At 43.3% G+C, this 144,179-nt stretch overlaps 1 protein-coding gene across 1 annotated transcript; it reads left to right on the top strand.

The window, feature by feature from the left end:
• The first annotated feature begins 8,846 nt into the window (after window positions 1-8,846).
• On the top strand, window positions 8,847-118,641 carry NTSR1 (neurotensin receptor 1). The gene is made up of 4 exons (XM_050918695.1): window positions 8,847-9,587; window positions 93,137-93,338; window positions 109,522-109,612; window positions 115,638-118,641. Exons 1-4 carry the CDS (start codon window positions 8,913-8,915, stop codon window positions 115,885-115,887), a joined length of 1,218 nt encoding a protein of 405 aa, XP_050774652.1. The 5' UTR covers window positions 8,847-8,912; the 3' UTR covers window positions 115,888-118,641.
• Window positions 118,642-144,179: the final 25,538 nt, after the last annotated feature.

Below are 144,179 nucleotides of genomic sequence, written 5' to 3' on the forward strand. Positions count from 1 at the left end.
ATTGGGGGCTGAAATCTAACCACTTATTTTGGTGCCTACATGGGAGCTGAGCACTCTTGAAAATCAGGCCACAGTTGTGGGTGCTGAGCCCTGGTGAAAATTCTGGTTATATGACAGAAAGTCAGGAATGAGGAACCCAGTGCCTTCTAAATATGAATGTTTTCAGTGGATGGACCATGATGTGTTTTGTGGAACAAGCCACTAAGTGGTGCTATTGACAGTCTTCAACAAAAATGCTGGCAGGGACCTCACAGGTAATCACCCAAGACTGAGAATCAGAAAAGAAAAGGAAACGACTTGGAAAAGAAGGAAACACTGGTATTTCCACTGAATGGCAACATGTAATAACACAACCATTAGCAGTCATACAAAACTACTAGCTTAATCTCTAGCAATGCACTCACTCTATGGGATTGTAATCAAGGGTGTAATTTGAATGCAATGAAACTCTCCCTGTCCTCTTGGAATTCTTCACTCCTCTTCCTTATGTTTGTATCTGTGGTAAAACTGATTATTCCAGTTTTGCCAGACATAAAAGTGTGTGTGTGTGTACAATCATTTATATTGTGCACTCAAGCTGCTTTGACTGCCACAAGGAATCTGATTGTGCCTGTTACTTGAACAATTTATGGGACCTGGAAGTCACTGTTTCCTATTTAAATAAAAGGCAGGTGAAACTGACGGTGTGTCCAACTTTCCAATTTGTGTGCCTACCCATAAGTTTCTAAATCCACATTTTGGTAGCCACATGGAGATCTTGGGCCAAATACTGCAGCCTCTAGTTGACCAATACTTCCATTCATTTTCAGAGATTTGCCTGATTGAGGATTGGAGAAGTACTAGCTGCAATTGTTTTTAGGCACCTAGTCCCCCTTGTAGGTGTTGCAGTGACTAGTTTAGGTGCACACATGCATTTTGCATTCTCAGCTGTGAAAGAAACCCAGGGTCTCTGTGTCAGCTTGTAGTGTGACCTTCAATGTGCATAATCACTATGTACTTAGGGTTAAATCCTGTCCTGTGTACTGTGAGGGCATGAAAGGTAGGGATGGCTGATCGGGGTTCAGGAGGAGGCTTTTAAAAATCCTTTAATCTGTGTGGGAAGAAGAAACCTGACAAACTCTTGAGGGAATGAAAGCTTTGACTGAGAGTTCACTGGTCTGGTCCTTTGTGTCTGTGCAGCAGCACCACACATTTCTGCTCTCTGTTAGCTCCCAGTGTGGCTCAGGGTTTAAACTGGCAGCACTTTAGACTTTTTTTTCCCAGTGAAAATTATTCAGCTGTTACCATCAGACCCACCTACCCATGTGCAAAAGTCCCAGCATGTCAAAAGTCATAGGTTTTTTAAGATGAAAATAATGGAATTCATACTCCTGGTCCCAGATCATGGTGGGGACCTCTCTTTTTGTTTTTGTTCCTGCCACCTTCCAACTGCAGGGATTGGTCACCTCCAGGCCAGAATTCCTGTGGAGCACGAGTGGAGCCAAAAAAGTCTCCTGCTGCTCTTCGAGTTCCTTCGCAGTCTCAGGTGGAAGATAAAGCTGCTCCAGAGAGATCCCTGAAGTCCACAGCCACTGAAAAGGAAGACACGTGCGTTCGTGTCTAACTCTGCTGCCAGTGTCATTGTGTACATTTCATTCCTCTCTGCTTTGACTGGTTGCCTATTATATGAAAATCTGCATCGGCATCAGTTTAGACTCAAGTTCATCTCTTCTGTCGTTTGACCAAACGCCTGGAAAAATTAAATCAGCCAACCAAATAATTAGTTTGACAGGATGGGCCAAATTCACCCTTGCTGCAATGCCCCTGGTTTCAATGGTGTTGCATCACAGATGAATCTGGCCCAGCAAGTGCACTATTTAGAAGCTTCCACCAGGCATCTTACTTATCCTTCATTGAACAGCAGTGTGAACCTGTGGCTGCCACATGCAAATGATCTAAGTGAATCATGAGCATAGAGCAGAGAAGCATTTCTCCAGAGTTAGTGTGTGTGTGTGTGTTTGGGGAGGTAAGCAGGTAGGGTGTTTTCCTTTGAAGCATTCAGCATTGGTCACCCTGAGAGATAGGATACTGGACTAAATGCACCTTTGTTCTGTTCTGAGATGGGAAATCCTTTTTGCTTCTTTATTCAGCAAAGTTTTGAAACTAAAAGGGTTCCAATGACACCATTTGTCTGGTATGAAAGTCAAGTCCCATAAATATTGCCTCTGTCAGTTGTTCTGCTTTAAAATACTCTCCTTGAATCATTTCAGTCTAATCTAGTAAATAATTTGATACATCACAACTGAAAATCTTTCTTCCCCATTCAGATTGAAATATCTTATTTTATTTTTCAATATCCTGGAGGGAGAGGCACTTTCAAGCACATACGTAATGAAACATCCACTAACACCGTTAGCATTGGTCATTTCGATGTGCCAGTGTCCCCCACGCCTTCCTCTTTCACTGGCCACTCCACACATCTAGTATTCCAGCAACATATCCTGAGTGAATTCACAATTCAAGCTTAGCTCACAAGCTCCTGCAATCAAGGAAGGGACATTTGAAGAAGGGAGAGACTGCAAATTTATTTAAAAGCTGTAAATCAGTTCAGCCTTATGAGTCAGAAATCTGCTAGGTATGTGTTTATGGCTTATAGGCTGCTACTTTAATGGAAAATGATACTGGCCTTGTTCTCTTTGGGCCAACTCCCTGCACAGCTTTGCCTCTGCAGGTTTTAGACTCCTTAGCAGGCATGCCTGGGGAAATCAGACTGCAGGAGGGTTAATCAGAATAAAAGTTCCTGATGGGTACTGATATATTTCTTTTATTGCGTCACATTAGATCAACATAAAAGGGCATTTGGGAGGATTCTTTTGGCAATCTGTGGACTCTTCTCTTAGGCTCAGTGGGACCTCCGCTTAAAGCCCAGGTAGATTGATTAGACAAGGTCTTTGGGGTGACATTTTCTTGAATGATTTAAGTAAATGCCTTTCTGTAACATTTGATGTTGGTCATCTCTTGGTTTCCTGATTCTTTTTCTTTTAAGCCCCAGACACACAGACACAAAATATATTAAAAGAGGCAAGCTTAGCAGAAAGGTTGCCTAGTTCAGAAACAAACAGTGGGGATTTAGGGTGGAGGTTTAGGTGTGCAAGGAGAGAACATTTCATTTCAAAGCCTCTCGGCTTCCTTTGCATGGAGACTGCATGGTTAAAAGGACGTGGGGAAGGGAGGGCAGGAAAGAGTCATTGCCCCTTCATTTCGGAATTCCTTTATGTGAAAGAAACCTGAGCAACGTCCTGCCCAGTGCTTTTCTGTGCCAACATCTTCATCCAGCTTCCTAGCAATGAAAGAACCCTGGTGCTTTTTAGCGTGTTTTCAATAGACCCTACACAAAGTGTTGCAGAGGAGGGGTTAACTTTCTCTCCTCTGGCCAGAGAAAGGACCACAGCTGCTTGCACTGAGTGCAGGGAATTGCTGGGTCTCAGGTCTGCACAGCTGCAGGGAATTATTTAATTCACTCAAGACTCTATAAAAGGGATGTGATGCCAGGCAGTGGAAGCTGGCAGTGAGGATCAGGATTTCTGGGATGAGCACTCCCATTCTCTATATAATGTGGGCTTCCTGGCCTTCATATACTCTCATTTTTAAATGAAGGGAGTCCACCTTAGACCTTTCTTTTCATTTGGCTGAAGCAGGCCAGGTCTTATATCTTGTCTTTGGCTCAGAGAAGCTTTGTGGGGGTTTCCTGTCTGGCAGTGCAATCTTTACAAGTAGGCCTGTTTAACTATGTACTCTATAAAGGTGTCTCAACTCCACCTTGATGTGCAGTATCCATTCCTGCCATAGTTTGTATAGACGAATTCCTCAGGAATCGAGTGTGCCCTTTTAAATTCTTTGTATAAACACTGGTTGCAAAACCAGTTATAAAGTTCTGTTATAAAATATCAGCAAAGAAGAACATAAATAGTAACTCCCCCCACCCCCCAGTCAGTCTGTCACTGGCCGATAGTTGAGCATCCATTCATCCTGGATCTCTCCTCTCTTGCTTTGGATGCCATAAGCTGAAGACTGGGTCTGTTCCTGAACTGCATTTGGAGCATTTAAAAAAACAGCAGGTATTATTTTTTGTATCTCAGCAGAGCCTAAATCATGGTCCCATTGCTGTACAAATACATTGTAATAAACAGTCCCTGCCCTGAAGTGCTTAGGTGGCAGGGGAATATAATACCTTACAATTAACAAGGTTAGTTCCAGATTCCTTTCATATCAAATATTCTTTCTGATCTGTGGCCACCTACAAAGAAATCAAAAGGAAACTGTGCACTTCCATGATTCAAGACACTGAGATTATTTCAAAGTTCCTTACCTATTAGACAATCTCAGGACCACTCCTCCCCCCCAAAAAAAATAATTAATGAGAGTTATTGTATTTCACCCTAGCACTTGGGATCGCCCCAGCCTTGTGAAAGAGATGCAAGGGTCTGGTTGTAAAGCAGGAGCTTCTGTTTATGCTAACAAAAATGCCTCAGACATTTATGGCTGGAGCAGACTTGTCAAGTATTTAATAGTATATGTTAAATCAATTAACTTAGAAAAATCCTACGGAGGCATTTGCTGACATTAAAAGAGAATGTCTGAGTGCGCCAGCTGTTAATTAAGGGACACCGATTCCTCTGATGTACCTGTAGGGACTGAAAGCTCTAGAAACTAAAATGAACTGTAATGGCCTGTAAGACTATTGACTTTAAATCAACAGCAATGGTGCAGCTGAACCACCTAGGTTGATATTTCAGTAAGCGTTGGTTTCTGTAACCATCTGTTTCATCACTGTCATTGCAAGGCTGGGGGGTATGCAGAGCTGAGCTAAAGCACAGGAAGTGGTGCACTGAGATCCCAGTGGCAGCTGTAAAGGTGCGAGGCTGTGATAGATGGCATTCTTTTGGTTGTAATCCAAAATATTTGTGATCGGCAGTGCACAGAAACTTAAAACACACTCCAAAGCCGAGAATTTTATACACACATGCAGATGCTCTCAGACGTTTCAAACCACATATAGCCCAATAGATGTGTGAGTTGCAGTGTGGGGACCGATTCACTCTTGCATGGTTAACATGAAATTACAGGACTGCAAAGGAACAAAAATCCTCCACTGTGAAACGATCACAAAACAATCTGGTTACTGCCTTTCTGAACGAATGTGGATTAATTGGAAGATTTTGTTCTTTTTGACATGGAATCCTTTCCACTGGCTTTAGTAGGCTTTCAATCAGGCCCTATATTACCACCCTGGTTGAAAGGTTCACTTGTTAGATCAGCTGAGCTGTCTGTCTGTTCTATGTCTTTAAGTGCCCCAGACGGATTAGAATGACTCTTCGATATGAAGGAAGGTTGGAACTGACTCACTAATTATAATTTGTTGCTTGGGTAAGGAATGGTGTCCCTAGCCTCTGTTTGTCAGAGGCTGGCAATGGATGGCAAGAGAGAGGTCACTTGATCGGGGGAGGGATAGCTCAGTGGTTTGAGCATTGGCCTGCTAAACCCAGGGTTGTAAATTCAATCCTTGAGGGGGCCATTTAGGGATCTGGGGCAAAATAATCTGTCAGGGACCATACTTGGTCCTGCTGTGAAGGCATGGGACAGGACTCAATGACTTTTCAAGGTCAGTTCCAGTTCTACGATTCTATGATTACCTGTTAGGTTCACTCCCTCTGGGGCACCTGGCATTGGCCACTGTTGGTAGACAGGATACTGGGCTGGATGGACCTTTGGTCTGACCCAGTATGGCCATTCTTGTGTTCTTGTTCTGCCTTCCTTAGTTCCTCTTAAACGTTCCAAATGCCGCTTAAGAAGTCACCCAGGAGACTTCTCCTTGGAAGCCAGAAGGAAATGATCAGGTGGGGGTGGTTTTGTGGATGATGGACACAGCAGCCTTTGACAGACTAACCCCAGGGAATAAAAGATATTTTTCTTTTCATGCAGATTTCATAAGAAAAGACTCCGAAATGTTAAAATTAAAGGGATATTGTCCCCCCTTTAGGCCAATATGCTTCACTAGAGTTGAATGCTACAAAACAGTTCCCACCAGTTTGCGTGAATGTTTATGCAAATTCAGCTGGCTCCCTCTTTTATTTTATTCTGTCAATTGACCTTAGTGGGAGGAAAGCTGGTGGAAACACTGAATTTATAGTGAATGGTAGAGAATATCTGTGGAATACTCCTTGGGAATTTATGGAGGGAATTTATCTATGCTGATCCAGTCAGGTAACTGAAATGCTACCACGTGGCCTATGGGACAAGCCGATAATAAATGCAAATCAAAATTTAATATGAGCAACGAGGAGCACCCTCCTGCTGCACTGCAGCGTTCTTTAATAATAACTTCTTGAAATAAGTCAAGAAAATTGTAAGCTGAGACAAACTTTGTTGAAAAAATGACTCGCTGCTCTTACAAAGTTCGGGTTTATCATGGATCATATGCAATTTGCAAGGCCTCTGTCTTTTCCAAAATTTCTGATTGGAGAGGGTAAGTCGTCCCATTACAGAGCTATCCAGCTAGACCATTGGTTCTCAAAATTTTTGTATTGGTGACTCCTTTCATAGAGCAAGCCTCTGAGTGCAACCCTCCCCACTTATAAATTAAAAATAGTGGTGGGGTAATTTAATTTAATTTAAATTTAACAGGGGCTCAGGACTGACATCCCCCCTCTCCCCCGTGCATGGCTGGGCTTGGAGCTGTCAGCCCCTGACCCTCACGTAACCACCTCAGGGGGTCATGACTCCCCAGTTTGAGAATCCCTGAGCTAGACTTTTCTATTGTTGAAAATTGCTGTACTAGCCCAAACTGTTGCTGACAAACATGTCTGCTGCACGAGGAAGATCATGAGAGGAGACTTTGCCTCTAGCACCGTAGTCAGTCTAGTTTCTCCACAAGCCTGTAGCTGAAATGGAGCTGCTGGAGAGAGGCAGGGACTGTAAATCCTGAAACTTGGAGGATACAGAATAGAGGGAAACATTGGGGGGGGGGGTGTCTGTCTGTCTGTGTAGGTTAGTTAGCACTGGTGCTGATACATCATAACCATACACAAGAGAGGGAACCATTTTCAGATCGTATTTTTGTCTCCCTTTCCTCATGGAGTAGTTTTGCCAAACACATGGGCAGCCTCAGACAGATTGGTTATTTATGCTCTTTCTGAGTGACCTATGCACATACCCCAGATAAGTGAACTGTGCTATAGTGTTTATTCCATTAAGACAAGAGCCACTGATTCTGTATCTATCTTCCCCCTTTTTTTCCTTTCACACTACATAGGGAACAGCAGATGTTTGAGCCCTGTGTGGCAGGGAACGTGGCCACAAGATCCTTTGCCTGGCCCTAGCTGTTCTGTTAATAATTTCTCCATTGTAACAATGATTTTGGTTGCTGAATGTCCATCACACTGTGTAATGTGGCCCTAGAGTCCAGGCTTCTCTGTTTCCAAAGGTGATCTACAGCATTGGCAGTTTCTATTCCTTCTCCTCCACAATTCCTTCTCCTGGCTAATTAGCCAGCTAGGCTTTGCAATAGGTCCCAAGCCACGAGGACTTGGGGAAAAGGCTGGCTGCAGGAACTGAACCCACATCTTTTATCCATGCTAGATTATTCACATGTGGGCACGTTTACTTGGAAAAATTTAAAAGCTGGATCGACGGGGTCCTGCTGATATTTAATTAATTAATTACATTGTAAACTGCAGGTCTAGGAGCAGGAGCACTTGATCTCTTTACCCAGTAGAATTAATAGGCTTCTGGGCAAAACGTGCTAGATCCAGCAAGATCCAGGTGTATTTATGTCGCTCTTGCACTCGGATGCGTTGGAGTTTGGATTTTTCTGGCCAAATAGGAACACCACCAGGTGCCCAGTTTTGGAATCTGGGAGCAAAATAATGATGATGATGATGATGATGAATTTTAAAAAAAGGTAAGATCCCGCAGGCCTCACCACAGAGTCATGTTTTTGTGGTGCTGTACCAGTTTGCAATAGGAGCTGGGTGTTTTGGCTGCACTAGGTCGCAAGATTTCCCCCTCTGTTTAGACAGTAGAATTTAGCTGGGGGCGGGGGGGAAAGGGTGGTTAAGATTACAAATAGGCTCCAGGTACCAACTACCTGGACCAGGATGCAAGGAGTCCAGATTTTTACAGTGAAGTAGCTGTGGCTACACTTTTCCTATTTAGATTGTACAAGGTGGGGCTTGGGGCCAAAGATTCCAGTTAGATCCAGATTTTTGTGGGCGCTGGTGCACCCGACTCGGGAATGTTTTGGTGCAGAAGGCGGGAGGCGTGTTCACCGTTTAGAAACAAGCATTTGGTAGCTCAGGGTCCAAACGTGGCTGGATCCAGGAGAAATCCACGTGCTGGGTCCGGGTTTTTGCGCACGTGTTCTCTGGGGTGGGGGGTACATCGGGGTCTGGGTTAACATCGGTCTAGCAAGAGTACCCAGCCTTGCTCTCCGCTGGTGCCATTTGAGCCGGGGGGGGGGTAAAAATGAGTAGGATCCACCAGGCTCCAGCTCGATCCGGCTTTTACCTTTTTCCAGTTCGTTCACATCACACACCACTCGCTCCCCAGCTCCGGCGGGCTGTGTGAGAGCGATCCTCGCCCCGCTTCACCCCCGTAGTGCGGGAGCAGCCTTGGGAACCATAGGCGGGCGCGGGGAGAGCTAAGCGCAGCCCCTTGTGCCGCCGCCGGCTGCTCCTCCCCTGGATTTTGTGAATCGAGCTGGGCGGGCTCTCGTCCCCCCTCCGGGCGCCGCCTTCTCCGGCGCATTTAAACGAGCCAAGTTTCCACTTCGCGTCTTAGTGGCAGCGTTGCACCCTCGCAGCCTGGCGGAGCGCTGGGTACCGCTCGGGGCAGCCTCCTTCGCCGAGCATCCCTCGGCCGCCCGGCTCCTGACCATGCACCTTAACGCAACTTCTTCGCGGCAGCACCTGGGCCCGTTTCACCTGCAGCCCGCGGGCGAGGCGCCTGGGAACGTCTCCAACAGCTCGGATCCGTACTCCGAAGGGCCGGACGAGGAAGACCTGGATGTGAACACCGACATCTACTCCAAAGTCATGGTCACGGTCATCTACCTGGCGCTCTTCCTGGTGGGCACCATTGGCAATTCCATCACCGCCTACACCCTGGTGCGCAAGAAGTCCCTGCAGAACCTGCAGAGCACCGTGCACTACCACCTGGCCAGCCTGGCTTTCTCTGACCTGCTCATCTTCCTCCTGTGCATGCCCATCGAGCTGTACAACTTCATCTGGGTGCACCACCCCTGGGCCTTCGGGAACGCCGTCTGCAAAGGCTACTACTTCCTGAGGGACGCCTGCACCTACGCCACTGCCCTCAACATTGCCAGCCTCAGCGTGGAGAGGTACATGGCCATCTGCCACCCCTTCAAAGCCAAGAGCATCATGTCCAGGAGCAGGACCAAGAAGTTCATCAGCTGCATCTGGGTGGCCTCTTTCCTGCTGGCCATCCCCATGATCTTCACCATGGGCGAGATCTATGGCAGGGACCAGCAGCCGGACTCTCTGATCTGTACTACCATTGTGGAAGCCTCTACGCTTAAGACTGTCATTCAGGTGAGTTTCCCTGTGTTCCTTTGTGTTCATGCTAGGAGCTGACTGCATGTAGGTACACTGGAGATCAGTGATCAGTAAAGTGTTTTGATTGATTGATTGATTGCCTTTTTTTTTTAACCTAGCAGCTGCTGGCTTTCCTAGAGAACAACAGCTGACAGCAGCTCTGTAGAGCATGGTCACTCACTGACCTGGCTGTGTTGCAAGCCCGTGCTATGGCTCAGTGGTTCTCAATCTCTCCAGACCACCGTACCCCTTTCAGGAGTCTGATTTGTCTTGCATACCCCCAAGTTTCACCTCACTTAAAAACTACTTGCTGACAAAATCAGACATAAAAATAGAAAAGTGTCAGAGCACACTAGTACTGAACAATTGCTGACTTTCTCATTTTTACCGTATAATTATAAAATAAATCAATTGAAATATAAGTACAATATTTATATTCCAGTGTGATACTTGAGCCTGTTTTTTTTCACTTGTGAACCTTGTCTGAAGCATGTAACTTAGCTTCACAGGGCCCCTTGTGGTGTGGGGCCCCAGGTAATTGCCATGCTTGACACCCTGTAATGCTGGCTCTGCACTTGTGATCCCCCTAAACCCATCCCATGACTGTCTGGGGGTTGCAACCCTCAGGCTGAGGAACACTGATCTAAATGAATTGAGTGCCCCCTGGAAGATTTCTGCATACTCCCAGGGGCAAAACTTTGTAGATGTGCTTTGTGCAAGCCTCAGCATTAGTCACCCTTTGCGCTTGTATGACTGAGGGTAAGTCCCGTGAAATGGTCTCTGAAGAGCAGAAGGTGGTGGTGTTCCAGGTGAACATGTGCTTACTTTTATTGCAGGCTGCTGCCTGGCCAAAGAGGGGGGCGGGGTGGGAGGAGGAGAATTGACATACTGATCTCTTTACAGCTTTAACAATGTAATTTATTTAGAAGTCAGGTTACTTCTGGGAACAAACGCATCCATCCATCCTGTGCAATTTTTGTGCATAAAAGAAGCAAAGGTCTTTTCTGATCTGTCTTGGGGCTTGATTCTGATCTTGCACTGGTGTAAATGAGAAGTAACTCCACTGAAGCCAATGGAATTATAGCCAGGCAAATCCAGGTGTTCGTGAGATCAGAATAAAGTCCAACATCTGCTTCAGCCAAACTAGCATCTCTCCACTGCACTTCAGCAAGTAGCAGAAACGGTTTCTAAAGTAGACACTGGTGACCTGGCTCTCTGTAAATTCAGAGGAAAACAAAGCCAGTTCCCCATTTGAATAATGTCTCCAGTGCTCAGTGCTGTTGGGGCCAAACCCTCAGCTGGTGTAAAGTGGCAAAACTACATTGAATGAGGACTTGGGCTTGTGTGTCCTGTATGTTACTGTTTTCATTTTACAGCAGCCGTTAACGACTGGAATAAATACAATCTCACCCTTTGACTCTGACTTTTCTGAGTTCTGTATATTTCTCTTGTACCTGCTCTTAACCTGTCATGGTATCAAGGAAACATAGATTTCCTTTCTTCTAATCTTCAAATTACATTTCTCTGCTGATATCATCGCATTTCCTCCCTATCGCAACGGAACATAATTTCACAAAGTTACGGCTCATGTCACAATACAAACATTAAAAATGAACTAACTTGCAAGGCAAAGAGCTGCTATTTAAGCACAAATCGTTACTTGAAATAAATCAGAGTAACTCCTTCAACTTCAGAGGAGCTGTGCCACTTTACACAAACTGAAGATCTAACACTATATAGTGCGCGGAACAGAATGCAGGATAACCAGTTTAGTCAGTGTTCTGTTTTCTTATGCACATTTTACCTTTACTTTTTGATGGAGTTTCTAACTTTTCAAGGATATTTATGTACTGGAGCAACAGGCTTGAAAATGTAAGGAAACTGGACACGAACTGGAAGAAAAGAGAAATCAGCCTATGTAGTTTTTTCTGTTGATGCCAGTCTCAGATCTGAGAACTTTTCAGGGTCTTGTCTTCTAGACATGAGTTTTCAAAGGGGTGGGAGTTCATCTCTAGCCAATTAGAGTTTAAAAGAGTATATAACAGTATGTACACTAAATCTTTTCTTTTCAAATACTCCTCAGATTAGTTCGTAGAGAGGGAATTATATTCAGTTAAACGGAAGCAAATCAGCACCCTTTTTTCCCATGAAGAGAGCTGAAATATGTGTGCTGAGCAAAAGACAGAGTATAGTACCTAACTTTCAACTTCAGGTCAAGCAGCCCTTTTTGAAATTTTATTTATTTATTTATGGGTCAAGCATCTTGTGGAATTCTGATGTCAGTTACTGCCCAGTGTATTTATCCAAACTTTTCTCATCTCTGAGGAGATGCAAGCTATCCTTAATGGGAGACCAGTGCTATTGAAGTCCAGATATCTTGTATTTCAAATCATCTTCTGTTCAGGATTAAAAATGACATCCAATGGCTGGCTGTGGGGCTGAGAGGGTGGGTTTATCTCCTAACATGCATCTTCAGAGATTACAGATGACATACATTTCTAAGCAACTTTAATCATCATTGTTTAATATATATCGCAGTGCTTTGGAATATCAGTGTTGTATTATTTTAAACATGAAAGTGCAAGGGCATTAATTTATTACACAACAGGAAAAGCATCACTTTGTGTGCTCTAACTGACCAGTGTAGAAAAACGTATATTTTGTTTCGGGGTTTTCTAATTTCACTTGTGCACTAATTGAAAAAATGAAGAGGACATAATGATAACTTGTAATGTAAAACAGCAGCGGGCTTGGTATTCATTTATGTAGCACGGCAGCTTTCCCTATCTGGAGACCTAGATTTAAATGCTGATTTGCTCATGTGAGATGCTGTTTTAATGGCAGTTTAGTTCCTTTAAACATACGATAAAGCAGCATGCAGTTCTTCGCTATATGAAGTACAGGGGGGGGAAAAATAGGACTGAACAAGTAGAGATATTGCAAGTCAGGCTTGAAGTACATTAATCAAGTTGAGTGGCACAGTGTGTGACAATGCATTCTCTCACAACATACAGGTCTGTGGCCTTGGGCAAGCCAATAAACTGCGAATCAGTTTTCCACATGTAAAATGGAAATAATAATATTGCATTTATCAGAGCTGGGTAAATACTGTTAAATAAAGCACTTTTCCTGTTTGCAGGTTGTCTGCAAGCAGGTTATGATTTTCTTGAACTCGTTCATGATTCAATTAATTCTAAAATATTAGTTGTAAATAGTTTTTTGTTTTGTATCTGGCTTGCAAGCAGTTAATTGAAACTATTCCATAGTCAGAAATCAGTTTAAACTATGGGGAATATCTTCAATTGGACACACAGGTGCACGGTATTGCTTCTGTTGCTTGACTGGATGAACATACCACTTAGAATCAATGTCTAGTGTGAATATTGGTATGTATTTGAAATCTGCTTTCTGCAAATGTTTGTCAATATTTGCTTAACATTTGCAGGTTTTGGCAAACATTCCCACAATTAAATTAAAATATTCATGAACATAATGAAATGGCTGGATACAGGACTCTAGATGGGGAGGACTCTTGAGTTGCTGCAGAGAATTCTTTCCCAGGTATCTGCCTGGTGGGTCTTGCCCACATGCTCGGAGTCTTACTGATCGCCATATTTGGGGCTGGGAAGGAATTTTCCCCGATGTCAGATTGGCAGAGACCCTGGGGCTTTTTTTTGCCTTCCTTTGCAGCATGGAGCATGGGTCATTTGCAGGTTTAAACTAGTGTAAATAGTGAACTCTCTGTAACTTGAAGTCTTTAAACCATGATTCGAGGACGTCAGTAACTCAGCCAGAGGTTAGGTGTCTATTACAGGAGTGGATGGGGGATGTTCTGTGGTTTGCAAGGTGCAGGAGATCACACTAGATGATCACGGTGGTCCCTTCAGACCTTAAAGTCTGTGAGTCTATAAATTGAACCAATATTCATGACAGGTCTTTAGCATATGCCCTGTGCTTTAACACTTCTTAATTAAGAAGGCTTTACTGAACGTTAATTAGTGAATCTTTTGACAGTAATTAAAAATACTCTTTATTTTCTAGGGAATAATAAATGCAGTAAAAGTAATACATTAGATAATTCAACCTCCCTGCCCACAATTATACCAGATAGTTCAACAGTAATGCAGGACTTTAAACTCATCATGCCTTGACGGGGTTAGCTCTGGAGAGCCTTTGATCTTTAATCGTACAGAATAGTGATGTTTCCCAGGTTTGTATGTCACCATCTTTGCAGCTGCTTATGCTTATACTCTATCGTGTATCTTCATTGACCAGCCTTCTGTCTGTTTGCAATCCAGTGCATCTGACTTGCCTTTTGGCCTCAGTCTTGAATTTGGCAGCAGGCATTAAGTACATTGGAACTATATTATTTAAGTCTGTTTAATACTTTAACTGAAAGCCATCCTCTAACTGAAACTGCAGCCAAGTGTTCACATAAACTAAAGCACCTCTCAAAACCATTTCCACACAGGCAAATTAATGTTTGGATGCCACGTCAGCTGGAGTAGGTTTTTAAAGCTACTCACCATGGTGGTAACAGGAAGAAGAGTTTTTGAGTGGGATGTTTGGTCTGCTCATATTGCATGTTAATACCCAGAATGCTGTTGGCTATTTCATGGCACTGCTATTGTCCATGGGTCTGACTTTCAAACAAGAGAGGCATGTAACTGCATAAGGAAAAAGTAAGTGAAACTGTGTGCCAAATGCAGGCCTGGCCAGTGTGACTGCGTGCAAACTTGTAGTCACACTCGATGAGCAATTGCGCGATTTATATATTAATCATTAACTCCAAGTGCAAAACAGACAGTTGCACAAATATTTTCACACATATACTTGTGCATCTAACTCAGTAATCAGGCCTTGTATTTACCTGTGCTGCAATAGTTTCAAAACTACTTTGCCTTCAGTCTTACAAAAGAAGGCTCCATTTCTCCTCACAATAGGACAGCTCTCCCATGATACTGTGCAAGCCTATTGAGCTGGCTATGAAAGCCATTATTTCAGCCAGCAGTGGCCCTCCCTGCACCCCCACCCCACACTCCCCCAGGCCTCCACCACATAGGTACATGCTGCCCAGGATCATCTCTGGTCTTGGAAGGAGGGGACAGCCTGGATCCATCGCCCCAGTTATTGTCAGGGAAATACCTCCCACTTTCAATTCTTCACATTTAGCTGGCAGCGGTATTATGCTGTTTGCACAGCAGTAGAAATATGAAGAAACCACACATGTACCTCTGAATTCCAAGTAACCGCTTTTACTCACTGCACACAACGTACCAAGCCTGGCTCTGTATAATATATCCTGCTGCTCGGGCTGATTTCTAGCTGCTTCTAAAACATAGAACATGGAGGACATTGCTGTAGGGCTCAGAAACAATGTCAAGGGATACTACAAGCGGGAGACCCCCAAAAACTACATTGAAAAGTCTTTGGCCAAAGGAGGACATGAGGCTGCAACACCTATCCCAATGGTAAAGCCAGCAATTGTTCCAGTGCAGGAACAGTGTATCAGAGAAATCAGTGGGGTTGGTAGCGCAAATACAGCATTGCAGGTCCTGAGTGAAGGGAACCTCTTCTCAGCCTCGGTACTGACTTCAGCCTGCTTCTTCCTTTAGGGATGACCGTAATTCACTGTGGCTAGATATACAAGTACCTGACGCATATGGTTGTGCCATTTATTTGCACAGACAGCTGGCGCAAGTCCCCTTGTTAAAATACACGGCGATAGACTCTGAGCTGCAGTAAAATGGTGTCGTTCCGTCGACTTCAAGGATCTGGCCTATGCTTGGCAGTGTGGAAAGGGCTCAGCACGTGTGAAAATGTGTCAGGGAAGGTGACTGTGTTCTAAGTGCACAACTCTGTGCAACGGGGGGCAAAAAGCTGAATTTCTAAATGCTCGTCTGCTCTGAGACAGACGTGGTGAGAATCTACCTCTCAGAACGCACATGTTTCTTACCACCTGTTTCTAATACAAGGAGCTGTTCTGCAACTCCTCAAAGGTTTTGGCGGGCAGTTATAGTAATGCAGCTCCTAGTCCCACGATCCTTGTATGGAAGTCGTTTGCCTATTTCTTCAAATCCCTTGTTTATTATGTGTCACAGTGTCTGCAGACTGTTAAAGTACTTGGTACAGTACATAATCCTTCGTATGAAAGAATAGGCTTCATAACTAACCATTCTGTTTTATTTCTGCCTGCTCTCAATGTCATGCCCATTCCAGAGTGCCTTCAGGGGAACTTAACGAGTGGAACTGGAAAAAGTGAGTCAGGATTCAGGATAGAAATCATAGGGTCTAACTCCCTGCAAAGGTGCAGGATTTGTCGTGTCCAGCTGCTCTTTGAGAACCTCCAGTGAATGATCTTCCACAACCTCCAGAGGAGTCTGCTCCATTGTCTTACTGTTCTTACAGCTAGGAAGTTTTTCCTGAGATTTAATCTAAATCTGCTGTGCTGTAGTTTGGATGCACTGCCTCTTGTCCTGCCTTCTGTGGCAAAAAAGAACAACTTTTCTCCATCTTTTTTATGGCAGCCTTTCAAGGATCTGAAGACCACTATCATATCCCCCCTTAATCTCCTCTTTTCCAAACTAAACATACCCAGTTCCTACAGCCTTTGCTCATATGGCTGGCATTAGCTTTGATCATCTTTATTGCTCACCGCTGGATCCTTTTTAGTTTCTCTGCACCTAGATTGGTGAAGAACTAGAGAATCAGAAATACAAGACTGGGCCAGCAGAGCCTCAGCATGTAAGCTTGGTCTCTCAGTATGTTCATCAAAGTTATGATGTCTGTAGCTCTGCCCACCTGCTGCATCTCTTAGTGCTAATGGAAACTCACTACTTCCCGGAGCCTACTGCCTAGCCCAAATGCTACCACGCCTCCATCCTTCAAGTCTCACTTTTATAAATGTATTTTTTCTGTGAAGTCTATAAAAAACCTCAGTCCTCCCATATTACGAGCACTGCAGTTGACCTCAGTGCAGCCCTTATGTTATATTCTTCCCCAGGAAAGGGTACTGGCCATGATCTTGAGCTGACACAGGAATGTTCAGCATAGATCAGGAGCATGTGTATGCAAAATTGGTGATTTTGGCAATTGACGCCCACTGCCCTCAGCCCAGAGGGGCCATTCCAGCAGCCAGAAATCACTGGGGTGCAAGGGAGTCCCAGTCATTCCTCCTTTTCCCTTGTCATGTCCCCCAGCAGAAGGTGTCTTGAAGACCAGCTGTGGTGACAAAGTTTCATCACAACCGGTAAATTCCCATGAAAAGTTTCAGTTTTCACAAATTGCCATTTTCCATCAAAAAACCTTGTTAAATTCCCAACCAACTCCGCTCTACACCACCTGAATAGTTCTTCTAAAAGACAAATCCTCCGGGGGCTGGGTGAGGCAGGTTAGCTCTAGTGGAACTGCAGTAAACTCCCCTCCCAGAGGGCAGGTTCCTGGCCTTTTTCTTCTGTTTGTCAGCAAAGGGGCAGGTATATCTATGGCACGGTGTAAATAACAAACGATCGGTGACAGAAGCTCTCTGCAGACCACTAAAACAAAATGGTCAGTTTCTACGTTTGTTTGTACCTATGTCAAACCGGAGTGACTCTATAACTTCAGTACAGACATTCTGGATTTACACCAGTGTAATTTAGGTGAATGCGTCTACTGTTTTGTCCTTGTATTAGCATAACTTTTAGGTTTAAAACTTTTGTGCTATTAAAGGTAAATTACTCACCACTCTTACATGCAGCAGTGGGAAACTAAACCTGTTTTAGAAAAGTTTTCTATCACCAAGGCTTGGTCTATATGCATGTAGCTATCTCGGTTAGGGGTCTGTTTGATTTTTTTTTCACATTGAAATAGTTTTACCAGAACAAATCCTAGAGTGGCTGCAGTTATATTGGTATAAAGCTACCTTTATACTGGTATAGTTTCCCATATGGGAAGAGCTATATAAAGCATCATTATCCTGATATAATTATGTGCAAACTACAGGGGTTGCACACTTGAACTAGTCTGCCACAGGTAGAGTGGCACAACTTTTTTGTAGATAGGCAAGCTAGGGGGCTTGATTCTCTACTGTTTTGCATCTTATGTGGCCATGTAGACTCCAGCACAGCGATTAAGCACCTGTTTAACTTTAAGCACATGCTTAAGTCTTATGTAAATGCTCAATTGCTGTGCTGAGTAGGGATGGAGCCCTGAACTGAGGTGTTCCACCTGTATGCTGCGAGTGCAGAATGGGGGTAAAATGCGATCACTAATGCAAACAAAGAGAATTCTGAGATGTTTTGCACTTTTTCTTGCAGGTGAAAGCCATTCTGCAAGGTGCAGGACAGTGAAGAATCAGGCTCAGTGATTTGAATTCTTCCTTTTAATAATGAAACATTTTGTTAAGCAGAGAATTAAACATACAAGATATCAGCTCCTCAAAGCAACCACATCAACAAAGGCAGCTGATCTTGATTGCCAAGTGCGGCATTAGCCAAGAATGACTAATCCTAGCCCCTTTGCACTGCAGCCGTCCTTATCGCTGGATCTAAATTAAATAAGCTTATGCTTTCATTGCGTTGTGTAACCACTTGGTTTGCCATGTTGTGGCAGTTCTTACACAATATTTTTTGTACTGATTTGAATTCATTTGATTTCTCTTTTCTCTGATGTCGGCTGCTGGGAGTAAAAGAACAAGGAAATGTGGCAGATCAATTTAGTTCTCAGGTTTTCCTCTTATTGACCGTTTGCAAAAAAGTGGGAAAGATTAAGTTAATCTACTGGCTCCTCTACACAGAGGAAAGAAAACCCTGTAGTTGGCTTTAATCTTCTTCTGGATAATTTAAAACAGCTATTTAATTGTCTTTCCCCCATCCCTCCCTAAAAGGATTTTACTGTGGTCTCTATACAGCATCTGCTTGAGCCAAACAGATGGCACTTTCACTTACTGACATTTAGAAATATTTCTCTGTTTCCTCTGCCCTGGGCATGTTCTGATGCCTATCAAAGGGGTAAGGTTCCTGACACGCACCAGGTTTGATCTGCGCAGATATGATATGGTGCTAGATTCGCTTCCATCCGGCAGTTGCGATGATGAGGAACACCGGTGCCATGTCTGGCAGGGAAAAGCTTTTGGGGATCTTTGATGTTTAATTGCCCTGAACGTAATTTTTACATTTGCATCTCAATACTGCCATCTTTCCACTTCTTCCTGTTACACATCGTTCTAGCATTGCTTTGAACATCATTGAAATCTTTCATGTTTTGTTTCTTTTCTGAGTCAAGAAGAAGAGGTTGCCCAATTCTCCATGTTCAGCTTGAGACACTTCTAACTTTCATCCATTTCTCCACACAGCAGGGTCTATCCCAGCAGAGAACATAGACTTCTTGGGATCTGCAGTGGATGGGAAAGGGGTCTTTTGAACCTGAAGTGTTCATGGCAGCTTTCATGTAATTTTACTATCTTATAGAAGCCATGGAGTCAGTCACTGCAGGGGTACGTTGGATGATATTGGTGATGGGCTACAGTTTCTGCATCTGGAAGGATTTTGCTCAGCCACCTTCCTGAGTGTCTTGAATGCCCAATGTTTCATGAGCAAGTGTCACACCTAATCCCCTTCCTGCCTGCTAAAGGAATGCTGCTGCCTGGCAGCTTACCGCTATCCCTCCAGTATGATGACTTCACAATAACGTGCTGCCGTCTATGTGTCCTTTGACGCTGCTCCCTTGCCAAGGGCATAATCCACCTCCCATTGAACTCCATGGGTGACTTTCCATTGATTTCAGCAGGAAGCGGACCAGATGATGGCTCCCCATGCCTCTGTTTTCGTTGATATTTCTCACATCTTCCTAGTTGTCTGGTAGTGCTCACAATGTGCTGGGCCCCATTCAAAGACAAAAGAAGACACAGTCCCTGCCCCAAGGAGCTTTCACTACTTGCTCTGGCCAAACTCTCATTGAGTTTTTCTTGTACTTAGGCACCTGGAAAGATGTTCAGCTGGGGGCAAAATTTAAACACTATATTCTAGGACATTAAACATCAAAGATTCCATATGCTTTCAGAGTCTTTGATATCTTTATTGTGTGGAATGTAATTTTTACATTTGCATCCCCGTACCCTTTCAGAGCCATCAGGCAACTTGCTCAAGTCAATGTTTACGGTGTGGGATTAGGCTCAGTCTGCATTAGTAGCCTAAAAAGTTATCCATTTCTAGACTTTAAATAACAGTATGACAATATGGGTAGTGGAAGAGAGACATTTTTCCAAAGGGCCCCCTCCATTTGTGTGGCCACATCTGCATGTACTTCTTCTTATGGCCTGTTTGCATGCACAACTGCAGGCTTATTGAACGGGAAGTGCCCATTTTACAGCTGCATTTTCAGAGGATACGTTGACCGTTGAATCTGGATTGTTAGGTTTTCATGGATTCAAACATGATGATTTTTTTAAAAAGTCAAATAAAATCAGAGTTTTAAATAGAAATCTAACCCATCTGTAATTTTTATGAGAGCCTCTGGGCTTGACTCTCCTCTGCTCTGCTCTTTGTATAATCATTTATGCCCGTCCAAAGTGGGTGCAAAACTTTGTCTGATCTGGTACGATTTTTCTGTCCACTTTGCACAGGTGTAAATGGCAACAGAAAGTGCAAGGCAGTGGAGAATCCATCCCCATTTGGGCAGCTGCACACGCATAATTTACACATACAAATAGCCAGTTGGGCATGTAATTGATCATTTACATGTGCAATTATGCGTGCAATTTTACATAAGCATGTGAAAAATCCAGCCCATGTGTGATCATCATTTATCTTAGAACTTCAGACTGAAAAGGAACCCTTCTCAGTCCATTTTTTCTGTGTGTGGCTCTCTTCTCTTCAGGTTCCCATATCACCCTCACTACTTTAAAACTAAAGGAGAGAAACAGGCACATAAAAAAGTGGATTTATTGGAACTCTTCACACATGCTCTGCCGAACCTCATAAAATTGGCCAGAGGCAAAAGAAGTTCCCCCGTAGCCCCTTTATTTCAACACACCATTTCCAACTGATTGGGTTAATATTTTTGAAGGCATGTGTAGAAACTAAATTCAGAGTCACCTTGCAGGGAGGAAAGAGTTAACAGCTCACTTCCCTACGCTGTCTTAAGCCACTTCTGTGGCATTGTGTTCAGTACATAAGAGTCTTGCAAATAAAGTCCATAGATTTTCATTCATTCAATAGAGCACAAGTCAACACGAGTTTATTTTTTCACAGCTGACGGCCACTTAGTGAGGTAAGTGGATTACATGCCACTTTCTCTTCACTCACAGAATACTCCATGTCTACTTCAAGAAGCTAATCTGTTATGTTCTGTGCTGGCTGGTTCCTAGCTGCAGCTCTCCTTTGCCATGTTTGCAATCTACTTTTCTTGGAGTCTGAAATAGATTTTGTCTAAGGACACTTTTCCATTGCCTTCATTGTTTGACAGAGCAAGACGTAAGGTTCTGGCTTGCAGTTTGCTGAAAGCTCTCTGCAGTTCAACAAATCCAACAGCAATCCAAACTATTTACTCACATAGCTTTAAGAGTAGCATGAAAATCACAGTGATGGTGAAGGCCGTTCATATTTGATCATTAGTGTAATAGTCTCCATATATAGCAGATGCATTTGGTAAGTTTTGTGTTGCCAGAATTTTAACAAGGTGGTATCCTCACAACATTTTCCATCTCTGTGCTGGGTGGTGTGACATCTGCTGTCTAAAATACTCTGCTCCCTTCCAACCAAAATATTCTTGAGTTAGATACTTATCCTTTTAACACTTCATTCTTAACTAGTTTCTGCCCACACCACTGTGTATGGAGCCATCCTAAAGGGCTTGGGAAAATTAGAGATGATTCTTTGGGATATATAGTGATGAGACAGGTATAAAAGGTAAGGATTACTCTATTTTGTAGCACTCTGAAAGGGAGACATTTGGTGGTTGAGTGCACTAAGGTTGAATTGCACATACAATATTCCTCTGCAAGTTGCATAAATACGCTAGGCCTGCTTCTTTTCTCCTGCTGATATTACACCATGTAATTCCATTAATTTCAGTTCTGCATACAGTGAGCAAAGCTGGTTGGGGAGGAAAAGATTCTCCTGAGGGGGATTTTTTTTTTTTTAAGATTGTGTGATAAACTCAGGACAGACAGCTGCAAGGGAGGGGTAGGAATCAGTACCAGAAGGTTAAAAGGCCCTCCTCCTTATCAACTGAGAGGCAACCACAGGTCAATCAGGTTCAGCTGTGAAAGGTTACCAAGGTAGTAAATTAGAATCAGCTGAGGGGGGAGCTACCTGAGGTTAATTGGGACCAGCTGATTCCAACTTGGGGTTGCCTGAGACCTTTTTAAAGCCTTCCCTGTGGAAGGAAGGGGAGGAGAGTAGAGAGAGAAGAAGCCCTGCTGCCAGGAGTGCAGGAGCAGAAAAACAGCGAGACCCTCCAGGAGGAGGGGCAGTACTTTCTCCCACAAGGGGGTAAGAATTCGCTAACCAGGACTAGTGGAGATACGGGGAGCAAACTTCCCTTGTGTCCCAAGGGGGACCGCATTACCTGAGCCTGTCTCACCAGGGCTAAAAGCAGCAGAGACTGGGGAGACTGAGAAGGTGCATTGCCACACGTGGTGTCAGAAGTGGGATTAGAGTGAGACTTCGTGGCACGTCATCTCGGGGCAGGGTAAAGCACCCCCCAACCAAGAGAAAAAAAAACAAACAAACCCAAAATGGAGGATGTAGTGAAGGCATTGTTGCAGGCCACTGCGGCCCAGCAAGAAGCTACCAGGGTGCAGATAGCTGCCCAGCAGGAGGCAGTGCGAGTACAGCAGGAGACAAATCAACTACTGATGAGCCAGGCAGCTCAGGATCGAGCCACCCTGCATGAGGTTGTGAACCAGTTAAAGGCCCTGACCACCCTAGCGCACGGCCCCACTGGGACTCGGCCCCTGCGGGCAAGTCACTACTTACAGAAGATGACGATGGATGATAACGTGGAGGCACCTCCTTGCGTTTGAGAGAACAGCCCGGCGGGAGGCCTGGCCCCAAGACCAGTGGGCCAGTATTCTGGCTCCTTTTCTGTGTGGGGAGGCACAGAAAGCATATTTCGATATGACAACAGAAGCAACTTTAGATTACTCCCAGCTAAAGGTGGAGGTCCTGGCGAGGTCGGGCATGACGACAGCTGTAAGGGCACAACGGTTCCATGAGTGGAAATACCGGGTCAACAAAGCCCTGAGGTCTCAGCTGTTTGACCTGATCCATCTAGCCAGGAAGTGGCTGCGCCTCGAGACCCACTGGCTGGAGGAAATCGTGGAAACCATGGTGCTGGACAGGTACATGAGAGGGCTACCGCCGGACATACGAGGATGGGTCAGCCAAAATGATCCCTCCTCCTATGATGAGCTAGTTGCCCTAGTAGAGAGACATCTAGCAGCGCAGGAACTTTCTCGGACCACCGCGGAAGGGAGACGCCAGAATAGGAGGCAAGTCTATGTACCAAGGGCTCGAGTTGCTGTAGCTCCGGGCCGAACTCTGGAGGGGAGGAAGGAGGCCGAAGAGCAGCCAGAGTACTCGGAGGGACTTGGGGACTGGGAGAGAGAGACTCGGGGGGTAAGGCCTCAGAGCCCGAAAATTAGGGGGCTGCCCCGAGCAGGATACCGATGTTATGCATGTGGAGAGATAGGGCATATAGCTGCCCAATGCCCAAACCTAGAGGAGCCCATGCAATGCGACCTGGGAAATCTGGAAGAGCCATGTGACCTGATAAATCTAGTAGGGGTAGCGATGGTCCCTTATAGATATACTAGGTCAGTTAAAATGAATGGCATAAAGACCACCGCATTAGTAGACTCAGGAAGCGCAGTCACGCTGGTCTCGGGAAAGCTGGTCGGGTATGATCAACTATCCTGGGCCAAGCGCACAGGGATATCCTGTGTCCATGGGGATGTCAATTACTACCTGACCATCCCAGTAAAAATGGAGGTCCTGGGAAACCCCACTAAAGTGATGGTGGGGTTGGTCCCGAAACTCCCCTGGGAGAAATCTCCAGACTGGGAGAAAGAGTTTATCCTGCAAACGGATGCCTCTGAGGTTGGATTGGGAGCGGTTCTTTCCCAAATGGTTGGAGCAGAAGAACACCCAGTCCTGTTCCTCAGTAGGAAACTCCTGCCCAGGGAACGTAAATATACCGTAGTGGAGAAGGACGAGACTTCCCAGGGTTCGGCAGTCTACTTCCTGGAGGGGAGTCAGAAGGTGGTAATGACCCAGAGAGCAATGGGATGGCCTCGATAGTTAGTGACCCCCCGGCCTTCCATGAGTTTGTCCAGGATTTATTCTCGCCCCCTGGGAAGCCCAGGAAGACTCGGCGAGAAAGGAGGGCAGATAAGAGGAGAGGAACGAGAATCCTGACCCAGAACCAGAAGCCTATACTCGTACGGGAAAAAGTTGGTTGGATTGACAAGGAAACTAGGCAGGAGTCTGGGAGGCCAGCAGCTGGGCCCAGTTCCCCAGGGATCTCCCTCATGGGGGAGGGGGAAGTAGAACCCCCTGAGTTTGGGCAAATTGGGCCTTCACTAGAGAATTTTGGGCTGGATCAGGCCAATGATCCAGTATATAATAATATTCGCAAAGAAGTAGTTGAGGTGAATGGGGTCCCTGTGGAGGGAAGAGCCAAGGGCCCAGGGCCATATTATGTGATCAAGAAGGATCTGCTATACAGGGTAGTCCGTATCCAAGAGCAGGTCGTGGAACAATTCCTAGTACCACGGAAACATCAGAGGGGAGTGATGGAGCTAGCCCACAGCCATTTGTTCGGGGGCCATCTGGGAATAGATAAAACCCTGGATCGAATTCTGCAGAGGTTTTTTTTGGCCTGGAATATATGCGGTGGTCCGAAGATATTGTGCCTCCCGTCTGGAATGCCAATTACATGGGCCCCGACCACGCCTAAGGGCACCTTTGGTACCTCTGCCGATTATTGAAGTCCCCTTTGAGTGAATAGCTATGGACCTAGTAGGGCCGCTAGAAAAATCAGCTCGAGGCCATCAGCACATACTGGTGGTGATAGATTATGCCCCCCGGTAGCCCGAGGTCGTTCCCCTACGGAACACTACGTCCAAGATCATAGCTAAAGAATTAATCCAAATTTTTGCTAGAGTGGGAATACCTAAAGAGATTCTGACGGACCAAGGGACTCCCTTTATGTCTAAATTAATGAAGGACCTATGTGCAATGCTCCACATACGGACCCTAAGGACATCAGTCTATCATCCACAGACAGATGGCCTCGTCAAGCGTTTTAATAGAACATTGAAGAACATGATACGAAAGGTGGTGAGCCGGGATGGGAAAAACTGGGACACCCTGTTACCGTACCTAATGTTTGCGATAAGGGAGGTACCACAGACTTCAACTGGGTTCTCCCCATTTGAACTGTTATATGGTCGCCACCCCCGTGGCATACTGGACATTGCCAAGGAAAGTTGGGAAGAACAGCCGAACCCAGGGAAAAACCTCATCGAGCATGTGTTGCAGATGAGAGATAGGATAGCCCAAGTCACCCCCATAGTGCAGGAACACATGGAGAGGGCACAAGGGGCCCAACAAACATACTACAACCGCCAAGCGACCATCCGAAAATTCCAGGTGGGAGATCGGGTAATGGAGCTTGTACCCACAGCGGAGAGCAAGCTCCTGGCCAGATGGCAGGGGCCATATGAGATAATAGAAGCCATTGGAGAAGTCGATTACAAGGTCCGACAGCCTGGACGCCGGAAGCTGGAGCAAATCTATCATGTAAACCTGTTGAAACCTTGGCAAGACAGAGAAGCTCATGTGGTCACTCTAGGGTCACCTCCTCCCGAGAGCAACCTACCTGGCCAAGTGAGAATATCCCCAGAATTGACCCCTGACCAATGATCTGAGGTGATCAACATGATCAAGCGCAACCAGGACGTGTTCTCAGAAAAGCCAGGCAGGACTACGGAGGTTCACCATCACATCCTCACAGAGCCTGGAGTGAAGGTGAATGTCAAGCCATACCGGGTCCCGGAGGCGAAAAGAGAAGAGATCAAAACAGAAGTCAGGAAAATGTTGAAGTTAGGAGTTATTGAAGAGTCACATAGCCAATGGTCAAGCCCAGTGGTCCTTGTACCGAAACCGGATGGCAGTATGAGATTTTGCAATGACTTCCGGAAACTGAACGAGGTGTCCCAATTTGATGCATACCCTATACCCCGGGTAGATGAGTTAATTGACCGACTGGGGAAAGCACGATTTTTGTCCACCCTTGACCTGACTAAGGGTTATTGGCAAATTCCCTTGGCCAAGGCTGACAAAGAGAAGACGGCCTTCTCAACACCAGAGGGACTGGATCAATACACAGTCCTCCCTTATGGTTTACATGGGGCTCCTGCAACCTTCCAACGGCTCATGGACAAACTGTTGCGTCCACATGGCAAGTATGCAGCCGCCTATCTTGATGATGTCATTATACATAGTCCAGATTGGGAGACGCACTTGGGAAAGGTGGAAGCAGTCCTCGACACCTTGAGGAAGGCGGGGCTGACTGCAAATCCCTCCAAATGTGCAATTGGGCTAGCAGAAGCCAAGTACCTGGGGTATATAGTGGGGAGAGACGTGGTGAAGCCCCAACTCAACAAGTTAGAGGCAATTCAGAATTGGCCCCGACCAGTCCAGAAGAAACAAGTCAAAGCATTCCTGGGGCTGGTTGGGTACTACAGGTGGTTCATCCCCCACTTCGCCACCAGGGCATGCCCGCTAACAGACCTAACGAAAGCCCGTGGTCCGGACATAGTAAGATGTTCTAGCGTGGCTGAGGAGGCTTTTGCAGATCTGCAGACCGCCCTCTGCACCGACCCAGTGCTGGTATCTCCAGACTGGGAGAAAGAGTTTATCCTGCAAACGGATGCCTCTGAGGTTGGATTGGGAGCGGTTCTTTCCCAAATGGTAGGAGCAGAAGAACACCCAGTCCTGTTCCTCAGTAGGAAACTCCTGCCCAGGGAACGTAAATATGCCATAGTGGAGAAGGAATGCCTGGCCGTGAAGTGGGCCGTAGAAAGCCTCCGCTACTACCTACTCGGATGGAGGTTTACCCTTGTCACGGACCATGCCCCTCTGAAGTGGATGCACCAAAACAAAGAGAAAAATGCGAGAGTGACAAGGTGGTTCCTGTCGCTACAGCCCTTCCATTTCAAAGTACAACATAGGTCCGGAATAAAGCATGGCAATGCGGATGGCCTTTCAAGGGTACATTGTTTGCCAACCCAAGTAGCCCAACCCTGTAGTGTTGAGCAGGGGGGATATGTAATAAACTCAGGACAGACAGCTGCAAGGGAGGGGTAGGAATCAGTACCAGAAGGTTAAAAGGCCCTCCTCCTTATCAACTGAGAGGCAACCACAGGTCAATCAGGTTCAGCTGTGAAAGGTTACCAAGGTACCAAATTAGAATCAGCTGAGGGGGGAGCTACCTGAGGTTAATTGGGACCAGCTGATTCCAACTTGGGGCTGCCTGAGACCTTTTTAAACCCTTCCCTGTGGAAGGAAGGGGAGGAGAGTAGAGAGAGAAGAAGCCCTGCTGCCAGGAGTAGAAAAACAGCGAGACCCTCCAGGAGGAGGGGCAGTACTTTCTCCCACAAGGGGGTAAGAATTCGCTAACCAGGACTAGTGGAGATACGGGGAGCAAACTTCCCTTGTGTCCCAAGGGGGACCGCATTACCTGAGCCTGTCTCACCAGGGCTAAAAGCAGCAGAGACTGGGGAGACTGAGAAGGTGCATTGCCACAATTGTCAAGTTTTCTTTGAATATTTTTTCCCAGTTTTCTGCAACTGAAATTTTTTTTGTTTCACTGAAAAATGTCAGGTTTGGGGTTTTTCAGTGAAAACTGGAAATTTTCACAAGATTTCTCATTTCCTAGACAGGCTATTTTCTGTCAAGTGTTTGGATGGAAATGTTTCAAGCTGATCTTGGTGTAAAACATAGTGCTGAACATAAAACCAATGGGACATATCCTCAGCTAGTATAAATCAAAGCTCCATTGGAGTCAGTCGGACTACAAGGAGGATTTTTCTCATTGACTTCAGTGATGTTCCTCCTGATTTACATGGTTGTAGTTGACAAGAGACAGGCCCTGTGCTGCTGAATAATTGTTATAAGAGAAAAACTATTTTCACTGGAGGCATCATTGCCTACGTTCTCCCCACTCCCAGACAGTGGATTTACATTTCTCCGCTATTGCATCTTCTGCAGTAAATTTCTTTCATAAAGCCTTCCCATTGTCACATTGCCAAGTCCATTTCTTTAAGTATTATGGCAAGGCACCTTCTCAGTCTCCCCAGTCTCTGCTGCTTTTAGCCCTGGTGAGACAGGCTCAGGTAATGCAGTCCCCCTTGGGACACAGGGGAAGTTTGCTCCCTGTATCTCCACCAGTCCTGGTTAGCGAATTCTTACCCCCTTGTGGGAGAAAGTACTGCCTCTCCTCCTGGAGGGTCTCGCTGTTTTACAGCTCCTGCACTCCTGGCAGCAGGGCTCCTTCTCGCTCTGCTCTGCCCCCCTTCCTTCCACAGGGAAGGGTTTGAAAAGGTCTCAGGCAGCCCCAAGTTGGAATCAGCTGATCCCAATTAACCTCAGGTAGCTTCCCCCTCAGCTGATTCTAATTTGCTACCTTGGTAACCTTTCACAGCTGAACCTGATTGACCTGTGGTTGCCTCCCAGTTGATAAGGAGGAGGGCCTTTTAACCTTCTGGTACTGATTCCTACCCCTTCCTTGGCAGCTGTCTGTCCTGAGTTTATCACAGTATACAAAATAGAAGAACAGACTGGGAGGAATCTGAATTCTGCACCATTTTCAGCCCTCTCTCTACAATACCCTCCTGTATACTCCAGTTTCAATTACTCCCCTTGGATAACACAGGCTGAATCTAGGGCCAATGCTATTAGGACTAGCACATAATCTAGTGGGATATGATTTTACCTTGCTTTAGAAGATTTTCCTCCTCCTGCAGGCTGTCCTTTGATTCTAACTTTTGCTTTGAAATTAATGCTGTGGTTTACTGTATGCTGATCACAACTCACTAAACCTTCAAAGCAATTTGTGGGGGCTTCTCTGGCATGGATAATGGACATATGTTGACTCAATTCCTCCTAAGCCTTGCACTTGTGTAGTTATTTATACCATTCAATGATACTGAAAGGCAGCACATTCAAAAGTCCTAAAAGGAAATGCTTTTCTACGCAGCGTAATCCACACTTTCTGCCACAAGGTATAATAGAGGCAAGGAAGGTTAAAAAAAGAAAAAGATTGGCTATTTCAGGCTAATCAGTCAACAGTTAATTAGATGGGATAAGATTTATTAGGTTGGATAATAAATCTACATGATTGAGGGCATAAACCAAAGAATCTTTGACTGAGATCAGGAAGAAGCTTCCCTTATGAGTAAGTTTTTCCAGGTTTGTCCACTCTGGGATATCTTGCACCTTTCTCAAAGCACCTGTGCCAGAGAGAGGTTGAAGGACTGAATACACCACTAGTCTATCCCAGTCAGGCAATTCCTGTTCCATGATAGAATTTCACTCTTTGGCATTTCTGAGACTATTGTGCAAGGTTAGAAGATGGCCATTTCAGTCATTTTCTCTAGGCAAGTCGTGTTTTCAAATCCTATGTCTATTCTTTAGGAAGAGCCATCCACTGGACACGCTGGTTAGACAAGTGGAGAGCTGAGAATTCGGCTTTTCTGCTGCAAGGTGTTTTATTATTTCATCCTCTCAAGCCATATGTCTGGTTATGGCATTGGTTGCATCCTGTCTGATGTAACTGATCTGTGGGGCAGGAAGGATGATTTAGTGCAGCAATATTCAGAGTCAGGCTCTTGAGCCACGAGTGGCTCTTTACTGTGTCTCCTGCAGCTCTTTGCAGCACATGATATTAAAACACTACTAGTACTATAGTAAATGAAACAATGAATTCACACGACTGTGGCTCTTTTGGGTAATGTTGATCACTAATTTTGCTCCTGAACCAGTGTGGTCTGAGTATCACTGGTCTAGTGGTTAGGACAGTAGTTTAGGACTTGGGAGAGCTGGATTCAAGTGTCCGCTCTGCCACAGACTTCTTGTGTGACCTTGGGAAAGTCACTTAACCTCTCTCTGCCTCATTTCGCCATCTGTAAAATGAAGGGAAGAGAGATTATCCCCTTCACATTTTTTGTTTTCAGGTTAGATACATTAAAAACTGTGAGGTGGTCAGACACTATGGTTATGGGAGCCATGTAAGTACTATAGCCCCTTTGGCACAAGCAGTTAGCTAATGTTGGAGCCTTGCCAGCTTGTTTCCATTACAAAGAGAAATGGATGAGATGACTCAGGTATAGTCTTTGGTACAATACTATTTATTTGCAGAGAATGTACACAAGGTCTTGTTTCCCTGAACACAATATGAGTCAAATAGAAGGAGGCAGTTTCTTTGCTCTCAGCTTCCAAGTCTGTGCCCCATGGAGCTCTGTCTCAGTTCCCTCTGAGGGCCACATTCACAATTGCTTCTCTTGATGTCTGCTCGATTTCCTTCCCTAGCACCAGCATTTCTAGTCAGGGAACACATCAGCTTCTGATCAGGCCTTTTCTGGTGGCCCATTGTCTTGGGCAGTGGTTTTTACCATTTACAGCTATCTCACTCCCTAAGGGGGCTTAATTGATCATACCATTTAGGCTGAAAGAAAGATACTTTGCCTGCTTACCTCCTTCAAACAGGTCTATGATTGATCTATAGGTCAAAGCCCTGCTTGATGGCAGCCATTAACCTCTCCCAGCATAACAGGACTTAAGTGTCTACCCAGAACTTAGCACAATGGGACTTGGTCCTTGACTGGGATTCCAAGGTGCTACCATACTATAAAGGAGAATACAGATATATGGTGCTGAATAAAAACTAAATTAAGTCTCATCTCATATCTGATACATCCTTTTAGGGGAATAGATCCTGCCCATACTAAGTATGAATTTAATCAGTCTATAACTGCATTAATACGACTGTGTGATGCCAACAATACTAATACGATTTTGTTTTATCTGCCACTCTAAGAGTTTTGGGAAACTGTCTTATGAAATGCAACTCACACTGACTCTGAAAGCAGAGCCAGCTCCAGGCTGTAGAGGGCGGTGGTGTGGAGAAGGGGGAGCGCCCTGCTGGGAGCCGGCTGCGTGCTCTGTCTGCCCCAGCCTGTGCCAGGTCTGCAGCAAGCCCAGCAGCCAGCGTCCTTCCCTCCTCGCTGACCGGAGTGGCATGGAGCCCTCCTGGCAGGCGGCACGGTGGGAGGGGCTGAGTGGTGAGCGCCCTGGCTGAAGGAAGCCCTGGCCTCCCCTCTTTTCTCTCTTCTCCCCTGCTCCCTCCCCCTCCCCTTGCTAGCCGGGGCACGCACTCCACTGCCCAGGGCATGTCTGCAGCACAGGGAGTCCTGCTAGCCGAAAGTTTGCACCCTGGCTCCGGCTGCCCTACAGGCTATTGATTTTATTGTTTTTTGCTTCGCCGCTCCAGCTGCCCTGCAGGTTGGGTTTTTTTTTCTTTTCTTTTTGTTTTTTTGTTTGGGGTGGCAAAAAAGCCAGAGCCAGCCCTGTCTGAAAGAGCCTAATTTACAGCTAATGTTCCTTTAATGATTCTTCCTGGAGGTACCATTCCACCCTCTGAAGATAGTTAGGTCATTATAATTTACTCATTTCATTCTGAGGAGAAAAGCTGATTGGAAAAGTCTCACCTTGGTTTCATTTTATAGCCACTCCATCCTGCTCCCGTGATACCATTTCTCACAGCTGTTTGTCCAGACACTGAAAATTCTGAAACTGAATTACCCTTTTTGACCTAGCATTGATCTTTTGTTATGTGCTTGGAATATAAGGCCAGCTCTGTCCCTGGAAAGAAAGAGAAATAAAGCTCAGCTGTGTCAAGGTGGAAGGAACGGGTGGTGTGTAATGCATGCATTGTGTGTGTAAGCAGAGTCAGAATGAGCTCTACCTAGACAGCTTGTAGTGAGCTGTGGAAAAGGACTTCAGGTGCTGATCTTGTTTACATGGGCACACCAACCCCTCCTAGCATAATGGACTGCTTGCCTACTTTGGCTGCTGTAGGACCCCCCCAGTCTCTTTGTTATTGGGTCAGGAGTAATAAAATATTGTACTCTGGTTATGTGAATCAAGGACAGGACTTGGCATTTGATGATGAAGGGACTCGCCCTTAACTAAGTAGCACTCACTAGGCAAGGGACATGGGTTCTAAAGCCCAGTGAACTGAGAGAGGGTGGGACAGATGTGTGTGCTGGACAATGTGGGCCCTAAACACCACTTTGACCCCTCCTCTGTCCATGGTGTAATAATAGGGCTAATTTTGACTCAGTTAGGAGCTGCAGAAATGAAATCACTGATTCCTAGGTCTAAGCATTAGACCTACTTTGTGCTAGTGGTTCTGAGTGTGCCAGCACTGCCCCGCCACCCCCAACAGCTGAAATTGGTAAAGAGCTGAAATCACTGAGAGCTGTGCTGGGGAGAGGCTGAAGACAAGTTGGTGAGTGGGTAGGAGGGCGGCTGGCGGAGAGGCACAGTTGGCGGTGAAGACTGCAGCAGCACCCCGCAGAGAGGTGTGGCAATCAGCTGTCAGCCAGAGCAGCGGAGCATGTAAGATGTCCTCCATACCTCCCCCGACTTCTACCGAGGCTGAGAGGTGACTCTGCAGATGAACTTCTGAACTCTGGGGGCTGCACTGAGCAAGGTCAGAAACTGTGGGTAGGGTAACTGTTGGGCTGCTATCAAACTTACTTGGGGGTGGGTCTTTTGCTCACGGTTTGTGTTATGAATCCTGGTTGTGGTGTTTCCCCAACATAATTCCACATTGTTTTTCTCCTTTATTAAAAGGCTTTTGCTACACTCAGACTCTGTGCTTGTGAGAGGGGAAGCACTTCCTCTTAGAAGTGCCCATGGGGTGGTATGTAATTGTCCCAGGTCGCTAAGTGGGGGTTTGAGCCAATTTTGCATTGCATATTTGAAATGGAACCCCTGGATACTGAACCCGGCCCTTGTTGCTGCCAACTCTGATGGGCAGAAGGGTTACACATCTGTAGCCTGCAAGTGACAGATGATGGTAGAGTGAAGTTCTGGCATGTACATCTACCTTTTTGCACTACAGCAGGGCTGTGAAGTTGCCTTTCAAGAGAACAGGTAAGGTTTTCCCAGCGTGGAGAATTCCTGGTTGGCATAGAAGCACAATAGCTTGCTCTACCCCACTACTTCCTGTGGCAAAGGTGTAAGAGAGATGACAGATGTACGACAGCAATGTGATGCTTATAAGTAAGGCTAAGATATTATCACAGTTATTTTTAGTAAAGTCGCGGACAGGTCATGGTCAATAAACAAAAATTCAGAGCCCTTGACCTGTCCATGGGGGGATAGGAGGGTGAATGGAGTCCCATGGGGCAGAGGACTGACAGGCCAAGCCCCCACATCATGCTGAGGGGCACAGCCCTGGCTGCAGCAGGGACACAGATGGGCGGTGGGGGCACACACTCCCTGCTCTGGAGCTGGGCACAGCGGTGGGACAGGGGTGCGTGGCCCTGGCTGCAACAGGGGGTGCACAGCCCTGGGAAGGCACAAGGGGGGCACACAGCCCCCACTGCAGCCACTGGCACATGGCCCTGGCTGCAGGCCCCCGGCAAGCCTGAGACGCAGTCTAGGGAGTGCAGCCCCAGCTGCAGCCCCTGGGAGAAGCCATGGGGCTGGGGCTGCAGGGTCCTGGTTCCAGCTAGCCCCAGTTGCAGAGCAGGGGCACTGCCTCCATCCCCTGAAGCTCTAGAAGTCACAGAGGTCCGGTAAAGTAATGGAATGTCACTAAAACGTAACCTTACTCATAAGCAATCTCCTACCAGCAAACAGCCCTGAGACTGCTCTAAATTATGCTGAGAGAAAAACAGGCCCCATAGTGTCTCAGGAGAGTGAGAGGGAAGAGAATCAGGGAAAGAAAGAGGCAAGAGGCACCCACAGAACAGGACTAGTGTGTGTAAATAGAGTAGTTAATAAGGACTCTGACCCCTTTCAAAGGTGGGTTGTGTTGGTTTTTTTTTTTGGAACTATTTATCATCTTGGAGTTTATTTTATTGACAAAGACAGAAGCCACACAACTTGACAGATATATTTGAGATTGTGGGAAAATTCCACATACTGAGGACTTAAAAAAAAAAAAAAAAAAAAAAAAAAGCTTTTAGCTTTTTCCCCTGACAGGCAGGGTCAGAACAAACCAGCAGCTTCTGAAAGCTGCTCAGGGATTTAGAGGTGGATTAGTGGACACAAGCACAGTGAGACGGTCAGTAGGACACACACATGCATTGTTATGGGACAAATCACAGTGATCACCCACCTTCAGCCAAAGGCTTGTACTGGGATGTCTGGGGAGACAGAGTGTGCTCGTCTCTACGCTGATGCCTAGTCCAGTACTTCTGGGGCTACCTGTAAGATCCCATGGCTCTGGCTGCTGCTGTTTTTTCAAATCAGCCCGACACAAATGGTTTCCTTTTTTCACCCAAATGTGAAATCCCTCCTCTGCTCTCCCACTTTTCACTCCCACCCTAAACTTTTACTAGTCTGATATCCCAGATAAGTAGTAGCTTATCTTGGACTAGTGACACATTGAAGAACTGATATCTCAAGAAGCGTTAGGATTAAAAACCAGAGGCCCTATTCCAGTGGAGAGTTGGGACGCTCCTCCTTTCCACTGAGATAGAGCAATCATCCCATCATGCTCATTCACCAGATATCAGGGCCTACATCATGACAATTTAGATTAGATGAAAGGATTAATGTTGGGGGGTAGCTTTCCTCCCCCCCTTAAACACCACACTCCCCCTACCTTTGATGAGAATTGACAGGGGGGCTCAACACCTTAGGATTGACCCCCAAAACTGAGACTACAGGCTGAATTCCATTCTTGCTTATTCTAGTGCCACCTCATTGGTTTCCGAGGAGTTAAGTGGAAGAGTAAGGGAGTGGTATTGGGCCCTGAGTAAAGCCAGTCACAGCCTCATTCCAGCACAAAACCATTCCCTCAGGTAGTTCTTCATCTAAACCTCAACCCCCATGAGGGCACCGGAAAGCCTGAGGGAGGCTCAGTCCCTCTGCACCTACCCCAGCCCTAAAGGATTTTTTGGAGGGGGGCGATCATCTTGTTATAGGAAGATCATCTTCCTGGTGCAGGAATACCCAGTCTTTTTTCCCCACCCCCACAGTAATCAAATGCCTCAGATTTGACATTTAACCACTCACCAAAGCTATTTATTGCTTCATATACTGAGAGCATTATCTCTTACTTACCTAACATATCCAATAAATTCATATGAATGCAGTTTTTAAAAAAAACTGCAACAATGGATTGCTCTTAGCAACATGAAATGACTTGGTACAGCTCTGTATAAATAGATATTTAGATTTAATATGTAAAACACAAACATTTTTTCCTGCTGTTTACAATGCATCAACAGTTGTGTCTGGAATACAGAGAAACATACATATTAAGTCACATTTTTTTCAGCAGCTTCTAATTTACAGTCAATGGCATGTACGCAGACGTGATGGGACTTACGCATCTGATGACCTAACTCCCCCGGCCACTGGGGTAAACAACTAAACCCTGCTGGTTACATCCACCATTATGGGTGCTCACTTGAGAATGCTGCAATCAAAGCAAGAACAAAATCAGAGATTTTAAAACTGTGATTCATAGTTTAATAAACCTGCACATCCAGCTCTGCTATCATTTAATGTGAACAACACTTAGATGAAAAATCCTTTACAGAGAGTAACAGCAAGGCTATTTGTCTTATTTTTATATAGTGCCATTCATGTGCATGCTGCTTTAGAACAGAGTTTCTCAAATGCGGCCATTGTGCAGCATGGTGGGTGGGGAGGGAGAAATGGTGGGTGGAGAGGGAGAAAAGCAGTGGCCCCTCACCTGGGGCTGTTAGCAGGGACTGGGCCCTGTCCTCCTCTGCAGCCACAAATGCCAGGGGAGCAGGCAGCTGGTGTGAGTTCCTCACCTTCCCAGGGCTGGTGGGGCTCAGGCTTCCAGCTTCAGCCCTGGGACAGCAGGCACTGGCCAGAAGGCTTCAGGCTCCATACCCCACGCCAGAGGACTTCAGGGTCCAGCCCCAGTCTCACTCCCATCGCCCCTGGCCCCCCACTGCCTCCCTCCTCACCTCCCCATCCATGACTTGCCAGGGCTGTGTAAGTCTGGTGTGAAAAGCAATATTTGTATGTATATCACTTTTCACAGCAGACTTATTAGCTAGCTGGAAGGCAGTGAAAAGTGATACATACAAATATACATATCAGTTTTCACAGCAGCAGCCTTATAGGTAGCAAGTAAAATAAACACCACCCACAAACAACAAAGTAGACAAGAATGCGCAAAGCACCTTATTTGTGTTTCTATTCTCTTTAGGTCCAGTAAAGATAGGTACAACTGTAAGTTATTTTTATTATCAAGTCTGCAAAAAACTCTGCATAAATTACAATCATTTGGACATGGATATGTGCATATTTGTTGTTTTTCCTAAAGTTAAAGTATTTTAGGAAAAATAGTTAGAGCAGACACCAGAAACAGTTGGTGACCGCACTCTAAGGCCACCCAAAAATGTCTTGTGAGATCCCCTGCTTTAAACAGATACAAAGACTGATTCACCCTGAAGAATCCTAAATCTTAGAACGATGTTTTCCAAGTGTAAATGCCGGAAATTATGCTCTTAACTCCCCATTGAGACACAGAAATGAAAGAGCCAAGCAACTGCAGCTGCCATGAGATTTACTGGGACTCCAACAGTGGGGAGAGTTGCCCTAACATGGCAGGTGAGGATTTCTCTAACAGTGCAAGGATGGCATGACCTACTCTCCCCTCATCCCTCCCAGCTATAGGGTACATCTCCCCATTTGGCTGGGGTATGGCTAGAGCAGAGTGTGTCGGGTGATCCCCACCCTGTGGAGTGATCCTTAATGGAAGGGTCTGGTCACACTGGAATTCAGAGCAGCACATGAGTGGTTAGTGCCAGAACTGGATAAGCAGAAAAGTGCCTTAGTGAAGCTTAGCCAGGCCTTCATGAGATGTTTTAAACAGCTAGTGCCTCTTTCAGTGTCTCATATAGAGTCAGCCAGCTATGACCCAGCAAAGCTAGCCAGTAAATTGAAGTACTAGAATCTCTCTCCTTGCCCTTCCCCATGAGAGATTTAAATGGGAAACAAAGTAAAATATCAGGGGGTAGCCATGTTAGTCTGTAGCTGCAAAAACAACAAGGAATCCGGCAGCACCTTAAAGACTAACTAATTTATTTGGGCCTCAGCTTTCGTGGGTAAAAAACCTCACTTCTTCTGAAGAAGAAAGCTTAGGCCCAAATAAATCTGTTAGTCTTTAAGGTGCCACTGGACTCCTTGTTGTTTTTAAAGTAAATATGCTGATCACGGAGTATGTTGTTGCTGTAGGTTTTATCTCTAAGTATATAGCCCCTTTTCGTTCTATACAAGCTGTCAGGAAAATTAATCTGAGATGATGCTCAACAAATTCTTGTGCCCTGCAATTATCTGGAGCTATTTTACTCTTTGGCACATAACGTGTGAGGAGTTTATCAGTTGGAATGCTATGGACTCACTCAGCACCTCATTCTAGTTTCATTAACAGCTTTTGCATTTGACCTCCTGTCTGCTCTCCCCTCCCACCGTGCTAAATCTGCACACCAGGGCTCTACTGTATACAAGTAATTCCTGCTTCCAAGTAAGTGTGGTGGGTCTGATTCACCACTGCCTGTCATTTACACCAGTGCAAAGCACTAAAAGTCTTGTGGTATTTTGCATCCACTTTCCATGGGCATAAATGACAATATGGGTCTCTTAATAGTCCCCATGCATGCTTGTAAATAAAACTGTACTTCCTGCTTTACATTTCTCTCCCAGCTGGGCAGGGTCCATGCTCACACTTCTCCAAACTCAGTTGGATTCGCCAGCATTTTGTCCTTCAAAGTGATGTTTTACAGACCTTGGGCAATATTAGTAAGTAGTTTACAAAAGGAACTAGACAGCTATGCAACATGGAGGTACTAACTTATGGGGTCATATTAACAGCCAAACTGTATGTGGGTAGTTACTTTATGGGGCTGTCATTACTGGTTGTGTGGCTTTCAACTAAAGAAAGCCAGGACACTGTGCTGGGCTATAGTCATGCTTTGTGAATACTCCATGGTAAACCATGCCACCGTAGCAAGGGAGATGGATGCAGAAGCTTTCCAGCCTGGGCCCAATCATGCGAGGTGCTGTCCAAATACAGAACCTTTTCTTTGGGAAAGAACTTACAATCAAAATAATCAGAACAGCAACTCCACTCATTCCCTAGGATAAGCAGACATCATTTCTGTCATTAATACCTAGCATTCTTACAGTGCTTCTCAGCCCTAGATCGAAACGCATTTCACAAAGATGGGCAAGCATTATTTCCATGGGGAAACTGAGGCTCAGCAAAGATAAATGAGTTGGCCTAGGTAACAGAGCTGATTTCAGAGAGCACTCATGTCTCCTGATCTCTGGGCTGATACTCAGTCCAGTAAAGGAGCTTCCAGTGAGAAACACAGCCAAATTCACACTGCAAAAGTTCCCTTCTATTCTGGATAGGACGGGGCTATTTACAGCCTCCCCAGAGGGTTACTACAGATGGGTATGACTTTCAGTAGCCTTCTCTTCTCCTCAGGGGGAGGGCAAGCCACTGCTGACTCTTTTCAAGGGCCTTGACTGCTTCAGAGCTGGAGTGGGGTATTAGGCAGTTAGAAACCCCTTCCCTCCCCTCCCACTTTGAAACGAGAGGCAGAACTCTGACAATCACAGAGATCTCTGTCCCCATCAGACCCTGAAAGTGGATTTGGTGTCCTAGATCGCATTGTGCTGTGGAATTCGAGTTACCTGTGTAACAGTTGGCAAGTATTGGAAAAGCTTCCTGGTCTGCTAGATGCTGTTTGCGGTCATCTTGCAACAAAGGGGCTCTCTCTTCCTGTGTTATCTTAACAGCACGACAGATAGATACTTTCCTACTAGGCAACAAGAAAGCATTAGACAACTCTAGGGACCATTTCCTAGAATCACAGAACTTAGTAATGGAAGAGTCCTATTAGGTCATCTAGTTCCTCACTTAACAAGTCCTTGTCAGATGTAGTACAAAGCACACGAACATTTTTAACTAGCGTAGTATACAAGCTTAGTGCCTTCAGCTTTAACAAAGGAACTTACCACTTAGACCCAGTGTGAAAAATTCAAACACAAACAGACAATCTCAAGACAGCTGTTTCAATCAAAAACATAAAACAACTTGGTTACCAGTATAGCTATATTTAGATAATCATCCCCTAGCTTTAGCACTGACTAATCCCTCCTGCAGTCAGAGCAAGACTGAAAACAGGTGTGAAAACCCTTTCCTATTATAGAGTGCTGCTTTCCCAGAATTCTCTGAGTCCTAGCACTGCTTTCCTACAATTCAGCCTATCCCAATCAGTTAGAATTGCACTCTTTAAATTAAGCCTCTCTAAGGGGACAGCTCCCCTTAACAGGAAGGAAGTTTCTGTTAAAGGAATTCCTGTGAACAGACTTTTCAACTAAGCCTAATGTTACTATGTTAACCCCCACCCTCTCTCTCAAACAATGTGTAAAACTATATACATTAATAGAACTTTTAAACATGCTTGTAGAGAAGTGTTCACAGAGGAGATTATTCATTTGTATGGGGACATGGAACAATTTTTTGGTTCATTCTCTAATCTGGTGACATTAATCCCTTCCAAGAGAAAAGTGGCTAGGAAGCCCTCAAGGAAAAGAAATAGGAAAAGACATGCTAGAAACAGTTTATTCAGGGAGCAGAGATATTTATTCAGGGGGTAGAGATTTCAGCAGCATTCTTCAATTCCAGCTAGGGGTAGGCTTGGCAAATGAGCTTGCCTCCCACTCATGCCATGAGTGGCCCCCTTCTGAGCTTCTCCCTAATGCAGTAGAGAGGTGCAACCCACCTACCCCACACACACTCCCTAGAGACGGTCCCTCTCACAGTGAGAATAAGCCTGTGAAATTTCAGCTCAGTGAATGGTTTTTTCCACCATTACGTGTGCTTAAAAATAGGGGCTTTTTCAGCTACTACTAGGGCACTGAAGATGTGGTTACAATAGGAAGAGAAAGCTAATCTGTATCTAGATTATTTTAAGTCAGAAGATTTTGGTTTTTAATCAAGGTAGACTCCAGAGTCTTGCTAATTCATGTTTAATCTAACAACATCTTCTGTTGTACCAAATGCCATATATTAATTACTGCCTGTGATGCAATTCTTTAAGGCTTGACCCTTACTTAATGTAGTTCATATTTCATTGTTCTTGTCCTACAGGCTATCTCAGCTAACATTCTGCAATTCCTGAGCTTCAGGTTTTTCCCCATACAGTAATAGGAAACTTTCTGTTACACTCTCTGGACTACTTAGGGTGGGGCAAAGTGATGAGTCAGCAAAGTGCCATGCACATTGAAATTAAGGGGAAAAGATTTTAAAAATTAATAATTCGTTAAAAGGAGAAGCAGGTAAATAAAGATTAAGGTGTGGAGGAAATGATAATTTCATGGCCGCATGCTGGGTAATAACAGGAGAGAACTCCGTGCTTATAAAACTAAATTGTCTCTTTATTAAATCAGCTGAGGTTTAGCATTCAAGCCATGTGCTCACAGACTGACTTCCTGGCGCTTTCTCCTGATTCTTCCCTCCTGCAGCCTGTTCTCCTCCCTCCAAGCTGCATACAGATTGCTACAATGATAATGATCTACAAGTACATGAAGGTGTTGACACCCAAGAGGCAGATAAATCATTCTGGGGAGAAGGTGTCATTAGGAACAATGGAATGAAACTGAGCGTGATGCTCCCCTGAGGTACCCAGGCTTGTAAGACACCTTACTACTACCTGCCCTGAGGTAAAGCTCTCTTGTCTGAAGCTGCTCTGGATCTGCTCCCTGAAACCACCAACCTCTGGCTGCCCAAGCATTGCCTTCCAGGGCCTCGTTGTCTCTGTGAAGGTAGCAAAAGGCACACACCAACCCCAGATCCTCCATGTGTTCCCTGCAGAATCCAGGTCCAGCCCCGTAGCCTCTGAACACTCTCAGAAATACCAGGTCTGCTGTTCCAAAGGAACAGGGCACACCAGTTCTTAAGATTCAGCTCAGGGCCAGCACTTGGCCTGACACTTACACACATTCATAATAAGAACAAGAATACACTTGTTATCAACAGAGATTCAAAAGACAATGAGTCAGAATATTGGGAATAAACAGTTACATATAAAATAAAATCATAACATGCTTTCTAGAGACTAAACTTAACTCACAGGTTAACCTCCTGTCTAAAGAAGTTTATCTCACCAGAAGTTCATGTCAGAGGCTGAGACCTCTATTTCATGAAGCAAAGCCTCTGTTCTTTAACTTCCCCAGTGAAGGCTGCCTGGGAGTCTTCTCTGCCCCCAGATATAGTCCAGCAAGTTCAAGTTTCCCTCTCCTACTGCTGTTTTTTCTTTTTCAGTTAGATTCTTTCTGAAGTCCCCATCATCCTTCATTTGCATTCAGCTCAGACTGATAATGGTAGACCTATTGTGAACGAGACAATACTGAACTTATATGTAAACAGGCAGATGCATATACATCTCTTGTCTGACAAGAAACCTTTTTTTCTTTCACCTTTGCTAGTGACCAACACTCCCAGACACAGACTTTGAGAACATATTGTCAGTATATATCTCCTTACATGGTATCTGTACACACATTTCACAGCGACATTGGTGACCAAGAGACACCGGCTTTCATTTGAGACTTCATATGGCCCAAGGGTCATAATCTCTAGGTTCAACCTTCTATCCTGGAGAAGACCCCCAGCCCCCGCCCAAGGCCTGGCTGAGGCTCAATGGTTAAAATTTCTCTCTCACACTTCCAATGTACAATCATCATGGTCTTAGACAGTTGCTCACTTATAATAACACATTCTTTGATCTGGCTTGGATTTTACATTGATTCATGTGTTGTGTGTGAAATTGTTACAGGGTTGGAGACGCACATATCTCTTAGCAGTTTTCAAACTAGAAAATTTCCTAGGTCTCAATGTTATTTTTGCAATAGGTTTTCCGCCACTTTCCTTGGGAGATTATTCCACAGTCCAGTACATATTATTAGCAGGCAACTGACCCTGATATTTAGTGTAAAATTTCCCTTTCTTAATTTTTCCCTACAACAATTCTCTTTCATCTTGGTGTTTATTTGTAGGTTGTGTTCCTTAGCCACCACTCTCAGATACTGATCCTGCAATGAGCTATTCATAGGGCCGGGGATCCGCTCACAAAGCTCACTACAGGATTAGAGTCTGCTCAACTACAATGGAATCCATGGGAAGAGGCCCACTGACTTCAGTGAGCTTTGGACCAAGCCTTTACTCATGTCTGTCAGTCATTATTCACTCATCCTGCATCAGGGGCGGCTCTAGACATTTTGCTGTCCCAAGCATGGCAGCATGCTGCAGGGGGCGCTCTGCCAGTCGCCAGTCCCACAGCTCCAGTGGACCTCCCGCAGGCGTGCCTGCGGAGGGTCCGCTGGTCCCGCGGCTCCACCGAAGCCGCGGAACCAGCGGACCCTCCGCAGGCACGCCTGCGGGAGATCCACCGGAGCCCTGCCTGCTGCCCTCCCGGCGACCGGCAGAGCACCCCCTGCGGCATGCCGCCCCAAGCACGCGCTTGGCATGCTGGGGCCTGGAGCCGCCCCTGTCCTGCATATATAATCATATTATTGCCTGTCTGACACCAGTGTCCCATTCTGACTTCGGCCTCGCCCCTGTGTCAGGAGGTAGGAGATGTTTGGGGCCTTGTATGTTGGTGTACCAGTGGAGAAGAAATCAGTGATATGGAACATGGGTATATTCTGAAAGTAACTTGCTTTATTTATACATATGCAGCAGTCCTGAAATGAGGTGGCCAAACAGCATGCAGAGCAATGCCTTCTTCCAGGAATCTCAGCCCAATACCAATGCCCAGTTCCCAGGGAGCAACTCTGTCTCAAGAACTGACTCTAATCAGAGTGCAAACTGTAACACAGCTCCCTCTCTTTTGATGCTGCCTCTATACATAAACTAGTATAATGCAAAACTGACAGTAACACAGCATGTCTTCCCAAGAGTCAAAACTTGCTCCCACACTAAGAAGGAGGCTTTGGAATACCATGTGTTACAGATCATTTTTCCTCCAGTGTCTGTTCATTTTACAAAGATTCAGTTTAGATATTAGGAAAAACTTTCTAACTATTAGGATAGTTAAGCATTGGAACAGGTTAGCTAAGAAGGTTGTGGACCCCTGTCATGGAAGATTTTGAAGAATAGGTTAAAAAAATACCTCTCGGGGATGAACTATACTAAATTCTGCCCTATTATTTATACTATACTAAATTCTGCCTTAGCATGAGGGGGTGGATTAGGAGACCTTGAGACAGTCCCTGGTCCAAACAGCTTTATGTTATTAAAATATTAGTAGTTTATAGCAATAATAAAATATTCATCCTCTTGTGAACACTTCATCTCCTGGCAGGCTTGCCAAAGTAATAATTTCTGCATTATTGTAAAGGTAGTTGTAATACAGACAGCTAGCAGAATAATCTGAAGTGTCTTTACTTTGTACTGCTATGCAATCATCGATGCTCAGAGATGCAGCTGGAGAGAAAACTCAGCATTTTCGTATTGTAATTTGTAATTAGTATTGATAAATACCAATGACTAAGCTTTGGAAAATTAATTTCCACACAGGAATAGTGCTTATTTTTTATTGTGTTTTCATACAATTGTTTGTTATTCTGTAAAGGTTACATGAAGATAAGTAATCTCAATGAAAGCTGCTTTTTATGTATTGAATCACAAAGAATGCATTGCAGGGGCTGCTGGGAAAAAGCATAGCTATTATGCTGAGAGACCAGAGATATGGTTGAAAATGAGAATTGCTTTTGCCTTGCATTCATAATTCTAACTGTGACTTGTCAAAAATTTGGCTGTAGAGGAGTTGATTGTGCTGCAAAAGGAAAAGTACAGCTTGGGAAATACTGAAAAGTACATTGATTGCCATTGAAAAGTCACCATTTGCCAGGAATTATCCCCACTGTGATCACGGCTTTTCCTCTGTACTTAGAGCAGGATATACCTGTGGCAACTCACAGTTAGAAATTGATACGTTGCCGTTTTGTACGTGATTACTGCACTAAGTCTCTGCCGTGCCACAATATAAATAAGAAGTTATGGAAGCAGTTCATTCCAGCTTTCCGGTCTCACGCAGCTGCCAGTTATTTAAAGCTACACATTTATACTGTTTCAAGGTGAACAAAACAAGATTGTCTGGAGCCACATTATCAATTCCAGAGCAAAAACTCACTGATAAAATAAACAGAGATCACATCAGGCTATGTGTTATTAGTGCTGTTTAGACATCGTTGAAATGCGTAGTATTCAAACTGAATTAATGATGTGACCTTTTTTTCCCCTTTTGGCTGAAGAGAGGAAGTCAATGAACTTCTCTTTTGTGAGCAGAACATTTGTGATTTTTACCAAGATTCAGAGTCTTTTTTCATATTTTTACATTAAATGCAGTGGCAATGGGTCCTACCTACAAAGTCTGGATACGGTATATATCCAGATATGAGCTTCTTTACAATTCTGGAGTGTTTGTGTAATGACCCCTGCCGCGAATAGACAGCAGAGATTGAAACTGGACCCTGTGCGCCAAAAAGCACAAACATCTGCCCTGTAGCTAAAGCCCTGCTGATGCTGGTTGGCTCTTATCTTCTAGGTGGACTAGCCATTAGGTGGACAACCAGTGTGTCAAATTAGATCCAGGGTGTTGGTTCAGTCCATGACGAAAAAAGAGGCTAACTATGAAGTTCAGATTTGGTTCTTGACCCAAATTTCCCCCCATATCCAGCAAAGGGGATCTACATTGGTGAATTTGGTTCATCTCTAATTTTCATCCAGTCAGGAAGTATCTAGGAGGCTTTTCTGCATCCAGAGTTTGTGCCAGGTTCCGCTGACACTACTTTTATAACACAGCTGGAACTTGCTTTGCTTTTGAACCTGGACAGATATCCCCAAACAATACAATAAAGACAGGACTGGGGCTGATTCTGGGCTCAAGTAGGCTGGTTTAACAGGGGTGGCATGCTGTGTGCTTCAAAAGTTAGACACTCCTACTTCACACCAATGTGAGTGAGCGGAGGAGACAAAATGCTGTTGGGGAAGCAGTGGTGCTTGACCATTCCCTTCGTACATTATCCATCAAAGCAATCACATGGGACTGCTGTGGCTAAACATCATCACTCTTGAGTAGAGCTTTCATTTCCATTTAATTAAAAGATTATTGTTTAATACATATTAGTTGGGATTTTAAAACAAGAGAGAGAAGTTGAAGTCCTTAGTTTCTTTGAGGACTAAGAATAGCAGCAGATTGGTAATTTACGGTATCAACTGAGAATAAACAATAATCAGACTGTCACTTCAGTGCAGTGTTTTCTTTGGCTTGACGCATCTTGGAAATTGAATTGCAAAATGAGGGGGAGAAAGAGAGCTGGGTCTTGATCACATTTTAATCATTCATTTCGTTCATTTTTGCTGGAGAAAAGGCAGAACAACTTTGCTTGTTGCTGAAACACTTGATAGCTGCACTCAAGCTGCTTTTAGGAAGAGAGGAACCTAATTGTCAAAACAAATCCAAAGCGAACTGAGTTCTGTTGGGTTCATTTTCATTTTAAAGGGGTGAGAATAATGTCGATTAACTTTTTCTTTTCATTACTTCTTTTTTCATTGCCGAGGGCCAGTAAATTCTGTCCATGGGAAAAAGGTGATAGCAGGACTGTTTTCAAACATCTATAAAAAAAACAAAAAAGAGTCAGAACCATAAATAAGGATGGGTGGTCTGCAATCTTGGGTCCTTGGCAAATCAGAGAGTGACACATGCCAAAACCCCAGCAGTGCATTTCAGCAAGAACCTGACACTTTTCTAAATGCTGAGGATTCCCTGTGCCACTCTGCATTTCTTCTTGCAGATCTTTCCTGATATTGAATGTTTGGAGGTGATGTAAGCTAGCAATACGCATGGTAACAGACTGCATCCTTCAAGCTTGCCGAGCAACTGCCACCATTTTTAATGGATGCCCACTGCAGGGTGCTTCAAATATCTTAACCTTCCAGGTACCATCTGTGGCAAAATTTGCCATTCTCGACACTAGCAGCTTCCAGCTAATGGATTAAGCTTCTCCTGCTCAGCACAAAATACAGTAACTCCTCACTTAAAGTCGTCCTAGTTAATGTTGTTTCATTGTTACATTGCTGATCAGTTAGGGAACATGCTCATGTAAAGTTGTGCAATGCTCCCTTCTATCATTGTTTAGCAGCTGCCTGCTTTGTCCACTGATTGCAGGAAGAGCAGCCCGTTGCAGCTAGCTGATGGGGGCTTGGAACCAGGGTAGACGGGCAGCTCCCCTGATCAGCTCCCCACTCCCGTAAGTTCCCTATGCTGCCGCCCAGCAGGCTATCAATCAGCAGTTCAGCTGTCCCTCCCCCCACTGCCATGTGCTGCTCCTACCCTCTGCCTGGGAACTGCTCCTAGAGACTCCTGCTTGTTGTGTAGGGGAGGAATGGGGGCTAATGTCAGAGTGTTCCCCTCTCCCCTGCTACTGCACCCCACTTACCCCTTCTCCATATAGAGCAGGAAGGGGACAGGGATGGAGAGAGACAGAGAGCGCCTGGGGCAGCAGCTGCTGTCTCAACTTCCTGATCCACTTAAAAACACAATGCACTTGTTGCCGACACAGAGGGTGCCCGAGGCAAGCAACAGTGGTTCGTTGCCCAGAGTGCAGAGCGCCAATGAACACACCAGGGTGGAGAAGCAAAACACAAGTTTATTTGAGCTCAAATAAGGTGCAAGGGAGAAGTAACAATCTCAGATCCTGCACCCCTAAAACAAGCAGTTTCTTCCTTTTATATCCCAGTTGTTTACTACAAAACTTTCTTGCTGACTAGCTGATCTCTCACTCCCCCCTCCTTTCCCATCCAGCTGCAGTATCTTTTCTCATTCAATCTTTTGTCTTCCCCCTTTCTCCCCCCTCTCCGCTGCTGAGACATGTATACAGTATCTTAAAACGGCCTTGAGCATGCTTTAGCCTAGCTTCAATGTATTACAACAGAGAACTGGCTGTTACAACCGAAAACTAACTGCTAACACTACATTTTTGCAGCTATTAGTACATTAGGTTACACTAGGTTACACAAAGTGTTTAACATGGAGGAACATTGGTTCATTGAGGCCTGAGCAGGAGGGCTTCATTGGCACTCGTGATCTTCCACCCTCCCGAGCTACCTAGATTTATGCCTAGTGACACCAACACACTTAAGAGTGGGTCAGCTTACTTAAAGAGGCAGAGTGTATCTCTCTCTCTTCCTCACACACAGGGTGTGTGTCTGTCTCTGTCTGCTATGCTGTCTCTCCTCCTCGCCATTCCTGCTGCCTTATAGAATGTGAGGCTACATTAACAACAAAGTATTAACCCTCAAGGGCTCAGCCGAGTGCTAGTTCATCATTTAGCAGCAAGGCATTTCCTGGGAAATATCCCTCCCTCTTCCACTCTCTAACTTCACCACCTCAACCAAGCTTCACAATCATCATAGCTGTGAACAGCATTAAATTGTTTGTTTAAAACGAATGCTGTGTGTATGTAGTTTTTTGTCTGTGAAAAAAAATTTCCCTGGAACCTAACCCCCCTATTTACATTAATTCTTATGGGGAAATTGGATTCACTTAACATCATTTCGCTTAAAGTCACATTTTTCAGGAACATAACAACAATGTTAAGTGAGGCGTTACTGTATTAGGATGTTGTCTTGCGAGATTTATTAAAATTGCTTCATGTTGTCTATGCACCCAACCTCCTCAACTCCTTGAAGTGGAATCTGTTTGCAGGAAAGAATGTTAACTGTCGATTGCTAGGCTTCTGTGAGATTTCTTCCCGGCCCTCCGCCCCCATCCCCACCTCCGCCCCCACCCCCAAACACTCTCCCTCATTAAAACAAGAGATGAAAGTTGGCTGGAAACGTTAATGTGGCACTGGCACTCAGACTGTGCCTGGGCTGTGGTGGACCAATCCTCAACTATGAATCCCTGAGGCTTTGTGGTCAGACTGATGATCTTAATGCCATTTTAAATGATTTCCTTTCTGTCCTTTTGTCATGATAAGTGACTGATGTCCATTGGCTTAAATAATGCAATAGGCTGATTCTGAAAGCCGTATAGAGTGGTGAGGGTGGTGGTGGGGAATGGTCTGAGAATGATACTTGTCTCCCAGAGCCTTAGTTTCTGAGTTCTAATAATTGGTGACAACGCCAATTATTTCCCTACATCCGGCAAGAGTTAACAGAGAGGGTGATAGACACAAAAAGAAGGAAGTTGGCTTCACTCATGAATAAGTCTATGTGTTACTCCTGCTACACTGGAAGTGGAATGACTTCTTCCAGATGCTGATGCTTTGCCTCCCTTTCACCTTCTGTAAACTTAAGCTTGCTAAAAATACCCTACAAAAGCACACATGCTTCAGGGCTACAGAAACACCTGGAAGAGGAGCAAGGAGAAAGTCAGATGAGTTGATTCTAGCTACCCACCTCAAGAACGGCAGCGTTCACGCTGCACCTTATTCAGCTGCCTCTGTTGTCATTTTAGGTGACTGGTTCTTTAGTCACACCTCCACGCTGTCGATGCTCAGCACCTGCTCTCCTTTGTCACCTCAGGCTGATTTGCATGGCACTCAGGCAGATGGAAATAGTGATAGAGCCCATCAGCAAGGGTGGTCTGCGTACACGTCTCTTTGAAGCCTGCTTCTTTTGGCGTAGACCACTGCGTAGCTAGTCAGTGATGGTGTGCAGAGTCTCGTCCTGCCCTCCTATTGCATGGTGCAATGCTTTCCTAATCTGCCTCTTTCTGTATCCTCTGCTGCTGTGGGGGAGCCATCTGAGTCATAATGTTATCCCCTCTGGATGCCTATTTCAGTGCCTGAATTTGAGTCTAATTCTGCATACTTTTGAAAAATATGGGTCTGAAATGTAGAAACTACATTGACAAGGGCTAAAGAATCTAGAGAGATGGGTAGAGAACTGGAGGAGGCAAAATTTTGTGGCCAGAGCTGCTTTTGGTTTGCACACTGACTGTGCATTGCAGATGAATGGCAGGCTCAGATCGTTGGAACTGAACCAGCAGTTCATGCATGGTCTTAAAGTGCGTTCTCACACACGGAGACTAGATAAGGAGTCTCAGCTGGGCTGAAAATTGATCCCTTAAATCCTCCTCACTGTGCGTTCCCCTGATTGGAAGGAGCTTTTTCCTTATTGGGGATTAACCTTCTCGGAGCCCCAAAGATCCTCATATTTCCCACCTGCCACCCTTGAAGCCTGACAAGTTTTGGCTTTCATTTTTCTGCTAAAGGAAAGGAGAAGGCTCCCCTTCAAAGCCTATCCTCTTCACTCGTTAATCAGCCAGAGGTGGCTGCTCTTGGGTGACACAAATCAGTGCCATGTTTCTTTCTTCTTTCTTTATCTTCTCGCACCCTCAGGTGCATAGGGCATCCACCAGTTTCCTCCGTTTATTCCAGTCGTGGCTTTGTTCAGGCTTATGAGTGCCAGGTTCATGGATTTGGCTTTTTCCTTTGTTCTTCTGTGTCATGTTTCTCTAGGTGGCCCTCTTTTTCTCTTTCCAGGTGGTGTCCATATTATCACTTTCTGTGGAAATTGTGTTGGTGGCATCCTAAAAGCCTGTCTTCAATATATCCATCATCATCTTCTTACCATATCTGATGCGTTAAATTGGTTTGTGGTACTTAGTATTTCTGGTTTTGCAAGAAACTTTTTCCAATGGACTCTGAAGATCTTACACAAGCATTTACTCTGGAATGAGTTGATCTTATAAATGTCTAAAGGAGAACATACATTATGGGGGCGTTAAAAATTTAAATGTTTGGGTCACCGCCAATCATGCTACTTTTCCAAATAGTTTCAAGTTTATGAAAGTTGTTTGCTGCTTTTGATATTTGTTACTTGACATCTAGCATGGTGTCACCATCACAGAACATCTTATTCCCTACGTAGTTATAATGACTTACTACTTCTAGTGTTTCTTCATCCACTCCAACAGTTACTTCTGGGACATTGACAACCATATATTTTGTCTTCCCTGTGTTGATGAACAAACAAACTTGCTTTGCTGTATCTACCGAAAGTTGGGTCTTTTCTTCCATTAAGCAATGTGTTGAACTAAGCAGGTGATATCATCAGTAAAAACAAGGTCAACTTATTGTGATTTATCATTTTGTCTTTGCGATGCTTCTTCAGTGAAACTTATCTTCAATCAGCCCAAATGAAGAGAGAAGACTGGGACATTCAAAGTTCCTTGGGGGATGCGGATCACAATATGGTGATGAGCACTGTAGAAATGCTAATCAATAAACAGTCATTTATATATGCAATTACTGCAGCTGTGCATACAATCATGGTTAAATACAGAAGCAACCTCAGCAGTCAGATGTTCATGTCACTGTCAGAAAATGTAGGCCATAAACCAAGGGTTGGAGTAAGGAGAAGACTTTTCTTTGCTGAAAGTCTGTTTCTAAGAGCCCCAATAATATTATAATGAGCTACCCCTCCCTTGTTAGGGTGGGTATGGTTTGAGAAAGTGGCTGGGGGAAGCGAATTGGATTCTTTTGGTGGGTGGTGCTGTCTGTCACCAGCTCCAAGGCAGGTGCTACTGTGTGAGGGTTCTGGCTGCCTCTACCGCTGAGGTTACAATATTTAGCATATGTACAGCATGTATATCGGCATAGCTCCACAGGAGTCCTCTGACATTTCCATAGATGGCACCAGTTTACGCCAGTTGAGGATTTGGCCCCTGATGTTGTGATTTACAAGCACTGTGTCTGGTGAATCCTCACAGCACCCCTCAGAGGCATTTACATCCTATCCATCAGCCTGCAGTGAATAAAACCCATTTTCAGACTTGTCCTCTAGCCCTCCTTTATCAGTTCTGGTTTGTTGCAGTAACTCAGCAATGAACAAATGCTTCAGTGACAATCTGCATTGCTGCCGATTGACATGAAGATGAGACAAAATTCCTTGCTATTTGATTAGCTTGTTGGGTCTCTAGTTAGATACCCGTGTCCTTTATTTTACAGGCCAGTTTCCCCCCTTTGAAAGATGCTGGATTTCTCAGCTTGAATGGTTCAGTGATTGACTAAGTTTGCAGAGACCAGTGGCAAGTTTTTGCCATTAACTACTATGTTAAAATAATTCTTTTTAGTTTGGTACTAGGCAAAGAGTGGGAAGAGACAATGCACTGGGAATGCATAGACAATACAGATTGTATGTCTGAGTAAGCTAACTCATAAAGCTCACAACTTCCATAAAGCTGGTTGCAACTTGTTTTATTTCACAGACAGAGGGTTTCAACCTAGCTCCACTGGATATCTGTCAGTGTAAACTTTAAAAAAAAAACATTTGATCAGTTGGCACAATGGATGGTCTCAGATCAGGAGAGGCTATGGATTGGGAGAGTGGGATTGGGTGGGGGTTGTAATTCAGTGGGGCTAGGCCTGGGGTCAGCAACCTTTCAGAAGTGATGTGCCGAGTCTTCATTTATTCACTCTAATTTAAGGTTTCGAATGCTAGTAATACATTTTAATGTTTTTAGAAGATCTCTTTCTATAAGTCTATAATATAGAACTAAACTATTGTTGTATGTAAAGTAAATAAGGTTTTAAAAATGTTTAAGAAGCTTCATTTAAAATTAAATTAAAATGCAGAGCCCCCTGGACCAGTGGCCAGGACCCAGTCAGTGTGAGTGCCACTGAAAATCAGCTCATTTGCCACCTTCGGCACCCATGCCATATAGTTGCCTGCCCCTGGGCTAGGCTTTCTCCCAGGTTCTGAAGTCAGCAGAAGCTTTGTCATTGCTTTCATAGGGCCAGGATTTTCACCCCTGTGCACTGGCAGAGTTTACATGTTTCCTTCCAATGCTGCTATTATTGCTTGTCCATAGTTAATTATACAGCAGCAGAAGTTTGCTAGATGGGGTTTGCTTGCATCTGTGCTGGGAAATATGGGCATTTCCACCCAGGTAGCTGTGTAGGAGGCTGAGTGAGGACACAGGCTCAAGTGTTCTTTTATCACAATATAGGGCTATGATTGTTGTATTATTGTTATTTAAATTTCTATGTACACTTCTAGGAGCAGAGGACCAGGTTTATTAACTTCCTAGAAGAACAGGGCTGTTCCTTGGGAAAAGAGAATCCTTTGCCTCCTTTTTAGCCTTTAAGGATGGACATGAAGGAGAGGGAGGAACTATAGACTCAGGGAAAGGGATTGGAGTCTGCGTGGAGATGAAAATAGGACAAAGCTAGAGAAGGGGGTGGTAATTCAATGGCTGGGGTGGAGCCATGGGGACTAAAGGAAGCAAGATAAGAACACAGGCTGGAGCTAAATTGTCATGGGAGGCGAAGGTGAAACCAACCAGCTTATATCAGATGCAGTAGTTGCCATGCAATCAGCCTCTCATTTTCATGCGTACTAAACTCAGTCAAATTTGGTTAAGTTCCCCAGATAAATTATAAAGGGGCTTTTATATAGTTGGTAAGAGGAGTTGTACCAAATGCCAGGAGCTGCAGAGATGCTATAGTAACATAATATAATTGCTCTCAAAATAGCTGGCAGATCACAGGGAAAAGTAAGTATTCCTGGCTTTTGACAGTGCTTAGAATGCTTCTCAGTGTCATGAGTAATGAGCCCGATAATGTCTATACACTACAAAGTTTAAAATGGACCTGCCTTCTCAGAACCCCTCACGAGGACAAGTCAAATTTATTTCTCTTCTCATTTACTTCAGATACAATTTATTTCTTCTAATATTATTTTTCATGAATTCCTCTTCATGGCCAAACTGTTCAGAAATCACTATTGATTTACCTCTGAAAATCAAGTCTCCTTAACGTGTCTCAACATAGGCACTCAAAATTGAGGCACCTAAAATCTCCAGTCATTTTCAAAAAATCTTGACCTTTTGTTTTTAATTGGTTTTAGCAGCTGTGAAAAGTGCCAAATTGATAGACCAGGGGAAAAGATCAGTGTAAATTGTTGGCTTCACATCCCTGTGCCTCATAGAAAGAATACCTCTAAAGCTGCTGAGGTAGCTGAATGCATAGATCCAGGAAATCCTTAGCCTCCATGAAATGCATAGATGCATTATCAAATGACACTGTGAATCGTGAAGGTGGGTTTTATGACTTGGACAGTGGGAGTTTGGATTATGATTATTTTGATTTGCATGCTGCCTCTGTTAGGAACTAAACTGATAGATCACCAGTTTATGTCATATATATCATAGGTTTTAAGTTAAAGCAAACAAAACAAAGCTTGGGGTGCAGTTGGGGTTGCCATCAACCAAGGCTTATGACTGACATCCCGGAGGCTTGTACCTAGAAGGGTCTAATTGGGGAAGTTATACCTTTAAAATGACCTAATGCTTCATCGGTAAAATTCATCTTATGAAACATGCCACTTCTTTTTTATTAAACAATTGGTTGTCAGGATTGTCTGTAAGGCTTTCATTACTCAGGAGTCAGCTATCATCTGCCTGGATTATGCTTCTATAGAGGTGTCTGCTTAATTTTAATTCAGAACATTATAATTCTGTTATAGCAGTGTTTCTCAAACTGGAGTTACTGCTTGTGTGGGGAAAGCCCCTGGCGGGCCGGGCCAGTTTGTTTACCTGCCCCATCCGCAGGTCCGGCCGATTGCAGCTCCCACTGGCTGCAGTTCACTGCTCCGGGCTAATGGGGGCTGCTGGAAGTGGTGCCGGCTGAGGGACATATTGGCTGCCACAGCAGCTCCCATTGCCTGCAGCGGCGAAGCACGGCCAGTGGGAGCTGCGATCGGCCGGACCTGTGGACAGGGCAGGCAAACAAACTGGCCCGGCCCACCAGGGGCTTTCCCTGCACAAGTGGTGACCCCAGTTTGAGAAACACTGTTATAGACTAGAGCAGAAACTGGGGCACAGAATCCTTCCCCCTCCTCTAAACTTCTAGTATACTTTGTTGCTAGTTGCTGATGTTCTCTTTCCTGGTCTTGTATTAAAATAAATTAATCTTGACTTTTGTTTTAATACTTTCCTAGTGGTAGTCACAGAAGAGAGGAACAGCGGTATCTGTTTACTCTGTTTCTCCAGGAGTCTAGACAGCCTAAGAGCCAAAATCAATATCTGGCTTAGACCTTTTGCCATTTTAAGGGTAATTCTAAATGTAAAGAAAACCTGTAAGTCTTTTTGAATCTAAGACCTTCTTACAACAATCACCTACCTAAAGATAATGAAGGACGAGATCCTGGAAATAGGGCTGCAGTAGGAAAATCTGCAAAAAAGGCTTGGTTACAAAATGCCATTATGTGTCCATGAAAAGCATTGAGTTCCTAACACTCCAGCATACCTGTTTGATGCTGAATCAGAATTTTCTCCCCTCAGTATTTCCACATACCTAGAGATGGGCTGAATGCTGAGTTTCCAGTCTATCAAGTAACCATTAGTAGATCCTGTTTTTGATGGCTGCCATCTTGGTTTACACACCAGGGACTGAACCAACGACCTCCAGAGCTGGTGCCTGGAACAAACTCACATCCAAACTCACATCCTCTCTGGCCACGCTATGACCAGTAGGTTACAAGGCATAACAAGTATGTCAATACGATTCTGGATCCAGGTGACACAAGATTTCCTCTTCTGATTAATCATGCTAGTTAGGGCCACACCATTTCTTATAATATATGGATGTTTTTCAGGTTTTGTTGTATTTTTATGCCTGCAGTGCAGTATATAAACAAACCCATTTGTACCTCACATTACAGGAGGACAGGATTTAATTTTCTCCTTATAAATTTCCTAATACCGATAGGTCTAAAGACTTGGGTAGGTCTGTTTCACATCCATCTCTTGCTGGATCACAGAGCTCAAGTGAGGACTGTGTCATTAAGATCAACATAAGATGGAAGGGAGTCAAGTTCTTTTTTTAACAATGTATTTTTGCCAAAAGAGTATTAACTAAATAGAAACAGATACAAAATGTACTTTAAAAGTTAGCGGCAATCTACTCTGCATTTGCTGTCATTTAATTTTGTTTAAAATACCAGTCTTGGTGTGTTGCTCTCTCTGCTCATATTTCTCTACTGCTGACAACAAAACACTTTCACTTGTCTCTACTATATACATAAGCTAGAGAGATTTATTAGTATGAACAGTTCTCCGGTTCTTCCTTGCAGAAACCCCGTTTTTCATAGCAAAAAAACCCAACCCCAAACAAACCACGGCACAAATGTTATAATCCAGGTATAGCATGAGCCATAGTCCACTGAAATCAGTAGGAGTCTTTTCGTTTATCTCAATGGGATCAGGCCCTTATTTTTATTCTTTACTGTAGGGGGATAAAGCCGCCTCTATCGTTACTTTAGTCATCATTCATAGACTCATAGACTCTAGGGTCAGAAGGGACCAATATGATCATCTCCTCTGACCTCCTGCACAAAGCAGGCCACAGAACCCTACCCATCCACTTCTATAACAAACCCCTAACCTATGTCCGAGTTATTGAAGTCTTCAAATTGTGATTTGAAGACCTCAAGCTGCAGAGAATCCACCAGCAAGTGATCCATGCCCCACGCTGCAGAGGAAGGCGAAAAACCTGCAGGGCCTCTGCCAATCTGCCCTGGAGGAAAATTCCTTCCTGACCCCAAATATGGATGTTTTTCAGGTCTTGTTGTATTTTTATGCCTGCAGTGCAGTATATAAACAAACCCATTTGTACCACCCTTTTTTCCTGTATATTCCCTGGTTTCCACATAGTGGTGAGGTAGGGCAGGGCTTGTGAGTATCTTTTTGATGGGCCAAATATAGGTCTCTTGCCTTTGAAAGGTTTCAATGCATTTTGATTTAGCTTCTAATTCTGACTTCAGGATTACGGGGATTGCTTGCATTATGTGCATGTGCAAACACAAAATAAAAAGGCATTTCTTCATGCAGGACGGGAAAAGCTCTGAGTATGAGTTTTCAGATCATATAAGAAAGGCTACTGCCTTTGCTTCCGGTGGGTATCAATGGGCAGGAATTTGCATGAATTGTAGAAGGCGTGCGGGGAAAGGGGCTTTTGTGACACTAACCACCAACTTGCATCTTTCAATATAAAAAAATACAATACATCTTTCTTGCAAAGTATGGACCAGATCCTCAGCTGGTGTAAGTGGGCATTGTCCTATATGCTTTTCCAGAGTTAAACAATGCCTTGCATGGGGGAAAGAACATCAGAGCTATAGGTCAGGGTGAAGAGAGAAGTTTTCAAATGAGATTGGACTCAATGAACATGGTGAGGTAGAAGGAGGCTTTTTTGGGTGGCAGTTTTGCTGCAGAGGAGCAGGATCTTGCATCAGCAGTGTAAAGGAACAGTGTTGAGACTGGAGGTGGATAAGAAGAAAGGGAGAAAGGGAACTGGAGACAAAGTCCTTGAGACCATCAAGGACATGGAGGAAAGTGGTTAGAGAGAATGAGGACATGTCTGAAGTGGCCCTTGAAGTGAGGCTGGCTGGACTGGGGTGATTCTGCTGCACTTCTTTGTACATTTAATCAGGGAGACACATACAAAGAAAAGCACCTGAAAAAGAGATGCTGTCAGCAGCAATAAAACTGATGCACAGAAAATTCTCATGGGTTGGCACAAATTTGCCTTTGCTTCGGTGTCTTTCCTCTTCTCTGACAATATCACTCACAGGCTGATTAGCAACAAAGACCCAGCAGGGAGATGAGTCTCGAAAACATTTAATTCCTGTCTCAAACAAAATAAAGTGAATGCTCCCTGAGCCTGTAATTCCATAGAAGTTAAATAGAGGGAATGACTCTTTTCAGTGCTTGCCATTCCCACCAGCCTGACCTTTGACACACACCAGTCCCAGGTAGGCACATCTAAGGGACAGGCAATTCCAAGTTTATTTACCTCGGCTTTTAATCTGGCAAACACCTTCAAAACCATATTAAATGAAAGGTGGAATTGTGTGGGGAGAATGGAGTGCTGCTCTGCCCAAAAAACAAGCCGCACCCACCCAGCCCTACCATCTTGAGATGTCAAACCACTGCCACTTACCGTAGATGGTGCCATTCTTCACAATACGAGTTTCCCTCATCTTCCTTATGCCTTGTGCATACAGTGACATCAGCTGATCAGCGGCCCTCTTCTTTCTTGAACACAATAACAGTGAAATAATTTATAATGCTGATATTTAAATTCCCTTCACGAGCCTTCACAATTAACATCATGTTGAGAATAACAGAGCTTATTCACACATCTCTGAGCTAGTGCTTAATTATTTAAAAAACATGTAAATTGAGACTGGGCCAGATACTAGCCAGCCCTTAAGAAATGGTACTTAGCTTCTATGTATACCCATCTGCATCTTATACGGATGTGTGGCTAATCTGCATTATCAACTTTTATTATCTGTATGGCCAGCTTGCCCGTGTTATATTTTTTCTACACTGTTAGCTTTATCTTTGTTCTAGGTAGGACTGTGTTACCTTGAGATTAGAGCAAGACACTGGAAACCAGCTGGAAATTTTTCTTTCAAATGAAATTTTGATTAAAAAACGGATAAAATATTTGTGAAATCTTTTGCACAAAAATGTTTTTGACCAGATCTAGTTCTGTTCTGTTAGCTCGATTAGCTTCTCTGTGTCTCAGTTTCTCCTCCACCTGTAAAATGGGATAATAACATTTATCTCATTCCCAGGAAGTGGTGAGGCTTGCTTAATGAATGTTGGAAATCCTTAGAAATCCATGTCCAAAAGATGCTGAATGAATTCAGCCTTTATCTCCATTCTCTACATATCCTCCATGCAAATTCATTAGTGTCTGAACACATGAGCTAATGAGAATTCTCCACACTTGAAGGTTGAAATTAAAATGCTGCAATTACCAAAGTATCTCCCATTAGGTGGAATTATTTATGAGAAGTTGTCACTTCAAAGTCTCTCCATATGTTTTACTGAATCAGAAATGAAAGGGGGTTGTAATGTTCTCCTAGGAGAATTGGCTCCGGGGTCTTGTTTTCCTACCATACCCATAGGACAAGTTGACTAGAAAAACAGATGGAATCAAAACCTGAAAGTTCTGAATTATAAGTAAAACTTGAGGTTCAGACACAATTCATGCAAATCAATTCTTGTCATGGTATATGAAAGGTCAACATTTCATTATGGTTCCTCAAATCATAGAGGAGCATTAAGATCTGTGACTGAAAGATAATCAAAAGCTGCCTAAACCAAAGTTGTCAAATTAATTTGAGCACCGTGAGTCTGCTTTGGCATATAAAGACCCTGATCTGGCGAAGTCCGTAAGTGCATGCCTTGATTAATAGATGTCAAGGCCAGAGGGACCACTGTGATCATCTAGCCTGACCTCCTGTATAACACCAGCCATAGAAGTTCCCAAAAATAAGTTATTTTTGAACTAGATCATATCTCCAAAAAAGAAAAAATCCAATCTTGATTTTAAAAATAGCTAGTGATGGAGAATCCACCAGGACTCTCAGTACTGGTGTAGGGGGTGAGAGCCCAGGGCTGGGGTGGGGGACAGCCAAAAAACATTTTGCTTGGGGTGGCAAAAAACGTAGAGCTGGCCTTGGCTTGACCTTAAAAACCTCTAAGGAAGGAGATTCTACCACCTCCCTCAGTATCCCATTCCAATGCTTCAGCACCCTCCTAGTGAAATAGTTTTTCCTAACATCCAACCTAAACCTCCCCCACTGCAACTTGAGACCATTGCTCCTTGTTCTGTCATCTGATACCACTGAGAAGAACAGTCTAGATCCATCCTCTTTGGAACCCCCTTTCAGGTAGTTGAAAGCAGCTATCAAATCCCCCCTCGTTCTTCTCTTCTGCAGACTAAACAATCCCAGTTCCCTCAGCCTCTCCTCACAAGTCATGTGCTCCAGTCCCCTAATCATTTTTGTTGCCCTCCGCTGGACTCTTTCCAATTTTTCCACATCCTTCTTGTAGTGTGGGGTCCAAAACTGGACACTGTACTCCAGATGCGGCCTCACCAAGGTCAAATAGAGAGGGGAATGATCATGTCCCTCAACTGCTGGCAATGCCCCTACTTATACAGCCCAAAATTCCATTAGCCTTCTTGGCAACAAGGGCACACTGTCGACTCATATCCAGCTTCTCGTTCACTGTAACTCTTTGGTCCTTTTCTGCAGAACTGCTGCCTAGCCATTTGGTCCCTAGTCTGTAGCAGTGTTTAGGATTCTTCCATCCTAAATGCAGGACTCTGCACTTGTCCTTGTTCAACCTTATCAGATTTCTTTTGGCCCAATCCTCTAATTTGTCTAGGTCCCTCTGTATCCTATCCCTACCCTTTGGCCACTGTTGGTAGATAGATACTGGGCTAGATGGACCTTTGTTCTGACCTGATACAGCCGCTCTTATGTTCTTATGTACCCTCCAGCGTATCTACCACTCCTTCCAATTTAGTATCATCTGCAAACTTGCTGAGGGTGCAGTCCACAGCATCCTCCAGATCATCAATCCCAATGCACAATATGAAATTCTGATCAAATCACCAAATTTTGTCTGATTTTCACCCAAAATCAGAAAGTCCCGTGAAACTCTTGCCTGATTCATAAAAGGTTCTCAGGCATCAGCCAGCCAGCTTCTTCCAGAGGTGAAATTTTTGGCTTCATTGAAATCAATGAGAGCTTTGCCGTTGACCTTCGTGGGACCAAGATTTCACCCCCAGATGAATTTGTTCTGGTTTTGGGTAGAGAGAGGCCTGAACCCAAATGCCCAGATCAATAGATGCCCAGAAGTTTGGACGTTTCAGTATCCAAAGCCAAACCTGGATCCAATTTGGATGGTGGCATCTATCACTAGTTTTATGGTTCATTTCTGATTTCCCATCTTATGAAATAGGAGGGATAAATGGTTAATCTACAATGTTTTTGGGATCCATTGGCATTAGATTACCTGTCTCTTATGTTAGTTAAAGCACTGAGAGTTCCTAGTAGCAGCAATATCGTCTTAGGCTTAGAAATCATTCCTCAGTTTAAGGGCAGAAGGGGCCACTCTGAGTGTTGTTCCTTTTTGCAACTTCTTAGCCTTTTAAAAAACAAATACATTTTAGATAAATGAACATGAAAACAGCCAGTTTTTCATTCCTGCCTTGTTCTTCAGAAGAAAAGCAGCTAAATTAATTACATTTTGAAAGTTATCAGATAGAGTGAAATTTGAGGAAATAATCAGGCAGGAAACTGAGAAGAAGAACGTTTCACTGGAAAACCAATTTGCACTTTATTGAGACAGATATGTGCAAAGGTATTTTCCTGGCTGGTTCACCTGGATTGTGTTTGATAGAGTTTAAACAGATATCTCACTATTCTCAGCTGTTCAGTCTGAATTCTTTGCCTCTTCATGTTCAGAAAAGTGACTCAAAAAACCCAATATACAATGAATTCTTCTTAAAAATGTTCAGATAAGAAATGTCGCTCATTTTTTGGTCACCGAAATGGTGCAGAAGAGACCAGATACCTGATACTCAAAGTACAGATACCGAAATGCAGCTCTGAATTATTCATGGGATTACAGCGGTTGCTATTTAGTTACTTAGGTCTAGTCTACACTACAGAGTTAGGTCAACACAAAGCAGCTAATGTCATCCTAACTCTGTTAGCATCTCCACTAAAATGTGGCTCCCACTGATATAACTCATTCACTATGCAGTTTAATAACTCCACCTCCATGAGAGATGTAGTGCTTAGCATCAGTGCAGATGCTAAATTACTTATGTCAATCTTATAGGCCTCCAGGAGGTGTCCCACAATGCCCCACTGTGACCGCTCTGGTCACCATTTTGAATTCCTCTGCCCGGTGGCCAGGTACACAGCTACGCGCCCATTCCCTTTTAAATTCCATATCCTGTTTGCTCAGTATGGAGAGCTCACCTAGCAACTGCCCAGCTGACCACACGAGCTCCACGCTGCAGACAGGAGCGGCATTAAAGTCCCTGCATATCATTCAATGGATGTATAGTATCTCCTAGCATTCCTGTACCCTCATGTCATGGGGGATGAATTCATAGATTTATGGAGTTTAAAGCCGAAAGGAATCATCATCATCTAGTCTGACCTCCTGTATGTCACAGGCCATTAGATTTCACCTAGTTACCTCTGTATTAAGTCCAACAACTTGTGTTTGGCTAATGTATATCTTCCAGAAAGTTATCCAGTCTTGATTTGAAGACATCAAGATATTATCAAGGTTTGGGAAATTAGCCCTTGTGAAGCACCAAGTATATATATTATAAGTTAGGACTGTCCCGTGTTTGTCCATATTGAATCAGGTCATGATCACGATTCTCTAGGCAACCACCAACTTCTAGTACAGTGATTAATTAATCTTTATGTCATAGAGACATCCAAAATAAAGTTATCTCATTTTTTGTTTAATACCTTTTGTGTTTGAAAGTTATCATCTATAATTTTTAGAAACTAATGATTTTTTACGATTGGCTGCCTGGGGCCTCCATCTTATGTTGCTCAATTGGAGGTCTCCATAACAACATAATTTTTCTTTCCACACACTACAGACAGGTGCTTAGGGAGTAAATCATCCTGTTTTCGGTTTTGATTTGGTGGTTTGTAACAGTCCCCTCCCAGTACACTCTCCTGCACTTTGATAACTAGCTCATTGATTCATATGTGCATTGATTCAGTTGTGCAGGTAATGATTCACGTCCAGTATCTTCTGCCTTCTCCTCATGGAACTATAAGGAGAAGACCCATTTGGACTTTCCTTTTCTTCAGCTCCCTTCCAAGATCCCTGATGTCTTCTGTGTTCTGTGTAGTTCCACAGGATGCAATTAATTGGTTCTAATGTGTATCATCTCCAGTGGAGACTTGTCAGATGACTTTACAGTCCCACCCAATCTTACCATTTTATCTTTTATTTTTGTTCACAAAAGACAGCACCTCCTTGTTTCCCTTACTAAATTCTCTGTCCATTCATCTTGATGTAGAGCAATTGCTTGCCTTCTTAAGATAGTTGAAGAACCTTTTTTGGTAGCTACTTGCTTTGTACCATGACAGCTATGAAGAATAGCCCCTATAGCTTTCAGTTCTATTCCTCCAAAAACAGTTGTAGTTGACTCACTGGATATCTGATAATGATTTGATACTTCCAGCTGGGTTTAATGCCTCCTGGCTTTCTTTCCCCTCTTGGTCACAAATCACCATTCTGCTTCTTCAGTTTCTACTTTTTCTAGTTCCTGTATCACTGATCCTTCCTCTTGTGGCATCTGTGGCAACAATTTCTGAATCTGGTTGTCCAAGACATCTTCATTTTCTCGATGCTACACAGTGATGAAACTTGGGTTTCCATATCATGTACTTTCTCCAATATGGCCACCAGCTTGCGTTTCATACACCAGAAGTCTCTTCTGTCTTCCAGCAGAAAGGAAAACCTGGTACATCCATGACAATTCACAGCAGTTTTTCTCTCATTCTCCATATCCACTGCCTGGTGAGCAGCCGTTCCTAAATGGAAGGAATCGCACCCCTTCTTGGAAACACCCTCCATTTGGTGCTTCTGTTCCCCTCTTAAAGGGTTCATCTGGCAACTGATTTATTTACTTAGTCTCACTGTTTAGCTCCACCCTCTCACTTACAGGGATGGATTAACCTCTAAGGGACTTCAAACATTGGGTCTGATCTGAAACCCAAGTATCCTAGCCACATGGAGACATGAGCAAACAGTCCTCTCTCACCTTGCCAGTTCAGCAGTCCAAAACCCCAGCCAACCAGTCCTCCTGAAGGCAAACAGCCCAAACCCACGGCTCACTAAGGCCCTTTACCTCCAAGTACGGCACCTGCATCTAAACCCTCTGAAACTCCCTTGACTGACACTCCGGTATACCTGAAGAACCTGAGGAGCCAGATAGCAGCTGACCCTATTGCCACACTCCCACTCCTTCCCGAGCCACCCAACCAAGCCATGTTGCACAGAACTAGACTACGGCACGTGGAGGATGCACACCCTCTCCGGAGATGGCTGTATTTCAGGGGTACTGTGTGAGTAATGGGATAATCCTGCAATCCCTATCTGGGAAATAGTCCTGCTGATGTCAACAGGAGTTTTGCTGGAGAACTTCAGCTTTGGGCCCATAGTTTGTAAAGCACTTCGGAAGATGAGGAGAAGTCCTAACCTCAGGCTATGCTTTGCAACTGCATCTCCATTGACTTTAATGGGAGATGCAAATGTTCACCACCAGTCAGCATCAAGCCTAAGCCGACAAAGGTTTTAAGGACACTTTTGCAAGTTCTTTTATAACCGTAGTTATGACACGGTTTCTAATTTTCTGAAGTATTGTCAATCATCTTTGCCAAGCTGCATTTGGTGCCCACAGAGGCTGTGTTATCAAATCCAAACCCTCCTCTTTATTTAAATGAGGAAGCTAACATGCTATCGCTGGCCAATAGTGAAAAATAGAATGGGCAATGCACAGTATAGCCAGCGGCTGTGGTTCTCTCATAGGTTATTATCAGCTCTGTGTTGATTTGCATCTGTAGTTTGCAGAAATTGGCACTGAATTTCTCTCATTTCCCTCAGTAATGGATCTGACAAACACTAAAATTACAGTGAAGCCATCCAGCAACATCCAAATAGCACAAGCTTTTTACAAATGGCCTTAATGAAGGGGATGAGGAAAATGGTCACCATCTATTTTTTGGCATGCAGTCTGATAAATAATAACAAAACCCATAAATGTTGTCTGTGAGCTAGTTGTTGTGGGGCAACAAAGACAACAAACAAAGGCCTTTCCATTTTGTGTTTGCATGCCCTGAATCTAGTTGTTAGTTGGAGAAAATAAATTAAAAATTTAAAAAAAACCCACTCTAAATAGTCAGTTTTGGGCTATGAATATTTATGACAATATTGGACTTGAAAATCTGAAGTAATTTCAATGTCATAAATAGTGTAAAGTCTTTCCTTTAGAAGATAAATCAGAGAAATGATTCATGATTACTGATCATAACACTGGGAAATTAGCATCTTTGGTCTTCAGAAAATTCCCCAGAACAATAACCCTTTTGTCCTATCACCCTTTAAGCCAAATATTTTAAGAAGATGACAATTAGTTTTAATTAAAAAAATAAACTGGTTGCTTATTTATTAGCTAAGTAATTAGCTGGGAAAGCCTGGCTGCATACTTGATGGTGCTAGGTCACCTCTCCTCCGCAAGGGTTCTGTCTCCAAGACTATTTTGAGTGGAATGTTTTATGCTGGAGCCAGGATCTGTTCCTGTTTTGGGGAAGCCATTGTTTTAGTTAGAGATAAGCCCTTGTATTAAAGCTTGTATTTAAAAAGTATATTATTTTTATTTATGTATTATATAACACAGCAACAAGGGCCATCTGTAAACTGCAGCCAGCTGCAGTCTCTGCAGAACCCCATGTAACGACCTGGACCACCCTATCGGGGTGCCACCGAATGTGCTGGAGTCCCACTGAGCCCGCATATCCCAGCAGCCTGGGTTTCCCTTTCTCTATGTTGCTGTGACAAACTCTCAAGCCCCTTTCCAGCACACACACAAGTAGGGACACACCCAGCTGTAAAATCACACAGAGCCTGCAATCAGCTCTCTGCGGGAGGACTCAGCTAGGGGATTCCCCAGCACTCACATGCTCACTTCCTTTATGGTGTAAACCCAAAAATAATATTGTTTTATGCTGTATTGAGAGATCTGCAGAGCGCAAGCTCGTAAAAATTACCCCCTCCCTCAATGTGGAGGGAGATATGCGCAACACTTTGGCTCCTTCTCCCCCCGATATGAATTGCATAAACTGGGGTTTGAAATAAATAAAAAATAGGTTTATTAACTACAAGAGATAAATTTTAAGTGGCTATAAGGGATAGCAAACAGAACAATGCAGATTACTGAGCAAATAAAATGAAACATGCAACCTTAGCTTAATTCACTAAAGAAACAGGTTACAAACAGTAATTTCTCACCCTGGATGTTGTTTGAGGCGGGTTGCAGAGTTTCTGCAGCTTAGACTTCCAGTTATTTCTCTTCGCAGGCTAGACCCCGTCTCAGCCTGAACTCGGCCCTTGCCTTTCTCCAGCTTAGTTCCTTTGTCTCTTCAGGTGCTTTCAGCAGTCTTCCTTCTTGGGGCAGGAGCTAACGGAGAAGAGCCTTGTTTGGCTCACTTCCCAGCCTTAAGTAGGATTTACATACAGTGGGAATCCTTTGTTTACTGTGGAAAATACCAGCAGTGCCCAAGGTGGTACTCCATACTAGGTGACATCATCATGTGACCCTGCAATGCCAAAGCAACATCCCAGGAAGCTTCTCTTCAAAGTTCTATTGGCCTTCTTAAATAGCCCATTCAGGCTGATTGCCTACCGTCTGGTGGGCGTTCCCCTAAGTACACACACAGTTGTAATTGTTACATAGTCAATATTCCTAACTTCAGATACAGAAATGATACAGATAGGATAATCATATTCAGTAAATCTTAACCTTTCCAATGATACCTTACATGACCCATTTTGCATACAATATATGTTAGTTATGCCATATTCATATCATAACAATATTTCTATGAAGAATATGCGGTGTAGCGTTACACCCCACTTTGCCAAAGAGAGGATGATTTATGTTCTCTACAGCTGCATCCCAGACCCTTTCATAGCACTGACTGCTGCTCCACACAAGCATGAGCTGCAGTGTTTGGCTACTGATGCTAAAGTTGCCCAAGTTATGAGGTGTTTGGCGTTGGATGATGAGTTCTGCTCCATCTATAGTTTAAACAGATTAAAAATTAAAATTAATTTAGGAAAAACAAGGTTCCTTTTCTCTTACAAGATCCTATTTCTACACCATTGAAGTCTGCTGAGCTTTTGTCATTGAATTCAGTGGAGTATTGGACCATAGGAAGTGTCATATTGTTTCAGACTGGTGGTCCATCTAGTCTAGTATCCCATCTCAAACAATGGCTACTATTAGAATAAGGTGCAAAAAGGTATCAGAGTAAGGTGCAAATTCTGTAGTGAAAAATTAACCTGCCTATAGGAGACGTTTCTTCTTAATGCCAGGGAGTCAGTAGCCGGATTATGCCCTGTAGCAAGAGGGTTTATATCTCATATAAATGTTTTATCCTATAATGTGGATACAAATGTCTGATCTTTTTTTAAATCCTACTGATCAGCCTTCATGATATCTTGTGGCAATGAATTCCATAGGTTAGTTATGCATTACGTTGTGGTTTTTTTAAGTGTTTGCTTTTGGAAAATGAGAGCAGAATCATGGCTGCAGAATAAAACTTATTTTATTATTGTTTAATATTATTTTATTATTAATTATTATTATTTGCAGTTAATTGATGAGCTCTTGTACAGCTCATAGACTCATAGACTCTAGGACTGGAAGGGACCTCGAGAGGTCATCGAGTCCAGTCCCCTTCCCTCATGGCAGGACCAAATACTGTCAAGACCATCCCTAATAGACATTTATCTAACCTACTCTCAAATATCTCCAGAGATGGAGATTCCACAACTTCCCTAGGCAATCTATTCCAGTGTTTATCTACCCTGACAGTTAGGAACTTTTTCCTAATGTCCAACCTAAATCTCCCTTACTGCAGTTTAAGCCCATTGCTTCTTGTTCTATCATTGGAGGCTAAGGTGAACAAGTTTTCTCCTTCCTCCTGATGACACCCTTTTAGATACCTGAGAACTGCTATCATGTCCCCTCTCAGTCTTCTCTTTTCCAAACTAAACAAACCCAATTGTTTCAGCTGTCCTTCATAGGTCATGTTCTCAAGACCTTTAATCATTCTTGTTGCTCTTCTCTGGACCCTCTCCAATTTCTCCACATCTTTTTTGAAATGCAGTGCCCAGAACTGGACACAATACTCCAGTTGAGGCCCAACCAGCGCAGAGTAAAGCGGAAGAATAACTTCTCGTGTCTTGTTTACAACACACCTGTTAATGCAACTAGTATATGTTTTGCATTGGATTTGTTTTCCTAACTTACAGTATGATGAACCTTTTTCAAACCTCATAAGAATTCCAGTGTTGTCTTTTCCCTCTCCCGCTCTTTCTGCCTACCTATTAAGACATTGTATCTGTAGCTCTGACGCCAGGCTGAGTCCCACTAGAACTGATCTATTCAGCGCAGGAGTTTTAACCAGTTAACACTACCTCATTGTCATCATGATGAGAAGCAGAAATATTTTCCAATCCCGTGGGCTGGTTGTCTAGTCTATATTCTTCTCAGTTTGGGTCAAGTTTAAGACTGCTGTGTCTGAAAAACTCATGTTCACACTCTGCTTGCTCCCCCCAGTTCAGTCAGCAATTTCTTGCAATCATAGGGCCATATTATTCTGTACCATTTTTGTGCTTTCCTGCAGGATGGCTTGTGGAATTTCTTGTTCATTATTTCAATAAGAAGACAGGCTCCAGAATGAGGAAGGGACTCAGGTCCCTGAATTCAGTAGGTAATGCAAGATCTATGGAGATCCTAAGCCTCTACACAAGTAACCTGTCTCCCATCTCTACAGCAGCACAGCTTCTTCAGGAGTTTTCCTGTCATTGGTTGACACCTTCTATGGTTCTGCAGGAGCTGCTGCGGAGAGTGCATTTACATCAATGGGGCACATTTTCAAAAAAGCAGGCCTAAAGTCTTTGCACATTTGCATGAGTAATTATCTCAGTTGCATATGCAGATTGGGGTATTTCACATGCAAATGATAACTTAAGTATCTATTTGGATCTGCAGCCACCTGTTTTACTCCCTCAGTCACAGCAATCGCTAACTCACACGTAAGTGCACAATTGTACCTGGACCTTGAGCCTCCTTTTTTAAAAGTTGGTCCTAAGTGTCCCAAGCAATTGTGCATTCACCCTTTCCGCCCTGCTTTTTGTCAGAGCCATTCTTACTTTACTCCTATAACACAGGAAATAAAATGGCTGCGAATTCTTTTTCCTCCAAAGCAGACTAATTTCCATTCTACCACCTTAGCTTCAGTCCTGCTGTACCTTTTCTCTCTCGCTGTAGATGTACATCGTTCTCCAGCAGAAAAGGGTGAGACCTTTAAGCGCACTAATGCACAAAGCACCCTTTTTGACGTACCGTCACAGATTTATTCAAATAAAAATGGTTTGTAAAGTGAGATTTGGAAGGTGAAATGGTTTTACAGGATCGGTGGAAAATGCTTTGCAGCAACATGACTGCATTATCTTAAACTTTCTTTAAAGATCAGTGGAGCTGAACTTATACTTAATTGTTTTGTAGCCCCCAAAAAATCTTGGTATCAAAAACGTATAATAAAAATAAACTAATTTTAATGAGCTTATTTTATGTCATAAGCACATTACTAGGATGGAGATAAGAATAGTATTGGGAAAGGACACACAATGCAGTGATCATCTTTGTGTCATGTGGATAGATTCAGTTGTGGTCACTGGGGAGGGGAGAGAAGGAAGAACCAAGAATCTTGCTCCTTATGATACCCCTATAAAAACAGTGGAACATTGCCCATTAAGGCTGTTTCAGGGGGATGTGATGTCAGATTGTCATAACATATTCCCAGATTTGGACCTTAGCGTCCAAAATATGGGGGTTAGCATGAAAACCTCCAAGCTTAGTTACCAGCTTGGACCTGGTAAAGCTGCCACCACCCAAAAAATTAGAGTGTTTTGGGGGCACTCTGGTCCCCCCAAAAACCTTCCCTGGGGACGCCAAGACCCAAATTCCTTGAGTCTCACAACAAAGGGGAATAAACCATTTCCCTTCCCTTCTCCCTTCCAGGTGTTCCCTCCCTGAGTTCCTGGAGAGATACACAGAAGCAAGCTCCGTGAATCTAAACAGAGGGATTCCACCCTCTCTATTTCCAGTCTTGGAAATAGGTACCGAGAGAGAGAGCCAAGCTCCCCCCACCCCCCTCCTTCACCCAGATTTGAAAAAGTCTTGTTTCCTGATTGGTCCTCTGGTCAGGTGTTTCAGGTTACTCCTTTCCAGGTAAAAGAACATTAACCCTTAGCTATCTGTTTATGACACAGATAAATACAGCAGATAAGATTCTGAATGAATCAGTCACAGTTCAGCACAGGAGCCAGTCAGGTGATATTGCTGCAGAAGACAACACCCTGGCAACCCAAGTGGGATGGATGCACCAGGGCAACCTGCAATTGAATGTACATATGGGAAATGGTACAGGGCATTAACTTGATGTTCCACAGTTGCATTGTCAAGAGGAGAATGCAGTGAATGGATACCCTCTCAGTGAAGCGCAACAGACTCATTAGGGTTGCGGTGGCTGGAGCACTGTTACAACAGATTCCCACTGGCTGTCATGCAATATCACTTGTTCCAACTTAACTTATAATCTTGTGCACTTCTACTATTATTGTTGTTTGTTTATGGTAGCACACTGCATGCGCTAGGCACCGTTCACGTGTTCTTGCCCTGAGGAGATCAGAGACTGAGTGGGAGGTCTTGCGTGAAAGTAGTAAACTCCTGATATCCAGGTCGGAGGAATGTATGCATGGTAGCCCCTCCTGGGAAACTGTTAGCCAAAGATGTTAAAATGCTTTCCCTAACCAATTAATTTCCTCTTGCAGTTGGAGCCTAAGAGGTGGAATAAGAAACACTGTGTGCAGGGAGCCTGTGTGCAACTTAGCTTCATGCTGAGCTGGGGAAATACTGACCTGGCCCCCCTTGCACACTGGATCTGCTTAAGTTTTGTTGTTGGGGAGCCTCTATGGCTATAAGAAGTAGACTCAGGATTTTCCCTTGGCTGATGATAGCCAGGATGGGAAGTGCCCGAACTGCATGAAAGGGTCCATCCTAACAGTATTTCCAACCCTGCAGGAAATCTCATTGGAAAAGTCAAGTCTCACTAATTTACTATCCCAGTTTTGCAGACTGTGTTGATATGGAGAAGTTAGGAACGCACTTGAACTTTTTCATAGCCTCATAGATTTTTATGGCCAGGAAGAAAAGCTGTGAGAAATTTTTCACCCAAAACTTTCTTTTAAGAAGAATGCAGATTCAACAACCCTGAAACATTTCACAAAATTGTGTCGATTTTGCCCAATTGTTTTAGTTGGAAATAAAACTAAAAAAAAAAAAATCAAAATGTTTCATGTCAAAATTTTTGAAACAAAATGTTTACATTTTTTACTCAAAATGGTTTTTCATTTAATAATTTCCTTTAATTTAATTTTTAATTTAAAACATTAATAGATGCTTGAATTACAAATGAAATGTTTTGTTTCAGGTCAAACAAAATGTTTCATGCAACCCAAAACTAATTGTTTTTATGTTTTTGATTTGCCAAAGATTTTGAAAAATTTCAGTTTCTTTTCAACCCAAAAGATTTATTCTTTTAATTTGTGGGATTGCCAGGGAACAAAAAAAAAATCTGTAATTAATCCATTTCTACCAGAAATGATCAGTCTGGCCTGACCTCCTGCATCATACAGGCCACAGAATTTCACCCTGTAATTTCTTCATTGAACCCAGTAACTTGTGGCTGAACTAGAACGTATCTTTGAGAAAGATTTCAAGTGATGGAAAACCTACCACATTCATTGGTAAGATTGTGGGTGCTAATTCTGAACCTTTGTGCATCACTAGCAACAATAACATTTAAATTATATCCCGTCTCTAATATCCAAGATCTCTTCTGCTTCTCACTCATCTGTTTCCTAATATACCCAGTGTCAGATGTATATCGTACATGCTGTATGCTATGTTGCATTCATTTCGATGGAATATATGGGCCAAAGGTATTAACATAACCCACTTTCTGTCCAACATTAAATAGTTTTAAACAAAGTTAGGGGGTTGGCATACAGAGACCTCAGCCTGCTTAGTACCCTGGCACCATTAAACACATCAACCATTAAAATCCTGTTAACCTTTTATTAAAGAACAGGTGAAACAGTTTAAAGTATTTAAAATGTAAAGTATTAGTAAGGCTTTCATTTCATTTCAATAATATCTCTTGTTCCTTTTCCTTTTTGCTGTAGCGAGTCGTTAGAAGGAAACAGCCCCTTGTTCGACAGTCTCTTAGATGAGATTGAAAATGGCAATAACTGTCCTTTTGGAGGAAAGGAGAAGTTAATAGAGGTGACCTGGAGCTGTCATAGCTGTTGCTGTTAAAAGTGCAGTCCCATTTCCTAGAAGACAAAGCAGGACAAATTCTCCCAAAAAGGGAGAGAAAAGAGCATCAAAGATAGAAAATGCAGCACCAGTCTCAGGTGTTGACTTTCACTTGCAGCCTTACTGCTGGGAAAAACACAGGGCCACCAACAGTCTTATCAGCCATTCAGAGACCTGGCAAATTTGTTCAAGCATCAGGCTGATTAGGGCATACCATTTAGCTGCCTCTCTGGTCACAGGCTTCCAGCAGTGCTGCAAAATATGCAGTCTTAGCTGTCTAAGCCAGACTCTTATTAGAGAGAAGGGAAAATGATAGGAAAGAGAAGAAATAAGGTAAGGAAGGAAAGACACATGGGGTAGAGAGGGGAAAAGTCTTATATACCAGGTGGCGATTGGGATTTAGCTGGAGCTGGTGGAAGTGGTGGTGTCGTCTGAGTCCCTCTGTGTGGCACAGTCTGGTCAGGACATTTCCCAGGATTAAGATAAAGAAGGTCTGGAGTCCAAGGGGACAGAGGGGGTGGCGGACATCATGGTGAAGCTCACTCCTTCCTCTTCTTTGAATCAGCCAGTGAGTGTCATGGTCCATTAGCTTTTTACCCAAAGTTTCTTTTTTGAGAACCCCAGAAGGGCATGATGGATGGAATATCCTATCCTCTCATTAGTTTGTGTACCAAGTAACCCTAATTTCTGACACACAGGTTTTGGTTCACTGGTTTCTGTTCCCACACTTCTCTTGTTTACTAGGCACGCTCATAACACAGTCCTTGAGCACAGCCACTGGCGGGGGGGGAGGGGTGCAGTTTGCCCCAGACCCCACGAGAATATAGTATTCTATAGTATTGCAACTTTTTTTATGGAAGGGGCCCCCGAAATTGCTTTGCCCCAGGCCCCCTGAATCCTCTGGGCGGCCCTGTCCTTGAGATAGATCACTGGGCCTTTTTGTTTGGACGAATTCAGCCTCTCTGCCTCTTTTTTGCACCTTTTCCCATCAATATTTGTTATTATAGGTTACTGTGACATTTTAGGAATTTTTACTCACTTTTTCCAATTGTGCTCACAAGAAAGGAAATTTAGAGGCCCAGTTATCACAGCAGCTATTTGCCAGAGGTTGACTCTTGTCAGCTGGATGGGTCCCAGTCGTATGTTCTCTACTAAGAGAACATTCTTTGCATTAAATGCACTATTGCACCATCTGGAACACTGGAAGTTACAATGTAAACTTGATTCTCTTAAGTCACAGAGACACTCGAACGAAGTCTGTTTGTCAAAGTGAAAGCTTGGGTGACAAAGCATCTAAAATAATGCAAAACAATGAAATGCTTCTCCAGAGAGAAAAGATCAGTTACAAACTATGCTGCAATTATGGAGTGTGGCCAACTTGCTCATCCATGCATAGTAGGGTGTAGCGCAAGAGATATGGGGACTGCTGCAGTTATGAGGATGCAGGATCAGCTGCAGAGCATCTCTGATAATATTGCAAGGTCTGTGATGAGGGGAGGATTGCTTTAGACCTCAGTGGTTTCCGCATGTGAACAATCCCAGGCCTAAGCACAGGGACTGGGATGTGCCCCTAAGAACTACCCTGCTGTTCTGTTGATTAAACAGCTGCTATTAGAAATGTGTTGGATCAAGACGGGCCCAATCCAGTTGCACCTAAAGTCAGCGGGAACAGGCATGAAAACATGTACTGTACTATAATATAAGAATGCAGCAATGCACTTGCCAATAACAATCAGCTAGCTGGGACCAGTAAAGAACAAACGATTTCACAATTCACGCCATTCCTATGCTCATCCCTCTGGCATTCCTCTTTATAAGGCATGATGGAGGGAATATAATTAACTGAAGACATACAGTTAGCAATTAGCACACAATACACCAGGAGGATCACATCTTGTTTTGTGTTACTCCCCACATTTACCCCTTGACTGTAGCAGTATTTCTTGTGTGGTAAGGCATGCCGGATTTGATCTGAATAGGAGAGGCACTCATTTAAGTATCCCACTGGACTTTCCTCCTTCAAAAATATCACTCTGAAGAAGCAGGTGCAATGTTCTTATATTCCATAAGATCATAATAAGCCTCAGAGACCCCTTGTTGAGGGATAGTTCCAGGCTCATAAATCAGTTAAGTAAACCATGCTGTCTCAGGCCTATAGGCAAAAAAGCACCTCTTGATTTGTCTTTGACAATACTGTTCAAGTATAACAGAGGCAGGTCAATTTCTGCCTCTTTCTCAAGCAATAATCTGAAAGACTTCTTCCTGGTAGCTCATCCAGTCCCTGCAGATATGAAATGCATAGTCGGGACTTGCAGAGCTGTGGGAAAGTAACTTGGGTGGGACACAAACAGTGAATGCTACTCACACTTATTTGTTTTTGAGAGACTGGCTACGTTTTCAAAGCTACAGAACAGCTCTGAGAAGAGACAGGTCTCTCTTAAATACTGTTGAGACCCGACAAGAAAAATGACCTGAATATCCTCCTGGGAAGGACTATCATGGAAACTGGACTTAAGAGAGTTTTAAAATGCTAATTTATCCTAAAGTACACACAGGTTTCCCTGGCATAATGATTAGTACCATAGTCCAGGCTATAGCTAATCATCAAATACTGTAGCAAAATCTATCTGCCGTACGTATTTATAGGGAGCCAATCACCACAGTATCTAGGCACTGAGAGTTGTATTGAGATAAGAATAAAATTATTTGAAATATACACTGCTCTTCCATTCTAGGGCTTAGATAATCATGCATAGATTTCTTTTCTTGTGAGCAAGCTTCTGTGGGAAGGTGAGTTTTGCACTGGGCTCTCAACACAGTGGTGAGACCTACTCTACATTAGAAAAAGTTTTATATATATAGCTAGCTATACCAGCAAACCTGCTTCATGTAGACACAGCTTATATCCACAAAAGACTGCTGTTGTCAGTATAGCTTATACCAGTTCCCCGAATGAAATAAGCTTCATTGGCAAAAGTACTTTTATGCTAGTATAACTGCATCTACAGTAGGAGTTTTGCCACTATAGAAATATTTTAAAAATCACCCCATTTACATTACTGTACCACCAAAAGATCCTGTGTAGGCCTGGCCTCAGAGTAGAGCACGTACCTATCTTGGCTCATGGCTTTGCACCATCTGAGAACCAGTAATCCAAGCCCTGAGCAATTTTCTTGTAAAAAACAAAGAGGTTCAGTTTGGCTATGGCAGGTCTTGGCACCACAAACCAGTCAAGAACTGGTGGAACTTCCAAGGTCAATGGAGCAAAACTCTAAGCATCTGTTGTCAAGTTCATAGCCCCACAGAGGCTGAGTTTTAATTGCTGCTTTTGGTTAACACTAATAAAGTTTGATTAAAGACCCTGGTGGTTTCAAAATTCAAACTATTTGTCAAATGCTAATTATTTTAAGCTGACATGATGGTATTTTATCAGCTGTATTAATGTGACTTTTAATCATATGTGAACCATTTCAAGTAGCTTAAAAATGTTTCATCCTGGAGGCAAACCAACAGACAAATCATCCCTGGAAGTGTTGGCACTGATTTCATCTTTTTCTTATTTTCCTATCTCACTTATAGCAATTTGACACTGGTGCAACTCCACTGATCTCACTGGAGTAACCTCTTCATTGCAGCAGGGTCTGGGAGATCAGAATCGGGCCTAGTGTCAATTTTTCTGTTTCCTGTTCTTTATTAACTCTCCTCCAGCACCTCCCTTGGATTGGATTTCTCTTTAGCATCTCTGCTTCCAGCTTCATGCAGAAAGATTTAGGCACAAGCTTGATTTACTATACCAGTGCAGACTGACCAGAGCCAAATTAAAGCAGTCAAGAGCTCTAGGCATCTATCCTATGCTTTCACCCCCACCCCCCCACACACACACACACCAGTTTGCCTTTTGGGGAAGCCACAAATTTCAGAGTTAGGACAAATGGGGCAGTGCATACCTCTTGAAATGATTGTTTCAGGTCGCATGCACACACAGGCAGGCTCTGGCTACCCTTCAGTTCATGTTTTCAAGCTTTTCTTTGCAGCTCTGAGAACTACAAACATTTTTTTAAATGTATCCTGAAATTCTGATCTCAAGTGACTCCCCAAACTGAGGGCCTAGCCTTGGTCTTAGAACACCTTAATCTGGCCCCGAAGCTGACAAGGGAGTGAAACCAATCATTAAGTTTATGTGTTCAGGGTTAGATTGTGGTTTTACTGTAGAACGAGTATAAGGAAATAACCCACACCAGTAGCAAATTACTACTTACTAATTATTTGTGGTTTTACTGCATGCCCAAGGAAATGACCTATTTCAACAGCAAATTACTACCCACAGTCCCCTAACCCCAGTTCAGCCACATAACTGTCATGTGAAGGGCAAACCCAAGGCGTCCCCCACTCTCTGTCCCGCGCCCCTCCTTGTGAGGAGCAGGGCCGGCTCCAGGCCACAGCGCGCCAAGCACGTGCTTGGGGCGGCACGCCGCGGAAGGCGCTCTGCCGGTTGCCAGGAGGGTGGCAAGCGGCTCTGGTGGACCTCCCGGAGGCGTGCCTGTGGAGGCTCCGCTGGTCCCGCGACTCCGATGGAGGTCCACTGGAGCCGCGGGACCACCGGACTCCCCACAGGGAAGCCTGCAGGAGGTCCACCGGAGCCGCGGGAGTGGCGAGTGGCAGAGCGCCCCCCGTGGTGTGCCACTGTGCTTGGGGCGGCGAAATTGCTAGAGCTGGCCCTGGTGAGGAGTAGCTGGTATGTCGCGCCAATTTGTTCCTATATGCCTGGACTCATGTCTTACTCCTCTTAATGTTTCCACATGGCCACCATGCAGTCCATATTAATTTCTGCCATTTATACAGTGCATCTATCAGAGATCTCTAAAAAAGTGAGGGAAGTGACAGAAATCTGCCATCACCTCCAGTTCAATGGTTTCCTGGCTCTTAACGTTCAGGAATCTATGCAGCATCTAACTGAACACACAAACTCTGTCCCTTCGCTTCACAGCACAAACATTAACTTATACTTGTAGCACACACGTGGGCCCTTTAAATATTCTAACACGCATGCAGGCAAATGCCATGGCTGCAATCACCAGGACTTGAAGAGATTTGATGTTAAGATGACGAGAGTGAAAAAATAAGGATAATTGACTGTCTTTACATTCTCGTTATTTAGACTTGCTCTGTGAGAAAATATTCAAGCATAACAGATTCACATTCACTGGAATGAATATATTGAGCATGAATCGAAGAACCGTGGAATACCAAGCAGAAGTTAAAGAAGCAAAGATCCCTGCTTTGGCCTCAGGAAACATCTGCTATGATTTATTTACACAACCATACACCATTAGTGCATGTCACAAGTCTGCACTGTTCTCATTAAGAACAGAATGGCTACACCTTCTTAACCAATCTCAGTTTACAAAGCCCACACAAGGAAAACATGTGTCAGTTGCACTGAAAGCTTGCAGTCATGTCTAACAGCATAGGAAGTGTGACGATTTTCTTCTCAGTTTTGACAAGGGCATCAGTAGTTACCATCAGCAAAGCAGAATCAGTCAGAACTGCGGGGAGCATGATAACCAGGCGAGCTCTTTTTTTGACAAATGGCCACCGTTTGATGTGCCACCAGTTTTCTCCCCCTATTTCAAAGGGAAGAAAGAAGAAAGGAAAGATGTAAAATAGTCCTATGACTCCACAGCCCATAGGGACTTAGATTAAGACTAGATTATTTAAATGTCATGAGCATTGGCCATCACAGGAGGAACGTTTATTAAAATATATAGATGGCAAGCAAATAGCAGAGTTAGGATAGAAAATTAAATGAATTCTGAAGGGTGATGAGTAACAGCCCCTTTACAAACGCGAGTGCAGACCAAAATCCCAGCAGATTTTGAAACGTGAAAGCCAACTGCACTGATGTATTATTTAAAACATAATTTCAACTTGTCATTGGAAGTAAATCAACAACAAGACCTTGAGAAGCAAAGTCAGGGCTAATGAACCTATGGGCAATGTCCTATAGCCTTCACTCATATTTGCAAGCAAAACAGGGTCAATTTAATTAATCACCCATGTAGCTCAGATATTACCATCATTTATGATTAATAATAATTAGCATAATATTGCCACTATCCGTGATTAGTGTGGAAATACTTCACACCTCAAGATCTTAACTATGCAAGGAAGTGATGTCAGCAAGTATTCAGTCAAGCCCAGGAATGCTGCCACCTTCCAGCACCTTGGTGGCTTTGCAAATCTCTTCCTTAGCAAGAAGTACATTGAAGTTGTTTTGCCTCAGCTACTGTTTCATGTGGGCAAGTGATTTCCCTATGAAGGGAGACTTATGATTGGGAAGGTTGGCAGAATGTGTTCATCATTGCCACAAGTTGGATCCTTTGTGGGGGAGCAGTTCATTTCGATCTGCTCTGTATATGATTAACTCCTGATGTGTGTATGATTAATTTTCCACTTCCAGATCGTTAACTGTTTTGCATTCTCATCAAGTAGGATGCATATGGGCTTGAAAATTCTCCACATTGTGTATTCTTAAACAGTGTCCCAACTGGAATCAACAAATCACTCTGTCTTTGGTTGCTCATGGGTATGAAGTGATAAGCTACAGTAACCAATAGCAAAACGCTCTATTGTAACAAAGAAGCCATACTGATGAAGATGCAATTTATGTGGACGCACCATATCTCACCAGTGGATCAGATGCAGACCCCAAAGCAATTAATGTGTGTGGAGCAAACAGGTGGAAAACAGATACCAGATGGGTTGTTTGCAAATTCTTTGTAGCCAGTGTTCAGTTTCTGATGCTGTGAATTGAATTTCAGCTTCCATGAGAGCAGGATTGGGCCCTAATGCTGTTATGGTGTCTTCCATTTCTGTCATGAAAAATGCTTCTCAGGAGAGCTGTTGTGCCCATTGAGCTAGAGTGTACAGCAGACTATACACACGTGCACAGTAGCAGTGTCTGTAGCTTTTAACAGTATCTAGCCCTTATAGAGCCGTTTTTACCTCATAGCTCTACAAAGCCGGCTCGATAGCCTTTACCCCATTTTATAGAAGGCTCAGAGAGGTGAAGTGCCTCATTCAAGGTTACAGACTGCAGATGCTCAGAAGCACACCTAGGGAAGGAATCCAGTTCACCCCACACCCAATCCTATGCTCTATCCACTGGACCACATTGTTCTCGCCTAGCCCTTTAACATGCGGATACTCTGGCCAAACATTTACAGAGCTGGCCTGTGTGGGAACTATAGGCAAAGCTGTTGCCTAGGATCAGCAATTGGAAGACAATAGAGTCGATATCTGAATGACAGATTCAGACTAAGTTAGAGAGTCTTTAACCATCCAGGGTTCCCCTGCATCTCCAACCATATAGAACGGGGCCTACTGTGCAGCATGTCCTATCTTCTAATGGTAGTTGCTGTAGGTCTTAAGGCAGGTAGTCAGGTCTGGAAATATTGCATGACTCCATTAAACTCCACAGACACATAGATTTTTTTTTATGGAAATGAAACCTAACAAACATCAACCAACAAAAAAAGACTAAAATATCTTAATATAAGCAACCAGCCAGAGTGAATATACAATATATCTTCAGTCTCATAAAACCCCAATTACTTCAGATATTTTAAGCAGGATCAACAAATCCTCTCTAATAAAACCTAGTGAGGAGGTACCGTCTTTAATGCAAATGATACTTGTTAATGTGGTAGAAACCATGTAAATTCAGTTGGAAAAATGTTAACAATCCATCAGTGCCTGTGTCATCATTGAAGTACTGGCTCTTCGTGGGCAGAATGAGCTTGGCAAATGGAGTTACCTATTGTGAAGCTTCACTTATATTTGCAGGACAATGAATCAAATCCTGGGCTCTTTGATGACAGTGAGAGTTATTCCATTAAAATCCCTGGGACTAGGATGTGACTCAGTGACTTCAGATTTCCTTCAGGCTTTTGCTCACTTCCTCACGTGTGCAAATACAAATTACAATCTGTTTGCTTACTCCATGGCTGAGACTGTCCAGAGGCCTCTAATGAGCCTGTGATAGAATTGTAGAATACCAGGGTTTGGAAGGGACCTCAAGAGGTCATCTAGTCCAACCCCCTGCTCAAAGCAGGACCAATCCCCAGACAGATTTGTGCCCCAGATCCCTAAATGATTGAACTTACAACCCTGGGTTTAGCAGGCCAATGCTCAAATCACTGAGCTATCCCTCCCCCAATGTGATGCTATTCCCAAATTGGTCATGAGAGTGTGCTGAAGTGCAGCATGTGTACATCTTACGAAAAGCTTCCTTTCAATCAGTTGTGACTTTGTTTAGTTATTGCGTAGACATGGCGGGGATGTGACTGTCAATATCGATTGCTGTGTCAAGACAAACTCTCCGGTGTAGGAGTATAAGGAAGTATGTCTAGTGTTAAAATCCTAGCTAGCAGCCTGTAAATGTCAATTTGAAAAAAGATGGAACCGCCGTTGAAATATAAGATTCATACTGATCCTGGCGCTCCTTTAACTTACACCAGTTTATAGACTCATAGACTCTAGGACTGGAAGGGACCTCGAGAGGTCATCGAGTCCAGTCCCCTGCCCTCATGGCAGGACCAAATACTGTCTAGACCATCCCTAATAGACATTTATCTAACCTACTCTCAAATATCTCCAGAGATGGAGATTCCACAACTTCCCTAGGCAATCTATTCCAGTGTTTAACTACCCTGACAGTTAGGAACTTTTTCCTAATGTCCAACCTAAATCTCCCTTGCTGCAGTTTAAGCCCATTGCTTCTTGTTCTATCATTGGAGACTAAGGTGAACAAGTTTTCTCCCTCCTCCTGATGACACCCTTTTAGATACCTGAAAACTGCTATCATGTCCCCTCTCAGTCTTCTCTTTTCCAAACTAAACAAACCCAATTCCTTCAGCCTTCCTTCATAGGTCATGTTCTCAAGACCTTTAATCATTCTTGTTGCTCTTCTCTGGACCCTCTCCAATTTCTCCACATCTTTCTTGAAATGCGGTGCCCAGAACTGGACACAATACTCCAGTTGAGGCCTAACCAGCGCAGAAAAAAGTGGAAGAATGACTTCTCGTGTCTTGTTTACAACACACCTGTTAATGCATCCCAGAATCACGTTTGCTTTTTTTGCAACAGTATCACACTGTTGACTCATATTAAGCTTGTGGTCCACTAAGACCCCTAGATCTCTTTCTGCCATACTCCTTCCTAGACAGTCTCTTCCCATTCTGTATGTGTGAAACTGAGTGTTCCTTCCTAAGTGGAGCACTTTGCATTTATCTTTATTGAACTTCATCCTGTTTACCTCAGACCATTTCTCCAATTTGTTCAGATCATTTTGAATTTTGACCCTGTCCTCCAAAGCAGTTGCAATCTCTCCCAGTTTGGTATCGTCCGCAAACTTAATAAGCGTACTTTCTATGCCAACATCTAAATCGTTGATGAAGATATTGAACAGAGCCGGTCCCAAAACAGACCCCTGCGGAACCCCACTTGTTATACCTTTCCAGCAGGATTGGGAGCCATTAATAACTACTCTCTGAGTATGGTTATCCAGCCAGTTATACACCCACCTTATAGTAGCCCCATCTAAATAAGGTGGGTGCATAACTGGCTGGATAACCGTACTCAGAGAGTAGTTAAATCAGTGAAGCCCATGGAATTATTCAAATAGAGGTGGATCTGAATCAGCCACGAATGTGCAGTTCTTTCTGGGCTTTCCAACCCTACAGCTTTGAGGATGTGTCTAGCTAGGGAAAGGGAACGCTCATATTTTTTGCTTGGTTTCCTTTTCCTGAGGTGTATACATCTGAGGCCTGATTTTCCTCACTTAAATCAGTTTTACACTAGTGTAATTCCATTGACTTCAAGGGGTTAATTACTCCTGATTTACATTGTAAGCAATAAGAGAATCAGCCCCTTAGTTCACTCTTTAACAATTTCTGCAGTTCGCTGCATAATTATGTGAAGGTTCTTTGACTAATTCCTACTGATAACATAAGAAAAAAATAAAAACAAAACTAGTGCTGATTTCCCCTTCCTGCCTCTTTCAGATATGTAGCCTGATGCTATCATATGTCCCCTATGGTCACTGCTGTGCTGTGTGCTAACTTCAAAGGTTACATCTGTAATTCATAGCAGACTGTAACATTTTGACATCAGATAGCTGTGCATGTGAACAATGTTTCACATCATTATAACCTTTATTTTAAATGTCTCCAGATGATATTTAACACTCTGTTGAGAAGGTTTTGCTTGGGTGGAATTAAGTTGCTCCTGAACCTCCTTGGTCTATGGATATCATTCCGAGAGCAAAACAGTTAGAGTACCTCTTCTGGACTACATGAGATCCCTCTAGAGAAATTCAAGCTCTCCCAAGAGTCTTCTGTAGAATGCAAAATATGGACACTACTGATGTGGGTCTTTTTAGTTACAGTATCTTAATACCTATCAGATTGTATGAACAATAATATTTTGCAGCTATATCTCTACATGCTTTAGAAAGATGGGAAAGTATTAATGCCACTGGTTTACACAGAGGGAAACTGAGGCACAAAGCTGTTGGGTGTTTTTTCTTAGCTCACACAACAAAATAGTGGCAGAATTATGTGCCTGGTCCCAAAGAGAGTATAGAATCATAGAGATGTAAGGCTGGAAGGAATGTCAAGAGATCACCTAGTTCATCTCTTTGTGCCAAAGCCGGATTGAGTACACCTATGTTCTGCTATTTTAAATCGTTTCCCACATAATCCCAGCTCTGAATGTTTCCTACCTGTGGGTTTCTACACATCATCACTGGTTGCCAGGTAAGCACAGTACCAGACTGTGAAATTCTTTGTTTCTATATTTTGGGTAAATGTGTTACATTGTTACTTGCATTGTTTTTCATAGCATTGCAATTAATAGCAATTGAATAGCATAGTATGTTAATAGCATTGTAATCAAATATGTTTGTTGATTTGTTAATAGCTCTCTGATAGGAACAGGATGATCCAAACATAGCTTCCTCATACACAATTACCTAATGACCATGGACGTTGAGCCTGGCCTCCAGCAATCCCTAGTGCAGTCCTGGGGCAGTCTTCATCAGAGAGTGACAATTACGTCAACTTGCATCAAAATGTCTGGGTGTTCCAGAGAAGTATACACCAGGAATGAGAACCAAATTAGACCCCAGCCGGCCCAGCCTCCCTTCCCTCACTGGAGCCTTCCCCCAGCCCCCAAGCACAGGGCAGGCAGGTGGCACATGGCCCCCCACACTCCCCAAGCACAAGGCAGGCCAGCAGTGCATGGTTCCAGGCCTCCCAAGCACAGGGCAGGTAGCTCCAGTGCCTCCAGCCCCTCCCCCTCAGCACTGGCTGGCCCCAGCCCCCCCAAGTCTGGGCCACCCTCGCCCCAGCCCCAGCACACTGCTTTCCTGAAGAGGAGCAGCCTCCTGGGCTAGGGCCAAGGGGGAAGGGCAAGCAGGGCTTCAGGGAGGAGTGTGGACGGGGCCACACCAGGCTGTTTGGGAAGGCACAGCTTTCCACCATCTATGCGATAGGGTGACCAGATATCCTGATTTTATAGGGACAGTCCCAATTTTTGGGTCTTTTTCTTATATAGGCTCCTATTACCCCCCACCCCCGTCCCGATTTTTCACACTTGCTGTCTGGTCACCCTACTATGCGATTCGCCACCCATGCTAGCAGAGTGATGAATTTAAGTTCCCAGACTTGTTGTTTGAAGGTGTTGTGCCTTTGAGAATGAGGACTGAGAGGTCAGGTGTGGAGTGATCACTTTCTGAAAAGTGTTCACCCATCAGTGATATGGTGTTTTGGCTATCATTTTTCTGTGTTTGATGATCAATACCCCCCACAACACACCTTTCAAGATCCATGGGTCCTACACACGCTTATCACAATATGTGATGTACCTCATCCAGTGCAATAAATGCCCCAGTAACAACTATGAGACAATCACTTGACTTTCAAATTAGTTTTCCTTTGTGATTCCTGTGTAATTTTCCTTTTGCTGAAGCTTGTCATACTCTGATTGTCAGAGCATGCAATATTGCAATTTGCGAGGGGTGTTTTAATTATTAAGAGCTAAAAATAATCACCACTAGTTTAAAAAAAAAGATAATTATAAGCAATGAGTGAGAACTGGAAATTTTGTAAAGTTCATTTAGTCAAATTATCAAGATTCTTAGCAGTCAAATGTTGATCTAACAGAATGTGCTCTTCTGATTGACATATACGAACAATAAATGTCTCCACTATCAGAGGGAGAATAATTTATTTTTAATTTCCACTGGAAATTAGGTGCACCAGAATGTGGTAGATTGTTAGATCTTAGATACAGGGTTTAATTGGTTTGCTAAGAAACAAAAAGCAAATGATTGTTTGGATTATTGGAAGTTTCTACCATCATATTCCAGAAAGTCCCTAAACACAGAGGCGCTAATGACCATTTCACAAGTGGTGCTCTTGGAATTCAAGAGGGCTTATCCATCTTAGGTATTTATATGGCCCCCATCTCTGTAGTATCTGAGCATCTCACAATCTTTGATGCATTTACCTTCACAATACCCTTGTGAGGTAGGGAAGCACTTATCCCCATCTTACAGAAGGGAAACTGAGGTACAGAGAGGCTATAAGAGACTTGTCCAGAGTTGCATCAGATAGTTCTAGTGGATCAGGAACTGAACCCAGGTCTCCCACAGCCTGTGTGCTAACCACTGTACCATCCTTCCTGGTGTGTTGATAGAGAATCTCTGAGCTAAAACGTCCTCACCAGCAGAAAATGAAGAGCTTCACAGTCAGTGTCGCTCTCACACCTCAAGATGTGTGCTTCAGCTCATAGCTGAAGGCTTCCTAAAGGTATAGTTGATGTGAGGAAATGTGAGCACAGAAAGAGCCGTCTGTCCAGGTCAGTTCCTAGCAGCTCACTGTTTTCCACACTCCTCTGCAGCATATTCTATATTTCAATCATCAGACTTCCCACATCCAGAGAGAGAAGAAAGAAAATTGGCTTTCAGTCTCAGAACTCACTGCTATAAATTATCCTTCATTTTGGCCAGTTCCCATTCCTAGTCCCTATTTGATTTTCTGCTAGTTGACATGGCAGGCAGCTGTGTCCTTGTCTTAGAAGGCATAGTTTTGGCATCTCTGAAAAATTAAATATTTGCGTCTGCTGTGACCTCCATGTTTCATCATGTAACAAGGGCGGCGGGGGTGGGGTGGGGGAATCTTTACTGTGACTTGATAGGAGCCTCAGTCTCTTCCAGGATAAAGTTATCAGAACTTGAGGTTCCAATTAGCCGTCTATCTTGGTCCATTTTGACAATTGTTTATTTTCAACTATCTCTCAGTTATGCTTCTGCTCAAGCCAACTTGCTTCTGTGCTCACAGTTCTTGGCTTTTCTCTGGCTTTTGAATGCCTCAGCTTTCCATAGCCAGATGACACTGGAATGGTTTGAACTGTAAATAAAACGGCTCCTCGGGCAAACAGTATTTGCAAAGAACTGCAGATCCGTTCTGAAGGTTTTGGTTAAAAATACAATTGGTTTTATGCGGTCTGTTGGCTTACGAGATCCATTTTGCTGGGAAGGAAATTGTAAATCAGAACCAATGGAACAGCTGTATAATGCTACTAAGAGATTCTGGAATTTGTCACTTAAATGCAATTCAAGCGACTTAGGTTGTCACATTGGTATCAAGCTTCCATAACGAGAAGTTGACTTATCTCAATTAGATCACAATCTTCCTTCCAGGTCGTCTACATATCCTGAAACAGCTTAGGACAATGAGGTTCTTCTTTAAGAATAACAACAGTCTCCAAATGTCACAAAAATAAAGAGGAGGATGGCTTAAGGTGAAAGCCAAGGACTCCACTGACTGCTAATACCTCTCACTTTGAATCTCAGCTTCGAACTTCCATTTGATGCATCAGTGGAAAAAGTGCTTAATGTTCAGGATTGTCAGTGAAGACGTTTTGTGGCTGCAGGCTGTTAAAAGGGGAAATGAAGTGCACTTGAAAATATATGATAGCTGGGCAGGCTTATCTGGAGATATGATTCCTTAGGACCAGATTCCGAGCACATAGGAAGGAACACACAGTATCTTGCAAAACAAATCCATCGCATAATCCATTGGTACCTTTACCCATTGCTTTGACAGAGTGACTATGTGAATTACCTTCTTCCATTCTGACCTCTTCCATGGTTTAGACTAATCCTCAATGCTGACAGTAATGTGTCTCTTTTGGCTGCAACCACTAGAGCCTGAAAATTACCCTCCTTGATTTTTCCCTCATTCAGAGGCATTCTCTTCCTTTGGCACATACGTGTCAAGAGGAGAAGTCACATGTGAGGCCAATGCTTAAGTGCTGTCATGAAGGACAGACGTTCTGTGTCACAGCTGGTCCTGGCAGTGTTATTCAGGGTGCACTTGGGAGCGCATCATTGCGTGGTTCCTATGATGCTTAGGGAAGTCGGCCAAACAACTTGCAAATGAGCTGTTACCCATGTGGCTGGTTTAGAGACAATGGTCTTGCAAGTTCTTTTGCAAGGTTGTTCCATTCCAGTGGAAGTTAAATGTGACTGTGAGACAGGCTCTGCACTGGGAGTAGTGTTTGGACTGAACATCTGAAACTCTCCAACCCTCTGTGTGCTTCTCCCTTACTCCTAAAAAAAGGGGTGGGGCTTGGACAGATGACTGTGCATTTAAGGACGTAGATGCTAGTGTAGTGCTCAGCTACACACTCCCCTTCTAGGTTTTAGTCCTGCCTCCAGGTAGGAGCATGTAATTCATGGTAACCACACCAAAGCGTTCCCATTAATGCAGGATCAGGTTCCCATGTGCTTTTTACCTTGGTGTACAAATGCAACCCATTGCACCCTCCATTATGTGCATGCATATAAAGTACGTTCAAGTGAAGGGATGTTTTTAGCCCCCCTTCAAAAATAGAAAAGCCCAACACAGAGTTTGTGTGAGGAGCTCATCAATATAAAAGCAGAATCCTTCCAAAGTGGCCCAGCTACTGAAGGGTGTTGCTCCTGGGATTAAAGGGAGGTCACATAATAAATCTTTCAGGGCTTCTAATTTACAGAATCAATTTCAGCCCTCCCCAGAGTCGCTAAGTGAAGTGAATGGTCTATCTTAGCTATTGATGTTGCAAATAAATTCAAGTCAGCCTCAATGGTATCCCAGGGAGACCACGTGAGCAGAACAGTTCAGGGGAAGACTACGCATAAGCACAGTGCATCAGAATAAACCTCAGCAGGGACCGGTGAAGTTTCTGTTTTGAATACAGAAGAGTTAGAGTTACAATAATAATCACAGGAAAAATCCGTACAACAGAGCTGGATGGGGCTCTGATTTAGTTTCTCTGTGGTTTTGCTAGTCTCTTGTTAGCATCACTGCACGACTTCTATGAAACCCACAGTCACAGCTGAATGGACAGAATTCAAACGAACTTCAGAGAAGCTTGATTTTATTGAGGTGATTGTGTGAGGCTGATGAATTTTTTTTATCAGAAATTTGATTAAATTTTTATAAATTTCCATCTGTTTTATTTCTCGTAAGCATATGAAGTCCCAACCCAGTTCATCCATCTTCTGTGTCAATCTGCTGTTAGGTGTTAAATGTGTTGATGTTTATGTGGAAGTTAGGAACTCACTTGGCAATAGGGAGTTAAAAGGAAATCAGGTATCAAAAAGTCAATTTCTGGCATACCTAAAGAGCAGGGAGTAAAGAGTTGAATAAACAAATCCCTCTATTGTCCTTTGAACTGCAGTAAGGCCCAGTAAGGTTGGGGCACCATGTGTTGGGCTCTGTACAAACAGAAAGAAAAGAGATCCGATTTTCAAAGATATTTAGTTGCCTAAAAATACAAATTGGCACCTGCTGGGATTTTTTGAAAAGCTCCTAAACAGGTTAAGTGCCTAATTCCCATTGAAAGCATAGGCCAAAAACGCAACTTTGGAGACTGATGTTATATAGCAGCAAACACTCTTTATTGGCTTGGGAACATTGGCACTGCTATGGGCACCTGCGTGGCCCCACAATATGCCAATATTTTTATGGTTGACCTGGAACAACGCTTCCTCAGCTCTTGTCCACTCACGCCCCTTCACTGCCTACTCTACATTGATGACATCTTCATCATCTGGACTCTTGAGAAGGAGACTCTGGAAAAATTCCACCACGATTTCAACAGCTTCCACCCCACCATCAATCTCAGCCTGGACCAATCTACACGGGAGGTCCACTTCCTAGACACCACGGTGCAAATAAGTGATGGTCACATTAACACCACCCTATACCGAAAACCTACCGACCGCTATGCCTACCTTCATGCCTCCAGCTTCCATCCTGGGCACATCACACGATCCATTGTCTACAGCCAAGAACTAAAGTACAACCGCATCTGCTCTAACCCCTCGGGCAGAGACCAACACCTACAAAATCTCCACCAGCATTCTCAAAACTACAATACCCACACGAGGAAATAAGGAAACAGATCAACAGAGCCAGACATGTACCCAGAAGCCTCCTACTGCAAGACAAACCCAAGAAAGAAACCAACAGGACTCCACTGGCCATCACATACAGTCCCCAGCTAAAACCCCTCCAACGCATCATCAGGGATCTACAACCCATCCTGGACAATGATCCCACACTTTCACAGGCCTCGGGTGGCAGGCCAGTCCTCGCTCACAGACAACCCGCCAACCTGAAGCATATTCTCACCAGTAACTGCACACCGCACCATAGCAACTCTAACTCAGGAATCAATCCATGCAAGAAACCTCGATGCCAACTCTGCTCACATATCTACACCAGCGATACCATCACAGGACCTAACCAGATCGGCCACACCATCACCGGTTCATTCACCTGCACGTCCACCAATGTAATATACGCCATCATATGCCAGCAATGCCCCTCTGCTATGTACATCGGACATACTGGACAGTCTCTACAGAAAAGGATATATGGATACAAATCAGATATTAGGAATAGCAATATACAAAAACCTGTAGGAGAACACTTCAACCTCCCTGGCCACACAATAGAAGACCTTAAGGTGGCCATCCTGCAGCAAAAAAACTTCAGAACCAGACTTCAAAGAGAAACTGCTGAGCTTCAGTTCATCTGCAAATTTGACACCATCAGCTCAGGATTGAACAAAGACTCTGAATGGCTTGCCAACTACAAAACCAGTTTCTCCTCCCTTGGTTTTCACACCTCACCTGCTAGAAGAGGACCTCATCCTCCCTGATTGAACTAACCTCAATATCTCTAGCCTGCGTCTTGCTTGCATATATATACCTGCCCCTAGAAATTTCCACTACATGCATCTGACGAAGTGGGTATTCACCCACGAAAGCTCATGCTCCAAAACGTCTGTTAGTCTATAAGGTGCCACAGGATTCTTTGCTGCTTTTACAGATCCAGACTAACACGGCTACCCCTCTGATACTTATTCAGGAGGCTATATTTTTAGGCTATGACAGTCAGGTGTTTGTTTGCATCCAGTAATCAGACACTCACCACTGTATTTAAGAAGTTGCCATTCTTCAGCGAGCAGACTCATCGTGGTAGACATGTGTCTTCCTGCTGAGAATTACTCTGCTAGTCGGTATATTTTCCTTCATCATCAAGGAATAATGGTACAAATGCTGCTGATGCATCTGAGAGTTAGTCTGAACTGTGCATGCATTCATCAGTATCATGGATTGGGACTGATCCGACCTCTGTCAGAGTCAATGAGAACTTTGCAGTTGGCATAATGCCTCTAAAGAAGATGTCTGCTTGGAGAAATAATTAAATCACTTATAGCCAAATGTTCAAAGGGTTCTTTCCTTGTGTGTCAGCACCAACATGCATGCCCAAAGCACGATTAGGATGCATAGACTCCAACATGCATGCACACGAGCCGGCCAGATTTGCATCTCAGACAATGGCAGGTTTCCCATTGTCTTCAATGAGAGTTGGATCAGGCATTATAAGCAACATCATTCTTTCTCTGTGTAGACGTCCGCTGTTGGGATTCGGACCTCTCTGGGGAGGCGGTGAGCCAGGCCACCTCACTACATGCCACAGCAAACGACAGTTCCGGGCTTAGACCCTCAGGCAGGAGCTGAGCAACCAGTTCAGTATATTAAGCCCAGGCCCTGGGTCAGGGCAGGACAACAAACAACAGTTCAGGGCTCAGACCCTCAGGCAGGGGCAGAGCAACCAGTTCAGTAAGATAAGCCCAGGGTCCTGGGCCTGAGCGTTGGGCAGGGGGAGACAGCCACCCGTGAGTGGGGTGTCGGAGGGACGCAGGCCCACCCACTCCTCTGCGTCCCAGCCCGGGGCCCTAACAGCGGCAGGCAGCCTGCTGCTGTGTCAGTGGGGATCCTGGCCACAACACACTGACATTGGCTCTGGGTATGCTGCAGCCAGACTAGGGTCGGCTGCCCCCGGGCTACTTCCAGACTCCCCCTCGGGGCCTACCTGGATCCTGGGTCATCCTCCACAGGGTCCAGGTGCATGGGTTCGTCACGGCCGGGGCTGGGTGGTAGGTCCGGCAACGCCTCCGGAGAGTCGGCCCAGGGTAGCTCTGGCGGCTCCTCCGGGTAGCAGGCAAGGGGGAGCTCCGGTGGCTTTTCCGGGTAGCGGGCACGAGGGAGCTCTGGCAGCTCCTCCGGGTGGTGGGCGCGGGGAAGCTCCAGCAGCATCTCCAGGTAGCGGGCGCGGGGGAGCTCGGGCCACTCTGGGTGGCTGCCCTGGGTTGCAGGAGTCTCCCAGTCCCGAGCTCCCTGAGGGACATCGGCTCGTTCCGGCTGCTGGGGCTTATTTGAGCTCTGAGGGCCCGCCTTTATAGTTCTGGGTCAGCGCCTGACCCTTTGCGGGGCGGGCTCAGAGCTCTTTAGCTCCTCCAAGTCCGGCCTCCGGCTGGGATCTTCCTCCTCTGGGGTGGCTGGGAGCCAGGTCGCCTCACTACACTCCTGAAAATGAGGTGGCGCTGGGCAACCACTCAGCTCAGTTTTGGGGCTGAGCTCACCGAATTTGATTAAAAAGAAACCCAATTAGAATAAAACCACAGAATACTTGGGGCTAGGAGGAAGGAGATGGGCTTTTAGCAGCATTCATTGCTTTGAGGAGGATGTGCTTGTAAATAATTTTGGACAGAAATTAAAACCTTCTGCCTCTGGGGGAGGCATTGATTCTGTCGATAATATTTTATCATCAGAGCCTGGGTATAAATTGAGAAAGGAAAAAAATAGTCTTTCAAGGTAACTGCCTTCCACCAAGATCTGATTTTCAAATTTTGTCACTATAAATTCTTAAAAGAGAAAGTCAGTAAGTTTCCTGATAGTCTCTCAGGCTTTCTGAAGAGTGCACAATAGCAATGAGATATAAGCAAAGAAACAGGGCTTTAAAGAGCTCTATAAGGATATTGGATGATTCCTGTGTGATTGCTGTGGTTGCGGCCAGTTTACGGGCAGGGCCAAAGTTTCTAGCTGAAAGTTAGTAAACTCTGAAACACAGGGAAGTGGGTAAAGCATTTCTCTTTGAGTGCAGTAGTTATGCATCAGGTAAGAAAGAAGTGTATCCAGCAATTAGAGAAACAGAAATGGGGGTGAGGACCCCTGGGTTCTTCTCTTAGCTCTGCCGTTGTCTTGCTGTGTGAATTTGGGCAAGTCGTTTTACCTTTCTATGTCACAAGTTCATCCCTACCTCAGAGGTGCATTGTGAACTTATCTAGGTAGATCCAGATGCTCAGTCAGTGTTAATCTGCACAGCTCCATGTATTTCCATGGAACTGTGTCACTTTGGACCAGATGAGACTCTGACCCTTAATATTTACAGAGCACTTTGAGGTTTTGGGGTGGATTTCAAAAGATGAGGCATTTTTTAAGGCCCAACTGTGTAATGTACCAAGAAGGTAAGATATCTTTTTTGTAGAAGATACAGGAGTCTTGCTTAGAAAATGTTCAGAACAAGAGCAATTAGCAGATAGTCTTAATGAGCTGTATCTAGGAGTTTCCTCAAGAAATTGACCGTAAAGGAACTTCATTGCTATTGCTAGCATTAGCCAAAAAAGACCTTCTCCTCATATGGATAGCTAGAGATGGAACACAGCTGGTTATTTTGTTAAAGTACATTAGGCTCTGGAGCAAATTGCTATGCATTACATACAATTTTTTGGTCTAGCTAAAGAAAAGTGGGTAACAACAATTCTTTCTCTATTCTCAAAAACTAGACTTACATCTTTCTTAGATTTATGAACCAAAAAGGTAAATACTTGTAACTGCAGTGTGCCTGTTATCCAAATGTTTGTGTAGTACTTATTTTTTGCATTACTGCTGGTATAAATAATTCATAAAACTAATTGGTGTGTATTTATCTATCCATTCCTTCATGACATTTATAAAGCACTCATCATCCGAGTGGATGATCACCATGTCTGAATTAGATTGAGATATAGCTGGCGGAAATAACAGCATATGAAACCATTCTTCTAATAAGTTATCATCTGTTTGTTTGACTTGCAAATGATGGATTTTGATTTATTGTTTTAGACCGTTCAGATGTGATGGAGACCTGGCCATTTTGGGAAATGAAGTTAGAAGGATTTCTGTTAAACTGCTAATTTTGACTCTGGCAAAAATCCCTATAATTTTTTGTCTTAACAAAACTGTTTTAATGGTTTCAGGCACTTGTAGAAAATAGTTTAAATTGTAAATGTTTTGAAATTTTAAAACTGTTACATTCATTACTTTTTTTTAAGGCTCATGGCTTGTGGTGCTTCACAGATGACTAAGATGGAAACAAGTGCACGCAGATATCATAAACTACCCAGACACTGCCCTTGTAGCTTAGGATGTCCACAGAACCCCCTAGTTAAATGATTTCCTTGCAATCACTGTAGCTCATTTTCCACTCTAGAAATTTGAGCTTTCTGGACAAAGGTTTCCAAGGGTGATAGACACTTCACAACTACACATTTCTCTTGCAATTCTGCCAGTGAGGTAGGGTTAAATATAAATGCTAACTACCTACACCTAGACCTATAACACTCTCAGTTCCTACAAATGTACAGTTGCCAGAGTCTAAGAGTATAAAGACTTCCATTGACCTCAATGGGCTTTGAATCAGGCCATAATAATCATGGTGGGAAATACATAATAAGCTTTCCAATTCAAATGTATAGGAGACACAGGCTTGTTAGTCTGATATACACTCATCAGGTTTCAGCTCAAAGTTTAATGCCACTGTACAGTCCCTTTCCTAACTCTCTCTTGCTCTCTCTCACTGTACTGTGCAGGTGAGCCAGAGTTTTAAGACACTAGAGTGGCAATATAAAGTGGCTGCGACCTTATCACACTGAGCCTTGGCATGGGTTAAAAGTACATCCTCAAGAGGTAGATGCCTCTAATTTTTTTGAAGCTGTTGTTTGTTAAACTCACTTCCTGGCTGAGTTTGTAGATACTACAGCAAGAATTCACAAATGTTTCTGTTTGATCTTAAGGGTGCCTCCCACTTGAGGCAATCACTGGTTAATTTGATCTTCCATTTAATTTTGTCAAAACCCCAGGAACCAAATAATTTCTGTTAAAAATAATACAACTTCCGCTTTTTATTCCAATCAACTTTCATTCTGAGAGCACAAGGGTTATTGGATAATTTGATCACCCGCTAACAAAAAACTGTCATTAAATCTACAAGGAAAGGCCAGTATTCTGAATGCAACAGAAGAAAACTGAGGCCAAGAATTGCCCATGACAGGAAAAGAATACAATAAGAAACTGCTATTCAGAAAACATTGATAAGAGCTACCATATACTATGAAAGCTGAGAAGTATCCTGCTGATCATGTGGTTAACAAGATTGATGGTTTATTTCAATCAACAAACTGCAATGATATAGAGGCAAGACACCATAACTGGAGAAAGATTGATTTAGCCACTTGCATCCAATTTTCTGCCACCCGAGTGAACCTTTTTCACCATTGTTTAAGTTTCCCGTCTGTGCAATAAGTCCTGCATTCCAAAAGCTAAATATGTAGCCTAAGTGGATGGAAAAGATTTCCATTGCATGCTGTTTATCTGATATCATGTGAAATAACATATGATCTCCTGACTGAAGTCCTATGTGGGTTTGCCATTTGTATCTCCTGCAGGTCAACACGTTCATCTCCTTTGTGTTTCCAATGGTCGTCATTTCTGTCCTGAATAGTATCATCGCCAACCAGCTCATCATCATGTTCAAGCAAGCGGCACAAGAAAACCAGGTCTGCATTATTGGAGGACAGCAGACGATGCTCAGCATGTCCATGGAGCCCAGCCGTGTGCAAGCTCTGAAGCACGGAGTGAGAGTCCTGCGTATGTACCTGTGATGTTAAGCATTGAATGAGTTAGCAACATGTTCTGGGACATACCTGGTAGAATTACAGATAGCAGCATTAGATCTGGTTGTAGTTTTTCTCCAAGTCTTTTTTTTTTTTTCCAGTGAAAAATGGCCTCTTTTGAAGCCCAAAACTTCCATAAGAAAGCTTTTGGTTTACAAAATTTTCCAGTTTTTCCTCAAACCCCGAAATTTTAATTTTTTTGTTTTTTCTCCTTTCTTTTTCTCTTTCCCTGTTTCCCCCCAAGTTTGCCAGTAAATGCAGTAAAATGAATGCTATCTAGGCTTTTGAGAGTTTTTAATTCTTTTTCTTTTTTTCATTTTCCTTTGCCACACTCTAACTTTTCCAAACCCTCAACCTTGGAAAAGTTGAAGAGTGGCAAACAGAAAAATGAAACTCTGTGACTGTGCTACTCAGAAGCTATTCAAAAGTTAGAGAAGTTTGGAAAAGTTGGAGTAACATAAGTAAAAGCTTCTGAACTCGAATTAATATGCAAATTGGATACAATTACCTTAGGTTTAAACAGAGACTGGGAATGGTTGGGTCATTACACTAATTGAATCTATTTCCCTATGTTAAGTTCTCCTCAAACCTTCTATGGGGCATCTCAATTATCACTTCAAAGGTTTTTTCTTCCTCCTGCTGACGATAGCTCATCTCGATTGATTGGACTTTGGACTCTTCCAGTCTATATGCATATTTCCATCTTTTATGTTCTCTGTATGTATAAATATCTCCTGTTTGTGTGTTCCATTCTATGCATCTGAAGAAGTGAGCTGTAGCCCACAAAAGCTTATGCTGAAATAAATGTGTTAGTCTCTATGGTGCCACAAGTACTCCTATTCTTTTTATAAGTAAAAGCAACCTCCTAGATATCACTTATTTTGTTGTGCTCAGGGGAAAAAACTCAAAATTATTATTATTGTAATCAATAATTATAATACAAATATTATAATTATTATTATTACCCAAAAATTATTCTATTTCAAACTCTAAAGTGGAAACAACTGCCAAATTTCCTGCAGAATTGTTTTTTTCCATTTTTAACCAACCATGTTATTTGACTTGTGTCTTATCACTAGTGAATGGATGACAAATTTAAGGTTATACAGTTGCATGATCATTTGTGGAAGCACTTAAGCAGATCTTTAAGTCTATCCTTATTTAGAAAAACACTTAAGTATGTGCTTAAAATTAAGCATGTGCTAAAGTGCCATCCCATATAGGTGAGCTCTCCTGAATCAGGGCCCAAATACTGAAGCCATTTTAATTATAACTTGTGATTTTACCAAGAGATCAAGAGCTAAGCAGCCAGATGCTAAGGATAACCTATACAGTCAAAGATTTGGATCTGTACTATGCACACAATACAAAATGTGCACAATTATCTCAACTGCATGTGTGATTAATGCTGTTTGTGTATGCAGTTACAGTAATTATGCATGCAAATACAATTCAGTTTTTGCACGGAGAGTCTTCTCAAAATCCATCCCCTTTTATTTCTTAGTCCAATTTATTTTCCTTATCATGTAGTAAAATAAATAATTGCTGTGAAAATATTTGTCACTTTATTGGAGCTGTGCAGAAGAATCAGTTTTTCACTTAAAATGTAAGTATGTGTGAAAAGAGACTTTGGCAGATATTGTATGTAGTGTTGTTGCACCTGTGTCGGTCCCAAGATGCTATAGCGACAAGGGGCGTGAGGTGATATCTTTTAATTCTCACCATCAGAAGTTGGTCCAATAAAAGATATCGCCTCACCTGCCTTGTCTTTGACAGATATTCACAGCTTTGATCCACGGTTCAGCTTTGCCATTTCACCATTTCTGTTGGTGAAAATGGCAGAATCCTAAACTTTGGACGAAATCATGAATTTTCATCCCTTCAGACTTCTGAGGAAATATTTTTTTCCCTGCAAAACTTGACATTTTCACAGCACATTTGAAACAATAATGTTAAAATGTCACAACCAGCTCCCCTGATTTCACCAAGAACACACATGGCCTATTTTTTCTCTGGTTCTTCTTTTATGACTTGAGGTTTCAGAATGAGACAGTTTAAGTCCCTGAGGACAGTTTGGTTTTTTAATTACATGGGAGGGATTGGACAATGTTATAATTTCTCTCTGAGGGACAGGGTTACTTTCTTTTTCATTTGCTGCTCACTGGCAGTGGTGAATGGCTGCTGAGGTTTTGCTCTGGAGTTCACGTTAATGGGTTCTGCAGCTGGACAGAGTTCCAGCAGTCACTCAGTGTCAGTGAGGAGAAGGAGGAACTGTATTGTGGAGCATCAGGAATGGCTTCATCTGCACATTTGCGCTAAAGCCACTCAGGGTTCAGTTGTGCCATATAAGTACGGTCCTGCACTGAAGGTTTTGCTGAATCGTGCTGTCCCAGAGGGCACCCAACTTAGTGCATCTTCCAGAACTGCCCAGGACACATGTGGAATGCGCCTTTTCAGTGCAGTCGACCACACCTCCTAGCCATCCTCTTCAGCTCCCTTTGGAGTGGAGAGCAGCCGTAGCCCCACACACTCCATGTGCTCAGGCAAGCACGAACCTTGCATTTGTGACTGCACAGAGGCTGCATTTTGCATCTTTCCCCCAGCCCACATTGTGCACCAATACACAGGAAGGCCACTGTCTGGCCCTGAACCACTACACTAATAAACTGTGGGCTTCCATAAACTACAGCCAAACTAAACTTCTGAATAATTTAAATATGGTTCAGGTAGACATCCAGGCCCAGCTTTTGCAAACATGCCCAGGCAAATTTTCATGTGCAATAATGGATTCACATTTGCACACATAGTTATTGCAGTTGCACAGACAATTGCCATAACTAGTAGTGCATATGTTGTCTAACCAACCATTTGTATGTGCGTTCAGGATAATTACCTAGAGAAATTAGGCTATTGCGGGGGTGCCTATTGAAGTGTCGCTGAGAGTTTCTGGTTGCTTGTTGTTGTGGTTAACACGATTTATCTTCTTGCTTTCTGTACACAGAGTCCATAAATCTATTCAGCACATATGCTCACTTGTACACATTCTTGGCGGTAGAGTTTATAAATGAAGCCAAGAGCAAAACTACTGACAGCATTTTAATGGAAAACGGTTTAGTCAATAACACTTGAGGCAATACAGAGATTGCTTTGTTCCCTTTATTTCTGTGCTGAGCTGTGGTTCAGACACAGGTCAAATCAAAGTTCTCAAACCTGGAAGTAGAGCTGAACTGTGGCAGACTTGATGTCTTAACTTAAGGGGACAAGGGAAAAGCAAAGGAATATGGAGGATAAACTGGGAGGTGATAAAACAGAATCAGTTCAAAAATGGCACAGAAGGCATTCTAATAAAAGATGCTTCTCTTCTGTCTTATATGGTGACAGCCATGGGTAGAAAGCACAGTGTGACTGTTTTCTGGCAGGTTTCAGAGTAGCAGCCGTATTAGTCTGTATCTGCAAAAAGAACAGGAGTACTTGTGGCACCTTAGAGACTAACACATTTATTTCAGCATGAGCTTTCGTGGGCTACCGCTCACTTCTTTGGATGCATAGAATGGAACACACAGACAGGAGATATTTATACATACAGAGAACATGAAAAGGTGGAAGTAGCCATACCAATTGGAAGAGTCTAATCAATTGAGATGAGCTATCATCAGCAGGAGAAAAAAAAACCTTTGAAGTGATAATCAAGATGCTCCATAGAAGGTGTGAGGAGAACTTAACATAGGGAAATAGATTCAATTAGTGTAATGACCCAACCATTTCCAGTCTCCGTTTAAACCTAAGTTAATTGTATCTAATTTGCATATTAATTTGAATTCAGCAGTCTCTCTTTCGAGTCTATTTTTAAAGTTTTTTGTTGCAAAATTGCCACCTTCAAGTCTGTCACTGAGTGGTTAGAGAGGTTGAAGTGTTCTCCCACTGGTTTTTGAATGTTATGATTCCTGATGTCAGATTTGTGTCCATTTATTCTTTTGCGTAAAGACTGTCCGGTTTGGCCAATGTACATGGCAGAGGGGCATTGCTGGCACATGATGGCATATATCACCTGCACATCTACCAATGTGATATATGCCATCATGAGATCATTCTTATGTTCTAATTTCGTTGCTTTAAGTTTCCTAACTTCTCTCAGGAAGTATGTTTTCATCCAACCGTCAGAATATCATAGGCTCGACTTGGCAGCTCTGAATTCACTCAGCACAATCATTAGAGCAGTACATTACCAAAAGACGCTAATGGCACTCAGACTCGGTAGCTCATGAATTAACACATCATTCACATTCTTTGCTAGCTTTTGCATTCTTTCTTGGCTACATTTACTTTTAGTTGTGTCCTAAATAATGAGGAAGTTCAGAGCCAAAGAATGTACGAGTTGGGCCCTTATATAGAACAGACTGGCAATTTATTAAATGTGTGGGTTCCTGATATTAGTCCTACCCAACTGTCACTGTAGGTGTGAGAATCAAAATTCAAAGAGCTCAAAGAGCTGGCTTCGTTCCAATATCTTATGAGGATAGTTCTGGGTAATTTCCTCTGTGTGTCAGCATGATCACTCTAAATCTCCTTGAATAGAATGCACAGAGTTTTGCCTCCCCCTCTCCAAATTTTCCATCCAGTTCTCTCATTATTAATTATGATTAGTATTAATTATTAAATAGTGCAGAGCTTAACCTCTTTCCTACTGAAAGATGTCCCAAGAGGTGTGAAACTTCTGTGCAGCTGGGTTTCCTGGTGTTCTGCTCATTTGACTTTGTTCTTTGGTAACCTTTTGCCTAAACAAATCCACTATCTGCTAACAGTGAAGTGGTTTATGAATCCAGGGCTTACTGTCTTCTAAGACTTGAGTCTTTTATGCATATATGTGTATAACAGCTCCTAATATACCACCTGCAGTGTGTAAAAACTTGCCATCTGTTATCTGCTGATTATTTGCTCTTCTCATATAGAAACCATTAAAAGAGACAAAGTATGTGGGGTAATATCTTTATTGGACCAACTTCTGTTGGTGAAAGGTACAAGATTTCAAGCTACACAGAGCTCTTCTTCAGGGCTTGGGAAGGAAATCAGAGTGTCTGAGCTAAATACAAGTTGGGACAGATTGTTAAGCATAAGGGGTAACACAGGTTGTAGAGGCCACTTGAAATGGAGTGGGCAATAAAGGTTAGACAGTGACACAAAAGGAGTTTGAAGTGGGTCATTGGGGTTAGCAGGCAGGTGTGTGTTACAAATTGCTAGAATGAGCCATGAAACCAGTGTCACTGTTTAGTCCATGAGTTTTGGTGTCTAGCAGCATTATGAGTTTAAATTCGCAGGATTGTCTTTTGAAGGTATTGTGGAGGTTTTCTATTGTTTCCAAATATATTTAGCCAATTTAGTCAGGCAACAAGCTAAATAATTCTCACATTTCACCGTTCAGTGCCTGCTTTTTGAATTCATTCATGAGTATTTTTAAATATTTTCAATATTTGAAAAGTACTTACATATCAACTGGTGCACACAGGTAATGACTGATGCACACCGGTAATATATGCTTTAAAACAAAAACAACTGGTATTTTAATACTTGATATTTAAAACATGCCAGTGGACACAGATAAAATCTTGCCCTAGATTGGATATTAGACATGCAGGTTGGGGGCAGCCAAATTAGGAGGTGGGTGGGAAATGCAGGAAATGCTCCTGTCCCCTTAAAACAAATCAGGGACACCGGGTCAGACTTCCCAACATTATCAATGCCACAATAACCAGGTTGTGGGTAGACATGTGACACAATAAAAAATGATCAGGTCTCAGTTCCAAGTCTCTGAGTGGATGGTTACAAACAAGAAAATATTTTCAAATGTGTGGTGAAGTGCGCCTTGAGAGAGTCTGTTTGAGCCCTTAGGGCTTGATCCTTCACCCAGTGAAGTCTGTGGTAAAATGGCATGATCAGATAATTACTCACCAGCATGCCACAAAAGGGTGAACATAGAGCCTGGTGTCCACGTAGGGTGGCCAGACAGCAAATGTGAAAACTCGGGACAGTGGGTGGGAGGTAATAGGAGCCTATATAAGAAAAAGACCCCAAAATCAGGGTTGTCCCTATAAAATCGGGACATCTTGTCACTCTATATCTAGGGTGTAGAATTCATAGGCACAGCGGACTGGCCAGGGTAACCTTAGTATCCAGCATGCTAAGGGGCAGCATGCAGTTATGTTGCCCCAGGAGCAGGGCAGAACCCAGACGGCGACCATGAGGTCACAACCTGGTCCCTGTTCAGAGCTGAAGTAAAGAGCTGCTGGGGTGTAGACATCATGTTGTCTTCCCAAAGTTCATTGACCCTGCTTCAAGAGGCAGGAAGGTTTCCTGGGGATGCAGTCTCCATCCCCTTGCTGATTTGTATGTAAATGGAGCGTCTTCTGTTTTCGTTCCACTCTGCTTCATTTACACGGAGACAGGTAGTTAGCTTCCTTCCCTCCTGTTTCTCCCTGTGTTTGGTCACCAATGTTAAAGCATAATGTCAATTAAAAGCCATAATTCCTCATATAGTGTTAATACAGACATTTCACGATGATATAAACCACCAGTGTGTCACTGGCTTTCGTAAAAGACCTCACCCGATACACTTTGTAATATTGTATACAAGTAGTTGATTCAATTGCTTATCATTAGGTTCAGTCCCCTATCTATAAAGATAGGGCTATTCTCCCACACTGCTAGTTCAATGACTTTGTACCTTAATTGTCTCTGCCTGACGACCAGGCTGGTCAGACAAGCAAATACACACTTCTTTGTCTAAGGCAAACCGTGCTTATGCGTTGCTTGCCAAACACATTTTAAAGATATAATTCTAGCACCTATCCACAATTCTTTGTACACACCTTGTACATACCTCACATGAGAACATTAATGATCAGTGAGTTATTAGTAGTCCAGTAATATATTACATGCCACCTTTTGGGTAGATATCATGACAACAGAGTGTTCGGTGTACTGAGTATGTTAGGCCTGACAAAAGTTGCTGACACAGAGTAGTGAACCACCAATGGGCCTCTATGTCACAATGAGTGCTGGTTGTTAATTATTATTAACTGTTATTATTATTTATTTTATAAGCTGCATATGTATAGGGACCATTTCCCACTGAAATGCAGCAACTTCTGGGGTGATGGATCACAGCCACACAGATAATTGATACATGGCCTGATGCCAAGCCCACTGAAGTCAGAAGGAGTCTTTCTATCGACTTCATCATGCTTTAGATCAGGCCTATAGTGCACAACAATGAAGAGACGAGACCCTGAGTTTAAGGATGTCAGGAAGAACAGGTGGTCCTTTTGTGTGACATATCCCACACGGCAACTCGGAGCCCAATCCCAGCAAAAGTTTACCCATCCCAGTGAAATCAGTGGCACTCCTTGGTTGAAGAGGGTTGGGCCCTTGGATTCTGAGGTCTTCTCTAAAAGACACCAAAACAATTATCTCTTTTATCAATTTGTCTGCTTAGGAAGGATGAAGGGCTGCTGGAATTGAAATCAGCAGCTCCAGAGTACTTAGAGATTTCAAACTTGGTGCTTACTCCAGTGAGCCATTCTTTATAGCAGCTTCAGAGGGTTGTCTCTTGTCAAATGCCATGTGTCTTCAAATCCAACTGACTTCAAAGGGAGCTGAGGGCCCGCGACACCTGCTGCTAGTCTCAGCTCCTCCTGGCTTCATGCCCATATAGACATTAATTTAATTGTGCAAATATTACATGAAGCATGTAATGTACTGCACCAAATTAGCACAACCTCTTTTCCAAGAATTATTGCGGTATTCAGTGACCTGTTAGCCACTGCTGGCACTAACACTTTTGACTGTCTTTTATCTCAAATAACATGGTAACATTTGTTTTTCTTTATGCGATATCTTCTCTTGCCATGGTGTGATGACCACCATCTTGGCTGACACGCTGGGGACCTCCAGAACTGAAAGCATACTGGCTCTGTAGGTGGGGGCTGTAACAACTCATATCCCGTGTGGATCGGCACAGTGGCGGACCTGTAACACACACTTTCCATAGGCATCAGCTAAATGAGAATATAAAACAGGTACACATAAAAGCTGCCTCTCTAGAAATCAGCATTAAAGCAAATCCCTAATGTAAGCCCCATTACACAGTCTGAGGTGGCATTGCATACCAGAGTGCACATTCCTTAAGAGGTGTTGGAGATGAATAACTACGGACCAGCTGACCCTCGAAAAGCTGAGATGTTTAGTTCAGGTAAGGCTGGGAAAAATGGCTTGTAACCAAAGTGCTTCTGCCTTTGCTCAACTGTCCACCAGCCACATTCATTTCAGCATCGTTCAAAAACTTTGGGAGAAAATCCTCAAGATTTGTCAACATCAGCTGAACAGAATCAGTAAAGAAAACTAGCACCAAGCTCCTGCAAAGGTATTAGCAGCAATGGAGAGTGATAAACAGAATTCTAGGGGCAGGATCTCTAGTCCATTAAGGCTTCTCTATACCACTCTGGTGGCACAAAGGGCCAGTCAAAGGACAGAAAAAATCCCCAGGGAATACCCCTGACACAAGCAGATTGTAGAGTTGTGGCCTCCAGTGCAGAAAGTGTGGGGGCAAAATGAGTTGAGAGTGGCAGGGTGAGTTATGGAGGAGCTGCAGCCAAAACACTCTCCTCTCCAACAAGTCTCTGCTTCCCAGGGCCCATAGTGAACCTTAGGTGCAGCGCATCAGTTGGAACAGCCCTGAGGAAACACATAAGCTCCCAAATGGCCCCAGAATACAGGGGGCACAAAGATAGTTTAAAGTGCCTCCTTCCTCCTGTAATTCCAGCGCTCAGCACACGGACTGAGCATGGAGGCCATTGCATGTCGGTCAGTGCTCTTCTAGAGACCAAGCATTCTTCCATGTTTATACTAACACAGTGTGAGTACTCATAGAAGTTAGGCATGGAAAAAACTGTCTCCCAGCCACTGCAGGATAAACACAGGCCAAGATAAAATACTATGTGTAATCTAATACAATTATCTCCCTAAATTGTCTTCATATCTAGTTTAACATGTTATTGAGAAAATCAAGACTGGCATCTTTTAAATCTTCTTTTGCAAAATTAAAAAAAAAATCTATCAAAATTCATAGCTTCCTCTGCAGGGCTTCCTGCACAATAAACAAGCTGTTCTTTCTTTCTTTCTTTCTTTCTTTCTTTCTTTCGTTTATCTGCTGCTTTCTTCCTCTAAACATTTGTTTTGTCTTTGCACTGCCTTGTAGGATAACTGATACGTGAGTTAGTACTGTATATGTTTGCCTTTTTTTTTTGTTGAGCATCCCTACTACAAAGTTAAATTTCTAATGAAGAATAGAATGTATAACTGTGTCTTAAAACAGTTTAGATTTCACAACGCAGAACAAAGGTTTGCTACATTTGATATGCAGTCATCCACTGAACAGTTAGACAATACTCTACTAGATCTTCCGTCTTACTGTCAAATGCAGATTTATATGGAAGCTATATGTGTTCATCTCATAGTTTGTTTTTAAAAGGTTTAATAAACTTTTAGACTGTGATTTTTAAAACTGCCTAAGGGATTTGGGTACAATTAATTTTAATAGGAATTCTCCATCTAAATCCCCCTGAGGTCGCTTTCAAAATTGCAGATTTAATTTTAAAAACTAAGCCATAGTATTAGAAGCAAAATATGGTTAAAAGCTAATATTGCAGCAGCAGCAGCAGCATTGAATTCTTGTAATTCATTTTAAACAGATAGAAGAATAAAGCTGTAATTAGTTTAAAGAAGTATAGAAAAGCCCAGATGCAATAATTTAAGGACTGAACTGATTTTCAATAATAAGTTAGACGTAGAAATGGGGTAGAAAGAAAAAAAAAACCAAACACAGGCTTTATCCATTCCTAGGGGGTTGTGTCTGTGTTCTCCCCAGTCTGGTTCACCGTGGATCTGCTTACAGATGTTGAATCCTATTTTTTTCATATGTGGAAATAGCAGCATTTTATGGGCCCGATCTTGCCCCTATTAAACTCAGTGTAAAAGCAGCCCTTGAGTTCACTGGGTTTTTTCCAATGTGATAAATGGGTATTCATCGTGTTGGTGTGACTCAGTTAAGAGCACTTTTGCTTCAGAGGCAGAGATAATGGGCCTGGTCTCTTTCAATAAGGAAATAGCAATTTGGGGAATAAAGAACAAACCATCTTTAAAAACACAAAAATGACAAAGAGAGAAAAATCCATTTCCAGGCCCATGAACACCATTCCTGCAGGTCACCCACAGACTGATTCAACGTTGGGTCTGATCCAAAGCCCACAGAAGTTGGTGGAAGGATGCTCGATAACTTTAATGGGCTTTAGATCTACACCATGGTGGCAGAAGGTAATGTTTCCTGTTGAGTCAGTCCCCAGGGCACTGTCACCCCGTGTGCTCTGCTCTAGCACGTGTTACTCTGCTGTGAGATTAAATGAACTCTCTCATCCGCATCTATTTCTCTTCGAGAACACAACACCCAAGCTGAACTGCGACGTGTAATCAACAGTCTCTGCCTCCTCAAGAAGAAAATCCTGAATGAACCCAAAAGATTGTATGTAACAGTTTCTGGGATCCAACAGAAATTGTTTAAATATCTATTTTATCCTGCATTCCTTTTACAACCCATCTCTTTTCCCTGGTAAGCACCTAGCTTACCAAGGCGTGATGAAAGAGAAGGAGCGTTAGGTTTCTGAAAGAGAATGAGATAAAAGGGGAGGTTGTTTACTCAATGTTTTTTAGATGGAAATTGACATGTGCCCGTTTGGAATCGGATCCCAGGGAGTGGATAGAGAAGGGCTGCCTTGCCACGCTATGTATTCTTGATCCAGTTGATAAAGTTGAAACATAAGTATTAAGGGTAACAAATACAGAGCAGGGCCTTCTGAGCTGAGATGCACAATGCCACACATCAGAAATAGCACAGTAGAAAAACAGTTTTTGAGATGCTGCATATCTGGGATTTAAAATCAAACCATAAGAGTCTCTTAATAAGGCTAAAACCAGGGCGTGCACAACTGTTAAACTTTGCTCCAAAAGAACCTACTGGGGACCATTTTTAAAGCAGTTGTTAGCACATGAAAAGTGTGTGTGTATGTAAAAACATGCGTACATACACATAACACCTTTTGGAGGCCCTTTACAAAACTTCTGTTTTCTTCTTGACAGCTTCTACAATGCTATTATATGGTGATAGTATACATGGGAGCAGCATAAATACATTGAATTTAATATCAAAATCAATAGCGCAGAGGATACATAAATGAGCAAATCATTTATTTTTATATGCAATAAAAATGCTCCATTTTTTTCATTCAGAGGAGCTGTCACAAAATTTCTAATCTGCTACACTAGAATCCAGACACTTTGCTCTTGTTATGAGCCTTAAGGACATTTGTTCTCTAATTCTCTCTCTGCTCTGCAAAGGGCAGTCCACAATACAGCCCGTCCCGTACAGCTGCTGCTGCTGCCCGAATGCTACCATCCAGAATGACTGGGAGACTTGAAGAAGCATAGCAGGAACTGTGATTCATGTTTTAGTGAATTTTGCTAAATAAAGGAAAAGGCACAGCTGAGGGAAATAGCCCCAGCTCTACAGGAGAAAGCAGGTCTGCCTGATGTGCATTGCTTTCACTCACAAAAATGTCTGGTCTATTGTATTAGGCTTTTTTTAAACTCATCACAAAATGAGTTGAAGATGATGTCTCAGTCCTCCTGTGAATTCCCTGAGAGTTATCAGTGTCACTCCGAACTTTGCAGCTATTCAAACATGCTTTTCTTGTGCATCCTGCAATGTTTCCAGGCAGGGTGGCTGAGAGGAGCTGACACCTGTTGCCTCCCACTGTGAAGAAATGACTTCACACCCTCTTGAAGACTTGGAGGATGGTTTTAAAAAGATGCTAGAGTGCCCAGCTTCTCCCTCACCTCATCTCATTTGAGGTCTGCACCTGCAGCCACCAAAGTAAATGACAGGATCAGGCCCTCATTGAACGTATTAATTTTATTATTTCTTTAGATTTAAATCACAAAGCTCTAGGTGTCCTAACAGTGAATTAGAGCTACAATTGCAAACAGTGACAACACAGCAGCCAAAAAATAATCACATTGAAATAATGAATTCATTCAGCTAAAAGAGCAAGAACAGATCCTCTAGCTTTCTCTCAGGAGCATACCCCCTACCTTTCCCAAAAATCTTATCAAAATTAATGGCTTTTGCAGCATCTGTGAAAGGTCTTCCAATACCCCAGGGGAATACAGCTAGCCTCTGCAAATGTACCCCTCTTCCAGCCTCAGTGCTGTACTTTTAATTAAGAAAATCAGATGCCTCCAACCAATGTACATCATCTCCTCTGAGCCTTGACGCCAGATCATAGTGGAGAGTGAGGGGGTTAGGAGGTGGATCAGCATTAATGTTGTGCTCCCCGTCATTACCCATCGTGGGCAGGAGAAGTGAATGATCCAATCATTGCACCAAATTTGGTGATGAAGCCTGGTCACATGCCACCTGAGGCCAGTTACGCATACACTGAGAAGAGAATCGAGGGCCAACTTAGCCCCAGCTCAGACCATAGGCGCTGACTCCGTGGGTGCTCCAGGGCTGGAGCATCCACAGAGAAAAATTAGCAGGTGCCGCTCAGCAGCACCCACCAGCAACCAAGCTACCTCGCTCCCTAGCGCCTCTCAGCTGTTTCACGGTGTTTAGGAAGCTCCAGGAGGAAAGGGGAGCAGCGAGGACAGGGCACGCACTGGGGAGAGGTGGGATGGGGGCGGGGACTTGGGGGAAGGATAGGAGTGGATGCGGGGCCTGGGGAAGAGCAGGGAGGCCAACCACCGCCACCCCCCGGCTAGAGGGGAAGCTCAAACCCAATGGAACAAAGTTCTGGCTAATGTCTGAACTCTCAGCTTTTCAGTCTCATCTTAAATGGGGCCTCTTGGGCTTGTCTAACTCATTTTACACTGTACGAACTTTCCTCTGTTTCCTTGGACTGTCCATTTGCTGACGTGGCTGTCCATAGGCACAGCCAACAGAACCGGCTGCGTGAGAGTCTCACACAAGAATGCCATGGCCTGACCTCCCCTTCTGGCGATGATTCTCTTCCCTACTCCTTCCCAGTAGAGTCCTGTTACAGCTGGCACTGATCATGGTACAATGCTCCGAGTACAGGGCTGGGAGCCAGGAGCTCTTGGGTTCTGATACCAGCTCAGACGCTGACTACCTGGGTGGCTTTGAGCAAGTCATTCTTGCCTCATTGTATCCACCCACAAAATGGAGATACGATCACTTTCTTGCTTGCTCCACAGGAGCATGAGGATAGTCAGTTACTGAAGGACCAAATGGGCCTCTTGGTATAGGCCCATAGTATGGGGTGATTAGAGTGGGGGAACTTCTGGAGGATTAATCTGTATTCAGAAGTCAGAATCCTCCTCAAGTGCTCCATTCCCTAGGAGGAACATGCCTGCGGCTAGGCCCCCTCATGATGCACAGCATAGTCCCCTCTGTGCACCAGCCCTGTTGGTGAAGAGGGAATGGTTGGGGACAAGTTCCCACTCTTTGAGGCACTGTTCACACCCAGGGAAAAGGGGTGCTGTCATAACATTTCTTCCCAGATCTGGACCTTAGCATCCAAAATAGGGGTGTTAGCATGAAAAACTCCAAGCTTAGTTACCAGCTTGGACCTGGTATCGCTGCCACCAGCTAAGAATTATACAGTGCCTAGCTCACTGTGGTCTCCCCAAAACCTTCCCTGGGGGACCCCAAGACTCAGATTCCTTGAGTCTCACAACAAAGGGGAATAAACCATTTCCCTTCCCCCTCCTCCCCTCCAGGTGTTCCCTCCCTGGGTTCCTGGAGAGATATACAGAAGCAAGCTCCGTGAATCTAAACAGAGGGATTCCACCCTCCCTGTTTCCAGTCCTGGAAACACAAGTACCGAGAGAGCTAATCTCTCTTCCCCCCTCACCCAGAGGGTATGCAAAGTCAGGCTTAGTAAATCTAACACAAAGAGATTTTCCCCCTGATTTCTTCCTCCCACCAATTCCCTGGTGAGCTGCAGACTCAATTCCCTGGAGTCCCCACTAAAGAAAAACTCCAACAGGTCTTAAAAAGAAAGCTTTATATAAAAAAGAATGAAAAAGACATTAAAAATAGGCTCTATTGCATTAAGGTGACAATATACAGGGTCAATTGCTTAAAGGAAAAAAATGAATAAACAGCCTTATCCAAAAAGAATACAATTTAAAACATTCCAGCAACTACACACATGTAAATACAAAAGAAAACAATATAAACCTATTGTCTTACTATCCTTGTACTTACAACTTGGAAACAGAAGATTAGAAAGCCAAGAGATAGAAAAATCACTCTCAGAGCCGAGAGGGCACAGACACAAGACAAAGAACAAAGAACTCACACCCCAAAACTTCCCTACACCCAGATTTGAAAAAGTCTTGTTTCCTGATTGGTCCTCTGGTCAGGTGTTTGGTTCCCTGTGTTAACCCTTTACAGGTGAAAGACACATTAACCCTTAGCTATCTGTTTATGACAGGTGCCTCCCTGAATATGGAGGCTGCAAATTGCAGCTAGCTGTTATGTAGGCCTCAAAGGGATCTTTCCTGTCTCCCATCACCGTAGGAGCCCACATAAAGGCCAGGAACAATTTGGCACTTACCATCTGTAAAGCACATTTGAGATGAAAAGCAATATGATGGTTATATTTATCTCTGATTTTTCTCCATGACCGTTATTTTGTGCTGTTTTGATTGACGTTTCCTGCTGAGATTCGGCCAGACGCCTGTCATTTCGTACAGCACTGGAAATATGCATTGTAAGAAAAGAATCTTTCCCTTGATTCCCTGATTTAAAAAAAAATCTAGATTAACAAAGGCACCCACCGACTGGGCTTTATCATCCACGATTCTGACTGACATAACCACAGCTCTGTGCCTCGCAGAACAAAATACCAAGCTACCAAGGTCCTGGGTTGATGTCAAGAAATAATTTCAGACAACTTCCAAGGACATGATTCTACTCCCACTTACCAGTGTAAATCAAGAGTAATTCAGTTAAAGTGAAGGGAGATCAGTGTGATGAGTTTTCCAATGATAATTTATATGACACATCAGATACAGTTTATGACATTAATGAACTGGGGTACACTGAACTGGTCAGGTCAGCTGAAACTCCCTACCAATGAGCCTCTTGCATTGGGATGCTGTTAGGGCCACACCCATAGAACTCCCTCGGTCAATAAGTGGATCTGGAATAAAAATGTTATTCCTGCTACAGGATCATATTAATGGATCCCATTTTAAAATGGACTTCTGTGCTCATCAGAAAAAGACTCCATCTGTGCCACTGCATTCATGTCACAAGGTTTCCAGGAGAACTGTCACAGTTCTACTTCGACAAATCTAATGGAGTGTGTGGTGACTGGTGTGTTGCAAACTCCTGCTGAAAAGGTGTCCCTCGGGAATAAAACATTACGATTGGTAGATACACCTGATTATTGATTTTTATTAGTAGTAGTATTATGCATTATTTAGATTGTGGTCGTGCACCACCAGTCATGCACCAGGACCCCTACATGTTGTCCTACCAGAACAAAAAGATGAGTCCTGCCCCAAAGAGCTAAATGATCCTTAGAAATCATTTGATGATCAGTAACACAATGGGACTCCTGGTAATTCAATGGCTTTATACACGTGGGACTTAGGTATGTGCTATGAACTATTGAGGTCATAGTATTCCTTATTCTATGTGCCACTGGATGAAAAAAGTGCTATGGTTATTTTTGTTAGATAAAATATAAATACAATGTGGAAACAGATTTTGCTTGATGCGGAGTCTGAACTAGACAATGTGAGGTGTCCTTTACTGCCTTTTCATGCATTAGACCTCTTTTCTTCTGTTTATACCCCACTACTCCCCCAGAGATTGTAACCAATTTCCATTATTTCCATTACCCTTGTTCTATCATAAAAGGTAAAAGCCACAGTTATCCCTCTGGGGCTGTTATTGATTAGCACAATGGCACATAGGACCATGCTGGTGCTTTTAAAAGAAAACTGTGTTAAACGTGCACGAAAACTGGTCACTTTTTTTATTTCCAGGAAAGAATAATGGAAATGTTTGTACTTTGCAGGTGCTGTTGTGATTGCCTTTGTGGTCTGCTGGCTTCCTTATCATGTACGGCGTCTCATGTTTTGCTATGTTCCAGCAGATCACTGGACAGAGTGAGTCATTATTTTGAAGTAAAATGTGATTGTACCATGCCACTGCAGAAATCGAAGAACCAGACTGTGCTCCCCTTACTTCCACTGACTACCATGTTCTTCAACTACTAGCACCTTTGAGGTCAATAGGGGGTCTGGTGATATTTAATAAGGAGATCAGAATCTAGCCCTGAAGTTTTACAGGGAAAATATGAACTTAAACAGGTCTTAAAATTGTCTTCAGCTTGGTTTTTTTATTACAGGTTTTAAAGCTGGATTCCAAAAATGTATGTGGTGGAAAACATTAGCATGTATTCAAATAGCATCCGATTATCTCATGTTGGCAATCACAAAATTACCACCTATTACTAGTACAGTGCCCAATTTTCACCTCTGCCAATCCCTAAGAATCCTTGGTTGAATCATTTTTTATCCATCCTAAGTGAATTGTTAGTATGTATCTAAGACACAGAGACGTTAGCTGTAAGGTGGAGCAGCTCATGTCAAAACACAATTTAGTTCCAAAAAGCTAAATTTTCCAGGTGATAGGAGAGAATCCACAGACAGAAAAATAGTTGCATCATTTCAACATACAAATGCATCTTGGTTTTAGAAAAGGTAGATCATGCCAGACCAACCTGATCTCTTTCTTTGAGATAAAGGAAATGCAGTAGATCTAATCTACTTGGATTTCAGTAATGCATGACATTGTTCCACATGGGAAATTGTTAGTTAAATGGAGAAGATGGAGATTAGTATGACAATTGAAAAGTGAGTAAGGAACTGGTTAAAGGGGAGACTACAACGGGTCATACTGAAAGTTCAAATGTCAGGCAGGAGGGAGGTTACTGGTGGACCTCCTTAAGGAATGGTCTTGGGACCAATCTTATTTAACATTTCCATTAATGAAGTTGACACAAAAAAGTGGGAATATGCAAATAAAATTTACGGATGACACAAAATTGGAAGGTATTGCAATACGGAGGAGGACTGGAATATCATACAAGAAGATTTGGATGACCTTGGAAACTGAAGTAATAGAAATGGGATGAAATTTAACAGTGCAGAATTCAAGGTCATATACTTAGGGACTAACAACAAGAATTTGGAAGCGACAGAGGAGAGGAAAGACCTGGGTATATTAGTCAGTCACAGCAAGACTATGAGCTAGCAACATGATGCGGCTGTGAAAAAGGCTAATGCAGTCCTAGGATGCATCAGGTGAGGTATTTCCAGTAGAGATAAGGAAGTGTTATTACCATTATACAAGGAGAAACCTCATCTGCAATACTATGTGCAATTCTGTTTTCCCATGTTTAAGAAAGATGAATTGAAACTGCAACAGATGCACAGAAGGGCTACTAAAGATGATTAAAGGAATAGAAAACCTACCTTATGAGAGGAGGCTCAATGAGCTTATCTTGTTAGGCTTAACAAAATGAAGGTTATGGGAAGATAGGATAGCTCTCTATAAATACCTCAGAGGGATAAACACCTGGAAGCGAGAATAGTTATTTAAGGGCCAATATTGGCACAAAAACAAATGGATATAAATTGATCATCAATAATTTTAGGCTTGACATTAGAGGAGTAAAGTTCTGTAACAGCCTTCCAAAAGACTTAAAGGGCACAAAAAAACATTACTTGTTTTAAGACTGAGCTTGATAAGTTTATGGAGGGGATGTTTTGATGAGATGGGTCACAAGCCATTGTAGGCAATCCATGACTGCTATTAGCAAATATCTGGAGATGGGACACTAGAGGGGAGGGCTCAGAGTTACTATAGAGAATTCTTTCCCAGGTGTCTGACTGATGGGTCTCGCCCACATGCGCCAGGTCTAACTGATCACCATATTTGGTGTTAGGAAGGAATTTTCCCCCAGGTCAGATTGGAAGAAATCCTAGGGGTTTTTTGCCTTCCTCTTCAGTGTGGGGCACGAATCATTTGCTGGTTTGAATGAGATTAAGTAGTGGATTCTCTGTAACTTGAAGTCTTTAAATCATTATTTGAGGACTTCGATAACTTAGCAAAAGGTTATGTGCCTACTCCAGGAGTGGGTGGGTGAGGTTCTGTGGCCTGCAGTATGCAGGAGGTCAGAGTAGATGATCAAGATGGTCCCTTCTAGCCTTAAAATCTATGAGTCTATGAGAAGAGTGGAGTAGGTTATTTGCTAATTTTAGCAATGAAAGGCCAGAATTAACATATAGGGATCATCATCCATTTGCAGGGATTTTCAGACAGTTTAAGTGGGCAATTATACTTGTAACTGCACACCTAGTTTGTATGCACATGTATTGACATTGCTCACATAAAAGATGAAAATAACACGTGCAAATACATCTATTAGCTATATGCTCATGCAACTATCCATTTTTTTGCATAGTCATGGTAATTGCACATACAAATCAGGTAAATAATAGAGCATACATTTTGCACATGCAATTATGCACCTAAACTTTCTGAAAATCTAGCCCCAGATTCCTTGAGGCAAAGATGGCAGGAAATGGTTTCAGCGAAGAATCTAACCATTACTCATGTAGTTCTTTTACAATATTACATCCTCTGTTCTCTGAAAAGCGTTCTGTTTCCTTCAGTGAATGGGAGACCAAGAGAGCGGCGGACACTTCTACAATGCTAAAATGCAGCCAAACTAAGAGATTATTAAAATTTCATAAATTCCAAGCACAAGAAACAGTGATTTCCAGTAGAGCAGTCCACCGAAACAAATTGTATATCCTGCTATGGTAATGACCGGATTTTACACTTAATAGTGAAAATAGACTCCTAGGCATGCATTGGAGCAAACTGTTATTTCTTGTTTACTTTACTATAAGAAAAGCACTTACAGCAGCAAGCAGTTATGTAACAATAATATTTGCTCTGGGCACAAGGAATAGACAACTTTGTCAGCAGTTAACACAGATTGATGTGTTCCATTTGCATTTTAATATTTTTTAAAAGCCATGATGAATTTTAAGAAAGTCCAGAAATTACAGATATATTATGAATGGCGAGCTATCAATGTCACTGGTTAATTAATTGTTTACGGTTGTTTGATATAAGATCATCCAGAAATATGCCCATGTCTGAACAAGAGAAATCTTCTTCTTTTGAATTAATACCTCATAGCTACAGCCCAACGATGTATTTGTAATGATTGGAACGGGCCACCAATTCTTAACACACAGTGTTTAAGGTTTGTGTTTTGGGGTTGGTAAGACATCACAATCACAGGTCTATTTATCCTTCACCTGTGATCAGGTAGAAGAGCACAAGGCCTGATTTTCAAGGATGCTGAGCACCTGTAACGTCCATTAAGATCAGTGGAGCTGTGGAGCACTCCACACCTCTGCAAATGAGTCCCCTACTACCTAGACTACATCTACACTATGAGCTAGGGGTTTGGTTCCCCTGCCCATGTACACGTACTCGCGCTACCTCGATGAGAGCTGGCATGAGTGTAAATAGCAGTGTCGCTGCGGCAGCACTGGCTGTGGCAGCAGAGGCATGACTGAGCCATGCTGAGTACAAACCTTTCTGAACCCAGTAGGTGTGTACTCGCTCCGCTGCCGCTACCCACACGACTGCAGCTACACTGCTATTTATATTCACACTAGCTCTCACGGAGCTAGTGCAAGCATGTGTACACGAGCAAGGGAATCACACCCCTGGCTCGTAGTGTAATGCAGCCATTTATGCCTATGAATTCTACCTGCTCACAAATAGTAATCCAGGGATGTTAGTCCAGTGGTTGTACCCTTCCTACTGAAAATGCTGTCTCTCTTCAAATTATTCCCCTGCTCCCCAAGAATCACTCCACTCTGTCAGAACACATCACCCAGCCATTCTTCTAACCTGGCTTGCACCCTGGTGGCATCCGCCCAGCATGATGGTTGTGCCTTTAACTCAGATGATCTTTATATTTAGTTTATTGTGTGAATGATCGAATGGTGCTTGTCTAAATACATCCATCCTTTTCCCTGTAGCAGCCTGAAACCAACTTTAAAGAGGAACCTAGCCTGAGATGAACCAGGGTCCTTTTTCAGTTAATAGTTACAGAAACAAATGAAAAACAAGGCAGAGACTCTCACTTCAGTTAAATTGCTGTTTATAAATGGTTAATAAATGATTAATAGATGTTATAAGCAAGTTATAGACCTGAGTAGTATTTGTTATAGATGGTTCTAAGCACATCAGTAGAAAGTATTATAGCTGGTTATAAGCAACCTATTGACCTGTTGGACTCTATGGCAATCTACAACCATTGATTATCCATTTGTTAAAACATCTATTAATCATTTATTAACCTCTTTATAAAGGGAGTCAATATAAAGTATGACCCTGGACAGCATTTGTGATTTTAGAGACCAAGATTTTTCCAAAAGAGACTTGTTTGTGAGTGCCTGCCTTGAGACCAGTCCCTTTTCGATGCCTCAGGTTGGGCAATCAAAAATTAAGGCACCTAAAATTGCCAGTCACTTGAAAATTGTGGCCTTAGTGAACAAGAACCAGTGAAGATTTTCTGTGTGTATGAGTCAGAAATCTTGCACGTTTCTGTAGGGATAAACCACAGTAAAGAAACTGTTAAAGTGGGTTAAGAGGACTGACTAAACCAAAGTTAACATTTGTTGAACTTTAAGAACATTTCGAAAGGAACTGCTTAAAAGGATACTTATTTCCACAGTACTTCCTTTGGCCAGGATAATGGGCACCAGCACTGCAAGCTACTAGAATTTCACATTTTCTTTATAATTATTGACACCATCAGGGGCTAAGTGTCAAGCTCTTTCAGCTGAAAGGTGTGCACTTTCCCAAACACGTGCACCTCGGCTGCTTTCCGCTGCCACCATATCCTAGCATTTTGTAGCCATTAAATCAGAGACACTGACATGGGTTATGCAATAAACTGTGATTTTCTCTGGAGGTCTGTGTGTCTTAACCCTTAAAAACCTTTTGCACAGAGCAAAACCCTATAATCAGAATTCATGCTATCATGGTGACAGCCTTAGAATGAAGCACAACCTCGCACACCACTAAAAATAACTGTCCTGACTTTACAAAGGTTGGCATATACCAATGACAACTCTCATAAGCAATTAGAGAAGGCAGTTGCAGTATCTTATACACAGTTCTTCAGTCTGTAGACATTCCTGTGCCTTCTACCTTTTCAGTGTTTGCACATCACACTCAAAACCAGCCTTTTGTTATATAGCTGATGAGTTCCTGGCCATAGTCTGGTTCCTACATACCTATAAGCAATGGAAGTTTTGCAGTTGACTAAAATGGGAACAGGATGGAACTCCTGTATGGGTTATAGTTAGACCTGGTTGAAAAACAGGTTGACAGTTTCACTAAGAAGTTTGGTGAGGTAATATCTTTTAACGAACAAACATCTGTTGGTGAAAGTGACAACCTTTCAAGCTGCACAGACTTCTTCAGGTCTGTGCAGCAGGAAAACTTGTCTGTTCCACCAACAGAGGTTACTCCATCAAAAGATATTACCTTGTCTTTCCTACTCTGGGACTGACAGGGCTAAAACTGCAAACTAAAGTGTCTGACATTTCAGGTTTGAAATGGACTCATCTTCTGGTTTTGGTGAAATTTCTCATGATATTCCTTACTGACATTTTTATCAAAAGTAATTTCAAAATCATCATTGCAAATTTTGATTTGCTGAAAAGTGGGGGCTGGTCAATGAAATTTTTCAAGAATGATTTTGAAAATCATTTGTTAAAAAAGTCAGTGAAGATGAGAAATGCTGGGACAGCAAACCGTGGCCAGTGGGAGCCGCGATCGGCCGAACTTGCAGCCTTGTGGACACAGCAGGTAAACAAACTGGCCCAGCCCACCTGGATGCTTACCCTGGTGGGCCGCAGGCTAAAGGTTACCGATCCCTGGACTAGATGGACCAAATTTGATATCTAGTATGGCAATCCCCAGCTGCTGAAAATCTGGCTTCCACTTTCTCCAACCCTGCAATTGTAAGTTATTCATACTCTCCTCCTCAACTCATATTTCCACTCTCTTCTTGTTCTGTTCCACCAGATTCCTTTATAATTTCTACCACTACTTCTACATGTTGACAAATGTCCTCTTCTACGTCAGTTCTGCCATCAACCCCATCCTCTACAACCTGGTGTCTGCAAACTTCCGCCAGACCTTCCTCTCCACGCTCATGTTCCTGTGCCTGCCATGGAGGAAGAAGAAAAAGAGACCCAGCTTCACCAGGAAGTCCAACAGCATCTCTAGCAACCATACGTTTTCCAGCCAAGTCACTAGGGAAACGACATACTGAGCCCCGAGTGAAGCCAAAGGAAGGGAGAATGTGTTTCAATGTGGATTTAGGATGTGAGAGAGACCTCTGGGACCTTAGTGCATGGTCTCTAAATTCTCCATAACACGAATGTGTTTAGCAGTCTCATTTTTGTTGGAACAAATAGGCTTCGTTCTGCCAGTAACTTTGGGATTATTTTAAAGCATTGGCCTTGCCTCTTGTGAATAATGGCTACGCATTTTGTAACTTCAGTATGGCATAGATTCCGATGCAGTGTTATCTGGGAAGCCACAGCACTTCTTCAGCCTATAAATGTCAAGCTTAGGCAATTCATATTGTGCTTCATCTTTTTCTCCGTACAGAAATGCTGTGCTGAAGTCGAAGAGCTCAACATCATTTCTCTTTGGTGGCACTGAGCTCAGACTTTAATGAGGAGCAAGGCAGTTTTGAGTGAACAGGGATATTTTTTGAGGGAGAGGGAGTAGTAACCTGAGAGATGATAAAAGAAAGAGAAATGGAAATAATGGAATCAGTAGGGAATATAGCACTCAGGGAGCAAGGTGGTTATTTATAGAACTCATTCTTAATTCTGATTAATTAGACCAGGGTGTCCAGGAGAGTCAATTTAGTGTCCTTAAATTAAATAATAAAATAATTATAATGCCTTACCTAGCTCAGGATAGCACCTTGGAAAACACTGTTCAGTACTCTTAGGGTGCAAGGATCATCTTTTTGTTAGGGGTTTGTGTAGTGCCTAGCACAATGGGGCCTCGATACCTCTTGGATCCTTCCAGCAAGGTCATCACACAAATACTTTAAAAAATACATAATAATAATAATATAATGATGATGATGACAAAGTCTAGAATGCTTAAATTGATGTAAATCTAATTGTTAAAAACAAAGAAGAGGGCAATCTTACATTTGCTTCATAGCCAAATCCCATTTTTACCACTGAAAAAAGGTAAAAAATTAGTTGAGTGATATCAAGAGGTGAGCACATGCCTGGACCATGATGAAAGAGGGCTGCTAATGGATGAAGGAGAGGCATAGAGCAACCTGCATGAATTCTGCAGGGCATAGATAATTGATTTCTTAGCCATTCTTATTCCAGTTTTTCTCAATTTGCAGGTGTTTTATTAGAGAGTTTGCTAATATCCCAAAGGGCAAGCTTAAGTCCGAGGTACAAGGGCCACAAAAGACTCTAGTGCAATTTTCTTATTCTGTGACCTAATGAGCTGTATTTATCAACCTCTAGCTGCAAGCAACACACACAAAGAATTAACAGAAAATGAGATGATTTAAATTCAGGATTCCCAGTTCCAAAACCAGGCCCCTTTTTGACAGACTAGAGGGGCAGCAGACAGAGCTGTTGGGTCTGAAAAGGCCAGTGTAATGGGGCGGTTTGCCTCTTAAGGGCTGGAGCCAGCCAAGCCTGATTACAGAATGAGCCACTCCTGGGAGAGATTAGGGTGACTGCCCTATAAAGAGCAGCAAGAGGACACAATGAAGTAAAAAGAGGAGTGGAAGTGAAGGGAGTGGCAGTGAGTGAAAGGTTTCTGCTGGGAAGATTCTGAAACTAAGGGAGCTGTGACAGAGAGGAGAGGCAGTAATCCACAGGCTCCTGGTAGGGGCCCTGACTGAGAGAATGATTTGGGCCTGGTAGCCAGAGCCAGAGGGCTGAGGTTCAGTCAGGTAAAGCCTGAGGGTATGGAGCTTGGCTCCTACTAGAGACCCTGACTAGCAGTGTGTAACTGAATTGATGTTGGGACCAGGAGGTCCAGTATGTAAGGACTCAATAAATGGGTCCCCAGGAGGGGAATGTTGTAATTATCTGTTCATGGTAAGTTATTAAGGGGCCCTGAATAGGGGAGAAGTTGGTAGCCAGACACCACAAAGAGCTGCTCAGGAGGTGCCTGGCTCTGTTACAGTCAGTCATGTTCCAACAGCAGGTGCGTACACACAAACCATTATGTGGCATAAATCCTCCTTGTTAAATGAGTGCTTAATACAAGAGTTCAGCCCAGCTGGGAGGAGCTAATCTGTATTCAACCATGGCTGCATGCAGGCAGCAAACCAAATCTATGGCCAGATGAAAAGTGAGACTTGGGTCAGATCTAACCCTAGATTTGGATTTGCAAACCTTTTATCCGAATGGGCTGTGTAGCTTCTGGGTTTGAATTAATGCTCCCATCTCTACCAGCCAACCATCTACACCAAAAACACTGGCTCCATATAATAAGCTAAAGAGGTACCTCTGCTATTACCCAGGTGAGTTGAGTGAAACGGAACCAGCACAAGCGTTTGTGCAACGTGTGCCAAGCTCTTGTGATCAGCCACATCGTAGTCTAGTATATACCTATGCACAAGTTGACACAATAGTGTCCAGGCCCACCTGCACATAGTCAAATTCACTTGCATTGCCAGGTGTTGCTATCATGTCTCCTGGACAAATGGTTATATCAGAAACCTGACCAGCAGACCAATAATTCCAGTCAGAGAAAGTTAAATCTTAGGGAAATCAGTGCAATTTGCGAAAGTTTTGATTGTCAGTAAGTGGTGCTTAGATCAAAGGTTCTCAGACTGTGGTCCATGGACCACAAGTGATCCGCAAGCTCCATTCAGATGGTCTGCGGATAGATCCCTCTAAGGTGTGTGCCTGGAAGGCTGCACACAACAGAATGAAGAGCCACCCATCTAATTAGTAGAGCCATGCAGACATGGCTTCATTAATTAGGTGCCTAGACCCTGGATAAGATGCACATGTAAGGTGAGGTGGTGGCCTTGGGGGGAATTGGGGGTAGGTGGGAGGGGGGCAGTGGGGTGAGAAGAGGGGGTGGAAGGGAATTTGGGACATGCAGGACTGTGGCATCCAGAGAAAGAGGTGACTTTCTCCAGCTCTAAGGCTGCGGCTGCCAAGGAGAGACAGACCTCCTTCCCTGCCTCAGCTCTGTGGTGGGGGAGAGACCCCCCCTCCTTCCCAGCTCGGGGTCTGCTGCAGTGGAGGAGAAAGGGAGAGACTCCCCCCGTCCTTCCCAGCCCCAGGAGAGAGAGGGTATATCCATTATATTAGAAAGGTGAGACTACTGATATTAAAATATGAGTTGTGTGCTTTTATTTGTAGAACATAAAATGTTAATTATTATTAAGGGGTTTTTTTATATGGTGCTTTTATCCAAAGCACTTTACAATAGTTACCTAATGGTACAAACAACATTTGGAAAGATCACTAAGTAGTCCGCCGAGACCCTCAGCAATTTTCAAGTGGTCTGCAGAAAAAGAAGTTTGAGAACCACTGGCTTAGCTTCATTGTGTTGATTTGAATGGGCTATAAGAAGGAAGTAAATTGCAGATTTGTTTTAAAAAATGAGTGGGTCACATCATATCATATAAAAAGGAAGACTGAGTGCCTGGTATGCCAAGCAAGGTTAATTCTTGAACTAGTCCAGTGTCACCTAGGAACTATTATTTCTTGGTGGTAACAGTTGTTGTTATGCTGGCACACCATGGCCACTCAGAATTTCCTCTGGCAGTGGGGACAGAATTTATATCTTTCTACTTCAAAAGCTTAATCTCCTATCCTCTGAAATAAAATAGAATCTCCAATAGCTCATAGCAGTGCAGGGGCTATGACCCACAGCTGAACAGCTCTGACTCCGCTGAGTAAATGGCAGAATTACACACATAGATATACTAGCCAGCTGATTACAATATTAATTGTTAAATGAAAGAGGCTTACCATTTTAATTTACAGTGAAAATTAATCTCCTTTTCCCAGTTAAACTTCCCACCTGATTGAAGGTCAGGTCAGTTGCCAATACTCTGACCACCAGTGAATTTTTCTAGTACAGGACTAGTGTCCTGTGGATTCGGCCCCATAAGGTTTAGGTAACAGAGTTCATGCATGCACAGCTGCAAATCATAGTTATCAAAAGGCTATTAAATTATCATTATATAAATCCACTTGAAAATCAAGGGTTCCAAGTTTAGAATGGACATTTTTGTGGATTTAGTTTAATTTGACTTTGCCAAAATGTGAGCTCTGCTCTGTTTTGTGGATTGTTTGTTTTTTATTTGATTCCCATGGTAATCCCAAAAGCAGTGCAAAAATTACTTTTTAATGAGCATCTTTATTTTACATACAGTGGGCTTCTATCTAGTTAGAAACACAACTTATTAAATTTACCTAGAAAAACCAAAAGGTAGGGTGGTTTCACTTTACACGAAGGTTTCATTTATAAATGGTTTATGAATAATCAACAGATATTCTAAGCATGTTACAGACATAAGCAGTATATGTTAGACATCAGTAGAAGGTGTTATAGATGGTTATAAGCCAAAGTGATAGGCAACCTGTTGCAATGTTGGGTTCTGTAACAGTATTTTCAAGTCACACAGTAATGAATACCTGCCTGTTTCAGATCAGAAATGAGCCTAATGAACCAAATTTTCAGCCTAACTGTGCCTTCGAGCTGCAAATAATTCTGGCTGCATGAACAATTTAAATCACTTACGCTACCAAAGCTGGTAATTTAATGTCTAAAGGGCCTAAATTGCACCCAGAAATAACTGACAGTAAGATCAGCAAAGAATCCTGTGGCACCTTATAGACTAACAGACGTTTTGGAGCATGAGCTTTCGTGGGTGAATACAAACTTCGTCAGATGCATGTAGTAGAAATTTCCAAGGGCAGGTATATATATGCAGGCAAGCTAGAGATAATCAGGGAGGATGAGGCCCTCTTCTAGCAGTCGAGGTGTGAAAACCAAGGGAGGAGAAACTGGTTCTGTAGTTGGCAAGCCATTCACAGTCTTTGTTTAATCCTGAGCTGATGGTGTCAAATATGCAGATGAACTGAAGCTCAGGAGTTTCTCTTTGAAGTCTGGTCCTGAAGTTTTTTTGCTGCAGGATGGCCACCTTAAGGTCTGCTATAGTGTGGCCAGGGAGGTTGAAGTGTTCTCCTACAGCTTTTGTATATTGCCATTCCTAATAGCTGATTTGTGTCCATTTATCCTTTTCCGTAGACACTGTCCAGTTTGGCCGAGGTACATAGCAGAGGGGCATTGCTGGCATGTGATGGCATATATTACATTGATGGACGTGCAGGTGAATGAACCGATGATGGTGTGGCTGATCTGGTTAGGTCCTGTGATGGTGTCGCTGGTGTAGATATGTGGGCAGAGTTGGCATCGAGAAGAAGAACTCCACATGGACTCCTCCTGAGGGTCGAAATGACAGTCTGGACCTATACATTGAATGCTTCTGCTGACGTGCACAGGCAGAAATTGTGGAAAAACAACATCGCTTGCCTTATAACCTAAGTCGTGCAGAACGCAATGCCATCCACAGCCTCAGAATCCACCCTGACATTATCAAAGAGGCTGATAAAGGAGGTGCTGTTGTCATCATGAACAAGTCTGACTACCAAAAGGAGGCCGCCAGACAACTCTCCAATACCAAATTCTACAGGCCACTTCCCTCAGATCCCACTGAGGAATACACTAAGAAACTGCAACATCTACTCAGGACACTCCCTACACTAACACCAAAACAAATCAACATACCCTCAGAGCCCTGACCAGGGTTATTCTATCTACTACCCAAGATCCACAAACCCGGAAATCCTGGATGCCCCATCATCTCGGGCATTGGCACTCTCACTGAAGGACTGTCTGGATATGTGGACTCTGTACTCAGACCCTATGCCACCAGCACTCCCAGCTATCTCCACGACACCACTGATTTCCTGAGGAAACTACAATGCATTGGTGACCTTCCAGAAAACATCCTAGCCACCATGGATGTAGAGGCTCTCTACACAAACATCCCACACACAGATGGAATACAAGCTGTCAGGAACAGTATCCCTGATCATGCCACAGCACAACAGGCTGCTGAGCTCTGTGCCTTTATCCTCACACACAACTATTTCAAATTTGATGACAATATATATCTTCAGATTCAGTGGCACCGCTATATGGCCCCACAATATGTCAATATTTTTATGGCCGATCTGGAACAACGCTTCCTCAGCTCTCATCCACTCAGGCCCCTTCTCTACCTAAGCTACACTGATGACATCTTCATCATCTGGACCCATGGGAAGGAGACTCTGGAAAAATTCCACCACGATTTCAACAGCTCCAACCCCACCATCAACCTCAGCTTGGACCAATCACACGAGAGGTCCACTTCCTAGACACCACAGTGCAAATAAGTGATGGTCACATTAACACCACCCTATACCGAAAACCTACCGACTGCTATGCCTACCTTCATGCCTCCAGCTTCCATCCTGGGCACATCACACAATCCATTGTCTACAGCCAAGCACTGAGGTACAACTGCATCTGCTCTAACCCCTCAGACAGAGACTAACACCTACAAAATCTCTATCAAGCATTCTCAAAACTACAATACCCACACGAGGAAATAAGGAAACAGATCAACAGAGCCAGACGTGTACCCAGAAGCCTCCTACTACAAGACAAACCCAAGAAAGGAACCAACAGGACTCCACTGGCCATCACATACAGTCCCCAGCTAAAACCCCTCCAACACATCATCAGGGATCTACAACCCATCCTGGACAATGATCCCACACTTTCACAGGCCTCGGGTGGCAGGCCAGTCCTCACCCACAGACAACCTGCCAACCTGAAACATATTCTCACCAGTAACTGCACACTGCACCATTAGTAACTCTAGCTCAGGAACCAATCCATGCAACAAACCTCGATGCCAACTCTGCCCACATATCTACAACAGCGACACCATCACAGGACCTAACCAGATCAGCCACACCATCACCGGTTCATTCACCTGCACGTTCACCAATGTAATATACGCCATCGTATGCCAGCAATGCCCCTCTGCTATGTACATCAGCCAAACTGGACAGTGTCTACGGAAAAGGATAAATGGACACAAATCAGCTATTAGGAATGGCAATATACAAAAGCTGTAGGAGAACACTTCAACCTCCCTGGCCACACTATAGCAGACCTTAAGGTGGCCATCCTGCAGCAAAAAAACTTCAGGACCAGACTTCAAAGAGAAACTCCTGAGCTTCAGTTCATCTGCATATTTGACACCATCAGCTCAGGATTAAACAAAGACTGTGAACGGCTTGCCAACTACAGAACCAGTTTCTCCTCCCTTGGTTTTCACACCTCAACTGCTAGAAGAGGGCCTCCTCCTCCCTGATTGAACTAACCTTATTATCTCTAGCTTGCTTGCATATATATACCTGCCCCTGGAAATTTCCACTACATGCATCTGACGAAGTGGGTATTCACCCACGAAAGCTCATGCTCCAAAACGTCTTTTAGTCTATAAGGTCCCACAGGATTCTTTGCTGCTTTTACAGATCCAGACTAACACAGCTACCCCTCTGATACTTGACAGTAAGATGCTATTTGCTCCCATAAAAGAGGCCTGTTTAAGTCTAGGCTGAAGAAGTTGCAGGTCAGGATCCAAGTAGGATTCTTGCTGTTTGACTGTCTGTATTGTTTCATGGACTAAAATTCTACTCCTGCAGTTGATCAGTCTTGTTGCCTAGAATGCTTAGAAAAAAATTAACACAGACGAAAACAATTCTGTAATTTCTGCAATCAGCACAGAACGTGGAAATGTAGCTACCATGGAACTCCCATTGACATTAACAGGCAGTGTCAGTAGCCAGAATGTCACCAGGCCTGCAGCTGGGCCTTACCCCAGGGATAGGCAGAGATAATACAGTAGCAGGATGTGTTGCAGCCTGCCAGCATCATGGCTTAGAAGCTGCTTCCAGCTGATTAAGAGTTCTGCAGAAATAACTTGAATGGCAGCAAGTAATGTGCGCACTGGCTGTGGCCATATGCCCTGCAGAATCTCACCAAACTCAGCCTGCAGTTCTAAAACCTGCCCTCCCTATTTCATTGTTTGAGTAGAGGGAAGATGAGTCACAACCTTGTACACTGACGTCTGGGCCTAGTGGACAAGAGCCCATATTTCTGATCCTGGGAGTGGCCTCAGGATTGTTTTAACCACGCCTCTAACAGGACTGGCACAGTTGAAGAGTAGGGTTTTCAAAAGGGCCTAGGGAAGTTAGGAGAATAAGTCCAGTTGACTTTCAGTGGGACTCATCATCCTAACTCGGGTGCATTTGAAACTCTGACCCTGCACCAAATCATTCTTGAGATGTTAAACATCATTAATATTCCTGGTAAATAGCAATGGGCTTGATTATCCATTCTTCAGTCGGTAGGGAGAATAGAAGCACAGCATGAAAATCAGTCTTGCCTGAGGTGCTTGTCTAGATTTTCTCTAGTGGGTTACAGCAGCACTGAGAATATTGTTTTAGCATCATAGAGTTTAAGGCCAGATGGGGCCACCAGGTGGTTTTGTCTGATTTCCTGTATACTACAGGCCACCAAGACCAGCTAGCACCTGCACACTAACCCCAACAGCTGAAATTAGACCAAAATATTATAGCTCACAGAAGACTATAGACTATTATGTGCCACATGCAGACAATAGGCAGGACCGAGGTGCACCTGTGCCCAAGACAGGAAAATGATTAAGTGAGATATACCCAGATATCCCTGTAATGCTGAGCAGATGATAGGTTTATCTTTTATTTGGCATGAAAATAGGAAAGACCTCAACTGAAAACAAAGACATTGGGACAAACCTTTATGGATTCTTAATAGGGAGAGACTAACCTTGAGATAAAAGATTTTGTGAACATGCCCAAACATTTTTCTGGTTCACAAAGCTTTGTTCCTGCATTCGAAAACAGAGACGGCCTAAAGCAAAAGCCCTGATTTGCAACTGCAGCCCAAATCTTTTTCAAAATCTCGATGTCTGGAAACGGACAGGTTCCAGTTTGGAACATAATTTCAGACCCCAGAGTTCCAGCATATTCAGAAACTCATGGGAGTGAGCTGGCGGTTTCAAGCACTCCATTTAAAAGAAGAGCTCATATTTTTCTAGCTAAAGAGAAGCCCACACTGTGTATTACAGAAAGAAGAACACTGGTTGCTGCAAGAAAATGATACAAACTGCATGGTTCATACAAATGATCTTTATTAGAATTTTTCTCTGTTCCCCCTTCTGCTCTTTTTTAACCACAGTGTCTGCTAACCTAAGAAGGTTTGGGGATGAACTGAACTCTAAAACTGATAAAGCTGGAGTGGGCTTGACATTGGGCATTATTAATTCACTCATCTGTATTTTTGTTTCATGTACTTGTTTACTTCTAAATTATATATAGGGACAGAGGAGAGAGAACGTCTGTAAGATGCTGGATCTATGTGAATTTCCTGCTAGTGATGCGCAATGCTCATTTCTATGCAAAGAAGCCTTAGAACCCACAGATGTGAAACGCTAGAATGGATTCTAAGTGACTCGAGTCTAATGAGATTTCACCAGGCAACCTCTTTAAATGTAATTTTAAGCCTTCATTTACCTTTGCAATATTCTTGACAGTGTCATCCATTTTGTCAGTGTGTGAAATCAGATTTCTAGTGTCATTATACTAGTCAGAAATATCCCCTAGACAAGACTTTATCATCAAAGGTCCAGCACTCATCAGTGTTTTAATGCTGTGCTGATCTTGTCTTTTTTGTAAAGTGCATGAGATTTCGCTTCAATGACTTCACCCTTTAAAAATTGAACTAAACAGAAGGATTGTCTGGGAGGGGTTAGCAAACAGGATCTTTTTCATTTATAGCAGCAAATGTATAACAAAACACAAAAGAAAAGTGTGTTACAACTGCACACAATTTGTGTTACAGATTTAAACAGAAGGTCCTTTAGGCTGTCTGATTACCAGAGTATACACCCTTCATGAAAAGAAGACACATTTACACAGCATGACAGTGCAGAGTTTGTGGGTGCAATATACATTTGAGTATTATTTTGATATTTTGGTGATTATGGAATTGTATGGTAATTCTGTTAGGGAAAAAATGGCATTGCTTACAATTATTTCCCATTATGAAACAACAGCTGAACAAGTGTGTCTGTTGTAGTCTGGATTATTTTTTAGCAGCTAAATAGCCAATCGAAAAATCTCATTGTGATGTCCTGGCTTTGTGCTCAAGAATCCCTTAAGCTGTGCAATTTGACATGTCGTACTTGTGGTGAAAATACAAAAAGTGCACTTTTTTTTTTTTGAAATACAGAATTTGTATGTGCTTTATTTTATGTGGCCTGTTGTGTGCCAGAAATAATGAATGTTAAGAGTGTTTCAGAGTCTAATTTGTAATAGTTACTCTGGCAAAGGGAAGGGAGTGGGATGTGAAATCCCCCCATGTAGCAATCTAAAATGTTATTTTAATGTAACAGGCTATTATTTATACTGTATTTTATGACCAAACTGTAATGAAAAGGCTACTTTCTGAGATTAACCTTTGTATTGTATGGTGATTTTTTGTTTTGTTTTGTTTTTTTTAATTCATTGATCTTAAGAAATAAATAACCAACTTTAAGATTTTGAAGGCTCATGTTTAAGTGGAAGATCTGGGTTAATGACGAAGCTGACTTACTAGTGTTAGAGGGCCAGTCAACACTGATCTAGGCATGTGAAATTCAATTGGCTTTTAACCCGATGTTGCAACTCTGCCAAACATCAGTCCCAGGCAAAAGAATAGAACTGCTGGTGTGGGTCTCTATTCATAAAGTATTAAAGAAGGGTAATATAATTAATCCATCAATATGGGTTTATGGAAAATAGATCTCATCAAGCTAACTTGATACCTTATTTTGATGAGATTATAAATGTGGTTGAGGAAGATGATAGTGTGGATATAATATACTTAAGCTTCTTCAAGGAGTTTGATTTAGTACCATACAACAGTTTGATTAAAAGCTATAATGATACAGGCACATATTAAATGGATTTAAAAACTGTCTAAATGACAGGACTCAGAATGTGCTTGTAAACTGGGAATCATCACTGAGCAGGTGTGTTTCTAGTCCCCTGGGGCTTGGTTCTTAGCTCCATGCTGTTAACATTTTTGTCAATGAACTAGAAAAAAATATAAAAGAATCCCTGATAAAGTTTGCAGACGACAAAAGGACTGGGGTGAGGGGATGATAATAATGAAGACAGGTCACTAAACATGAGCTCCCAGTGTGGTGCTGGGGCCAAAAGAGCTAACATGATCCTCGGCTGTATAAATAGGATTGGGGAGACTATATTATCTCTGGTTTTGGTACTGGTGCGACAGCTGCTAGAATCCTGTGCCCAGTTCTGGAGCCCACAATTCAGGAAGGATCTTGCTCAGTTGGAGAGGGCTCAGAGAAGAGCCACGAGAATGACTAGAGGACTGGAAAACATGCCCTGTAGCAATAAACTCAAGCAGCTCAGTCTAGGTAGTTGATCAGAGAGAAGTTTAAGGGGTGACTTGATTACCATAAGTACCTACATGAAGAACAACATTCGATAATGGGTTTTCCAATTGAGCGGACAATGGTGTTTTGAGAGCAAATGACTGGAAATGGAAATTAGACAAATTCAGACTAGAAATAAGAGACAGATTTTTAACAGTGAAGGTAATTTACCAGTGGAGCAATTTACCAAGGGCTAGGGTAGATTCTCCATCACTGGCAATTTTTAAATCAAAGTTGGATGTTTTTCAAAAAGATCTGCTTTAGTTCAAACAGAAATTAAGTCAGGGCAATTCTCTGGCCTATACTATGCAGGAGGTCAGACTAGATCAGGGATCGGCAACCTTTGGCCGCGGTCTGCCAGGGAAATCCACTGTTGGGCCAGGACGGTTTGTTTACCTGCAGCATCCACAGGTTCAGCCGATCGCAGCTCCCAGTGGCCGCGGTTCGCTGTGCCAGGCCAATGGGGGCTGCAGGAAACATCCCAGCCCGCCAGCGGATTTCCCTGGCTGGCCACATGCCGATCCCTGGACTAGATGATCACAGTGGTCCCCTCTGGCTTTAGAATCTATGGATCTATTAACTTCTGTATAGAAGGAGTGACTTATTTAGGAAAGGTGAGTCTGAATGCGTCCCTCCCTAGTCTGCAAGTGTTGGGTATTCTACAGAGACAGCCAGAAACTGAAAGCCAGATGCTGCTGGCCTCTTAAAGTGGCCAGCAAATTTGACTTAGATAGTGAGGAGCTGAGCTTCAGAGAGATTGAGCAATTTGCCTCAAGTCACACAGGAGTTCTGTGGGATAGCTGGAAATCGCACCCAGATCTTCTTTGCCTATGTCTAGTGCCTTAAACACAAGATCATCCTTACATCCCTTGTCCTTTCATTTATTTGTTTTTTTCCCCAATCTCATTCTCTGTTTTTACCCTTTTTGTAGCAATTTTTCTAACACATATTTATTCTGCAGCAACAAAACACTCATGTATTTCCCTACATGCTAAACAGTGTCCTTAAACCTAATGCCGAGTGTGCAACTTTCCACCTCAAATACCCTACAGGCCTTGACTCTTTCCCACTTCTCAAGAAGCAGTGTCATTACCTCAGCAAGGTGTGAAAAAAATCTGTAAAGGCTTCATTTTTTTTTCAGCCAATCAATCCTAATGCTTTGATTTCTGCACACCCAAAAATGTGATTGGAAGAATAAAAAAAATCCTTTAACAGCTGGAATCATTCAAGGTTGGAAAATTAACTTCTAAATCATGGTTGAAATTGACAGCTGCTTGGAACTGGGAGAATGCATTTCTCAGCTGCTTTATGACTAGGCTAGCAAGAAGCAACTATTTCCTCAACATCATCAATTATTAAAGAATCAATACTTTATTAGACAAATCAATATTTCTGGTATTCAGCTGGTTCTCTTTATAAAAAATGAATTTTCAGTGCAGTGCACAAGGAATCGGCAGCAACTTCTTTCAGCAATTCAAGTATAAAACAAAATTCTTCCCTCCCAACTGATTGAGATTTCCATGCACAAAAGGATGCAGTTGTGGAATCTCTGCCTTGGGGAAAGTTGTACATGCACAAACAGAGACCGGGTTCGTGCCCCTTTGAAAATGCTGCCCTGTACCAGTAACCAGATGGCTGTTGCACTTTGGTTCAATGTAATCATAGGACTAGAAGGGACCTTAAGAGGTCATCTAGTCCAGTCCCCTGCACTCAAGGCAGGACTAAGTATTATCTAGACCATCCGAGACAGGTGTTTGTCCAACCTGCTCTTTAAAATCCTCAATGATGGAGATTCCACAATCTCTCTAGGCAATTTATTCCAGTGCTTAACCACCCTGACAGTTTGGAAGTTTTTCCTAATGTCCAATCTAAACCTCCCTTGCTGCAGTTTAAGCCCATTGCTTCTTATCCTATCCTCAAAGGTTAAGAAAAAAAAATCTTCCTCCTCCTTGTAATTACCTTTTACATACTTGAAAACTGTTATGTCCCCTCTCAGTCTTCTCTTCTCCAGACTAAACAAACCCAATTCTTTCAATCTTCCCTCATAGGTCATGTTTTTTAGACCTGTAATCATTTTTGTTACTCTTCTCTGGACTCTCTCCAATTTGTCCACATCCTTCCTGAAATGTGGCACCCAGAACTGGACACAATACTCCAGTTGAGGCCTAATCAGCATGGAGTAGAGTGGAAGAATTACTTCTTGTGTCTTGATTACAACACTCCTGCTAATACATCCCAAATGATGTTCCCTTTTTTTGCAACAGCATTACACTGTTGACTCATATTTAGCTTGTGATCCACTATGACCCCAGATCTCTTTCCGCAGTATTGCTTCCTAGGCAGTCATTGCCCATTTTGTATGTGTGCAACTGATTGTTCCTTCCTAAATGGAGTACTTTGCATTTGTCCTTATTGAATTTCATCCTATTTACTTCAGACCATTTCTCCAGTTTGTCCAGATCATTTTGAATTTTAATCCTATCCTCCAAAGCACCTGCAACCCTTCCCATCTTGGTATAATTCACAAACTTTATATTCACTTTATTCTATTAAATGCAAAAATATACGGAAGTTACAGAACTGCTCAAAATATGCAGACCTCTCCCCTAATGATACACTGCCAAAAATCGTGCAATCAAGAATCAGGCTAATCAATGTGAAGGAAACCAGAAGGCCAATTAAAATTGCTATTTCTTTTCATAGAGACAGAAAAAAGAATTCTGTATCAAGGAGAAAGGAACATTTTGAATTAGGCAATACTTCTCATTTCAATTATCAAAGTAATGTGTGTGCTTTAAAAGAGGCAACTTTCCTTGTCCTTTTGAAACAAATGCTGTAGTGTTTAAATGGCTCCATAAAATATAATAATCATGCATCAAGAAGTTAATTTATTTACAGTGCTTTTAAATCCCCCTCCGCCTTATTGAATTTACATTTGAGCTGCAGATCAGGTTGGAATAAATTTATGTGGGTATTTAAGTAATAAGGCTGTGCCAAGCTGCATATCTTGGAGACGTTGTTATTGCAGGCTTTGGGTGGGCTGTGAAACATGAAACAGAGTATGAAGTGAGTTTGTGGACTCAAGTGTAAAACTCCTGTAAAAATGCACTTCTCAGAGTGCTGCTATGCAACTGAATTGTACAAAATGCTACCTGTGTGCCAACTAAGATATGTGGCACCAATGGGTGTAACTTCAATGCCAGCCAGTCCGAAGGAGACACCTTAGGGCTGGTCCACACTACGGGGGGAAATCGATCTTAGATACGCAACTTCAGCTACGTGAATAACGTAGCCGAAGTCGAATATCTAAGATCGGATTACTCACCCATCCTCACCGCGCGGGATCAATGTTCGCGGCTCTCCCTGTCGATTCCGCAACTCCGTTGGGGTTGATGGAGTTCCGGAATCGATATAAGCGCGCTCGGGGATCGATATATCGTGTCTAGATGAGACGCGATATATCGATCCCCGAGCAATCGATTTTAACCCGCCAATACGGCGGGTAGTCTGGACGTAGCCTTAGTCTTCTATCTTCTATTCCCTTCCCTGCCTTTGACATGCTCTGTGGCCTTGGACAAGTCCTTGAACTACTCCGTGACTGGGTTTGCCCATCTGTAAAATGAGCACAATAATATTTACCTCTTGGTTATGAGTCTGAATCAGTTAAGATTTTAAAATGCCTGATTCATTCTTTCTGATGCAGGGATATACAGATTGCATGCACACACACCCCTGCACGTGGCTGGCCTGCTGCATCCTGGGTAGGATTGACCTTGCAGGTTTGTTTTGCCTGCTGCCTCCCTCAGAGTGTCCACCAGTGAAAAGCAGCTTTAATTCCACCAGGAAGTTAAGTTCCAAGGGAGCTTTATGATTAAAGTTCCTTAGGAGCTCTACTCGCAGAGGGGGTAGGGGGCAGGGGTGTTCTCATCCCACTCTTCCGCTAGCCAGCACTACTCACTCTTTGAGCTATGCTGGCCCACTTCAGTTTTCTGAAGGAGGAGAGTTTGCTGCTGTCTTGCAAACTTTCCACTACTGGGGAACCCCAAGTGAATCTCACCTACTAGATATCAGTGTAAATTATTCTACTGCAGCGCTAGTGGTCCCAACACACTTGAGCCAAACTCTGTCCTGGCATTTGCCTTGTGAAACCCCACGAGAAGTCAATGCTAAGTCCCATTGTCTCCAATGGGGCTATGCAACATGGGTGCAAATCTCCACCTACTTTTTGTTTATCGTTGCTGTATTAGTGGTGCCATCTTCCCATAATGCTTTAAGCCAGGAATTTTCAAAGTGGCCTTGGGAGAGTTAACTCTCTTTGAAGGTCAGATAAGGATAATGGTTGATATACAGCATAGCAAGTCAGTGAGAGCTCCCGTTCAGCTGGATGCAACACAAATACTTTTTACCTCGTAATACACTCACTATAATATTTCAGTCCCTCAAGTAAGTACTTCTTCCTCTCGCTTGAAAAAACTGGCTGGTTCAGCTATTTTATATTTACAAATACATCAAGTTTAATTATGCTTGGCTGCTTGTCCTTGAAAACTTTAAAGTCTGAAGGATGGGAAAGCAGTGCTCCCTTTTTCGCTATAAAAATGTAAAGGCGTGTTGTAAAGCATGCACAGTCCATTTTGTTTGCTCTCATGTTGTGGCTCCTTGCAGTATATCATCCATTTTACTATCTGAGAACTAGCAGAATGGTTGTAAACCAAAGCTGTAAAAAAACCAAATTGCACTGCATGTGTTGCCTTGAGGAGATGTTTCGATTGTACTAGAAGAACCACAAGTGTTGGCTGATTCCCTGTTATATAAATATTAAACAAATGTTCTCTCACGGGGAGAGAGAACATTGCTTATGTCTTCTTTCCTCACTCAGATTAGTAAAATACAATGTGAAATCTATGTCCACACACATATTGGCAAAACACAATATGAAAATGGGTGGAGGGAAAAGTACTTTATTTTGCCCTTTCTACTAAGTTCTCTGGAGTCACATCAGAAGCTGAACCAGTGAGCTCATCTGTTGTGTCCCTTTCCTATCATTCATCTGTCGTCTCATTTCAGACAATAATATCTTTTAGAATTGTCTAATACTATCTGTATGTACAATGCCCAGCACAAGCAGCCCCTGATCTTGGTTGGCTCTTAGAAACTACTGTAATAATAGAAATTAGAGCTGGGCAAAAAAATGGACTTTTCAGTTCATTGGCAGTTTCAAAAAGTCAAAAAAAGTAGTTTAAGGTCAAACAAAACATTTTGTTTTGACAAAATTGTAATGTTGCATTTTAATTGTATTTTTAAAAATTTGTGATATGTAAAAAAAAATACAATTAAAAGAAATGTTGAAACAAACTGTCATTTCAAACTAAAAAATTATACCATTTCCTTTTGAAAATGCCAGAACTAGCCATTTTGATTTTTTGCAGAATTTTTTTGAACTTGTTTTCTAATTGAAATATTCAACAAAATCTGCATGCATTCAAGAAACATTTTGGCATTGCCAAGTCTGCATTTTTCTATTGAAGAAAAGTTTCATATAAAATATTTCACCCAGCTCAACTAACAATAATTAACGTGTAGGTTCCATTTTTCTATATCCTACTAATAATTCCCTCTGCTATCAAATCTTCAAATGGAAAGCTTCACCTAGTATATCTTTCCGTGAAATGTCCAAATTCAAAAAAAGGCTGTATACACTAGGAAACATATTTCCAACCATTTAATACTCTGGGTGTTGAAAGGGAACTTCTCCCATCCTTGCCCACCAGAAATGTGCAATGAAAAAGCCCCAGATCCAGATACACAAGAATCATTTGTAAAAGTTATTCCGGAAATACATGTAAAGACAAACGCTGGATGAGCAGGGCTGGCATTATCCCTTAGGTAATCCAAGAGTGATGGATGAAAAGTCCACTTTGCTCCTCTGACCTTCCATGGCGACTGCATCTTCATCCAACGGGAATGACCCTGAGAGCTATGATGGCAGGAGCTTTAAGTCTTTTTCGGGTAACCCAAGCTGAACAGGTCAAAGGGTAAGTATTAGACAAAAAGTATAGTGGTCATTCAGGCTGAGGATTGAGAAACTGGCCAACAACCTATCCTCGTAAGAAAGTTGTTATGGAAACACAATAAGATAGCCATTCCAGCAAACAGCATAAGAACCAGGGATGGCAGAGCCTAGTCCAGGCCACAAGTGATGTCTGGCAGCATGAGAAGGGTTGAGATTGAGCTTCAGCTCCTCTGAACTCCACATCAGTCCCCAAGATATCCTGCTACCAGTCTCGTATATGGGGCTATGCCTAGAGAAAAGTGAAATTTTTGGTACGAGTATATTTACTTTTACTATTGCATATAGGTACAATCATTAGTCTCTTGTCAGAATCACTTTCTGGGTCCTGCCCGAAAGGAACCTGTCTGAGCCACGTCACCTCCTGGAGACCTGCCTTAACTCCAAAATCTTCAGAACATAATTTTCAGTCGAGATGCATAACTTCTTAAATAGTATCCCTACCTACATTGCACAATGATTATGACAGCCAGTGGCCTACAGGCTCTCAGGAGAGACTCTACATGCCACTCCTTGGTGAACTATTCTACAAAAATCTGTCTCAGGGAATCCCTGTAAACCCTCAGTGCTCTCTAGCAGTGGGCACCCAGAGGTCCCCAGGTCACAGACCTCAAAATACTTTTCAGAGTGTCTGCTTCCCAGGATACAGTCTCCCATTCTGTAGGTACAGTCTGCATTCCTTCTGACTTTGCATTTGGCTGTGTTAAAAAGCATTTGGTTTCAAATGGCTCTAGCTTAACCAAACAATGTAGATCACTTGTGACGACTGCCCTTGTCCCATCATTGTTTACTATTCAGCCAATTGATGTGTCATCCACAAATTTTATCAGTGGTCATTTTATATTTACCTTCAACTCACCGACAAAAATGTCGAACAGCATAGGCTCTGGAATAACCATGTGGTGATTTCATGAGTGCTGCTTTCTGCTGGGGCTATGTCTCATCAGTAAGCAGCACAGAGAGTAAATGAACCCTGAGCTGTAACAGGGTGAGTGGGCAGGGCAGGCAATTAGTGGGAGGGACACAAAGGGGGCACCAACTAAAGAGGGGCACTTGACCTCCCCATGTGACCACCCCGGTGACTCCTCCCCACCCCCTACGTTACCCCCTCAGACTAACATGGCAACCCCTCCAATACTTGTCCAAGCATCTGTTGTTTGATGCAATGATAAAACGATAACTTCTTTAAAAACTGACAGTTGTGTACAGAGGGGGAATCATTCATACTAAAGTGGAATGACTGTCCAAGCTATCTTGTCCTTTGCATTTCAATGGGCTTTCATTCTGCTAAGAGTCAAACATAATTCTGTCTGTACTCTGTGGGCCACATTCTGTGCTCCACAAAGAGCTATTCATCACAAAAGAGTGACAGGAGTGGGAGTGGATTTTGTTAGGAAGCCAGCGATGACTCCCTGATCCTGTGGGCTGATCTGCACTGGTGTAGATTAACGCAGCCTGCAGCGCGGAGGATTGGCATGGCACAGTTGCACTTCATCCCAATATGCCCCCCGTGTCCCTTTCCCTGGCATTATGGGGTGAGGGGTCATCCAGAAGCCTTCTACAATGAGGGGTCTCCATCCACAAGGAGAACTCTGAGCTGGCGCGCTCCAGGCAGATTCTGGTTCCTTTACACTGCCTGAATTGTCTTGGGGAAGATAATCTGGCCATGTATATTTCCATCAACAAGTGAGTTCCTCCATTAAGTATAAAATGTATCACCTACACAGGGGATGTACGAAGACCTAGCCAGCTGGCTTGTGTGTGTCTGTCTGTCTGTCTGGAGTGTGAACAGGTTTGTGATTAAAACTATCCTGACTCTGAGCAGACTCCATCGGAACTCTCTGTAGCTAGTAGCAGTAAAAGTCTGTTTGAGTTTCCTGATTGAAATAATATGCTAGTGCAAAGCAAACCTTCCCCAACAGCTGATCTCCTGCTGCTGACAGATTGGAGACCAGCAGGAGTAGCACATGGACAGCTCTGCTTTGATGTGGATGAAATCGCATTACTGTGATTTTCCCATTTAATCCCATCCAGCGGCGGATTTAGAGTTAGTGGGGCCCTGTGTGCAGCTTCATTTTGGGGGGCCCCGCCTCAGGACCCAGCTAAGAAAAAGAACGTTTTTCTCTTATTCCCCCCCGCCCATTTTTCATTCTTTTTTTCTTCATCCTCCCACTATATTATAAGTAATGGGAAGTAAATGAAAATAAAGTGAGGTACTGTGATTGGGGAAGGGGGTTGGGGTGCAGAAGGCCGTGTGGGGGTCCGGCTCTGGGAGGGAGTTTGGGTGCTGGGTGCAGGTTCTGGGCTGGAATAGGGAGTTGGGGGGCAGGAAGGGGGCAGAGGGCTGTGCTTACCTCGGGAGGCGCGTGTCCCAAAGCAATTTCACACACACCTGTCTGGCAGCAGCTCCTAGGTGGGAGGGGCCAGGGGGTCTCTGCATGCCGCTGCCCGCAGGTGCCGCCCTTGCAGCTCCTATTGGCTGGGGTTCCTGGCCAATGGGAGCTGCAGAGTCGGCACTCAGGGTGGGGGCAGCACGTGGAGAGACACACCCCAGGGGCCTCAGGGACATGCTGGCCACTTCTGGGAGTGGCATGGCACACAGGGAAGGAGACAGAGCAGGCAGAGAGCCACCCTAGCCCTGCTGCTGGCACGTCTCTGCACGCCCCTTGCGGGGACGGGGGAAGTGACTCTCCATGTGCTGCCCAGGGTAGGGGCAGCACATGGAGCCAGCCCACCTCCCTCCCATCAGGGGCTCACAGAGACATGCCGGGAGCCAGCCACTTCCAGGAGTGGCGTGGGGCCACCAGCCACGGTAGGCAGGCAGCCTGCCTGAGCCTTGCTGCGCTGCCAGCCGGGACTCAAGAGGTTGTCAGATGAGATTCGTCCTGCATTTTGGGGAGCCTCCTCTTGTTTCATGGTAAATCTGCTCCTGATCCCATCACCAATTTGCAAGATTCAGAGTGACCAAGTGTTCCAGGGCTGCTGTGCTGCCGTCAGTGACAGTCCAACCTACTTAGCTGATGAGGTTTTACTTTAACAGAGGCTGAGGGTTATAAAAACCAAATGGCCTGCCCCTTCCTCTCAACTGCTTGGCCTCCCAGGGGATGGAACTTTGCAGCAATTACGGAGAGCGTGACAGGAAGCTGAATAAAAAGCTGCAAAATGTTGCTCAGTGCTCACACAGTCTGACTTCTGGCAATCAGCCCCCTTCCAGACTTCATTTTCAAACAGCCATTTGTAATAGGATGCATACTGATCCCTGGGATATAAACTGGACTGCGGACAAGGCCTCTGTATGGGGTCACTTACGTTGTGTAATGAATTATCCATCCCAGGACGATGACAACCCCTTGACTAATGCCCCAAAAGGAGTCAAGCAGAGCAAAGAATTTGAAGGAACCATCACCTCCAAACTTAGGTCCGTGCACAGATTAAGCACTGATATAACTCTGGCAGCTGGGGGCTGATTTTTACCAATACAGTTATACTGGTACAACCCCTAGTGTGAATGCAGCTATGCCAGAACAAAGGTGTCTTATACCAATATAGCTTATTCCCTTTCCCATACATGAATATTGTTATAAGCACATTTATACTGGCATAACAGTGTCCACTCTGAGGGATTTGTACCATTTTAACTATGCCAGTGTAACTTTTGTGCATACACAAGGCCTTGGAAAACAATGAAATCCGGAGGCAGAAAAGACCTTGTAAACTGAAGTGAGTCTATTTTTGTTTGCACCGATAGCTCTGCAATTTCCAGGGTCCATAGAAAGCTTCTCCACAATGGCACACATCCACTTAAAACATCATGTACTGTCAATATTCATATGGCAATCACTGAGCCCCTGATCAACCATCCTTCGCTGTTCAGAGATTTTCACAGGAGCTAACGCCAGTTCTGTCAAATACCGATTAAAACACAAAACTTGCCAACAAAGAATTTCAAACAATGTCCAAATAAATATTCTCTGCAGACTTAACATTTTCAATTCAACCTGGCATATCCATGTGTGCTAGCAAAAATCTTCTCTTCCCCTTCTTCGTTATGGTTTGTATTATACCACTGCTGTCATATAACTTAATTAAAATTGGATGCCTATTGTGCTAGGTGCTGTGCAGACGCATAGTGAGAGATGATTCCTGTCCTGAAGAGCTAACCCTATAAATAAACAACGTGGATTGGGAGGTGGGGACGTGGGGAAGATGCTTGCCCAAGGTTTTACAGCAAGACAGTGGCAGAGCCAGACTCCTGGTTTAGCACCATAGCAACTAGACCCTACTGCATCCTAGGGTATGTCTATACTACAATGGCTACCTTGGCACAGCCACAGCCTGCAGCTACCCTGTTGTCATACTGTAGTGTAGACTCTTACTACAGCAGTGGATGGAGCTTTTTCTGTCTCCGTAGTTAATCCACCCCCTCAAGAGGTGGTCGCTAGGTTGATAGAAGAATTTTTCCATTGACCTAGCTGCTTCTTCAGTGGGGGCTAAGTTGACCTAACTACGCTGCACAGGGTGTGAAATTTTTGCACAGTCATGTAGCTAGGTCAACCAAAGTTTTAGGTGTAGACCAGGCCCTAGATGTACACCTCAAAAAACCTCAACCTACCTCGGTGGTGGAACTACAGAGAAAGAGAATAAGAGTGTCCTTCAGGCTTTGTAAGCGCTCCCCTGAGAAATAATGTCAGTGGGCAAAAGACTCCCCAGGCTCACTACTAAGTGCTCTGGAGTAGAGCTAAGGCTGAACAATCACAACGCATCTCTCGCAAACCCACCCCATTTATTTATTTTTGTCATCATCAAGTGTCAGGCTAGAAACTTTGCAGACAGGTGAAATGACTTTTGAAAATTTGATCCTTTTTGTGCCCATCTTCAGGAGAGATTTCACTACACAAACATATACAGCAATACAAAATGGACAAAGGATTCTAAGTGTTGTCATAGGGAAGCTTGGGAGGAACAGAAGCATAATGACACTCTACTTGCTTTTAGGGTTTCTATATATAAATTCTATTGTCAAGAGGCACTGGGTGCTTTTTCCAGCACAGAGGACAGCTGGGTTGCCAGTATTTTCATCTAATGAAAAACACTGTCTTCAAGTGTCATTCTTCTCCCTCGATTTCATAGATTCATGTTAATCAATTGAAATATCTTCACCCCAACTGAAATCTCCCCTTCACTCGTTTAAAATATTTTATCCCCCGCACTGTTCATTTCCCTCACATTTCTACAGGGCTCCCAGACTGCGTATCCTTTCATACTCATCCCCCACTATATGCCATAATCTTTTAGCATCGGTTGTCTTGATCAACACAGAAAGGGTATTTATGAAAGGCAGGTGTGTGATTCACTGCAGGTCTTTGACAGGGTGGATATATTTCTGTGGCAATACGCCAGAGTCATAGCGAACAATGAGCTGTAGGACTGAAATTTAATACTGAATCAGACATGATGGGTAAAATGTTTTGTTCGTGCTGGAAATGCAAATGCTGAGTCTCTAGATCAGGGGTAGGCCATCTTTCAGAAGTGGTGTGCCGAGTCTTCATTTATTCACTCTAATTTAAGGTTTCACATGCCAGTAATACATTTTAACCTTTTTAGAAGGTCTCTTTCTAGAAGTCTATAATATAACTAAACTATTGTTGTATGTAAAGTAAATAAGGTTTCAAAATGTTAGAAGTTTCATTTAAAATTAAATTAAGATGCAGAGCCCCCCGGACTGGTGGCCAGGACCCGGGCAGTGTGAGTGCCACTGAAAATCAGCTCGCGAGCTGCCGTTGGTATGCATGCCATACGTTGACTACCCTTCCTCTAGACTGTTTATTTTCAATTCTGTTAATTTCCTTGTGTTTATTTCATAAGGTGTAGCCAGAGCCTGTATCCTATTGTACAGAACTGAACTATCTATGGTAGCTGTTGAACATTGACAAAAAGAGAATGTAGGACTATGAGCAACATGAAACAGGCAGGAAAGAGGGCTGACCACAAAGTGCCCAGGACTGCAAAAGAAGAGGGCACTTTGGGTCAGAACTGAAGTAGGATAGTAGAGTCGTTCAGACACAGCTCCCAGAGTCACTTGCTCCATTGTGCATGTATACGGGTCGGTCGCACCTTAGGCGCATTTAACATGCACGATTTCAGCTTTACATAGTAGGCAAAAACAAGAAAAAAACAAAAAAAGAGAAAAATAAAATTTAAATACTGTTTCTGTAGTGCGGGTGATTCCACTCGCCGTTACACTCAAAGTAATTTTGACTTTACGCTATTTTCACTTTACACACTGACTGTGGAACGTAACCCCAGCGTAAGGTGAGACAGACCTGAACAGTCATTGTTCTTAGTCTCTCCTTTTTATGAGCATTAAAATTCATCCATCACCATTCCTCACATATGATAATGCAATGCAGGGCTTGTGCTTTACTTGTCAGAATTACTGAGCTCATGGCTGCTCAAAGAGTCACATTAAATCACAGAAGGGAAAGTCCATTAGGTCATAATATTCACCACTCCCAACCAGTGCAAGATTCTTCCCAACAGATATTCTTTAGTGTTATGTCCAGTCTAGTTTTAAATGACTCAACCAATGCATTTCCTCTATCACCTTAGGGAAAATATTCTTCAATCCAACTGATTCTACTGAAAGGACATTTTTTCCTGCTGTTCAGATTAAATTGATCTTTGCTCAACTTCACAATAGCTCTTTGGACCAACCTAAAGCACTCCATCACTCCTTGGTCTCTACAGAAATGTGCCAAGCATACAAGTAATAATTTCATGACATTTGTTACAACTCTGAAAGAAAGATATGTTGTAAGTGGTAAGAAAAGGGATTGGGATGCAAAGGAAAGAGAGGATCTGAGTTCATATCAAAAGGACCAGGGAATGGAACAAGGATCTGGTTAGTTTTGGAGGAGGGAGGAAGAGGGGTAGCCTACAAAGAAGGGAGGGAGATGACATCAAAGTTTAAGCTAAGCATCTGGTCACTGGGTATGTCTACATTGCAGCAGAGAGGCTTCTTCCCAGGATGGGTAGATAGATAGGAGCTAGGTCTGCTTGAGCTAGCGTGCTAAAAATAGCAGTGTAACTGGGGTAGCATAGGCAACAGCTCGGACAAGCCAGTTGAGTATAAACTTGCCTGGATCCCCTGGGTATGTACTGAGGTGGATATCACCAGCCACTGCCCACCCCAACTGCAATGTAGACATGCCCTTTGTAAGGTCTATACGTTTGCTCATCACTAACTTATACATTGTAATTAATAGCTCTGGTTAACTGTTTTATTTTTTATTTTTACTGTAAATGACCTTTTTTCTTTTAAACAAAATTTTTCAGAAACTTTCTTTTCTTTCTCTCTATATAATTCCATTTTTCCACTTTTAAAATAGAAAACTGCCCAAAAAGAAATTCTTAACAAATAGTATTTTTTTATTTCTTTTGAAATGATCACAGAAAATATTTCCCACTTTCCAATTAGCACTTGTAATTATCAATCAGGAAGCTCACTAATCACCTGCACTGCTTTTGTTTTAGTGCTAGGAACTTAATTATCATATGTAACTATGGGACTCTATGGCTTTCTGTTTATCGCACCTTTATGTGTAAGCCTCTCTGCTGTAGGGAAGGGTTGTAAGTCAATTGGACACAAAGTAACACAGTCTCATGAAGACCTGTATTTGTTGTTTTCCTTAATATCAAATAAAATTCATCCACACTCTAGAGTGTCTTTTGCTCTTTGTGTGCAGAAAACATAAGACTGGGTTATTCTTGGACTGTTTGGGGTTCATGGGTTTTTGTTGTTGTTTTTTGCTACTTTTTTATAATAAATCTGTTACTTTAATAGGATTTTTAAAAAGTGAAAACTGCTTTATATTTGGCTGCAGATGAATTCTCTTCTCTGGGCCTAAGCTTGGAAGAGGCAACATTCCTATTAAAGCCAAGATTGCCTGCCACCCTTCTGTTATCTAACTGAAAAAAAATGAAGTGCAATCTCAAATACAATTCAACTCTAAGGATACTATGTCACATAAATATTCATTACTAAAAGACCCTACCTTCATCTAAACTGCTCTATGTTGCTAAGATACATATTCTAGTGTTTCAAGGGCCAAATTTTGAAAGTGTATCACAATGGGTGCGCCCACAAAAATGTGTGTGTATTGATTGTGTATCAAAAATGTATTTGCACATTGGTGCTGGAGCTAGAGGTGCGGGGAGTGCTGCAGCAACCCCTGGATTGAAGTGGTTTCCATCATATACAGGGTTTACAGTTTGGTTCAATGACTCTCAGCACCCCCACTATAAAAATTGTTCTAGCATCTCTGTATTTGCATGCACAGATTGGATAATTGAACATACCAGTGTCTGTGTGTATTTTCACAGAGGAATCAAAGAGCTGTAAAGATCTAATAAACAGCCATGTTGAATCTCAGTGACACAGAGAGGTCCTTCAGAGCAGGGTCAGCTCTTGCCATTTTGCCTCCCCAAGCACGGCGGCACGCCACAGGAGGCGCTCTGCCGCTCACCGGTCCTACCTGCGGGAGGTCCACCGGAGCCACGAGACCAGCAGACCTTCAGCAGGCACGCCTGCGGGAGGTCCACCGGAGCCACCTGCCGCCCTCCCAGCAACCGGCAGAGCACCCCCCTTGGCATGCCACCCCAAGCACGCGCTTGGCATGCTGGGGCCTGGAGCCAGCCCTGCTTCAGAGAAAAACTAAGTCAATACACTAATTTCTTGTAGATGTGCTCTGTAACAGTAATGCATTCATAGATTATGATTTTCTCTACATTCAAAAAGCTATAGATTTACCTATATGTTTCTAGTTAATATTCATACTTCTTTCTGTAGTGCTTGGCATGTTGAACAGATATCTTTAATTTCTCAACAGCATTCCAAAGAAAATTTGTTCTGGATGTTATCACAGGGTTATTTTAGAACTGAGAAAAGAAATGTTAAGCATTTAGTCGAAATGAAACCTTATCTCCCCTTTCCTTACTCCAGATTATGGGTGTCATCATTGGATAGGATATAGGGTGGCAGAACATTTTCAAAACAGATTTCAGCATCCCTGGAATGCTGAGACTTTGATTAATTTATTTCTAGATTTCTCCCTTTCCCGGATACAGTATTTTATTTTTTGTGTTTGGTCTAGTCAGATCTGTTTCAGCTGAGTATAAATTCTCCCAGGAATATAAGTCACAGAGATCAAGCCTACTCTTCTAGCCTCCCTTTTCATCCCTGTCACAGTCAAAAGGCTAAGTGCACCTTCAATCACTTTCTGATTCCTCTGAGAGCGCCCCACCCCCCCCAAGATATTAGACCTCTAATCTTCACCTGCCCTGGGGTGGCTCCCCCCACACATAGACCACAGCTCAGGCTTAAGTCCCTTGTGTACCAAATCTGATTTCTCAGCGGGTCTGACATGGCTCTGCACCAGCAAGTCTTCCTTTCAGTAGCTGTGACCAGTAGTTAGTAAAGAGACCAGACAGCGTTCTTAAGACAAAATATTGTTTAATCTTAACAGGAGGAACAAAGCAAACCATAGAGAAAAAGGATTTTAAGACAGTCTAAATGCCTGTTTATCTCACCTAAGACTTATCACCCTCTGGAAGCCTAGGAGGGTCCAACCCTCTCTTCTGGACCTGTCTCTGTGTCAGCCTGTTCCTCCCTAACAGCCCGTGACAACTGCCTCCACCTCTCTCTAGCAAATCATTTTTACTGTTTCGTTTCCTTTTAATATGTTAATTCCCAGCCTTGGCAAAACAAGTCTTGTAATTTTGCTGGTACCTGGAAGTAGTACCTGTAGCCTAGGCATATTTTTCTTACCCTCCTTGAAATGTTTACCAGGCGGTGACTCATCTGTTGTGTTCATCTATATGCTAGTTTACTAACAGTCCTGCTATTAAACTAAACAAACATGTGTACAGTACATATTCCAGTAGCCTGATATAACTATACAGCAAGTATCTCAATAACCACGTCATAGACAGTACTCATCAATTATTACAGATTAGCCCTCACATCCTTCACATCGTAGCAGAGACCAGCCCCTATTTATGTATTTGGAGATTTTTTATCTGGCAGATGCATTAAATAATGCTTAAATTGGGGCTGACTTGCCATTGGGGCTAGGATGCCTAGGGTTGCCGACTTTGCAATATATAAAAACTGGGCACTCCAGCAGGAGTGCTGGAACCTCCCTTGCCCCGCCCTTATCCCCCCCGATGTGCTGCCCCTGCCCCATCTTGTCCCACCCAGGCCACACCCCTGCCCATCTCTTCCCCTGAGCCTTGCCCCTGCCCTGCCTCTTCCCCCAAGGCCCTGCCCCTTCCTCCTGAGGCCCCACCCCCAATTCACTCCTCTGACCCCCCTCCCCCTGTCATTCACTGCTCTTCCCTTCTCACCCTCTCCCTGTGTGGGTTTGGAGGGACTTGCCTGCAGAGCCGGGACTGGGAGCTGCAGCTACTCGATGCAGGTAGGAGGCGGCTAGGGGCTGGTGTGGGTAATGATTAGGCATCTCCCCCACCTGCAGTAACCAGACTTTGGGTGTTTGGTCAGTAAAGCAGCTGACTAGAGGTATTTTTGCAACCCCTGTGCACTATGGAAGAGGTCTCCATTCTGGGACACAAGCTAGTGCAGTGGGCTGCAAAGCCATGAGACCCACCTTTAAGCTAATCCAGCACCCCCTATATCCAATGCCACTTGCATGAAAGAGGCTGAGGCTGCTGCCCCATCCCATAAGCTAGGGTGGAGTTCATCTCCCCACACCTTCCATGCAGAACCTGATTACTTTGCCGTTTATATGAGAGAAGTGGATTTCCTCCAACATGAATGGATATTATGGATTTCAGTGGGAGCCACTTCAAG

The sequence above is a fragment of the Gopherus flavomarginatus genome, chromosome 11 (genome assembly GCF_025201925.1).
Source record: "Gopherus flavomarginatus isolate rGopFla2 chromosome 11, rGopFla2.mat.asm, whole genome shotgun sequence".
In the NCBI taxonomy this organism is placed as follows: Eukaryota; Metazoa; Chordata; order Testudines; family Testudinidae; genus Gopherus; species Gopherus flavomarginatus.

Bases quoted from the DNA above. Each gene is read 5' to 3' on its own strand.
- NTSR1 (XM_050918695.1), top strand. From the start codon at position 8,913: ATGCACCTTAACGCAACTTCTTCGCGGCAGCACCTGGGCCCGTTTCAC. The intron at 9,588-93,136 runs GTGAGTTTCCCT...TATCTCCTGCAG, and splicing joins CGCTTAAGACTGTCATTCAG to GTCAACACGTTCATCTCCTT. The intron at 109,613-115,637 runs GTGAGTCATTAT...CTGTTCCACCAG, and splicing joins CCAGCAGATCACTGGACAGA to ATTCCTTTATAATTTCTACC.